Source organism: Sturnira hondurensis, unplaced genomic scaffold (genome assembly GCF_014824575.4).
Source record: "Sturnira hondurensis isolate 20B ecotype Veracruz unplaced genomic scaffold, ASM1482457v3 Scaffold0002597, whole genome shotgun sequence".
Lineage (NCBI taxonomy): Eukaryota > Metazoa > Chordata > Mammalia > Chiroptera > Phyllostomidae > Sturnira > Sturnira hondurensis.
This window is the reverse complement of record NW_028075228.1, coordinates 4,890,710-5,032,171: the sequence shown is the minus strand read 5'-3', so window position 1 is coordinate 5,032,171 and position 141,462 is coordinate 4,890,710. Positions and strand designations below refer to the sequence as shown.

General features: G+C 50.9%; 3 protein-coding genes across 5 annotated transcripts in view; 2 read left to right on the top strand and 1 right to left on the bottom strand.

Annotated features, from left to right (window-relative positions):
* The window catches only part of WFDC1 (WAP four-disulfide core domain 1), a 23,685-nt gene extending 18,881 nt beyond the window's left edge, over window positions 1-4,804 (top strand). For 2 of the 3 annotated variants that reach the window (XM_037040280.1, XM_037040282.1), the window contains 3 exons: window positions 1,535-1,576; window positions 2,751-2,823; window positions 4,365-4,804. In XM_037040280.1, coding sequence (XP_036896175.1) covers window positions 1,535-1,576; window positions 2,751-2,809 — 101 coding nt within the window. In that variant the 3' untranslated portion in view covers window positions 2,810-2,823; window positions 4,365-4,804. Of the gene's footprint in view, window positions 1-427; window positions 564-1,534; window positions 1,577-2,750; window positions 2,824-4,364 lie in introns of those variants that run through there. The other variant, XM_037040283.1, reaches the window with a different exon arrangement.
* A 24,497-nt stretch (window positions 4,805-29,301) lies between these two features.
* ATP2C2 (ATPase secretory pathway Ca2+ transporting 2) lies at window positions 29,302-91,636 on the top strand. Its single transcript, XM_037040279.1, has 27 exons — window positions 29,302-29,517; window positions 46,106-46,216; window positions 48,426-48,542; window positions 51,029-51,118; window positions 52,869-52,904; window positions 53,009-53,070; window positions 56,569-56,677; window positions 64,654-64,803; window positions 64,891-64,959; window positions 65,304-65,379; window positions 66,706-66,772; window positions 74,187-74,311; window positions 74,459-74,556; window positions 75,401-75,502; window positions 76,895-76,984; window positions 79,023-79,124; window positions 80,168-80,324; window positions 81,631-81,801; window positions 83,135-83,232; window positions 83,330-83,380; window positions 84,409-84,575; window positions 85,800-85,868; window positions 85,968-86,084; window positions 87,490-87,637; window positions 88,925-89,023; window positions 89,177-89,318; window positions 90,695-91,636. Exons 1-27 carry the CDS (start codon window positions 29,419-29,421, stop codon window positions 90,811-90,813), a joined length of 2,841 nt encoding a protein of 946 aa, XP_036896174.1. The 5' UTR covers window positions 29,302-29,418; the 3' UTR covers window positions 90,814-91,636.
* An 8,050-nt stretch (window positions 91,637-99,686) lies between these two features.
* Window positions 99,687-118,922, bottom strand: MEAK7 (MTOR associated protein MEAK7). The gene is made up of 8 exons (XM_037040278.1): window positions 118,790-118,922; window positions 111,599-111,775; window positions 109,673-109,903; window positions 109,188-109,332; window positions 105,726-106,151; window positions 102,168-102,286; window positions 100,474-100,653; window positions 99,687-99,954 (listed from the first exon to the last, which is right to left on the bottom strand). The coding sequence occupies exons 2-8, from the start codon at window positions 111,749-111,751 to the stop codon at window positions 99,841-99,843; spliced, it is 1,368 nt and encodes a 455-aa protein (XP_036896173.1). The 5' UTR covers window positions 111,752-111,775; window positions 118,790-118,922; the 3' UTR covers window positions 99,687-99,840.
* Window positions 118,923-141,462: the final 22,540 nt, after the last annotated feature.

Genomic DNA, 141,462 nt, shown 5'->3' with positions numbered 1-141,462 from the left:
AAATGCCCAGCTGTGCATAGGGTGGTTTTTAATTGAGATATAATTGACATATAACACGATATGAATTCAGGCGCATAAATGTGACCATTTAACCTTGCAGCTGCCAAGCAAGGCCGGTGTGCCAACGGGGAGGCGTGGGCCACCCGATGTAGGCAGCGCTGCGTGAGACATTGCGCTCTGGCCAGATTCCGCTCTCCCCGAGATGTTCTGCTGCTGGTGGGGGCTGGGACGAGAGGTGGGGCTAATGACAGTCAACAGGGACAAGGAATGGAGACATACGAAATCACCAAGAGTTGATTGCTTTTTACACACAAAAATGGCAGTTTCATACCGCTCCTCTTAATATTTGCATATATGTGTTGTGAATGAAATTATTTGTTCTAGCCCTCACAATATCTTAAGAGACAGTCTTTTTGTCCATTTCCAGGTGAGAAAATTAACGTGCTTAGGATGCTCAGAGGGAATTAGCGGAGCAGTTGAGGGGAGATTCATTCTCCAGTTACTTTGTCCTTTGCAGTGATGACATTACTGCATGACTTTTGAAAGGACTCTCCCACAAAAATATCCCTGATTGATGTTACCCAGTCAGTTGGGTGGCATCCTGCAAAGCAAAAGGTCGCAGGTTCAATTCCCTGGTAGGACACATACCTAGGTTGTAGGTTCGGTCCCCAGTCGGGGCAACCAGTCGATGTTTCTCTTTCACGTTGATGTTACTCTCCCTCCCTTTCTCCCTCCCTTCCCTTCTCTCTTAAAAATAAAAGCCATTTACTCCCCATGTGAACGTATTTTGTAATGACATTTGCTGAACAACATGCTGAAATGGTTTCCAGCTCATCTGAGAATATAGTAGTTTCCGAACTTTTTGGTCTCAGGACCCCTTTATGCTAAAAAGATTTTGAGGACCCCATAGAGCTCTTCTTTGTGTGGCTGTGATATTTACCATATTAGAAACTAAAGCGGAGACACTAAAAATATTTATATATCAATTCATCAAAATGGCAGCGATAAATTCATTATGTAGTAAACAGAAATAGCATTTTTCTTAAAAATAACTATTTTTCAATACAAAAAAAATAATAGTGAGAAGAGTGGTATGCTTTCACATTTTTACAATTCTGCATATGAATTAAGAGGAGAGAGCCGGATTCTCTCACCTGCTTTTGCATTGGAGTGGCTGTGATATCAAAGTCATGGAGCCTCTGGAAAGTCTACTGTACACTCTTGATAGAATGAGATGAAAAACACAAACGTTTCTGGCTGGTGTGGCTCAGTGGATTGAGTGCCAGCCTACAAACCAAAGGGTTGCAGGTTCCATTCCCAGTCAGGGCACATGCCTCAGTTGCAGGTCAGTCCCCAGTAGGGGTCGCACGAGAGGCAACCACACAATGATGTTTCTCTCTCTCCCTTCCCTTCTTTCTAAAAATAAATAAATAAAACCTTTAAAAAAGAAAGAAAGAAAAACAAATAATTCTTTAGTTTGGGCCTTATAAAATTTCTGAAAGGCATTTAATCCTCTTTTTTTTTCTTTTTCCAGAAAAGTCATTCCTGAACCACAGAGATAAGAAAGAATATCCAGGTAAGAGAAGAAAACATTCTTTCTTTGCAGAAAGTCCTAAAAAGGACGCTGAGCATTTCTTGGGTGAAAAGGAAAAATAAAACCTCATGGATGACTGTGAGAACTACACCGCGAGGCCGCTAAGAAGGGGCATGGACGCACTCTCCATGGACGCACTCTCCCTGGCCGCTTCTGTGACACCAGACGACACTGGGGGGGCAAGGTGGTGGGACGCCGAGACGCTGGCTGCTGTTGTGAAACTCTCTCCTCCAACCTGGGCAGCCCTCCGGGTGGCACCTGGTAGGACAGGGGCCATTTGGGGCTGCAGGCTGGGAGGGTGGGGGCCCCCTACTCAGGTGGCTTGGACAGGGACTGAGGCAGCAGCTCAGGGAAGTCTCATGGGAGAGGAAATAGAGACTAGACTTGGTAAATGAAGTGGAAGCCCTGCTGTCTGACAGTGGGCAGAGGAGGTGTGAGTTGAGAGGAGGACACAGCAAATATGGATTCGTGCCAGACCTCAGAATCTGAGACTGGAGATGTTTAAGTCCCTCCTACGTTTATTCACAGAATTAAAAAATATGGCTGACACCATCTTCTCATTCAATTATCTATTGATCCATCCATCCAATAATTCAATCATCCATCCATTTAATAATTTATCTAGTCACCCACCCACCCGTCTCTCCATCCATTCATCCATCCATGTATTCATTCAATAACTCATTTAATCATTAGACCCATCTGTCATATCTTGATTAAACATTTATCAAGCATTCTGTGCTTCTTTATTCTTCACTCTATTCCTCATTCTGTGCTGGAGGTTAGGGCTACATTTGTGAACCTGGCGGACCCTGTCCCTGCTATCATGAAATTAATATCAAACAGAAAATTCAAACGATAAACCCCCATGGCTTTTTAGTAACAGCAAGTGTCAGAATCCTGAGGTCAGAAGCAACTAAGCCATCCCTGCAGCCGGTGTGTCTAGCAAGCAAGTGGGAGGGGCCAGGAGGTGAAGCCAGAATTGCGGGCAGGGCCAGAACCCAGAGGCCGTGGATCCTGGTGAGGGGAAGGGAGAGACCACAGGTAGGGTTTGGGCGACCTCACCTGGCCAAGGTGTTTGGACTTCGCAATAGTTGGTGAACCTTTGAGCGGAAATCGACACACCTGCCCCAACACAGCCCCATTCTTCTTGCAGAGGGCAATTACAAGATGGTGGCAGGGCATGGAAAAGGACCACAGAGGCACCTCCAGTAAAGCAGTGACAGCAGGTAGGTGGGAGGAGCGCTGCGTCAGTGGCAGGGGTGACTCTGTGCAGCCAGGCATCCTAGGTAGCTTTCATTGTGGAGCGGACCAGTGGGAGGCTGAGAGGTGGCCTTTACCTGTAGGTCGAATGTTCAACTCCCTTATAAATTCAAAGTGAATGCTGGAACCCTGTCCGTGTTGTCGGAAATGGAAGTTTCTATACCCACTAGACCTAAATCCAAAGACTTGACTAGGTCGTCACTTACCTTTCCATCTCCTTTCCATTCCTTCGTCCCAATGCATCCGTGAAAGGGCAGACAAGTCCTCCACTCTCCCACGAAGTCCGTCCCTCCCTCTGTCATGTGAAACTACTGAGTACCAGCTCAGCGATAGGCATGTGCCAGGCACTTAGGTGCTCAGCAGTCATCTGCGGCAGCTACAGCAAGCCCACGTTGTGCTGGGGGCAAGGCAGTGCATAGAGCAGACAGAGGTCCCGCTGCTGTGGGGTTTACATATCCTATGTCCTTTAGTAGAAGACCAAAGAAGGCAACAAACAGGTAAGCCAGCCAGGGAGTGACTGAGTGCAATGAGAACTGTGAAGGGAACAGCAGGCGATGTGGTGCTGGGAGCCGAGTCAGATGGGAATCACCGAAGGCTAGGGTGAGGGGCTGACATCTGAGCCAGGATCTGAGACGAGGAGGTGCTGCCGCAGGAAGACCTGGAGAAAGGGCACCCAGGCAAAAGGAGCCGGACTAGGAGACCTCCTGATGCGGGCATTATCTTGACTTGGAGGAACCACAGGGAAGCCACTGCAGTGGGAACAGAAGGATGTCTGGGGAGGCTGGCACCGGAGGAGGTTGTAGGTGAGGCACAGGCTCTGCTCTCAGATGCTGTCCAAGGTCAGGTGCAAGCAGGTGGATGCAAAGGCTGTAGGATTGCAGCAACTGGAGGGGTCTTTGCAGGTAAAACCCAATACCCACCCTCCCCTGTGAAAGCTGAAAGTCAACCCGTAGTGAACCAAAGCCCTTGAAAGCAGGCTGTTTCCCCAGGATGCCCTTGACAAGCTAACATCAGATTTCAGATTCCAGAATATTCAGGTGTGAGACCTCCTGGAAAATGTAGGGCCAGTGAAGATTGAAGCCAGCATGTGGCTACTACCTGCTGATGACAGGGACAGTCCTTGCAGCGTGTCTCAGCCACCACAGGGCTGTGCAGCTTAAAAGCGGAAGTGCTGGGGGCCCATGGGGAGGCAGTGTAGGACGGCTTTTAGGAGCTGGCCAGGCCTGGCTTTAAAGTCTTGCTCCCCCACCGCATGACATAGGCAAATGATTTCAACTTCCCAGCCTCAGTTTCCTCACCTATAAAGTGGAAATGATGGGAGGGATTTGTTAGGAACTAAATGAGATGGTGCCCGTGGAGACTTTGCAGTGAGTTAAGAGTTTAGTCTTAGCAGAACTGGCATCTCTCTGGTGCTGGGTGGGGCAGGGGGAGAGGTGACAGAGAAGTGTGACCCCCTGTTCTAACTAGGCAGGGGCTCATATTCACCTCTTCTCTGCTTCCCTTTCAGCTAATTTGCAAGAACGTTCCTCACTTGCTGCCAAGACTTGAAAACAGTTGGATGAAAGTGCTTTCACCCAGGGCAGCAGAGCATGACCCTAGAGATGCCATTGGACAGGACACCTGGCTCCCAACCTAGGTTGGCTGGGTGGCTTTGTGGGAGCCACTGGCCAGCGCTGGGTCCTGTTTCATCGTCGTGGAAATGCCTTGGGTCTTGTGACCCAGCAGCTCTGTAGATGAGACCCTGGGAAGAAGCCACTGCCTTGTGAGCATGTACAGAGCTCCTTCCTAACGCAGAGTTCCATGTCTTGTTATTTACAGCTTTGTTATTTACAGGTCTGACCATGGGAGGCGTCTACCCATCCCTCCCAGAGCCTCAAACCATACCCATATTCTCAGAATGTACTCACTCATTATAAAGTGAAAATGAACTTACCCATTCACGTGTGATTCGTAGTTTTAACTACCTGATGATCTTAAATTGTGTGTGTTGAAGCCACTGACTCCTGAGGGTGACAGGGAGGGTGGGTGATGCTGGGGTTTCAGCTCAACTCTGCTTCCTGGCCACATGTGAACTGTGTTCCTTCAGAGCCCTCAGAGGCAGACCCTGGGAGGAGGGCGTGGCGACAGCCAAGTCCTAGGAAAGTTCCTGGAGAGACTGGCATCGGGTGGAGAAGTGGGACAGGAGGAGGGAAGATCAGACAAGGTGCGGTGTCAGGGTTCTGCAGAGGGTAGCTTGGTGCCAACCCGGGGGTGGGGTGGGGGCCTAGAGGCAGCCTGAGTCCCACCTGACCAGCCCCAGGGGCAGGAGCCTGTGCAGTCACCCAGAAGGGGCCTGATCTTGATACAATGAAATTTTCAGCAGCTGTGGAGCCAGGGGCCTATGCATTCATTCTGCAATGGTCTACGCAGTCATCCCATCAGGCATCAGGGGCGCCGAGTGTGTCTCAGGCTCCCCACGTCCTCCATGATGGGGAAGGGCTGCCCGCGGGGAGGGCTGTTGGTGCTGGGGACAGCCTACCTCCTGTGTCTGTGCACAGCCTTGTGGGGGCACCGCCTCAATCCGCCCCTCCTCTGTAGCCCACTTTCAAAACAGGCCGTGGTACTGGTCTTCACAAACTGTTTGGCAGGATTCAAGTTTTTCATTCCACATGTGGCGACTACACCTGAGTAGCCATATTTTAAAAACAAGCACTCTCCTGTCCTTCCCCCTCCCCCACCTCCCCGACCCATGCGCACACTCTCTTCCCCACACAGTCTGCACTCTCTTGGAAAGCCACCACGCCCAGTTGAAAGCGGAGGTCGACAGCCCTGTGTGTGCGCGCCACTTCTGAGCATCCGTGCACTCACAGTGCTGGGCAAGTCTTACTGGCTTTTTGTGGAACAGGAATCACATGGCATTCCTGTAAAAGGTACATAAAGTGGGCGTCTGTCACCCTGCCCGGGGGAGGCTTTGTCCTTCAGAGAGTGGGGTTTATGTCTGCTCATTCCTTGTACCAGCCACCTGGTGGAATTTGTGCCTGTAATTTCAGGGGGATCACAGCTTGGGTGACCCATGAAATGCCCAGTGCCCCACATGTCCTGGAAGGTCAATCTCACTGGTCTGGAAGGGACCTGGGCCTGAGGTTGGCCGTAGCTCCAGGCCGAGAGGGGGTTCTAACAAGCAGCAAGGCTCACCAGGGCTGAGGCCCACAGTCTGAGGGACTGCGCCTCCCCCACCGCCCATGGCTGGCCATGCACAGTGGACGCATTTACAGCCAGCAGAGACCTGAGCGCACCCAGCCCTCTCCGTGCGGGTTTCAGTCGAGAAAACCAAGTGAGTGTCAGAAATCTCAAAGGACTCACCCAAAGTCACACGGCCAGTAGTTGCTGGGCCAGGATTCCAGGCAGGTCTGTCCTACCCACAGCTCGGACTCCAGAAACCCAGCTATTCTGCTAGTTCTGCCCATCAAAGCACATGCCTCAGGCCACTGAAGCCTAGGAGGGGACACTGCTAGTGTGCAGTCCTGCGTAGGGCTCTGGTGATTGGGCTAAGCTCGCCCCCACTTCTGCAGGCCGCCCCTGAGATGGGGCAGAGAGAGCAGAGACTGATCAGCCTGGGTTCTGATCCTGAGCAAGGTGCTACCATGTCTGAGCCTCAGTTTCCTCCTCTGTGAAATGGGTGCGATAAGAGTAGCTGCCTTTCAGAGTTGCTGGAGAGGATTATGTGGGAGGATGGATGTATGGGAAGTACTCAGTATGCATGGTTATAATTCATTGTCATTGTTATCTTGGCACAAGTGTCTTCTGGGGGCACAGCTGCCCCAGCTGAGAACCTCTGGTTGAAGCCTAAGTAATTTCTATCACTCCATCCATTAGTAAGTTCCATGGGACATTTTTCTCTTAGGTTCAGGGCAGTTAATTAACATTCCCGCTCATCACCTATTCATTCTTGTATTCATACATCCATTCTGTCAAATATTTACCAAGCACTAACTACCTTTTCTTGGTGCATCCCTCCAAGATGCACGCTTTTCACTGTCCACGTCCTTGGAGTTGGGATGGCCTAGTCCCGGCCAGCAGGCAGCAGGCACCCCTGCCTGCACAGGAGCCCGTTGAAATGCACAGGTCGGGCGTAAGCAACTGGGTGGCAGCTTCCAGGAACAGCAGGGAAGCCGTCTTCTGGGAAATTCTGTATCGACAGAGCCCTTGGGGACTCAGAAAAACTCGGATACCAGCACCTCTGCATGGAAAGTGACTTGGAAGGGTTGGATCCAAAAATGGTAACCTCGGAAATACCTCCTTATCCCACTCATTTCACAGATGTTTCCTTCTGAGCTATGTGCAGGATGATACATGGTTACCATTTGTGTTAATAGCCTGTCAAAGTCAGCCTGAAAGAGGTTTTTAATAAGTTTGAGATGGACAGGTGAGAGCATCGTATCCGCTTAGTTGGCAGTGCTTTTGCCTTTTACTTACACACAAAGTTATGCCTAGATGTGACACGTGCCACCCAGAGAGCTGTCTGCGGCCCTGCCCGCACTGCGCTCCCATTCTAGTGGGGGTTTGAACCAGGGCCTGCTGACTCCAGGGGGCTCTGCCCCTGCTTCCCACTGCCCCAGGGACGGGCCTGGGAGCCCCCTTCCTGGGGGAGCCTCTGCCCTGCCCTCACTGTTTGCCCTCTTGTTGTGTCCCTGTCCCGGGTTCCCAGTGTGCGGGCGGGCCACACAGACGGACAGGTGGTCTCAGGCAGTGAGGTAAGGGCTCAGGGCCCGTCTGGGGAGTGGCTGTGTTTCCTAGCTTTGAGCCTAGAGCAGGGCCACAGCCCCTCCTTGGACCTGACCTACAACCAGTGATGGTGCATCTCACCTGAGCTGTGGTCTGAGCAAGGGCCCAGCAGTCCCAGGAAGGGATGAGACAGCGCTGGGCTTGGAGCTGGGTGCCAGCAATGGCTTCGGTGTCAACCACGACAGAATGGGGAATAGCACCTGGCATGCTTCCCACAGGCCCGAGTGAGATGAGGGTGTGAAAACAGCAGACACTCGGGAAAGCCTGTCCAGGCTCTTCTGGGGCTGAGAGGTCAGCCTGGGGCTGAAAGGGCCTGGGGGGCTGTACACCCACTCTGTGGGTGGCAGTGACAGATCCCAGGTTCACCCAGCTGGGCAAATAGGGCTACAGGGAAGGGCAGGGTGAGCAAGTGGCCAGGAGTGTTCTTTGGTGCTGGAATGACGGGGTTCAAGTCCTGGCTCTGACACTTGCCAGTGTGTGACCTTGCCCAGGTGATTCACTGTGCCTCGGTTTCCCCATCTGTAAAAGGGGGTGATGATACTGCCGGGATGTTATAAAGAATAAAAGTGTTAAAGTATGCAGTTCTCAGAATAACTCCTGGTTCTTAGCATATATTATACAGGCGCTGACTGCCATTGTTCTGGTTGCTGTTATTACCTCTGAGGGAGAAGTGACCGACAGGGATGACAGGGCCTCAGGTACAGTGAGAACCAGACAGGAGTCTCCCGGTCCCTCCATCTTCTCTGGACAGAGTGAGCACCTCCTCATGATGGGAAACGAGGCCCCGGCAGCTCAGACTCTCTACTCTGCACACCAACCCCCTGAACAGGACAGAACAAACTGCTACTCTTGGCCCCTCTGCCACCCTGGGGAAGGCACCCAGACCTGGGCCCCTCGGCTGAGGCCAAGGGAAGGGTGAGGAAGGAACTGGCAGCTTCCCGGTCAGCAACAGCAGTTAGGTGGGGTAGGGATGGGCGTGGTGGGGGGCCAGGAAAACGCACACATGGAGGGTGGGCAGATGGTCTCCTAGATGTCCACACCGGAGACCTCATTTCACAAAGGAGGACAGCAGGAGCCCAGAACATGTTGTGACTTGCCCAAGGTCACGCACAGCTAGGCAGCCAGAGGTGGACAGTTAGTTGTCATGGCAACCCCGGCTGTTCCCAGCAGTCACCCTGCACCGTTTCACTGCTCCCGCAGCAGCGCTAACGCCATGGCCAGCGGCCAGCGCCCCCTGAGCACAGGCAGGCGCCCTGTAAGCCCTTTGCAGAAATGAACAGCCCCTCTCAGCTCCCCCGACCCATGAGGAAGACACGGTCAACACCCCTCCCAGACAAGGGGGCCTGAGGCACGGGGAGATCAAGTTCTCGGGCCAGGGTCACCCAGCTGGCGCACAGCCGGGTGAGGAGACAGACCTCAGTAACCCAGGTCCAGTGTCCGCGGAGTGGGCAGCGGGGGCACGAACTTCTTCTTCTTTTTTTTTAACAGCAAGAAAAAGTGTCTAATTTGTGTAGTTCTATGAACACATAAAGGTAGGGTTTGAGTTCCTGACGAAATGTTGACTTCACTGTGGCGTTCTTCTATCGGCCGCATTCGGAGTAGAGAGGTATGACACCTGTGTGTCCCCTGGGAGGCACTAACTACAGGGACCCCTTTGGAAAAGACTGCAGGCAGGAAAGAACACTTTTGTTTTGGGGGGCGAGGGGGGTTGGGGCCATTAATTGTCAAAGTCAGATTATATCTCATACTAAGCTCATCTATCTGTTTCTTTTCTCTTTTAAAAATAATTTTTATTTTAATAAGACTTTATTTATTTATTTTTAGAGAGAGAAGAAGAGAGGGAGAAAGAGGGAGAGAAACATCAATGTGTGGTTGCCTCTCACACACCCTGCTCGGGGACCTGGCCTGCATCCCAGGCAAGTGCCCTGCCTGGGAATTGAACCAGTGACCCTTTGCTTCATACTCCAGCACTCAATCCACTGAATTACACCAACCAGGGCTTTTTTCTTTTCTAAAAATAATTTTTAGCCCTGGCTCGTGTAGCTCAGTGGATTGAGTGCGGGCCTGCGAACCAGAGGATCGCAGTTCGATTCCCAGTCAGGGCACATGCCTGGGTTGCAAGCCAGTTCCCAGTAGGGGATGTACGAGAGGCAACCATACAGTGAGGTTTCTCTCTCGCTCTCTCCTTCCCTTCCCCTCTAAGGATAAATAAATAAATTCTTTAAAAAAACATTTTTTAAAAAACATTCTATTTGAAACAATGGAATATTCATGTGACAGGTGAGGAAATGAACAGGGAGGTCCACCTCCCCTTGGTGACACCTTACATAACTACAGCACAGTGTCACAACCAGGAAGCTGGCGCCGGTGCCCTCAAGGAACGTATTCGGTTTCCTCCAGTTCCACAGAAGCAGCTGAGGTGGGTGAAGCAATTCACTCATTGCCACCCAGCTTGGAAAAGTCTGAGGACAGTGTCACGGCCAGGTAGGGCAGCCAGCGGTGAGGGGGCTTCGACCCTCCTAGCCTCAGAGCAAGGCCTTGGGCAGGGGCACCAGAAAGCCTGGGAACAGTGTACAAGCCCGTGGGCTGCTCTAGCCTGCTGGGGACAGAGGGCTTCTCTGAGGCCAACAAAAAAGTGGCTGGACCCTGGGGACCCTTGGCTAAAGCCGGGGGCCTCACCCACAGAAGCAGCTTTTCTGTAAGAATGAACTTAATTACACAGCCTCTCTGTTCCTTGGGTTAAGGGCCCCAGGTACCGCCTTTCCTGGGGCCATTTTCCATCCAAGCTGCCCGGAATAACTACTAACTGCATGGCCTCCAGTCTTTTTCTAGAACACACAGGTCAGCCAGGTAGTCTAAAAGGAAAGCAGGTGGGGCCCTTCCAGATGGTCAAAGTGCAGGGTAAACCCTATCTTATAACCCCAGGGAAGGTATCCTGCTTCCACGTAGGAGCAGGTGAACAGGCCCTGGGTCAGGAAGGTGAGAGGTGCCCAGCCCTCAACAGACTTCTCCCCGAAGGCCCCTGTCTGCCTGAAATCCCAGCATCAGAGTGGCATCTGTGGTTGGTAGTGTGGAGGTCCGCTCCACGGTGGATTCCTCTCCCCTGGGGGGGAGGGGGTGCTGCCCTCTAAACCACTAGAGGCAAAGACACCAGTTGTCGGGGTGAGAGACACGCAGGTGTGCACGTTATCACAGGCACCCTGGTGAGTGCCAGGACAAAGCCACACTTGGACCCTGGGCACCTAGTCAGGGTGAGAAGTCAGGGAGGGCTTCTCAGAGGAGGGGCTGTCTAGCTAAGTTTCTGAGTGTGAGTTCCCCGGTGTCCGCCTTACAAATGACCAGGACCTGGGTGGTTTAACACGACAGGAAACTATTCTCTAAAGCTCTGGAGGCCAGAGGTCCAAAATCAAGCTGTCTGACAGGTTGTTTCCTTCTGAGGGCTCTGAGGGAGAATCTGGTCCTCGCCTCTGTCCCAGCTCCTGGTGGCTGCCAGCAGTCCACGATATTGGTGTGTAGATGCATCACTCCACCCTGTGCCTCTATCTCCCCATGGGCTTTCGCTCTGTTTCTCGTTTTCTCTATTCCATTTCCCGCCTCTGTTCTTAGATAAGGATACTCACCAATGGATTTTCGGCCCACCCTAAATCCAGGATGATCTCATCTCAGGATTCTTCACTTAGATGTACCTGATAAGATCCTATTTCCAAATAAATTCCATTCACAGGCTCTGGGGCTCTGAGGGTTAGGACCCGGATGTATCTTTTGGGAGAAACAATTCAGTCCACTGCAGGGAGCCAGGTAGCTAAGTTAGGTGGTGTGAGAAGAGGAAAGGCATCCAGAGAGAGGGAACAGTGTGTGCAAAGGCACAGACCAGAGGAGTTTAAGGACCTCCATCCAAGCAGTTGAGTATAGCTGGAGAAAGGGGCCACTCTGATAGTGGGAGGGTACAGGGTAGGAAGTTAAGCAGGTACCAGCCAATTCACATCTTGAGACTGAACTTGACCCTGAATTTGATATGGAACCACTGAGGAGTTTGCCATGGGTTCTTATGATCAGAATCTCCCCACATCCCTGAGAGGCCCGCATTGTGATCCCACTCACAGGTGTAGGCACTGAGGTTCAGAAAGGTAAAGTCATTTGCCCAAGAGCAGACCATTAGGAAAATGGCAGCGGTAGGATTTGAACTCAGGCCACTCCGACCCTCTTAGCGGAAAGATGAATGCAGCAGGGGTTTGTGTGTCTGTGGAAGGTAGGGGATGGGATATAGAGGAAGGAGGAAGGGAGCACTCGTGGAATCCCGCTGGGACCAGGTGCCAACTCACCGCTGCATCTGAGTAGGGCTCTCTAAAGCTGTGCCCGGTACGCTGAGACCCACCTCCTTGGCCACAAGTGATTGGTCCGGGAACAGGACACCTGACTCAACCTAAGCCAATCAGACTCCTCCTATCCCCTCAAGACCGTGTTTCTGAGTCTTTTTGACGAGGGCGAGAGAAGATAATGTGGCAGGTGACGGGAGTTCGGCTCAGTCAGGAGTGAGAGGTGCCTGGAATCCCAGCCTTGACGCTTTTCTCAAATAGGTGGGTTCAGGGAACTTCTCGAACCTCGATGCTTCACTTTCCTTCTCTGGAAGTTGGAATGATAAAAACAGCACTTTCCTCCACGGCTACTGCGGAATTACATGAAATCCTGGTGGTGGAGCTTTTGCCTAAGGCCTGGCACACAGGAAGAAAAGGCTGGACATTAGTGGGCTCTGCGGGTTGAATGGACAGAGACGTGGACTCAAATGGTATGGCGGTCACCTCCTGCGGTGTATCCGAAGAAGAGGAAGTAGAGGGACAAAGAGCCAGAGTGAGAGAGAGAGGCTGCTGGGGCTCTTGACAGCCTTCCAGGACTAATCATATCTAATTGTAAGAGACTTGGCTGCCCTCCTTATACTGAAGTTCAAGGAAACACCTTCTTAGTCCCCGGTTACCAGCCACCCCTGGCTTTGGCTTAGGCAACCATAAATGAGTTTCTGTTAACTGTAATCCACACTGAGCCAAAACACCAAACCTAATACCTGGGTTGGGACAGTTTGGCAACCACCTTTGATCTGGGTGCCAGGGTTCCCGCTCCAGACTTGGTTACCACGTAAAGAGACACTCAGCAGGTCTGAGCCACAGTGCGGGGCAGCCACAGGAGCTGCTAGGCAGGTGTGCTGCCCATGGCTGCCCAGAGGCCTCACGTTCAGGGACACATGTTGCTCCACATTCCACACCCAGTCCTCCTGCTCCCAGACAGCCAGGCTCCTGGCTAGGTCCACAATCAACCCAAGAACTTAGTGAACAGGCACCTTGAGATGAGCAAGTCCCCTGCCCATTAGGCACTGCCCTGAACAGGCCTGGGCTGGAGAATGTGTGGAGAGCGGAGTAAGTGGGGACAATTCTAAATTCATGGGTGGTGTGCCAGGGTGAGTGCTAATGGAAAGACGCCATCCTCTGCTTGATAGCAGAAAGAATGGAGATTCAAATGTTGCAATGTCTGGCTCAAGTTCATGAAGTTACTGGGTGGGGAAAGCAGAACTTTTCTATCTACACAAAATCACAAGTTTTATTAACACTTTCAGATATAAACAAGACACAGGAGGCAGTATAATCTTTTTGGACCTATTAGCCAGCTACCATTGCTTCATTTATACCCTCAAGTTTTTGCAAGAGGCGAGGCTGGAGTATTTTAAAATAAATCCCAGACATTACATACATCACCTGTGATTGCTTCAGAATGCATCTCTAACAGACGAGGACTTACTTTTTAAGGTCATTATCACAAGACCATCTGAAGGAGAATAATTGTGTTGGAACCGCCACACCATGTGTCCCCAGAGGGAGCTGACAGCCCCGTCCTCTTCCTCCATGGTGGGCAAGTTCACTGCAGCAACGGTTCCCAAAGTGAGGACCCCAAACCAGCAGCTTCGGCATAACCATTAACTCATTAGAAATGCAGGTTTTCACCCTGGACGGTGTGGCTCAGTGGATTGAGTGCCAGCTTGTGAACCAGAAGGTGGCTGGCTCAATTCCCTGTCAGGGCACATGCCTGGGTTGCAGGCCAGGTCCCCAGCTGGTGGCCTGCAGAGGACAACGGAATGATGTTTCTCTCCCTCTCTTTCTCCTTCCCTCCCCCTCTCTCTAAAAGTGGATATATAAAATCTTTTTAAAAAAGAAATGCCAATTCCCAGGCCACCCCAACTGTACTGAGCCAGAAATCCCAGGGCTGGGCTCAGCAATCTGTGTTTTACCGCACCCTCCTGGGGATTCTGATGCTAGTTTGAGCTTGAGAACTACTGTTCTAGAAAAGACAGTCAGTGTAGGAGGAGATCCCAAACTTACATTAAGTCGCTAATTCATGCAGGCTCTGAGGACTGGTCTCAGGAGGTACTGCACTGTCTTCTGGCCGGAAGCACCAAGTCTGGAGCCCCATGGTAAGTGGGTGGGAAGTGGCTCCTTTCCCCACTTCCTAGGTGACCCTGAATCAAAGTCTCCTCACCCATGAAACATGCGGTGATAGCGCCTGCCTCCTAAGCTGGCCTTACGGCAGAAACTGGTTAAGGTATACAAAGCACTTTGAATGCTTCCTAGTACATAGCTGGTGTTATGGAAAGACCGGCTGTTCTTACCAAAACAGGTATGGCAGAGCCAAAGTTAACCCACATGCCATCGTAGAGCACCTGGGATTAAGCTCTCAGGACGTCACCAGGGGCCTGATTCCGAGGGGTGGGTCTCCTGACAGAGAGTGGGAAGTTGATTTGGGGGATGCTGGGAAGAGCAGGGGATCCCCCCAGACCAAGTGGGGAGGCTGTAAGTCAGTGACCTGGTAAGAGATGGCAAGGGAGGAGCTTGGGGTCGCCCAGGGCTCCCCAGTCCCAGAAAGAGGACTGGAGGGGGGTGTCTGAGCTGCAAGAGCTATGATGTGATGCCTCTGGGAGCCTTGAGAACGTTCTCATCCCCTGGGGCCCAGGGAGAGAACACTGGGGATGGTGGGGGCTGGACATTGGAAAGCCAGGAGGCTGAGGCTGGGGCTGGGTTCCGAGCTAACACCACTATGACACTGGCCCCAGGTTTGCTTGTCTGGAAGGCTCAGAAACTTGAGAAGATGAGAAATCTAAAAGAATGATGGAGATCTTGTTTCAGTTAGCTCCATGCATGTGAGAGAAGCATCATAGGATTTACAGCTCTGAGAGAGCGGAGATGCTGGTCAAAAAGCAGATCGGGAGCAAGTTTGGAGGTGGAATGACCACCACCCATGGGCAGACATTGTAGAGGCCATGGTGTGAATGTACCCCAAATTCCATTTTTTAAAAATACAAGTTTGTCAGCTAGCCCTGCCCCCTGAAAAGACCTGGAAAAACAGGTCCCCTCTGGAGGCCTAACACACAGGCATGGCCTCCAAATGCTATTTCCTTGTTTTAAAAAATTTTAAATAGGGATCCTTGGGACAATAGCTGATTCCAGGGTTCGAAATGTGCACGATGAGGCTGGAATACGTTGTTTTCCCAAATGGCGAGGGCACTGTCCAAGGAGGTGCCCCAGGGTCCTACCAGAGGACTCGGAAGAAGCTGGAGAGGCTCCCCTGGCCAAAGACATGACCTCGGAGCTTCGGTAAGGAGAGCGTGTAGCAAATTGAAACCCATCTATATCTAAACTCGTGAGTTCACGAAAAACGTTTTTTAAAGTAGTGGGTCTCTTTCAGAGGATGATGAGGAACCAATTTGTTACCTTGGAAACTGGCAAAGGGAAGGCTCAAGCAGAGATTCTGCCTTTCCTGTACCAACTGGAAGCAAACTGTGGGTGAAGAAAAGCACCTCCGTACGGAAGGACTCCAAGTCATATGTGAAAAGGGACTGACGGAATGTCACAGTTTCGCCATCCCAGGGAATCCGTGGCTCTGGACACCGAGTGTCAGTGAGCTCTACCACCACAAGGAGAGACCCGCAGACTTCAGAAGCCTTCGATGGAAGGACACAGGGGAGAGAAGTGGGGCCTGAGCTCCACCCAGCCTCTGGGTCCCGCTGCCAGGAAATTCGGAGGACAGCGGGACATCTGGAGTCTACAATCTGCGAAATCCAGGCGGCAGGGGGTGGTACGTCAAAGGGCCTGGGCGTCTCAACAGAGGACCCGTAAGGGTGGAAAGAGCTGAATGGAGTGATCGTCCACATAATGGTCCCCAAACTGTCCACGGCCTAATTCCCGGAATTTGTCAAAATGTGACCTGGTGTGGCAAAGGGGGCTTTGTAGATACGACTGAGATAAGGATCTGGAGATAAGGAGGGGATAATCCTGCATTACCCCGTGGGTCCGATGACATCACAAGGCCCTTGTAAGAGGGGGGCAGGTGGCTTGAAGGCAGGTGGGTTTTGAAGATGGGGGAAGAGTCACCACCCGAGGAATGCAGGCGGCTTCCAAAAGCTGGAAAAGATAAGGGAATGGCCTCTCCCCTAGAGGCTCCGGAAGAAATGCAGTCCTGCCCATACTCTGACTTCAGTAAGACTGTGCCAGACCTCTGACCTCCAGAAGTGTAAGGGAATCAATGTGTGTCATTTTAAGTCAGTAAATTTGTGATCATCTGCTACAGCAGCCCCAGGAAAATCATACAGACGGGAAACCTGTGCGTTAGAGACATTTAAAGGACAAGACCCAACTCGAGTGGTGTGTAGGGAAGTGATGAACATAGGAACTTACGAGTCAGGAGAATGGGTACATGTGGAAAGCTCCAGGGGAAGGGGACCGAGTTTCACTTTTTGTCCCAGCTGGTGGTTTTCATGGGATTTGCAGCTGATAATAACTCATTAAGTCATACTTTGTTCTGTATGGTTGTCTGAGACTGATCTAATCCACATTCACCAAGGTAAAAATAGTAACAATTGCCAGGACAGTTTCATGGGGTAGAACAGGGCCTCATTCTTCGCAGCTGTAGAAGAAGGAACATTTTTCTCCTGATTTTGCTGAGGTTTGTTTCTCCAGCAGCACAGTAAATGGCACAGAGAGAAAAGTAAGAACTGTCTCCAGCGCTCCTGACTTATATTATGCCCAGGAGTGGGCAGAGCAGACTTATCAACAAATGGAACAAGGGAGAGAAAGCGTTTTGCATTGTACATAAACCTGGGTGTGGTAAGTGGTCAGTGCCCCTGACCTCAGCATTCTCCTCTCCTGCAAAAAAAGTTGCTTCCTGAGAACACCTGGACCCCCTGCCAGGGCAGCTTGCTGGCTGCAGGAGCATGCTCAGCCCCGCCCACCCCACCCCCCCCTTGCAGGGTGGACTGGAAGCTGAAGTGATGCAGAGCTAGTACCGTCGAACCCCGTCACCCTGGGAGGGATGGAGGCCGGTGGGTGGGTCAGTGCGCCAGCTGCCTCTCTCCCCGAAGTCCCCAGCGACACTGAGGCTGGTGCCCATCCTGGCAACGGGCTCCGTGCTTCTTTATGGGCCCCCTCCCTTCCCGCTTCAGTTTCCCACTCCCACTCCCAGTGTCTCCTGCAGTCGCCATGAAAACCGCTTGCATTCAAATCTTCTTCTCGGGGTTGGCTTCTGGGGGACCCCAAAGCAAGAAAGTGAGAAAAGTGTGATGGTGTGAAAGGCAAGGGTTAATCTCAATGCCTGTTTTAGGGAGGCCGTATAACTTCTGGCAGCTTAACTTCTTCCACCGTCATCGCCCCGCCCCCAGCTCCTCACACAGTCTCTGCACACAAAACAGAAGGCACCGATAACTGTTGGAGGGATGGGTGGGTGGAGGGGACCAGTGTCCCACCTCCTATTAGGGAAGTTGAGAAGGACAGATCTTCTCCCTCCCTCCCCTAGCTTAGTCCTGGTGAACCTGAAATCCTTCCACTAAATCCCCCCCTTTTTTGCTTAAAATAACCAAAGCCAGTTTCTGCTGCGGGCGGCTGGGTGATTTCTAACTGATACAGCCAGGGAAAGCTCAGCAGTGCCTGAAAGCTAACCACAACACCGAGTTTTCTGAAAGCTAAGACAAAAAGTTTGAGACCAAGATTTAGGAAAAAAGCTTTCTTTTTATTTTTTAAAAGGTATCATATCCCATCATGCAGGCAGGCCCTGAAGAATAAATAGAATTAAGTGTTGTAATGAAAACAAATGTATAAAGCATTTAAAATGAGCAAAATAGAGACCAGTACAATAACCCTGGGAAGAGAGGATTTTCAGAGCCAAGGGGGGTGGCTGGGAATTCCGTTCAAGGTCAGGAGCAGCTGTTGAACTGGGTACTTTAACCTCATCTCATTTCAAGGCACTCCGGTCTGCCCCAAACAGCCCCATCGGAGGCCGTTCCTTTTCTTCTGCTCTCACTTGTAAGAAATGAGGCTGAGAAAGCCGGGAGATTTGTGGAGGACTCCTGGTAGTCAGTGGTAGGGTGGGAATTGGCCCAGGGTGGATTTTTCCCCTGGGTGTCTAGGCCAGTCTTTCCGTCCACTGCCATTCTGCCCAGTCTCTGGCCGTGTTCTCCCCTCTGCCTGACTCGGCCCAAAGACCCGTGGAGTGTGTGGAGCTCCAGGCTCTGAGGAACAGCGCCTGGGTGTGGAGCCCGCATGTGGGACCAAAGCCCCCTCCCCTGGCAGGGCTCAGCAATGACAGCTCCCGCCGGCAGCAGCACTGCTAGTCCATCTGACGGCTTCATCCGGGTTCCAAAAGGGCGCGCGTCCTCCGCCAGGAGCGTCTGCAGGCGCGTGATCGGTGCCCCTGGACCTCTGCCTGACCTGCTCCAGCCTACCTAGCAGCCTCGCTGCATTCTATCCAGCGCTTTCCCAGGGCTAGGTCATGCTCACATAGCCTTCGTGACCACCTGCAAGGTGTGTACAATTGGTCCCCTTTTACAGAGATAAGAGAGGCCCAGGCTGAGAGTGAAATACATGGTTCAAGGTCCCAAAGAAGTGGAGAAGCCGTCAAACTGGAGCCTGGGTGCGCGTCCCATGGGAACGCCTGCGGGCGTTTTCCCCAGCCCCCAGACAGCGCAGCACGCTTGCTCTGCTTTCACGTCCTCCTTTCAGCTCCAGCCAAGGGCCTCGGATGTGGTGCAGCTGCCCCTCTCCGTGACGGCGCGCCCCAGCCCTTCTCCTGGGCAGACTGCTCCGTGCTGTTCAGGTCCAGTGTATGTCAGCTTCCCGCGCGCTGACACGTGCTCCTTGTGCTCCCCCGGTCCTGCCGCAGAGACCTGGCGCTGCATGTCACGTGTTTGCTTCTTCTCCATTGGACCCAGAGCTCTTGCAGGGCAGGGACCTTGTCTAAGTGCTTTCCCTCTCAACATCTAGCACGGTGCAGGCATATAATAGGTCCTCAACACTGGAGTACTGAATTGGCAAATAGTCAAATGAATGGGGTGGAGCCTATCTTCTGAGGAGGGGCCTGAGAATCCCGCTGGTGGTCGCAGGCTCTGAGCCTGGCTGCAGGGGGTGGTCACAACAGACTAGGTGAATGAATGGGTCCCTCTGTGGAGGTGGTGGGGCATGATGGGTAGGCGTGCAGGTTCTGGAATCTGACTCCAGGGACCTAGCTGCTGCCTTTCCCTGTTCTCTTAGCTGTGTGACCGTGGCCGAGTTACTCAACCACTCTGTGGCCCCTGTCTGGTGCCCGATTGGGTTCCCCAGAAGAAGTCCTTGAGATAAGACCGAAGGCCTGGAGATTTGTTAGGGACGTCCTTCTAGCAGCAACTGATAAGGCAGCGAAGGGAACAGAAAAGGCAAGGTTGTGGTTTCAGGCCAGGCCCCAGGCTCAGCCTGGCCAGCAGGGAGCTCTGGAGGGTGAGCTTGACCTGAGTCCTCCTTCTTGGAGGCAAGGGGCTGGGCTTCTGCCTTGGGCTCACCAGTCACGGTCAAGGGAAGTCCTGGGGTTTAAGAACATTCCAGGCACTTTGGTCTCGGGCACTGCCAGGTCTGGCCTCCAGAGATCCACAGGTGCTGGATTTTAGAAGGAAGCACCCCCAGAAGGAGGCAGACCCCAGGGGATCTGTGTGAAGGACCAGATCACCCTCTACGTTTCCTCTTTTGTGAAACGGGGCGGGGGTTTTGTGAAACTTGCTGACAGCAAGTAGGGTGTGTTTATGAGGCTTAAGTGAGGGCAGCAATGGGAGCGCAGCGCCTGCCACCAAGCCAGTAGCATGGTGACAAGTATTGTCCTCACCCTCCCACCGCAACCTATCTCCTCTCAGCAGGCTCTCAGTGAATATTTGCTGGATGAATGAACCTGCTTTCCTACTGGTTGAGCTGGGTTCACAGTTACCGCCCAAACGGGTTATCAGAAACCTCTTTGTATCCAGGCTACTTGGTACAAATGGTAGCAAGACCCACAGAAGGAGGAAGCTGTTGCGGGTGCCGCTGCCACATCTGTCCTGCCCCCGGGGAGCACCTGTCTTTCTGGAGGGGCAGTTGTGCTCTGAGATGGCCGCTGTCCCTGGTCTTGCGTCCCTTCAGTTTCGCTGTGGCTAAGGCACTCGGTTGCTGCTGGCTATTATTCTCTCGTTTGTTTATCAATTCAGTACCTACTATGTGCCAGGCACTCTTCTTGGTGTTGGGAGCAAAGCAGGAGAGATGCAGACACATTCTCTGCTTGCCTTCACGGGGTGACAGTCCAGTGGGGGAAGCGCCCCAGTGGTACCCATAAACCGAACCATGAAGTCAGTGAATAAAAGCCACGGGGAAAACCGCATCCAGATAGGGGCATGTAAGGTGACAGAGGAACACTGTTTTTGTTTTTGTTTTGTTTTTTTTACTTTTTAAACTTTTAATTTTGAAATAATTACAGATTCACAGAAAGCAACAAGGGTTGTATAGAGAGGCCCTGTGTATTCCTCACTCAGGTCCCCCAGGTGGTCACATCTCACATTCCCACGGTGCCTTACCGAGGCCAGGGAACCCGGCAGGCCACCATGCAGTGCGCCACGTCTGTCCATTCGATCACTTGCGTGGATTCACACGAGCACCACCTCCACCAAGACACAGAACCGTTCCATCGCCACCTGGATCCGCTCGCTACCTTCACAGTCACACGTGTCCCCCACACCCTCCCCAACCCCTGCCACCCCGTCTGTTCTCCCTCTCTGCCACTTTGTCATATCCAGAATGCTACACAGTGGAATCACACGACATGGGACCTTTGCAGGTTTGCACACAATCTTCACCGGGTTCTCGAAGTCCGTGCACAGGCGCGCACTCTCTCTCCTCCCCTCCCTTCTTTACCCTGAAAGATTTTAGAATATACTTTCAAAAGGGGGCATTTCCTTACATAACTAGAGTACAATGATCAAAATCAGAAAGTCACATTAATACAGGGGTGGACAAAAGTAAGTTTACAGAAGCCAGTATGCAAAAGAGTTTATTCTTGTGTTATTTATTAACCCTTGCATTATTTTCCATACGAACAACTGTAAGCCTGCATTTGCCCAGCCCTGTATAATACTGCAGACCTTGCTCAAATTCCCCACTTGTCCCACTAATGTCCTTTACAACAAAAGATAAACACACTTTTTCTGGGGCCGGGATCTGATCCAGGATCACAGGTTGCATTTGATTGTTATGACTCTTTAGTCTCTCTTCATGGGGAACATTCGATGGCCTGCCCTTGATTTTCCTGATGTTGACCTTTTTGACGTGCACAAGCCATTCATTTCCCAGGAGGCCCCACAGGTGGGCGTGGTGCTTTCTCGTGATGAAATGTGTTGAGCGCTTGGCCAGCAACAGCCCCGAAATGATGAGTTCTCTTTGGTGCATCGTGTCCGGAGCCCCACGAGGTCATCTGCAGCATCGCTGGTCACGGCACACTGTGTCCTTCGTGAGCGTGGGGTCTGCCATGTTTCTCCACTGGAGAGCAACTGTTTTCCCCTTGTAATTGATAAGTGTCTTGTGGGACATACCTTAAGACTGTGTTAATATCTTCTTTCTCGTTGAACCTTCATCTGCTTTATTCAAAAAATGGACAGAATTTTTTATTAAAGCAAAATTTACTTGCAGAAAAGTACACCAAGAACCAGTGCCACTCGATGAGCTATTACAAAGTGAACACCCAAGGGCAGCATGAGGTTGTGCTTGAATCGGGGTGCAGGGGAAGGCTGCCCTTGGGAGGGGGCTCAGGAGTCTGGGCCTGAAAGGATTGAGGGGGGCACAGTTGGGCCCTGTGAGTTGCTGTGGTGAGAACAGTCTGGTGGAGGGACCTGTGAAGTTCAAAGGCCAGGAGGCTGGACCAGGATAAGTTGTTTGACAAACAGCCGGGAGGTGGGGCTGGGGCGGAAGGAGTGAGGCTGACAGATGGGCCTGACAGATGGGACCAGATAGCAGGGCACCTCCCGGGCCAGTAGTGGGAGGCTGATCTTGCTGCTTGGGCTCCCAGAGCCCAGGGTGAGATCCCAGGACACAGACATTAGCAGCCTTCACTCCAAGGTGAGTGTGGACAGGTGTGTCCATCTGCATCTGCTATGGGAGGCCACACAGGGCTCTGAGCTGGCTCTGTGTTCATTTCCAAAAGGCAACTCCCTGTCACACAGTGGGCTGACGGTAGGGGGAGCCAGGAGGGTGTGGGGAGACTGCTGCCTCTCTGCCTCCTTGCTTGAAGGGATTCCTAGCCCCTTCGGAATTTCTCAGCCCCAGGGAGGTAGTCTGGGGTAGGCTTCACCAAACCCAGGAAAAGAAAAAGTCTGAGCTAACCTCACTGAGCACTAACCCCCTTCGGCACAGCCTAACTTGGGAGACTCTGGGCTCTAGCAACTATCAAAGATAATAATTGGGACCTTTGAACTCTAATGATATTAAAAATTGTGCATTCAACTTCTGCTCAGACTTCCTGGTTTAACTAAAATATTAACTCATTCATCTCCCACTCAACAAATACATATCCAGTGCCTCCTTTAAAATGTGTCTCTGTTGAAATAAAATTCGTCATTTTGAGCATTTTGAAGTGTGCAATTCAGTGAGTTTTAATATATTCACAGGACCTGCAACCCTCCCCCCCCAATTCCAGAACACTGTCATCACTCCAAAAAGGAACTCCACACCTCCAAATGCCCCCTCCCTCAGGCCCTGGCAACCACCTGGCGGCTTTCCATCTTCATAGCTGTGTCTAGTCCGGACATTTCATACCAATGGAATCATACCATATGTGGTCTTTTGCTTCTAGTTTCTTTAATGAGCATGATGCTGTCAGGGTTCACCCATGTTGTAGCATGATTGGCACTTCACTTTTTATGGCTGAGTAATCCTCCACCGTGCAAATGAATCGTGTCCTGTTTATCTGTTCAGTGCTGTTTCCCCTCAGCACCTTCCTTTAAACTTATAAACGGAACACAGTGCCACGACTTTGTGCAAACTACAGGAATGGTAGGGATCCATTTACAGGACATCTTACTGGGTCCAAGGACCAGGAGGGACCCCTCAGGAGACGGGATCATTCAGATAAAACCCGAAGGGTGAGCAGGAGTTATCGGGGCGAGTTTGAGAGAGAGGGCCCGGGGGAAGCAAGGCAGGCAGAGAGGACAGCTCAAGTGAACGGAAAGGGCAGGGGAAGGGGAGAGAGCTTGCCCCTGGGGCCTTTGGGAAGCGAAGGACTTTGGTGTGGCTTGAGTGAGAAGGTGAGGAGAGAGGCAGGGGCCAGGGCTCCGTGGTTCTGCTGTGGTACGCAGGAGTCTGGACTTGAGCCTGCGGAGGAGGGAGTAGCTAGGGGGTGACATGAATAGTCGTGAATCTTGAAACCATATTGGGACAGAGGGATTTTCTAGGAACGTCCAGGACACTCAGTGTTGAGAGTGGGACCATCCTAGCCAAAGCCAACGATTGGTCCCTGCCCAGTGACCGTGGAGAGCACAAACTAGAGAGCTGAAACGTGGGAGGCCCAGGGCCTCTTCGCTTGGGACTGAAAACCTCTTGACCCTGGGTAACAGGTTTGGATGCTTTTGAAATCTTTAGTGGAGTAGATTTTGAAAGGGAGTCAAATGTCCCGCTGTATGACAGTCTGGGAAAAGGCAAAACCATAGTGACGGCGAAGGATCAGTAGTTGCCAGGGGTTCGGCATGACGGCGAGATGAAGGGGGGTTCAGGGCAGTGAAACTGTTCCGTGTAACAAGGTAACAGTGGAGACTCGGCATCAGGCCTGTGTGAATTCTCATGTAGATTACAGACTTCGCATAAGCAGATCGTCTCCTTCAGCCACACCACCACCTTCTAGAAGGTTCCACAAATTCCCCCCACCCAAAGTCATTTCTTCCTCTTCTGAAACCTTCGGGTAACATAGGTCCATTCATGGACCAGGTCCAAACAATCATTCGTAGCTACTTCAAGTGTGATAAGGAGGAGGATTCCCAGGCCCGGTCCGGCCAGAGGGGAAATGTCACCCCTGAGTAAATGGTGATGTCTGCCACGGCTGTAAGGTAAGGAAGTGGTGACGTCTGTGCTAGGTATTTACCTTTTGGGATTTAGCACGTCCCACGGCACATTCATTTGGCACCTGGCGTCACATTCCACAGGGTTGGGCCCTGTCTCTCCTGGGGGCACTAAGCCTGGGTGTGTGTGTGGCCATAGCATTGGTGCAGGTGTGTGAACTGTCGCACAGAAATGGGTCTCACTGTGGTGGCGCAAACTATGGGTCCTGGCTCTTTCTCTTCTCTCTGCTTGGAATGCCGACCCCTCAGATATCCACAAGGGTCACTTCCCATCTCATTCAGGTCTCTGCTCAAATGTCCCTTCTCCTGACTGCTCCGGCCACAGGAGCACCACTGACTGTCCAGTCCTGATCTCTTTCACCTGTCCTCAGAGCATTGTCCTCTGCTGGTGGCCTGGGGCTTCGGCAACAGGGGCTGCGGACTGGTTCACCTAAATCAGTTCTCTCAACTCTGGAGGCCAAACATATGAGGTCAGGATGTCAGCAGGGCCATGCTCCCTCTGGAGACTCCGAGGCGGGGCGGGGCGGGGGGGAATCCTGCCCTACCTCTCCCAGCTCCTGGTGGCCTCAGGTGGCTCATCACTCCAACCTCTGCCTCTGTCTTCACGCGACCTTCCCCCTGTGTGCATGTCTCTTGTCCTCTGTCTCTTATAAGGACACCAGTCATTGCATTTAGGGCTCACCCACTTCATCTAAGATGATCATCTCAAGACCCTTAGCTATATCTTCAAACGTTATTTTTTCAAATAAGCTTACATTTCCAGTTTCTGGGGACAGAACATGAGCATGTGTTTGGTGGGGGTGTGGCATTACTCAACCCACTGTCCTGCATTGCATTACACAGGGACTTGTCTGCAGCCTGTGGTGCCCGCTAGGAGATAAGCTTACAGGATTGAAGAACAGAGTCGGTTGTGTTCAGGGGTCTATCTCTACTGCCACATAGCAGGTGCTTAAAAATATTTGCTGAATGAATGCAAGCAGCTTACCTTCCTAAACTGCAATTTTCATCTATAAAACAATTATATTATTGCTCAGCCATTAAAAACAAACAGAATTAAGGATTTATGTAAAGAACCATAACTTCTTACTAAGGTCTAAAATTAAAAATATGTGTGTGTGAAATATGGCCTTTGTATACTATACCCCTTCTTAAAGTATGATTTCAAATGCCAGCCTTGTAATTCGTGAGTGAGGTTTATTACCGAATCGATTTCAGGTGCCTTGGGATTGCACTGAAGCTCCCGACAGGGCGTATTGCTGGGAGGTAATTTGTGGGAAATNAAAAACAAACAGAATTAAGGATTTATGTAAAGAACCATAACTTCTTACTAACCATAACTTCTTACATAACTTCTTACTTACGTCTAAAATTAAAAATATGTGTGTGTGAAATATGGCCTTTGTATACTATACCCCTTCTTAAAGTATGATTTCAAATGCCAGCCTTGTAATTTGTGAGTGAGGTTTATTACCGAATCGATTTCAGGTGCCTTGGGATTGCACTGAAGCTCCCGACAGGGCGTATTGCTGGGAGGTAATTTGTGGGAAATGAAATAACACCACTTTCCTGCAGAGAGTGACTGGGAGTTGGAGAGCGTGAACTCGTTGCTCAAGGTGCCCAGAGCGGATATTCAAGAAGGGCCGGATGCTTTTGGCCAAGTCCCACCCTTGACTCTCAGTGCCGGCGAACACGTCACCATCACTTAGAGTTGCCAACCACAGAGAGTTTCCCAGCCAACTGTCTTGTCTACATTGATTCTTTGAGCATAGACTCTAGAATTCAGCAGGCTGAAGGCAGGAAAAAAAACTCTCAAAGGAAAACAAATCTTGAAGCCAGTTGTAATGACCATGTTTTTTAACCACAGAAAGAGCTAAGAAGAGATGTTGAAAACAAACATAAACAGTAGGGTGTAGTTCTGGGGAGAGAGTGGAGAGCACACAGCAAAAAGACTTAAAAAATAATAATATGGGTGATTGGGTTAGATTACTAAGAATAGAAAACAAAGCAAAAGTTATAAAAAGAAAGAAGAAACCACAAACAAAATTCCTTTACATCTAAGAGGAAATCAAAAGAGATGCTGTAAATATTTGCCTCTATTACTGAAATGTTTTCAGATCACCTCTGGTGAAATTTTCAATGGGATGCATATTCTGAATTCAAAGTAAAAGATGACAGTAAATAAATCATGTCAAATATCTCAAAAAGCACAGAAATAAAACATAAATGAGGATGCTAGAATTCAGTCTCATGGTAACAGCTATACCATGTAGACACAATATATAAGCTAATATGAGCTAATAATCTCAAATTAAATAAAAACACATTATAAGAGTCTACTGTTTATGAGGGAGACATGTTCAATAAATATTCTTGTCTACTATGCCAGACACTGGCGGCCCCAATGATGAAGAGTTCCTACTCCCACAGAGCTTACAGTCTAGTGGAAAATGAAAAAAGGCAGCCAAAAATAAGAGCAGGTACAGATCACACGGATCTAAGACATGGGGAAGAAACAGTGGCAATATCAACTCTATGAAGTAGAATTTAAGGAATGAGTTTTAATGAGATGCAGATGGCATTAAGCAGCTACAAAAGTTATAACAAACCGGTAAATCATATGCACTACCCAACAAAGAAGCATAATACAAAAAGCAAACATTCAGACGTGCAAAGAAAAAATGGACAGGAAAGCAGTTAGACTGGGAAGCGTCAGACTCTCCATTATCTTCCTGTGTCACATCAGTAGACAAAAATAAAGACATAAACAATATAACTAAAAAGAATGAATAGCTACAGAACTAATTTACAAAGCAGAGTACAGCTTATCAGTACCCTCATGAAGAATATACCAACTTTTCTAGTGCCATTGAAATATTTACAAAAAATTGCATACAAACCAGACCTAAAGTCTCAATAAATTAAGACAATTTAGTAGACATGTGTTCAGGCTACATTTTCTGATCACAGTGCAACAGAAACAGAAATTAAAGAAACTGAAGCCTGAAGGTGCCCATTCACCTGCTTCCAGTCACACAGCTTGTCTCCTTAACTGCTTTCTCTGTGCTTTCTCTGTGGTTACTCCATTCTTTTTTCATCCCGACAGGTCCAGGTGTTTCACGATGTTCACTGCACAGAGTCCTGAGTACCCTGGGCGTTCTCAAACCCGACCCTTGAATTCCAGCCTTGACCTCTCCGAGTTGGAGCAGAGGCCACGGTGATCAGATCCAAGAGGCTGGGCTTTCCAGAGAAAGGCATTTGACCAACACATCACCCCCTGTAGGTGTTGCATCACCTGCAGAAGTGACGCCCTTGGGGAAGCATGAAGTTCTAGGCCAACAAGGCATTTTTTTCTTCCCTGGATCAAACACTATTTTAAAATAACAGAATCCAGTTGGAAAGAACTCGAGATATAACTGAGCCCAATCACCCTGTCTTCTTTTATATTAATAATGGAATTTCCCAAGACCTACTAATGTCAGGTACTGCTAGCTACTCTACCTATGTAAACACTAGCTCAGATCCATACGCACCAGGACAGTGAGGTCGTGCCTGCTACCTCCCCTTTGCTTCTGCAGACCTCTCTCCACTCCCCTCCTTTCTGCTCTGAGTTTTTGACCCCGGAGGCTGCATTCATGGTTGCCTTTCAGAGCCATTTCCCTCTCCTAAGTTCCCAGCTCCACACAGCAACCTCCTCCAACTGCTTTCTCCTCTTGCTTTCCAGGCCTTGGGTGGTAGCATTTTCTAACTGTGCCTAATCTTGGGAAATTGCACAATCCCTTGGGTTTCTCTATGCCCTGTCCACACCTCTGTAAATAGTCTGTTTATCACACTCTCCCGAAATCACTCAGCTTGAGGGTGCCATCTGTTTTCTCCTGGAATCATAACTAGGTACGTACTGTGATCCCCATTTCATGGATGAGTAAACTGAGGTGGAGAGAGGTGAAGAAAGTTGCCCAAGGTCACACATGTGAAAGGGACAAGCCTGAGGTTCAAATGTGAACGGACACACACCAGAATTTTGTTTTTTTCTGTTATTCTTGGGCCGTCGTTGGCATTGGTAGAGCTGGACAGCTTTTGTTTCTGTAAAGAGGCAGGACAAACAAGAAGGGCCGCCAGGACTCCCCATTAAGTTGAATAGGGCTGAGATGGCCGCTCCTTGCAGATGAGGTGGGTGGCAAGAATCTGCCAGGAAGGGGCAGCATGATTTAATGGACAGATACACATGTCATGTCCTATGGTGAGTCCTTAAGTCACCCCACTTTCCAGATGAGAAAAACCACCTTGCCCAAAGCCACCTCCCTACTAAGTGGTGGGTCGTGTTATGGATCCCACTTCCGTGTGAAGCCAAAGCCCTTACCCTTTTCAATACAACCCCTCGGAGGCTGGACACCGTCTACACTCCATATTCACTCACAAATGTGGGAGGCATTTGAGACCAGCAGCTCCCCTGTGATGGCGATAATACCACGAGTCACCATATGCCAAGCCCTGCCCGGTCCTGGGCCCTTCCAATGTAACACTGTCCATTAGTCTTCCCCGTTTTACCATGAAGGCGGCACTATCACGGTGACCATTTTACAAATGAGTAAACTAAGGCTCTCACAATTTAAGAAAACTCTCCAAGGTCCCACAATTGGCAACTGCAGAAACCCATTCTGCAGATGAGGATAAAGAGCTCCAAGATCACCCAAGACTACACAGAGCACAAAGGCTGGGGGAGGAGGCCCTCAAACTCCCTTCCATTCCTGTGTTTCACTTCGAGGCACCCCTGCCTGCCAACCCCGGGCCAGGCCAGGTCTTGGCCTTATTTCATTCCAGACCAGGGAGCCACTGCTCAGAGAGGACCAGGCCGCAGCAGGGGTAGGGGTCTGACTCAGGTCCTGTCCGCCGTGCTCCCAGCTCCTTCAGGTTAACCACTGGGCTCCCTAGAACTACGTGGGCGCTTGTAAAATCCTGCTTTCCAGCCCGCTCCGGATCCTAGGACTTAGGGCAGGGAAGTTTCCGGGAATCTACATTTTAAACAAGCGTTTGCTCGTCCTCCTCCTCCCCATTCCTTCTCTAGGTGATTCTCAGGATCTGGCAAGTTGGGGAAACAGCCCTAGTTCTGAGGCGCCGCTGCAGTTCCCCGGGTCTCCGTGGGTCGTTGCTCTCCTGAGAGTCCCCGTCGAACTCGCTGGGAGGGGCAGGGCCAGGTGCACACAGTGCCGCCGGGTGCGCAGCCCCGCCCCGGGGTGTGGCCTCACCTGCAGCTGGCAGGTAGGCGGCTGCCTGGTAACCTGGCCCTGGCGCAGGAAGCTTAGGAGCGCGCAGCTAGGCCGGGCCCCGCCTGGGATCCGGACACTCACGTACGGGCGGCGGGACCGGAGGCTGGGCGAGGGGCCTCCGCCCGCTCATCATGGTTGAGACGCGCTTCTCCAAGTTCCTGCAGAAACTCGGCTTCTCAGGCGCGGGCCATCGGTACGAGCCGCTGGAGCGGGGCGAGTTGGAAACCTTGGTGAGTCTGGCCCACCGGGCGCGGGACGTGGGACCTGACCCTCCACCCTACCTCACCCTACCCCAAAATCCCGTCGGCGCCCAGCGGGCTGCTCTCCTCCAACCCGCCCTCCCGCAGAGATTCCAGAGAGAAGTTGTCTTCATAGCAACTCCAGCTCAGTCGCGTTTCTGCGCTGGGCCAGGCACCCTCGCCACTTAGCCTTCTGCCTCCAGACCATTTTGGGGATGCAAAATTGAGGGCGATGCCCTGGCTGAGTCTCTCAGTTGGTTAGAGTGTCATTCTGATACGCCACCACGGAGTGTTCGATCGCCAGTCAGGGCATATACAAAGACAGAAACTAATGAATGCATAAACAAGTGGAACAACAAAATCGATGTCTCTTTCTTGCTCCGAAATCAATTACAATAAATAGATAAAATAAAAATAGAGCCCTGGCTGGTGTAGCTCAGTAGATTGAGCGCAGGCCTGCGAACAACACGATCGCGGTTCGATTCCCAGTCAGGGCACATGCCTGGGTTGCAGGCCAGTTCCCAGTTCCCGGCAGGGGACACACGAGAGGCAACCATACATTGATATTTCTCTCTCTCTCTCTCTCTCTCTCTCTCTCCCTCTCTCCTTCCCTTCCCCTCTAAGATAAATAAATAAAATCTTAAAAAAAATTAAAAGGCTTAGTAGATTGGCTACCTCATGTTCAACTGTAGTGGCGATACAGTTGTTTAAAAAAATAGATTAAAAGAAACTGAGGGCAAGACATGTTAAATATCTCCCTCAAAGTGTACACGGCTAGAAAATTACCCTAGGCGTCTCCAACTTTGAAGAATTGAAATTCTTGGGTCTCCAACAACTAGGCTGCTATTTGGATTTTAAAAGCTACTTTAAATGGGGGGGGGAAGTCATGTGAAAAACAACAGCAAAAGAAAACTGTAGGGCACATGTTTTACCAATAGTAGCAATAATGGTGACGAGCAAGGTGGCAGTAGCCAGGCCTTCCCGCTTCACTTCTCATGTCTCCAGCGCCCTTTTTAAAAACCACTGGGGTTTGTATGTTGACTTTGCAACCTCCAGGTGACCCTCTAGAATAAACCAACAGGCGTCTCCAGGAGGGGAGTTTTTAACCAGCTGACAAACTGTGACAAAGCTGTCCCCAAAAAGCCCTTCCACTTGGAGAAGCCAGTGGTGACTGGTGACCCTGCAACTTTCTCCTTAGCTCGTCCGCAGAACTCGCAGCATGACGCAGGCGTGGAGGGCACAGGATTTCTGCAAAAGCATCCCTGGGACACTGCAGTGTCTTTGTTTTCAGCTTAATCAGTCACTCAAAGATAAAATTTCTTTGCAGGGGCTCGTGAGAGCGCAGAGCTGCCTTTTGAATGGTGAAGGGAAAACACAAAGTTAAATTTACTTTAAAAAAAAATCCTCACAAGAGGATATGTCTATTGATTTTAGAGAGAGAGGAAGGGAGGTGGTGGTGAGGCGGGGAGGGAGAGCAAACCGAAACAGAGAAAAATTGATTGGGAGGGTCCTGACCAGGGATGGAACCAGCAACCTCTGGTGCACAAGATGATGTTCCAAATAAGTGGGCCACCTGGCCAGGGCTGAATTTACTTTTTTAATGAAAAGATCAGCAGGAAAGACTTGATTTCAAATATTTAATTTTCCTCTCAGAGAATGACAATAGTCAAAACCCTTTGGTTGTCAGATTCCTAAATATTTGTGTACTTTATCACGTGAATTCTGATGCTAGGGCGACAGACCACAGGACCGTGGAACTGGCAGTTCTCGAAGCTCTGTTTTTCTGAAGCTATTTGTGGGTCACACGTGGATTGGGTATAGTTTCATTATTTTACCAAAATCTGTTCTCTACTGATATGCAGTACGATGTGTTTCGTTAGAGGAGTTTGAAGTTAGTTTGCCAACATGGTTGCCTTTTTAAATTTTTAAAATATTTTATGTGTTTCAGTTTTAGACAGAGGGGTAGAGAGGGAGAGAAGCATCGGTATGTGGTTGCCTCTCGAGTGCGCCCTTCTGGGGACCTGGCCCACAACCCAGGCATGTGCTCTGACTGGGAATCACACCTGTGACCCTGTAGTTCTCAGGCCAGCGCTCAATCCACTGAGTCACACCAGCCAGGGCTTTTTTTTTTTTTTTTGGTTGTCTTTTCTACATTCTTTTTCTATATATTTTTATTTTCATCATCTGATTTTTGCATTGAGCTGTGTATTTTTTAAACCCTCCTGATGTGCACTTGGTTACAACCAGGTTTCATCCAGTTGTGGCAGGTATGAAATAACATGAACAGAGATGCTGGGGTGAGTTTAAGCTCTGCACCAAAGTGAACTTCATTTCCCCAAAGCTTTTAAGAGGGGTCCTCAAGGGTAGGGCAGGTCTTGACCTGTCTGTGGGTGTGGAGGGGCAAGGGCTCACCCACCTGGTTGTGGACCTGTGTTCTCAGCTGCACCCTAAACAGGTGTGTAACAACTTGGCAGTGTAGTGTGACAGGCATACTGATGACCCAGGCAACCAGGCATACTGGTGACCGCAAAGGCAGGCTGAGAAACAAAGTGGCCTCTAAAAGTGGCCTTGTGCAAACCCAGGAAATTGCAATGAAGGTAAATGGGGGGTGTAATGAGGAAGGGAGGCGGGCTGGGTGAGGCGACTTGTTTACCGCCAACTCAGCTCATAGCCTGAACACCTTCTCTGCTCTCACACTTATACCCTCCAGTCTGAACTTTTTTTCCTCTGAAGAAAATTCAAAAAAGAAGCAAAGTTTGCTACAGTGGTTGTTTCCACAGTAGTCCTAAACCTTTTATGGGCACATGTGGTATGTGGCATCCTGGGCAATCGCTGAACCTCCCAAGTGCTTTGCAAGTCACCCCCGTTATTGTCATTGTTATTACTGAGAACCTGCAGTGTCTCCTCCTGGGTCTCTTCAGTTTGAGAGAAGTGTTACTGTTTAAGACCCAGGGGTCTCGGTGGGTATGACGGAGAACAAAGAGCAGAGTAACTGAGCGGGGACAGGTGGTTGAGGAGGGGACTAGGGTGGAGCCAGAGTTAGAAGCGCAGGAAGTAAGCACAGTTCTCATTACTCCAAAGATACCTCATTCTGGCTGCATTTCTGGCTGGATACCTCCAAAGATACCTCATTCTGGCTGGAATGAAAAGAGAGAAACCCCCCTAATTGCTGGAGGAAAGCTTCTCCATATGACCTGATTGTTGGGTAAGGAGAACGCTGGGCCAGAAATTCCTGCTTGCAGGATGACTCTGGGGAAGTTATCTCTGACCCTCAGGGCTCCCATCTCGTAACCAAGACTGCATGGCTCCACCCTGCACTACCATCTTCGGGCTGGAGCAAGTGAAGACTGGGTTCCAACAGATGTGGGTAATGGAAGGGGGAAGGATCAGCTTGCAGGCTCACTCCTGTGGTTGTTTGCAGGTCTGTGACCCTGGTTATGGGATCCTCCCCACAGGGGTGCCTCAAGGATGCTTCCCCAAGGATGGGTGGTCTAGCTAGCCTGTCCCCAAGGGAACAGGAGTTACAAGGGCGTGTATGGGGAGGCAGGGATGATCGAGGGCTATCTTAGAGGCTGCCTACCGCAGTAGGAAGAACAAATAGTTTTGTAAACAAGATCATTCACATAAAAACCAGAACACATCTCACACATAGACTGCCTCAAAGTTACCTATGTTTGCTAGTGTTTTTATCAGTCTTGAGTTCTAGTCTTTATTTAGACTTTTTGATTAGATTTGGATAATGCTTGGGCTGAGAACATCTAATTACCGGTACATGAACAAAGTGGCATTTCAATATCCCAAGAAATTGTTTGCTAGTTTAGTTTAGAACCACCAGCCTCCTACGTGAGCACGGCTGCCCGCTGAGCAACCTCTGAAAGGCTGTCTGTGGCTTAACTGTAGAACTGGCTGCTTCACTTGCAGATAAGGCGAGCGCTGGGCTTTGCGGAAAGAATATTTCTTCAGTTGCTCTTGATCACCATACTTGGTGCTCATCGGCTGTGGCAATTACTATGTACAAAGACCGGATTCAGGTGCAGTCCTGCTGGCGATGCACTGGCACTTCTCAGTAGTTCGTCATTTTAAAGTTGACTCACTAAGGCCTCGGCCACCACGTGTTGCATGGTGGCCTCATTGTTCTTCTCACTGAGCCACTGAGAAACTCTCATCCCTTCCGTGTGTCTGTGATTGTTGTCAGCAGCGCATTGTGACTGCCCCTCCCTCTGTACGTCCCTCCCCCAACACCAGCGTACCGACGTTGAGCAACAGTTTCACCCTCATTGAATTATGCTCCTATTCGTTTTTTTTTAATCTCCTGCCTTTTGTGAACCAGGAACTACACGTATTTTCCCCTTCTACTTCTTTTTTCTTTTCTGAACTTATCATACTTGTTTTTCATAAACCACAGGAAAACTTTGTACGATGTGAAACTCCTTCACTCCCCCACATGGTTCCTGCGTTCCTTCTCGGTCTGTGTGTCAGGGGGGTAGGCACTGTTTGTATCTAATCCGTTGGCAGTAATGAGATTACTCTTTGCAGGGGCTCTCCTGGCCCCTTTTCTGTGCAGTTCTAGAGAGGCTGTGGTTAAGAGCATTAGAGCCTGTGACCCAGGGTACCTGGATGCGACTTCTGGTCCTGTCACTTGCTAGGCAGGGAGACCGGGAGCAAATCCCTCAGTGTGCCACGCCGCTGTTTCCCCCTGTACGAGACAGAGACCTGGGGCGGAGCGGAGGGGCGGCGAAAGCCTTCGGGCAGCACCTGATCGCAGCAATTACCATTCACATCCAACCCTGGGTGTTTTTAAGAACATGCATGGAGTCATTCCTGCTAACAAGTCAGGAGCGGTGTTCTTGCTGTGTAGGCGTTTTTACTTAACCCACCCTCATGGATGGGCATCTAGGTGGTGTCCTGTCTTAATGATCAGAACAGCGTTCCAATGCACATCTGTGGAGGCGCCCTGTGATTCGGAATCCTTGCAAACATCCCCGCAGAAATCTGGGGCTCACAGAGTGCAGTAACTCGTCCAGGGTCGAACCGCTCTCCCGGGAACTGGGGCCTAGGGCTGCCTGAATTCTATGCTGGAGCTTTCTCCACTCCCACTGGCCAGGCTTTTTTCTCATATAAAGTTTCTGTCTTCCCCATGATAATTAACAAGTGTTCACGGAGAGACAGTTGAGGCTGTGTCAGTAGCCTGGTGCTCAGGCCATTGTCACTCTTTAGTGTTAGCCCCTGTTGAGGTACCTCGCTTGAGTTGGTGACTGACTTTGACAGTGGTGTTCTAATCCCATCGTTCCCCCCTCATTTTCACCTGGTGTTGTGGTGTAAGGAAGCGCTAACTCTTTCTTCTACTGATTTGGTCTTTTACTTATTCATTCGTGTATCATTGTGAAGTCATGGGTTCCTAGTTTACTAAGCACGTGAAATTTGTTCCTGTCTTTGACTTTGATGCTCAGATCATCCCAGATTTGTCCAACAGGAGCCCTTTAATGGTGACAACTGTGAATTCTGGACATTTTTTCATCATCCTTTGAGCCTGTCCCTACTTCCTGGCATAATAAGAAATCCCAGGCTCATTTGCTACCTTCCCTGGTTCAGCCATCTCTCCCCGGATTCTGGACTCTTTTTACTGCAGGAATGGCAAGGAGAACCAGATCTGGTGAGAGGTGTGCTCACGCTATTGGGGTGTTGTCACTCCTGGACCCTCTCAGAGGAGGTGTGCATACACATGTGGGTGTGTAAAACCATAGACTCCAGTGTGGCAAATTCCACAAGGCCAGTGCCAGCTCTTTCTGTATTTGTAACTCCTTTGACCACCAGTGAGGAGGGCAGTTCCCGTGTCCCTCAGCATATTTACTTATCTCACAGTCTTCCTGTACTAAACCCATCTCCTCACCTTGCCAGCCACCTGTTGGCTCGTGGTTGAACCGGCCACCGCCTAGCTCAGCCACCTCCTCACTTGGCCCCTGACTGCACTGGCCACCTATGAACCAGATGCAAGCTCTGGATGTCTCATTTTGTTCTCTCATAGTTCTCTGCTGCCTGGGGGTGCACCACCATCACACACACATCGCAGACAGTACCTAGATATAACTTCAAGAACTGGGAAACACCTCTGAAACCCATCTTGACCTGAGTCTGGAATTAGAAAAGCCCTGCCTGCCTCAGCAGCCCTCCCTATGGGACTCCTTATCCCCATTTTACAGGGGAGAAAGCTGAGACTCAGAGCAGTTGGAGGACTTGCTGAGGATCACAGAGCTAGTGGCCAGGGTAACTGGAATCAGAGCCCAGATTGGTGAGAGGTGGGCCCGGCAATATTCCCTCCCCCGAGTCTGCCGTATTTAGGGGGTTTTCCTTCTAGCTTTAAACCGTGCTGGGCAGGCCCTTGAGTTTGTTTGTGAGGCTGTTGTTACCCCGGGATCTGAGCCCCTGTTTTCTGTGCTCCACAGCACTCAGAGCGGCCGCCTCTTGGATCCTCTGGGCACAGCCTTCATCCACACTGCGGCCCCCTGGGGCTCTTCCTCTCCCCACCTTCCTGAGTTGACTTCTGTTCATCTGCTCTTTCGTTTTCTGAGCATCCCTGTTACTAGGAAGCCCCTCCCCTCCTGCTCCGGCTCTGCCCCCAGGTTTTTCCTTCTTTGCATCATCCATTCTTACTGCAGCTTAAGATTCGAAAAGGTACAGAAGGGGGTTGGTCCACTCAGAGTCTCTCACTGCCTGTGTCTTCCAGGCCCAGTTTGAGATGTGCCTTATACACAAGCAAATAGAGTCTTCTCCTTTTTGTTTTACATAAGGCTAATGTGTTACAATATGGTGTACTTTTTCCCCTTCCCAATCTATTGCTAGTGATACCAGTGGCTACTGTTTCTAAAGGAGTGCATACCCGTGACTACTATTTCTAAAGGAGTGTATACCCGTGACTACTATTTCTAAAGGAGTGTATACCCGTGACCCAGGACTTCCACTTCCGGGTGTTCGCCCAGGAGAGCCGCGGGCCTGTGGCTGCCCAGAGACTGTTCATAGCAGTGCTGTGTCTCACAGGCCAAAGCAGACAGGACCCAAGTGCCCAACCACATGCAAATCATTAAATAGGTTATGGGGTAGCCACACAGTGGAATGGGTGAAGTACCCCACAGCAACAGAAGAGAATGAGGTACAGTTACGAAGTCTTGAGTCTGGAACCCGTTCTCCTTAGCACGTCGCTCTCTGGAGGGGAAGCGTTGTTCACCACGCCGAGGCCAGGGTGGGCCAGCCGGAGGCAGCGCGGACGACACGACCCCATCTACCTCCTCGCCTGTGAACCTTCTCCACCGGGCGATCTTTGTCTTGGCTTGCTTCTGAGTCCTCCTCGGGTTCTGATCTTTTCTGGGCTCGATGCCCAGCGCTTCGATTCTAAACCAAATCTGGGCTCCAGGCTCTTTGGGGTCCATTTCTAGAGCAAGCTTTTGCTTGATCGTGTTACCTGGGTTCAGGTTTTTGATGGAATGCTCTGATGAGGATTTTCCACTGATCTTCTGTGGACTCAGTACAGCTTCGTCTGCGGTTCACTGAAAGAGGAGTCTCAGCCTTCGAGCAGCTCACGAGGGCATGTCAGCGGCAGCATAACGCTTCGTGTTGTGGTGGCACCACGATTCGTTCGATCCGCCCATTAGTGGTGGACGGGTTGGGTGTTTCCATACTTGGCTGTTAGAGACAGTGCTGCACTAAGGGACTGAGCGGTGACCATCCTGTAGGAAGGGTCTGCGAGAAAGAAACTGCTAGAACTGGTCCATTTCCCACTTTGTCCCGACGACCCCCACCCCCGACAGCCGATGAGAGGCTCTGTCCCCCCACTGCCCGTCCCTAGCACCTCACGTTGCTGACTTCTCCAACCTCACCCATCAGAGACGGGAGGGGTGGTGTACTGGAGTCTTTCAGATACGTGCCTCTGATTTGAAGTGGATTTGATGATCTTTTCGTGTTCTAGTTACTTGTCACTTCCTTTCTGTGAACTCTGAGCTTCTGTCTTTTGCTCGTGTCCTGCGCCCGTGAGCTGGGAGCCTCCGGTCCTTGCGGGTAAGCGCCCTTTGTTGGGGGAGGGTCTTCTGTGTCGGAGCTGCGCAGTGCTCCCGCCGCAGGTGCATCTGCAGGCTGAGGTGCGGGGCTTTCCACAGAAGACAGTCTCATCTTTATGGAGTGCATGCGTCAGTCTTCTCCTCACGGCGTCTGGTTCTGTCTTGAGCTCACAAAGTCCTTTCTTACCTTGAGATTTTTTTTGATGGAGTCCATGGTTTCTTCTGGCATTTCTGTGGTTTCTTTTTTCCTGCTAGTCCTAATTATTCTTGTCAAGACACTTGCTTATATAATTTCCCAATCGAGGGCAGGGACTGTGCCTGCTTTCCCCAGGCACCAGGCATACAGTCATGTCTTGCACCCAGTAGGAAGTGGGTGATGGAGAAGGGAGGGAGGGAGGGAAGCCTGGGCCTGGGCCTGGGCCGGCCGCCACCGAGAGAAACAGTGTAGCAGGTAGCTCCGTCGGTTAGAGCGTGGCCCTGTCATGCCAAGGTTGTGGGTTCGATCTCTGGTCAGGCCACATACCAGAAACAACCACACATACAAGAAACAACCAACGAATGCATGAGTAAGTGGAACCACCGAGAGTGTTTCTCTTTTTCTTTAAAATCAATAAATAAAAATTAAAAAAGAAAAAGCAGCAGCACATGCTTTGCAGCCTGAAACTTCTAAATGCCGCCCGCTCAGCCTGTCTGCACAGTGTCCTTGCCGCTCGCTGCTCCCTCTAGTCCTGACGCAGGGCACTGAGCCCTTGCAGGCGGCTCAGAACTTGCCTCATCTTCCCTCCCTTCCACACACATTTTCAAGCACCTTCTATTTGCTAAGCACTGTGCTGGTTGCTCAGGTATAAGTGGAGTGAGACCAGCCACATCCCACTGAGGATGACGGTCCAGTGCTGGAGGTCAGGTGGGGCAGCAGTGAGCGGAGCAGGGGGGCCACTGGGAGTCTGGGAGCTCAGGCAGCGGGTTCCTTCCCGGGGCTCACAGTGGCGGTGTGTCTGTTCCTTGGGCTGCTGTAACAAACAGCCAGACGGGGAACATAAAACTGTGTACATTCTTTCACAGGTCTCAGTGGGCTAAAATCAAGGTGTCAGCGGATGGCATTCCTTCTGGAGCCTCTAGGGTCAAGTCTGGTTTTTTTTTTTTGTCTTTTTTCCCCAGTTTCTGAAGGCTGCCTGCATCCCCCAGCTTATGGCCCCTTCCTTCAACGTCAAAGCCAGTATCCATGTCCCTCCAGCCTCTGCTTCTGTTGATACGTGCCTGTCCCTGACCCTCCTGCCCCCTCTTATAAACAAGAACCCTTGTGGTACTGGCCCAGTAGGTCATCTAGAATTGTCTCCCACCCCAAAATCAGCAGTGAAGTAACATGTTCAAAGTCCCTTTTGCCACGTAAGGTTGCGTATTTGCAGGTTCCGGAGATTAGGACGGGGACGTCATTTGGGAGCATTAGTCAGGTTCAGCTTACCTCTGACTCCCACTGTCCTCTCCCTCGGCTCCGCTCGGAAGACCCAGAAACGTTTTCCTACTCCCTTCCATCCACACAACACACAAAACGCACAGGAAGTTTTCTCATGTTTTTATGGGGCAGACCGCGGTGCTGGCTGGGGAGCCGGCCGGTTCAGCCATTTCTTCACCTGTCGGGTGGGCATAGAAATCACACCCACATCCAAGGGCGGCCGTGATGGCTGAATGAGACTGTGCAAGTCCAGTGTTGAAAGGATGTCTGACAGCTGTTAGCGGTTGCATCTGCCGTGTCCTTAGTACCCATTGCTGCAGCCAGGGCTGTATCGTTTTATTGTCATGATGATGTTAGCTGTTCTTAGGTACCCCTTCATTGTCACCCCTTTCCCTCGACGGTCCAACTTCCAGAAAGACTTGGGGCCTCACCCTCACTTCCCCTCAAGGAAGCAGCAGGGCTTCCCTTTCCTGCTTGGACGTCCACAGCTGCCCCCCGGGGCCCCTGGGCACCCCCTGCCTGGTGCATGGCCTGCTGGCCATGGGCTTTTCTGTCTTCCAATTCGGAGACCCCTTAAGAACAGGACCCCATGGGGCTGCTGTTTGAATGTATCTCCCAGCCAAGTGCCCTCAGCTAGGCTCTGGCTGNTTTTTTTTTTTTTGTCTTTTTTCCCCAGTTTCTGAAGGCTGCCTGCATCCCCCAGCTTATGGCCCCTTCCTTCAACGTCAAAGCCAGTATTCATGTCCCTCCAGCCTCTGCTTCTGTTGATACGTGCCTGTCCCTGACCCTCCTGCCCCCTCTTATAAACAAGAACCCTGTGGTACTGGCCCAGTAGGTCATCTAGAATTGTCTCCCACCCCAAAATCATCAGTGAAGCAACATGTTCAAAGTCCCTTTTGCCAGGTAAGGTTGCATATTTGCAGGTTCCGGAGATTAGGACGAGGACGTCATTTGGGAGCATTAGTCAGGTTCAGCTTACCTCTGACTCCCACTGTCCTCTCCCTCGGCTCCGCTCGGAAGACCCAGAAATGTTTTCCTACTCCCTTCCATCCACACAACACACAAAACGCGCAGGAAGTTTTCTCATGTTTTTATGGGGCAGACCGCGGTGCTGGCTGGGGAGCCGGCCGGTTCAGCCATTTCTTCACCTGTAGGGTGGGCATAGAAATCACACCCACATCCAAGGGCGGCCGTGATGGCTGAATGAGACTGTGCAAGTCCAGTGTTGGCAGGATGTCTGACAGCTGTTAGCGGTTGCATCTGCCGTGTCCTTAGTACCCATTGCTGCAGCCAGGGCTGTATCGTTTTATTGTCATGAGGATGTTAGCTGTTCTTAGGTACCCCTTCATTGTCACCTCTTTCCCTCGACGGTCCAACTTCCAGAAAGACTTGGGGCCTCACCCTCACTTCCCCTCAAGGAAGCAGCAGGGCTTCCCTTTCCTGCTTGGATGTCCACAGCTGCCCCCGGGCCCCTGGGCACCCCCTGCCTGGTGCATGGCCTGCTGGCCATGGGCTTTTCTGTCTTCCAATTCGGAGACCCCTTAAGAACAGGACCCCATGGGGCTGCTGTTCGAATGTATCTCCCAGCCAAGTGCCCTCAGCTAGGCTCTGGCTGCCTATGAGAACCACCTGGGGCTGTTAGGAATCCTGGTGGCGGGGCTCCACTCCTCCGCTGGCCTGGGGTCAGGCCATGGCAGGTGCATTTTTATAAGATCCCAGCGGTTCTCCAGTGTTGGAGTCCCTGCTGTTATAACCCCCACTTTCAGGAGAGGGGATCTGAGGCTGCCAAGGCGAGGTTTTGGACAAACATATTGAAGAAATAAACGTTTGTGTCGGTTCGCAAACACGGAAGTAATCACTGGGGTCTAACCCAGTCAGTATTTGAAATGAACTGAATCTCTGAGCCGGATGGAAGGACAGAGAAAGCTCAGTTCTGGCTCCGGGAGGCCGGTCCTACCCCAGGGGCCGCCTGCTCCTTCCTCAGCCAGCTCATCTCTCTGCGGTGCCATGTTTGCCCTATGCGGTTCCCTCCAAAGGCTCTGCTAGGTTAAATATTGGCACTGAGCTGTCTTTGCTCCGTGAAAACACTCCGAGACGTCCTTGTTCCACATTGTTTTCTCGGGGCTCAGGGAGGCCCCGCTCACTATCACCTGCCCTGGGACGCCGGCCTGGGTCTGTCAGCCGTGGGCCAGCCATACTTCGGGGATCACAAAGCAGGCACAGGAAGGCACATACTGCACAGTTCCATTTATGTGAAGCAATGCAGACGAGGTGAAGCTGTAGAGACAGACGGCAGACTGGTGGTGGCCAGGAGCTGGGGGGAGGGAATGAGGAGTGACTGATAACGGGGCAGGGTCTCCCTTGGGATGACGGGAAATGTCTTAGACCTACACAGAGGTGGTGGCTGGACGACAGGGTGAATGTGTGCAATGTCACTCACTGAACTCTGTAAAATGGTTCATTTTATGTTTGTGGATCTTACCTCAACAACAGCAACAAAAAACTTTAGGAAAGGAGACACACAGGCGAAAGGACGGAGGCTCAGTGCTGAATTGGCCTCGACAGGGAACAGAATCGTGTTGCTGCCAAGGGTGCCTGGCCTCAACCCGGACGTGCCTCTCGTTACCAACGGAACATGCTGTGATTCAAACCACACAGACATTCCCAAACTGTGTGCTCTTAAGGAGTGAGAGGGCCACACCTGAGCGTCCTGAGCGGGTCACCCACCTGCTGGTAGGAGTCCAAGGCCACGAGCTCAGTTCCAAGTCCAAGAGCTCTGCTTTCTGAGAATGACAGCCTGGCGGTGAGACCAAGTGGGTCCCGAATGAGGCTGAATGACAGCCTTGACAGTGAGGTTTCAGGTCCCGGGCCATGTCCCAAAATCCTGGCACACAGAGGGTACCGGGGAGGCCCCTAGAAGTGGGTTGAGAGGTGGAGGGGAGGGGAGAAATTGAAGATACACATGCAGACCACTTATTCTTGAATGTGACTGTGACATGTGAGAGACATGAGAATGGCCTCCCCTGATGTGTGGCCCATACAGGGGATTCTGGCTAGGGTGAGAGACCTAAAGCAGTGTTGACATGCTCATGGCGGGAGAGTGGAGACAAGGAGAAGGTCAGCCATGGGAGCTGGGGTGGGCGGAGGTCCAAGGCATCCAGGTAGTTCAAGGTGGTGGAGGCAGTTCCTATCTGTGTCCTGAAAATGGCTCAACTCTTTATTTTATTGAGGTGTAATTCACATAACATGAAATAAACCATTTTAAAGTGAACAACTCAGTGGCATTGAGGGCATCCGCAGTGTTGAGTGACCACTACTTCTGTGGAACCTCAGAGAGAGAGTCTTTGTCACCCCCGAAGGGACCCCCACACCCATGAGCAGTCACTCCCCATTCCTCCTCCCCCAGGGGCCGGGGGCTAGGACTTCAGGGTATGTGTTTTGAGAGGACACAGTTCAATTCACAACATGGTGTGGATCAGCGCCTCGTTCCGACTGGGGCTGGATAATGTTCGTTGTATGGATAGAGCTCAATTTATTCCTCCCGGGTTCATCGTAGGACATTGAGCTGCTCAGCCTGGTGCTGCTGTGAACACCCAGAAACACGTATTCACTTGAGTCCCCGTTTTCCGTTCTCTCGGTCACACACCTGCGGGGTGCAGGTGCCTTCCCGCTGGGGCTCAGACTCTGCCCCCATGGCAGGAGTCCGCTCAGCCAGGCTGCCACCGCCCCCCCAGCCTGCCTGTCCCCACTCCTACCCCCAGGCCACACAGACTTTCAGCCACTCGGCCGGAGGGCTCCGTGCGTGAGGACGGCTCTATGCCTCTCGGAGCCATGGGTTCCTGAGACAGGGTGGGGACTCTGGCTGGTCTGCACCCACCCCGGCAGAAGAGTGGGTTCTTTGATATTTTTGTTGTTGTTGACCTGGATTTTTTCACTGTGGTAAAAAATAGGTAACATTTACCTTCTTAACCATTTAAAAACGCACAGTCCAGTAGCATTAAGCGCATTCACGTTGCTCTGTAACCATCACCACTGTCCGTATCCAGAACTTTTTCATCGTCCCTAAGTGAAACTCAGTCCCCATTAAATATTAACTCTCCCCTCCTCCGCCGGCAGCCACCTCCTACTCTCTGTCTCTGTGAATTTGTTGATTCTAGATACCCCATTGGAGTAGTCACCCAGTGCTTGTCCTTTTCACGACCGGCTTGTTTCACTCAAACGCCGCCCTGGCTGTGGCGTGTCTCAGAACTTCCTTCCTTTCCACCACCACGGCTGAATACTGTTCCAATGTAGGAAGAGACCACCTCTTCAAAAATTTATCTTTGATGGACCTTTTCAAAAAAGAGAAAATACAGAGAAATTATTTGAGATTAGTGGCAAGTGCCAATCAAGGGGGGGTTTTAAAAAATAGAGTTTGCGGTTTTTCTTCCTGCAGTTACGGTATTTATTAAAAGCACATAGATTCGAGTTGCTATGTACCTGTTAGAGCCCCTTTGTGGACTCCTTGACTGCTCAGAGAAACTCACTCCCCAGCAAGACGGGAGAGAGAAGCCGTCTCCACCGGGGCTGGGGCCAGCACATCCCCTGGGTTGCTCTGGTCCTTTTGGCTGATGGCTCTTTGTGTAATATTCGCTTGAATGCACAGAGGTAGAGCAGGTTGACTAATCGGGTCTGGGAAGGTGTCAAGATAGGCTGATCCATCTGTTTCAGAAATGGAGTTTCTTCCCCTTGGTACTACTGACCCTTTTGTCCCAGACCGTCCCATGTGGCAGGGGCTGTCCTGCGCACTGTAGAGTGCTTGGAAGCATGTCCGCCTCTCCCCACCAGATGCCAGTCGCATCCTCACCCCCTAGTTACGATAATCAAATGTGTCTCCAGAGGTTGCCATCGTTTCCTCGGGGCAAACTTGCGCCTGGCTCAGAATCCCTGCTTTAGACTATGGTGTGACAGCCAGGAAAGTATGCCTGGGATTCCTCAGGGCCACTGGAGGGGCCTTTGGGGGGGAGGGGCACAGGACTGTGTCTCACGGGCCTATGAAGTGGGCTTCTAGCTAGGCTGCCCCAAACAAGGCCAGGATTCTGTAAGGGAGGGCGTAGGGGTGGACATGAAGTAGGGTTTGCTGAAGCGAAAGGGAGGATTGTCAGGTCTTCTCCCGAGAGCAACTGGAATCTCTCCAGGTGTTTCAAGGGCGGTGTGTGTTTGTGTGTGTATGAAAGAGAGAGAGAGCTGGGGTTGGGGGAGAGGACTGGGTTTACATTTTTCAGGGGCACTTGGGATGTTGTAGAAAAAGTGAATCCGGTGTGGTCAAGGCTCGAAAGAAACGGCAAGACCCAGACCAGCCACGGGGCAGGTCCTAAAACCCCGGGACCTTCTGTCTGTGGTGTGAGCAAGAACTGAGCACTTTATCTGATACGGCAGAACCAGTTCTTGGGAACAAAGGAAATGTTCTGTGTCATGTTGTGAGACGTGGTTTTCTAAAGGTGAATCTTGTGTAGTGACCGTAACGATGACTCAAGGAAAGCTCATGACGATGGAGGAGCCCATGAAAGACCTGAATAATCACTGCTGAGTTCCTGGGTTGGAGGTGGAGTGAGGAGCACACCTGAACGGGCGTGGGTAGCAGGGCTTCTTTAAGCGAGCCAGGCCTTCGGGAGAGCCCCTGTGTGTCTGTGTGTGTGTGTGGTGGGTAGGCGGGGGTGTGGAAATGTGCTGTGGCAAGAAGAGGAATTTGCCACCCATGTTCTAGCTGAAAGAAGAGGGAAGAGATTAGCCAATGTCTTTCTCCCCTTCCTCCTTCCAAGAGCCCAGCAACCTGGTGGAAAAAGAAAAGATGATTATCATGTCCTGGGTATAGGAATACTCGGAATAATTTGGCAAAAACACTTCATGTTTTTGTGATTCTGAGGTCTCCTCTGTGTTATACCCTCCCATGCCCTGAAGGTATTTCATATGGCTTCTTCCCAAGCCTATCAGACACCCAGAGCTCAGCTGGGTTCCTCCCTTTTCCTTGGGTTATTCCAAACAACTCGTAGAACAGACTGTAATACCATCTGTCCCCATCAGGGGACACTCTCTACAATATGCTGCATGCTTGATTGAGAATCCCAGAAATTCAAGGTTCAGGGTCCTAAATATGTAAATTGCTGCCCTGCTCTGTCAGCTTTGTAAGTTCCAATTCTGTTAAATAGGTCGCTTTAAAAACAGGTCCATCAGTGTTAGCGCACAACTGGTAACAACCCACATGTCCAGCATCCCTACTATTGTCTGCTGGGCATATGTCCCGGGATGCCCAGTGAATGCTTGAAACCTGGAATAGTACTGAATCCTATGTGTACTACATTTTTCTCTGTACATATACCTTTTCACTTAAAAGGTGCACTTTATAATTTTTTGGGGGGGCATATCTGATTCTCCAGCATCACTACTGTTGTGCTTTAGGACCATTGTTAAGCAAAATACAGGCTCCTTGAATGTGAGCCCTGTGATGCTTGGACATCCATCAGATCGCCAAGGCAACAAACATGACTAATGTGTGGGGAGTGTGTGCGGCACCAGTACATTGGACAAAGGGACCATTCTCATCCTAGGAGGGATGGAGCAGGCCGGCATGAGATTTCAACACACGGCTCACGACAGCAAACAATTTAAAACTCATAAATTGCTTATTTCTGGACTTTTGTATTTAATATTTTTGGACCATGGTCAACTGTGGGCAACTGAAACCATGGATACACAAAACCAGGCGTAAGGGCGGGGGAGGGCGTGCTGCTCTGCTTATTCGGTGGAATACAGTGTGACCGTGACGTCAGCAAACCACTGCTGCATGCCACATCCTGCATGAGCCACACCAACAACACCGAGTGAGAGAAACCAGATGTGAAACAGTAGGTACCACATGTGGCCACTTAGATAAAGTTCAAACCCTGGCCAAACTCACCCAGCACAGATTATGGTGGCCATTCCCCTTCTGGTGATTTGGCGGCATGCAGGGGCTTCCAGGGGCTGGTAAGGGCTGGTAAAAAAGACACATCAGGACCAAACCTCAACTTGCTTACCAGCCATCCTGCTTTTTTCACAGTTTGATGAACAGTGTGAGTTGAAAGCCATCGAAAAGGAGAAGGCGGTGGTAGCTCTACCACCCAAGGAGGCGAGCAAATGTCAGAGAGAAGATTTGGCCGGAGTGTTTCACGTAAGAATTGAATTTGCTTTTGATGCTAGTTGTGGGAAAGTTTTTAGTTGAAGAAGAGAGAAACACAAAGTCCTGAGTGCTGCTTTAGAATTCTGTGTGATAATACATCTTCATTATCATCGTTTAAACAATGCATCATTTTATGGGAGTTGAACCATTCTGATTTCCCATGTGGAATAGTACCAACCTTGATGTCAAGAGTGCTAACTCTCACCAGGCCCTTCTCTCACCAGAGAACAGGCGGCCCCCAAACACTGGATTCCGTGTTCTTTTTGGTCAGAGACACAGAGAAGCCATAACCCATGCAATTACACAGTAGCACAGTGGAGGTGAATCCAAAGCTCAAACCCTTAACCACCTCCTATTCACACCCTTCATCGTTTGTCATCCACGGAGCTGCCAGTCACAGAAACCAAGTTCTCACAAGTTTCTCAACGGAGTTTGAATTCCTGGCCAGTCAAAACAAAACAAAATTTTTAAAAATGCATGCACACAAAAAACACCTCCACTCCATGAAGCTTTCCTCTGAGGGCTAAAAGATATTGCGTATTTTATGTTTTTAATTTTCTCTACCTAAGAAACCAAGCAAACATAATGTGTTTGCGTGTTCACTCATAACTGACCACACTGGGGGAAAGCAAATAAAAATGTACTTCCTTGAAATGAGGCAGGTACAACACGCATGTGTCTCATTTCAAGGAAGTTGGATGTCAGTGTTCATGCCCGTCTTTCCATGAGAAGAATTCAGAAGTCTTTTTTTTTTTTAAACTCACTGCTCAACCCAAGGCAGCGAGAGGCCGATTTATTTATTTATTTATTTTTAATGTTTTATTTATTTATCTTTAGAGGGGAAGGGAAGGAGAGAAGGAGAGACATATCAATGTATGGTTGCCTCTCGTGAGTCCCCTGCTGGGAACTGGCCCGCAACCCAGGCATGTGCCCTGACTGGGAATTGAACCGCGATCGTGTGGTGCGCAGGCCCGCGCTCAATCCACTGAGCTACACCAGCCATGGCAGAAGTCTATTTAAATTCAAATCCTGCTTGTTAGTAATTGGAGAGGGGGAGGAAATATTTTTTCCTTGCCTAGACATTTTACCGTACCTAGAAAATGCACTTGAATTTCTTTCTCTATTGAAAGGAATCTGGAAATCCATGCAGCCTCCCTGTCACCTAGACCACCAGTGGGCCTGTCTTGTCAACTTTTCAAAAACAAGGGTGCCTTTGCAGCAACCAGAACAACAAAGTTTCCATCCATAATTACTGACTCAAATGAGCTATTTAATGTCATTTTGTGTAAAGAGCTTGAGATCATGTCTGGCACAATGCGTGCCTGATAGAATAATTTTAGCAAGTATTGTTTCTAGGGACAGGCTTTTTTTCTGTTGCTTTTTAAATTGTATTTTTAACTGTGGTAAAATGCACAGCACAAAATGTACCATCATAGGCATTAGTAAGTGTACAGGTCAGTAGCGACGAGTCCATTCACGCTGCCGTACAACCATCTCCAGAACCCTCTTCATCTTGCAAAACTCTGCACCATTGAGCAGCAACTCCTCCCGGCCCCTGGGCCCAGCCCCTCCACCTCTATGAATCTGCCTACTCTAGATGCTTCAGATAAGGGGAGTCATGCACTATTTGTCTTTTTGTGAATGGCTAGTTCACTCATGGACGAACCCCTGGTCTGCTTCCACCTTTTGGCTACTGAGAGTGATGCTGCAGGTAAGGTCTGCAAGTCTCCCTTCCAGACCCACTTTCGGCTCCTGTGGTACACCTACACCGGAAGTGGATTGCTGGGTCGCTCGGTCCTTCTGTTTCATTATTTTAAGGCAACTCCACACTGTTTTTTCCCCCGCAGTGGCTATGCTGGTCTATATGTGCAAGGCCTGTTTTGTTTTTGTTTTTTTTCCAAGAACATATGTTCCTGCATTTTCGTGTGACAAGTGCACTTGTTGGAATTTAGGTGGTTTCTTCTGCTGTAATTGTAGGGTAAGAGTGCGGTAGAACTGAAAAAGAATGGGACTGCGATTTTTCTTTCTCTCTCTGCTCCTGTTTGCTTGGAGCCTTTAAACAAGTCCCCTCTTCCTGGTGGACAGCCCATTTTCCTTGTCCATCATGCAAGTGGCTGGCCTCCAGAGTGGGATTCTGTGACTTGGGCTCCTTGGCATTTACTGGCCCACCGGTGACCTTGTGCTCGACCCTCTCCCCCAGGTGGACTTAGAGAATGGGCTGTCTGAGTTCTCAGTGACGCAGCGCAGGCTGGTCCATGGCTGGAACGAGTTTGTCGCTGACAACACTGAACCCATGTGGAAGAAATACCTGGATCAGGTAGGACCTGAGGCATCATTCCCTGCAGGTGTAACTGGGGAGGGTGGGGCAGCCTTTCATTCTGTAAATATTGACTGAGGGTGTCCTTGGGCCTGTCCCAGGGTACAGGGCAGCTGTCCCGCAAGGATAAAAGCAGCTCCCCCCCTTCAGGCTGCCTCCGGCTAACCAGCAGGAGGGATGGCCAGGAGTAGGTCACTAACTCCCCAGGCAGCCATGGTCGGAAATAGTAGTTGTTACATTCACAGAGGGTTTTTTACCTGGGCACCATGCTTCCTAAGTATGTAAGTAAATATTATCTTTATCTTCTTCCTAATCCCCATTTTGAGATGAGATGGGTGAATACAAGGAAACTGGAATATCTCCACAGGCATGCAGGTTGCCAGATTTAGCAAACAGACACAGACCGTCCTGTTAAATGCAAATTTCAGGCAGATAAGGAAAAAACAATCTTTTAGTATAAGTGCGTTCCAAATGTTGTGTGGGACCTACTGAGACCACAAAAAAAGTGTCTTGTTTATTTGAAATTCAAATTTAACTGGGTGGCCTGTTGTTTATCTGGCAACTGGAGCCCAGAGTCACAGAGTAGTAAGTGGAGATGCTGGGCAGTAAAACCAGGCCCCCAGCTGCAGGGCCCCTGCCCTTCTGAACCTGCCGTTGGTACAGGAGGGGTGCTGAATGGAGGGCACACACATCAAATGCCTGGAGCCACTGGGAAGAGGAAAGAAAATTTTAAAATATACATGTCTGCAAGTTCCAGTCCAGAAGTTATCATATCACCCACCAATACCAGTTCAGAAAGCCCCAGGTGGGAGGTAGAATTTCCCAGATACCTGAAGGCATTCAGATTGCCTTGGTTCCCACCACTACCCACCTTCTGCACCCCTCCTCCCATGCCTGCTCCCCGGCTCTCCAGTCTCTTGTGCCCACCCCCGTCCACCGCATCCAGGTCTCAGGAAGCTGCCTTCTATTGACTCAGCATTTAAAGCTTTCTTGACTGATTGGTTCAGGGACCAATCTCACAGTGCTCCTTGGAGCATCTTCAGCCTCCACTCTCCTCCAGTCCCCACCCTGCTCATCGGTTGGTTCTTGGTGCACTGGGGCATTCATGTTAGCAGCAGATCTTCAGGGTGTGCAGGTGGCTCTGGCTAGCCCAGAAGCCTCCTGGAACCCCAGTGTTGGAAGGAGGCAGGGGAGGTTCCTGGAAGGGGAGCCCAGGGAAGGAGGCCGGCATACTGGCTGTGGGGGACAGTTCCTTCCTCCAGCTGGGTTTCCTCAGGTCTGCCCTGCCTGCCCCTTCCACTAGGACCCGCTCCCCCAGTTCTCCAGCCATCCTCCTTCCTGCCTCTGCCCGGTCACCACCTCACACCAGATCTCTCCTCTAGCTTCTCTACCCAGGGCCTTTCCAGAAATAACATCTCTTCACGATCCAGGAGTGGGGAACATGTTTATTCCATCTGTGGGAACACTTGCAGGATCACCGCGCACCCCCTTGATGAGTACAGAAAGTCTATCTGCACTCACTTATTAATTCTTTATTTTCGCTGAGCAATGCCTGCCCCGTGCTAGGCATTGTGCTTCTCCTGTCTGTATCCTCCAGTGATGGGGAACTCACCACTTCACAAAGCAGCCCTACTTTTCCAGCTCAGAAGACCCACCATTAGGAATTCACCCTTAGCATGACCAAGACACATTGTCCTGGAGTCATGAGGCAAAGGCCTATTAGCGTCAGGATGTCAGGGTTCAAATCCTGTTTTGCAGCTTTGTGATTTTGAGCAAGTTATTGAACTTCCTTGAGCCCCAATTTCCCCCATGTAGAACATGAGACAAGTAAACAGTGTTCTGAATTTTACAGAAGAAGGAGAAAGCTTAGCATGCGATAAGTGCTTACTAAAGGTTGCCCCGCGCCCGCCCTGATTGGGGTGTGGTGGTGGGTGCACCGGTTTGGGAGTCAGTCCAGCCTACGCGAGTCCTTGGGACATGCAGGTGCTTTCAGAGCCTCAGGTTGCTCACTTACCCAACAGGAATAATAACATACACATGTGCCCAATAAACATTTATGATTTTTATTAGTACTGTTTCTCCAGCGTATCAGCAGTTCCCCTGCACAGAAAGTTTTCAACAACCCCCTGCTGCCTGTCCCACTGCAGGTGTGGGGTCAGAAGGGGGTCCACGAGCCAGGAAGAATCTGATTATCCCTGGGCAGAGCAGCACTGGGGCACGTGGTGTGTTCTCCCCATTGGTACCGCCTCCTGTCGGCTGTGTGGCCCCCAGGAAGCCAGAGTCAATGAAAAGGCTGTGGGGCACTTCAGGCGGAGGAGAACCTTGGACAGTGGTGGCCTTTCTCCCCCAGCCCTTGGGTCACTAGCTGTTGGCTTGGAAGCCTGGCCGTGAGGAACTGTGTCGCATACACTGCTGCAGTGTAAGAAGCCCGAGCTGCTCTGTGTGAGAACAGACAAGAATCCACCCCTTCTGCTTTCCTTTTTCAGTTCAAGAACCCCCTGATCCTGCTGCTTCTGGCCTCTGCCTTGGTGAGCATCCTCACGAAGAAGTATGAGGACGCCGTCAGTATCGCTGTGGTGAGCGCGTTGCACTGGGAGCAGCACCCGGCCCCCAGCCCGGGCTGCCCAGCGGCTTGCTGGGTGTTTGCTTATTTATTGTGCAAGGAAAAAAGAGTCTGGCTATAGAGAAACAAGTAGAACATGCAGCAGAAAGAAAGGAAAGCAAATCCACATCCTTCTCTGCCCCCATACTGAGGTGTCCTGGTTTGTTTGGCCATCACTCTCTGGTAGATACCCAGGTGCCTTCTGTTCTTTGCTGTTGGGAACACCATTGCAGTGAATTCCTCTCCCACGTGCCAGGAGGGAATTGCTCAATCCTGGCTGTGCATGCGGTACAAAGAGTAATTGTTTGGCCCTGGCTGGTAGGGCTCAGTAGATTTAGCTCTGGCCTAGGAACCAAAGGGTGGCCAATTTCATTCCCAGTCAGGGCACACGCCTGGGTTGCAGGCCAGGTCCCTGGAGGGGGGTGCGCAAGAGGCAACCACTCACTGATGTTTAAAAAAATAATAAAAACTAAAACAAAAGAGTAATTGTAGTCCGTTACCTAGAGAGAACCGCTGAGCACCTTTCTAAACAACATTTTTTTTTAAGCCCTGTTGTGGCTCAGTGGGTTGGGTGTCATCCCACAAAGCAAAAGGCCCCGTCTTGATTCCTGGTCAGGGCCCATGACTGGGTTGCCGGTCAACCTCTCCGAATGGAGGTGTGCAAGAGGCAACCGGTTGATGTTTTGCACATCGGTGCTTCTCTCCCTCTTTTCCTCCCTCCCTTCCCCTCTCTCTAAAAGTAAATAAATAAAATCCTTAAAACAATTTTTTAACCTAAGTGGAAAAAAGCTCATAATGAAAAAACCAGCCGTTTTGAAGTGAACGATTCGGTGGCAGTTAGTACATGCCCAGTGTTGAATGACCACCACCTCTGCATCTAAAACACTTCGCCCTAAAAGGGAACCCCGGGCCGTCGCACAGTTGCTCCCATTTCCCCTCCTTGGCCCCTGACAACCACCAATCTCTTTCTGTCTCTGTGGGCTTACCAATTCTGGATATTTTATATAAAAAGAATCACACAATATGTGACCTTTTATGCGTGGCTTCTACTGAATACTTTGATGGATACCATTCCAGCTTCCTCCTATCTGTCCAGTACTCTTTTTTTTTTAAGATTTTATTTATTTATCTTTAGAGGGGAAGGGAAGGAGGGAAGGAGAGAAATCAATGTATGGTTGCTTCTTATGCGTCCCCTGCTGGAAACTGGCCTGCAACCCAGGCATGTGCCCTGACTGGGAATCGAACCGCGATCGTGTGGTTTGCAGGCCCACGCTCAATCCACTGAGCTACACCAGCCAGGGCTGTCCAGTACTCTTTTAAGATACAAAGACGGGCTCATTCCACACTGTGAACTCGCTGCCTCTGTTGAAAAGGCTGAACTTAGATCCACATCTTCTGATGTGGAAGGATGTTTGCGATATGTCAAGTGAAAAGGCAGTTTATAAAAAGAATGTCCGTACCATAGCATCCTGTGTTATACGTATGTCTAGGCAGAAGAATCTAGAGGGGCACCCCAAAACGTGAACCTCTAGTGGAGGGAGTTGGGGTGATTTGTCTGCCCTTTTTTGGCTTATCCCTTTTCAAAGTTTCTGCACAGTACACTTGTTTTGCAAGAAAAAAGAATATTTATTGGGAAAGACAGTGACCTCCCCGCCCCTTCCGCAGACTCAGCCGCTGGCTGAGCAGCTGGGTGGTGACGCTCATCCCCTTTGCTCCCTCCCTAGGCCGTGCTGATTGTGGTCACTGTCGCCTTCATCCAGGTGTGTATTTATTTCCTGAGGTCCGGGTCGGGGTGACCCGGGGGTGACGGGAGCTCGGTGGAATTCCCCGCTTTGAACAGCATGATTGATGTGCTTCCCACCAGGAGTACAGGTCAGAGAAATCTCTTGAAGAGCTGACCAAGCTGGTTCCGCCCGAATGTAACTGGTAAGTCAGAGACCACCTCCGCCTGGGATTTCTGGTTCATCAGAGAAGCCAGTGGGCTGGCAGCAAGTTTGGCAAGATCCATGTCCCTTGTAGTGTCGTATGGGAGAACCATGTCGTACTGGGGCTCGGGCCTGGTGTCTGTCCTGCCATTGGGTTGCTTGCCTCCTTGGGCGCGTCATTCCATCTCTCTGGGCCTCCGTTCTGTCATTAGCATCTAATCAGGGTGCCTGGGGGCCACAGATGCTGGAAATGCCTCTGGGAAGAGGGTGGTTCATGAAACCTGTCATACACTGCGCAAAACGGTGTGCATTTTCCCAGTGGAGAGCATTCAGAAGTTTCACTGGATTTCCAAAGGCTGGGCTCAGAAGAGGCCGACATTCGGGGCTTTGACAAGCCGAGGCATCAGGACATTGGCCGAAGGGTGGGACCACACGAGCGTGAACTCTAGGCATTTGCTCAGCGGCCCACCAACCTCTTCTTGCCTGCTCGGGCATTTCCACTTTGCAGCTTGTTATCACACAGCCCTCACCAAAGATGTTTAAGAAGGAAAAAAAAGACAAAAAATATCTGTCAGTACCTCATGGGCATTTCAGTTTGGACAGTACTGTGCAGTAGAACTTTCTGGAATGTTCTGTAGTCTGCACTGTCCAGCACAGCATCACTAGTCACATATGGTTACTGAGGATTTCAAATGTAGCCGGGACAAGCGAGGAATTGAGTTCTTCATTTTATTGAATTTTAATTTACAATAGGCATGAGGGACCCTGGCTGGTGTGGCTCAGTGGACGGAGGGTCAGCCTGCAAACCAAGGGGTCGCCAGTTTGATTCCCAGGCAAGGCACATGCCTGGGTTGCGGGCCTGGTCCCCAGTGGGGGGCACATGAGAGGCAACGACAGACTGATATTTCTCTCCCTCTTCCTCCTTTCCCTTGTCTAAAAAATAAGTAAGTAATATCTTAAAAAAATCAAATAGCTACAAGGGGCTAGCGGCTCCCCTGTGGCACAGCTCTGGCTGCCGCCCTCGGTGGGGGAAGCCAGCAGACAGGGAAGGGGGCGTGCCGTATGCCTGGCTTTTTCTTAGTTTAGTTTGTAGTAGACCGCCAATCCGTGCATTTATTCTTCTTGTAAAATGAAATGATTTCAGAGAAGGCCAAAATTTTCTCCCCCCTCCCTACTAAAATGGTTGAGGCCATTTCTGGGTCATGTGTCCTTCCCAAATACACATTGCTGTTTAGAAGTATCACACGGCCTGAAGTATTTTGGAAGGACTTAAATACACAGTAACTGTTTTCTGAAGGACAATTCTTGGGAAAGAACCTTAGCATATTTTGGGTATATATGGTAGCATTGAGCCACAGGGCTGGCAAATAGAAATATGTAGTATTACAGAGTCCCATCTCTCAAGGAATCAGCAGGGTGTGTGTGTGTGTGTGTGTGTGTGTGATAAGCAGAAAGTAAGGAATAACAACATGGAGACAAAAAGAGGATAATGTGCAGGCACAAGAGAGGGTCACTGGGGGCAGTAAAAATGCCTGGGCTTAATAACTGGAGGAGCGAGGCCGTCAGAAATCCAGGTGTGTGATGTAAGACATATGAGCAAAGGGAAGCATAAATGATTGATGTGGTTTGATGATTTAATCTTAGGTTTAAAGATCAAGTCTTGGCCTTTTAGGTGAGTGTATACATTATTGATGTCCTCAGAAGTCTTACTTCTAAGAGACATTCTACTTTCGAAAGCAGCAGTGGCAGGCAGCCTGGTAGAGTTGAAAGAGCATGGCGGATACACAGGCTTGCTCTCTGAGTCTCCACAGGCCAGTTTACAAATCAGGAGAACTCCTGCCGGGCAGACCTTTCCTGCATTACCTCCACCCTTTGTGCAGTCATTAAGTATTAATTGAGCACCTACTGTGTGCTGGAAGAAATAATGCCATGGTTATATCTGTGAACAAAATTTTGGAATGCAGTGGGTATATTCAAGCCACAAAGATGCCCCCCAAACCCAAAGCCACACAAAAATCAAACAAACAAAACAGAAACCCCCACAGAGATGCAATAGTGACTGGTGGAGATAATTTTAAATAACTGATCTGACGTGTAAGGAAAAGCTGACATTGAAGACAAGGTGTGAAAAAAGGAGCCAGCCTTGGGAAGATCTGAGGGAAGAGCCGACATATATCTGACAGGTGCTCTTGGCTTCAAGGAACAGAAAACTCAGCCGCACAAACCACGAGGAAATTGTGGTGTTTCAAGGCAAGGAATCTGAGGTGGGGTGGCAGTGGGGTTAATTAATTCAAGATGATACCCAGGACCTGGGCCTTTTAGTCCTTTAATCTGCCATTCTCAGCTTGTTGACTATGTTCTCTGGCTCTCCTCATTGTCCCAAGTTGGCTGCCACAGCTCCAGGCATCACACCCAGACATGAAAGGTCAAACAGAAAGAAAAGGTTCTGTGTATGTGCATGTGTTTGTATTTACAGAATGAGGAAACCTTTTCCGCGAGCCCCATCAAATGTCTACTCGTGTCTCATTTGGCCAGTGTTACAGAACATGCCTGAGCCTAAGCCAATCATGAATAGGGGGTGGGAATCACTTCAGTGATCTCAACCAGTCAGGGCCCACACCTAGAGTTGTGCGGGAGAGCGTAGGTACTTGAGCAAGATTGAATTCAGTGATCCAGGAGAAGGGAAATATCCGTTCCAGCATTTAAGGTCACCAAAAATCCTTATGACTAGAGAGATCTGGGTATGTTCAAGGGCTGACTGGTGTGACGAGGGAGCAGCAGGAGGTGAGGAAGAGGCAGGTCCAGGTCGAGAGGGCCCTAGCAAGGCTTTTGGGTTGGATTCCAAGGGCATTGGAAAGCCACCTGAGAGCTTGAAGCAAGAGGGAGTTCGGATCTGATTTTTGTGTTTGAAGAGCTCTGTCTGCTGTGTGCAGGTGAATTGAAGGAGGCCAGAGGGAGGCAGGAGTCAAGCAGGGAGGCTGCTGCAGTGTCCTGGAGCAAGGCGGTGTGTGGCGAGATTCTGGCTGGAACCTGTGCGCAGAAGCACGCCCACTGTCGAGAGGCAGGTGGCCATGAGGAGTGGCCGTGGCCCTGTGGGACGGTGGTCCCGGGCTGCTCCCAGCTCTGATGAGGCTGTGACCAGAGTGGTATCTCTTTCAAGGATACAAATTACTGCTCCACTAAGGAAACTTTAGAACCAGCCACTGACTGAGACCTGAAGAAGCTTCTAGATGCCACGTGGCCCAGCCTTGTCTCCAGGAAGGGTAAACAGTGAAAGTCTCACTTTTCTGATGAGGACCAGGGCCTTCCAGAAGCCACACATTTCCCCCCAAAATTGTTTAGGGTACTTGGATGTAAAAATAACACCACCCCAAAGGCACAAAGGTGTGCCCGTAATTGAAAGAGAAAGTGGGTTTCTATAATCTTTGCTCGAATTGATCAAAGTGCACAAAACGGCGTGCCAACACAGGTGATTTGCTCTTTACCATCCCCAATGCAGCGTAAGGGAGGGGAAGCTGCAGCACCTGCTTGCGCGAGACCTGGTTCCCGGAGACATCGTGTGTCTCTCCATCGGAGACCGGATCCCGGCGGACATCCGTCTCACCGAGGTAAGGGGTCCCAGACCGCCGTCGGGGGGATACTCAGGTGCTCAGCGTATCGGAAATAGGCCTTCTCTCTCTCCCTCTCACACATGCTCACACATACACACACATACACACACACACACATGCTCACGCACACATAGGCGACAGACAAGTCAGGGAGGCAGCAAACAAGCTAATTTCAAACACAAAGCCCTTCAAATTGTATTTCACAAATGATCTCTTCCCATTTTAAGTAGAAGCCTAAGCGATTTTGGTCATGTGACTTTCGAGTTTGCGGTGGACTGCAGCAGTGGACTGGACCAGGGTGGGGTTGAGGGATGAGGCCAGAGTTCCCTCCAGCACAGCCGCACTCAGGGCAGAAAGAAGTGGTATCAGATTGCCTAGAGGGGAGAAGGGAACCAGAACCAGCAATGACGTGAAGAAGTATCACAAGCTTTTACAGGTGCTCAGTGTGGGGCCATGGGGTGTGGGGCGAGCTGTGTCCCAGCCCTTTGTGGGTACAGGCTGCCACAGCCTCACAGAACAAGCCCTGAGGCTCTCGGAGGTAGTCCTGGATTCTCAAGAAAAGGTTAAGTCCAGAGCAATAATCTATTCTATGATTCCTTCCAAGAATGTTTAAGAATTATTCAGAGCTTTCAGCAATAAAGGGTTAGACACAGGTTATCTGCCCGATTTATTTATTTTGTCGGGAGCTATAGGATGAATAGCATGCAGTTGGAAGGGCGCCGGAGGTGGGGAGGACGGAGAGAGGTGAAGAGGCAGGAACCAACCCCTGGGGCCCCGTGTTCACAGTGTCCTAGCCAGCCTTTGAGGGTGAGACGGGCCAGATGGCCCCTCAGGCTTGCCCAGGCCTCTGCCCCGACTTTCAGATGGGGGGGGGATTCTCTCTTAGGCACGTGCTAGTGCCCCTTCCTGTGTGAGAATGGATTCCTTACCTTCTGCTTCCCCACCCCGTCCATCCCCACCCACTCTCATGCCAGCCTTCAGCGTCCAGGTCCTGGACTCTTGGATCCCATTAGAGAAACCACTGTCCCCTGGGAAGACTGGGGAAGCCAGTCTGACATGATCCACTTCTCCACCAAGAGGACTCTGCCTCCCAGCGTGGGGACTCCAGGGTTGCTGGGTCTGTCCTGATGCTGGGCAGCCCAGCTGAGAAGGAAGATACTGGCTACTGGTGCTATGGAGAGACAGTGCTCCTGAGTGGTTAGTGCCCTGGGGCTGGGTGTTGGGCTGGGTTTGAACCTGACACCTATTATTCACAAGCTGTGTGACCTGCAACAAGGCACTTAACTTCTCTGTGCCTCAGTTTCCTCATCTGTAAAATGAGGCAGGAGTGTTAATGCCCAAAAGGTGGGTGTAAGGATTAAATGATTTCATAGATGCAAGGTGTTCAGAATGGTGCCTGGCACCCGCGAGTGATGGGCACGAGCTGGAAGTCAGGGGGCCTCGGGTTTCAAATCCACACCCAGCACCGCCCAGTGTGTGATTTTGAGGGAGGGATTGGCCTCTCTGAGCCTGGGATTCCTCCTCTGTCAGAGCAGATAAAGTTCTTCCCCGAGTCCCCCTCCCCCCCCCCACCCCCGCAGGGCTGTGGTGAGGCTGGAACGGGCTACGGCCTACAGCACACTTGGCACAGTCCCTGGTGTGGGGTAGCTCCCCGAGTGTTAGCTATCTGTTAGTTTTCTTCCTGCCTTGCTTATATCATTAAATTGTACCTGGTTGTTGATATCACAAGGGTTTTTAATCCAAGCTACAGATTTTCTTTTCGGTGTTTTGCAACTCCACTGAATAATCAATGGCTTTGTATATTCACAGTGGACTGTTTTAGTCAGCTCTTACGTGCTGAGATCCAGAGAGCCTATGAACATTTTGAAGCCACTTAGGGCCAGGAAACAGCAGCTCAAGAAAGTTCTTAAAAACTTCTTAACGTCTGGGAAAACCCAGACGTTAGCCCCTTTGGCTTAGTGCGTGGGGCTCACAGGACTGCTCCTCTTCCTGCAGTTAGAGCAGAGGCTGAGGCCTCTGTGAAGGGCTGGCCTGGGGCGGCCAGCAGAGCAGGCCGCTGCTTTTTCTTTTGACCTACCATTTCTGAATGGAAAGGACGTTGAATGGAACCTGTCGGGACTCCAGGTGAGGCCCTGTCTCAGAGGTAGGAGCTCCTGCCAGGGTGAGCGGACGGGAAGAGCTTTGTCTGCACCTGAGCTGGAGGTGACCGGAGCCCCACAAGCCCTCCGCCCAGAGCTCCTGATCGCTGTCCTCAGGCTGAGCGACCTCCTTGGTGGCCACTGGTATTGCGTGGGCCTCAACAAATATTTCCCGAGCACCTGCCATGTGCCAGGATCTGTGCCAAGTGGTGAGGAGACAGTGGAGAAAATAGACCTGATCCCTGTGCTTGTGGGCTTACAGTCCAACCTGACACACAAACCACATCTACTCGTGACAGGTGGGGGAACTTGGGGAAGATGTCAACAAATTCTGGAGTTCCTGAGCAGGACAGACTTGCCTGACCTGATGCAATCTCAGAGGGCTTCCTGGAGGCAGTAGATTTTGAGCTGACCTCGAATGGATACAAATCAGTTATTTCAGGAGAAGGAGGCCCAAGCTGCGTGCCTAGCTCTGACCTGGAAGCCAGACACGTTGCTACTTTCAACTGCCTGTGGCGCATCTCCATGCGGGGGGCCACCACACAGGAGGGCCATTTCTGCCATTTGAAATCCACTCCCCACCGTCACAACTTAGCCCTTCTCATTCCCGAAGCCTCGGCTCACTGCTTCTCCCTGCCCGGTGCCGGGCCTTCCCTGGCCTCTCTCCTAAGGGGCCTCCCCTGTGCCTGCCTCCCCTGGTATTCATTCCAGTGTTCATTGGCTTCTGTGTTTCTGGCCAGCTCCCTTCCCCACCCCACCTCCTCTGCTGGAGTATAAGCCCCATGAAGGCAGCAAGTCTCTCTGTCTAGTTCACAGCTGGATTCCCAGGCTCATAGTAGGACATGGATGGACAGACATCCCACCTCCAACCCAGTGTGTCCAAACCGGCATCCACCTTCCCCACACACATTCTCTTCTCCTCCCGACTCCCACCTCCTTTTTCCGCTTCTCTGACGAGCTGTCTTGAGGGAAGTCACCTTGTCTCCTCTCTCCCTTCCATTCCTCATTTTAAGAAAAATAGACTTTAATTTTCAGAATGGTTGTAGACTTACAGAAAAATTAAGAGACGATTCCCATATTCTCCCACACCCAGCTCCCTCTATCGTTAATGTCATATTAGTATGGTATATTTCTGACAATTAATGAGCCAATAATGATGCATTAATATTACCAATAATGATGATTATTAATCATTAATATGGCTATTTATTAAAATTGATAATATAGTATTTAATATAATTATGTTATGACATAATATATTTTCATACATAAATATGCATACGGCTCACACTTTTTTTCAGACTGCTGCAGTTTTCTCCTAACACCCTTTTCTGTCCTGAGACCTCACCTTCCTTTTGCTCATTCTGTCCCCCTTTGTGCCTGTGGCAGCGTCTCAGACATTCCTTGTGTTGATGACCTTGACAGTTTTGAGAAGTGCTGGTCAGGTTATTTGTAGAATGTCCCACCACTGCAATTTCTCTGATTTTTTTCCACAATTAGACTGTAGTTCTGGGGTTTGGGGAAGAAGACCATAGAGATCAAATGTCCTTCTCATCACACCATGTCAAGGGTGCATTCTCTCACCGCAGCTTGTCACTGCTGATGACCTTGACCGCCTGGCTGAGGGGTGTTTCCTCATGTTTTTATCGTGTTGCTAATCGCTAGCAGCTCTTTCCGTGAAAGGTTCTCATGCTCCGACAATGGGTGCTGTCACTCCGGCCGAATCTCCGCCCACGCCATCCCTTCAGCACAGCCCTCCCAGGGGCCTCTACTAGGGCTCTGTGTTCACTGGGCCTCCCACTGCCCTGGAGCCTGCAGTGGCTCCCTGCCCCACATGTATTGAGACCAAACTCTGCCAATGACCACTCATGACCTGGCTTGGACCGTATCCCCATCCCAGACTGTGCTTAAGAGAATGGAGAAGGCACCAGGATCCATCTTTGACACATCCTAGTCTTTGGGCCATGGAGCTTCTTAAGTTCTCTGAACCTCAGTGTTCTCATCTGTAAAGTGGGAATCAGAGCAGTCTTTTCCATGGGATAATTGTGAGTGTTTCGTGAGAGAATGCAAACACTGAGCGAATGTTAACTATTGTAGGTCATCAACTGTGTTATTTCTTCTCTGAATTTCTATTGTGCTCTAATTCAGCACCATCCTATTTAGCACTGAATCACCCTCCATTTGCTTTACCTGCAAGGGTCTTTTTCTCCAAAGTTCTTGGAGCAGAGTCTGACTTAAAAGTCTTTGAACATGGAACAGGCATCCACTGACATCTTACTGAACTGACCAGTTAAGACACTGGGCAAGCCAGTCATATTTTAATTAGTCTTTCTTTAATAGCAAAAATCAAAATTAAACCAAGTTTTTTTTTCGTGGGGTTCTTAGCATGCATGGAGGGGTCAGTGCTGGAACGAGAATAGACTTGGAGACCTTGCAGCCCTGTGACTCCCAACTTTTGCTCCAGAAGATATTTCAGGAACTGCAGCCCCGACTTGGGTAGTCAGGACACTTGTGTACATACTGCGGGCTCTGAGAATCTGAGAAGGCCTGTGGTCGAGAAAACCAGCTCACTAAATTTAACCCCACTTTTCCCAAACTTTTTCACCATGGAACCCTTTCTCTATAGGGCACCAATTAACTTTTTGCAAATGAGGGTCCCACAAAATGCAATTGGAAAATGATTATAACTCCCCACCTGTCCATCTTTTAAACAGAAAAATTAAAATTTTCCAAATCATTGTCACAAGGGAAAATATGATTTTTTTAAAAGAAAAAAACTCTTCAGAAGTCTGTAACCCTCCTGGGTCCACTGGGAAACCAGAACGGAGGTGTCAGAGGTTCTCAGGTGCAGTTAGAGGGTTCAGAGAGTCTTGTCCAAGTGTGAAGACTGGAATTAAAAAAACAGAGCAAATAACTCTGAGGCAGAGCTAAGGCTCCCGATGTGCCTCAGAGGGTTGAGGTGTCTACCCAGCTTCGACCTGTTAGACATTTGCCATCCTAAGTAGGCTTTAATGAACTATAATCGAAGTCGCATATGCATATTTTTAAAATGTTCTGTACAATACATTCAGCTAAAACCTTAGTGACCTCTGCCTTCTTCCATGTGTCTCCTTCCGGTTGCTGCCAGTTCTCATCTTGTTCTCTCCGGCTGGCTCTTCCCTCCGTGAGACCTTCCTCTGCCTCACCAGGGACAAATTCCTTTGACTGCAGGCTTTCTCTCCCAGTGCAGCCGGCCTACCTTTTCCATGGCCGACATCATTTCATATACCTCACCCACATCCCTTCCTTCCCTGCTCAAGACTCTTCATGGCTCCTCGTTACTTAGAAAGCAATATCCAAATTTCGTAATCAACGCCAAATGCAGTTGGGTTCCAACCTCACCTGTCACAAGAGCTCTGCTCCAGTCAGGCTGGTCCCCACACGTGTCTCCAGGTGGACCAAACTTCTGCCTTGATCGAGTCCTATTTTCTATTTGGTGCCCCCCGAGGGCAGGGGCAGCTCCGTCCCGCAGTGGCTTCAGCACCCGGGACAGCGCCCGAGTCTGCCCTCCTCCAAGAGCGTGTACCCCAAAGAGGGCAAACTGGTCCCAGTGCTCAGCACTCCTAGCTTCTGTCCTTTCATTGTGGGTGGGGTGCTGGGAGAAGTCTTTTCTTCATCTCCCCTATCTCTCAGTTGCTTTGATCAAGCGTGTTATTACTATGGTCTCCCACCATCCGTTGCCCCAAAATTATCTTCGTTTCCCTCCCTAGAGGGCCCGCCTGATTCACTCACAAACACCAGCTCATTCTTCAAGGCCTGTTTCAAGTCCCAGATCCTCCCAGACGTGCTCCTTCTCTTCCAGCTCATCCTCCCAGCATCAGCCACCCCGCCCTCCCGTTCCCCACTCCCAAACCTTCTGCTGCAGATTAGATCCATTAGAACTGTTCTAACTGCAGTTCTCACACTCAGTCCAGGGAGGGAATAGTGTCAACTTATTTTTATTACAGTCACTTCAATGTAAACGAGCATAAAGTTAGATACAAATCCCGTGTACTTCACTCTTATGTACAACTGTAAGCCTAGCCAAATTTTCAAGTCAGGTAAAACTTCTTTGAGTTATTGTCACTTCCCATTAGACAGTATTTTTTGAAAATGAGATCTCTGCTTGCCATCAGGACATGGTGCCGGTTTCACTGCCCAGGGTCTCCGGGTCCGCAGCTGGTGGTGCTGGTGCCCCAGTTCTCCTGTTTTCTCTTTCATCGTGGGTTAGGAGCTGCCCCATGAAGTCACATGACTTTCCCTTCATATTCTGGGGATTCAAACTGTAGATCGGCCTGTACTGGTGTTTGATTGGTAATAGGTTAAATTAAGCATGTATATTGGCTTCAACTGGCAGGGGATTGAGTCTTCTCTCACACAGTGAGAGTCTGGAGGTAGTGTGTCCGGGGCCCACGTGGTGGCTTTGCTGTGCAATGAAGGACCTGGGCTTCTCCCAGCCCCCACTCTGCCTTCCCTGGGTGTGGTCATCCCCTTAATGCAGGTAAGATGGCTTCTGGAACTCCAGCCACAATGATGACGGCTGGACAGGGTGAACAAAGCTCAGCCTCCTTCAAAGATCTCCCCCAGGACTAAGGCGACTTCTCCTTATGTCTTGCTGTCTCATTGTAGCAAGTCTGTGAGCTGCGAGGGAGGCTGGGAAACAGGATTGTGTGGTGGGGCCATCATGACTCCCAATGCCATGGGGGTTGTGTTAGGGAGGAATGGGGAGATGGGCATGACACAGGCAATGGGTGGCCCCTGTCCTCTTGGGGACCGGGATCCCAGGGCAGTGAGCATATTTTTTAAAGATGGTTATTGAGTTTTTTAAATTGGGGTCATAGGTAACTCCCAGGCTCCTAACTGAGACGTGCTGATCTAACGGTTCTCACAAGTTCCCAGGCTGATCTTGTGAGGGTGCAGGGAGATGGCTTGTCTCTCTAGGTTGGTCTTACATGCTCAGGTAACAGGGTCCTGAGGGCTCGGGCCCACCGAGAACTCTATGTCCTCCACAGTATCTGGTACAGTTCTGGGCCCAGGACACTCAGCTCTGCAGTGATACCCACTGGCCTGTGGTCAGCTTGGAAGATGGTTCAGAGTGTAGCTTTTGGAACCAGAACTTCAGTTCAGTCTCCGTCCTGCCACTAAGTAGCTATATAACCTTGAGCAAGTTACTCACTGTGCCTCAGTTTCCCCAGGTGTAGAATGGAGAAAACAATAGCATCTTTCATGGTGGGGGTGAGGATTTAGAGATGAGATTTGTGACATGCTCCACACAGGGCTTGGCACATAGTAGGGATTATAGAAACATTAGCACCTTCCTCCCCTTCTGAAGAGTATGTGTGTGTGTGTGTGTATCTATGTCCATGTTTCTGGTGCTCGTATAACCTTAGGCTGTCACTCAGTAACCTGACTCAGCAATGTTCAAACCCCAAAGATCACAGGGGCACCCTCCAAGGTGGGCGGCCCGTGGGATGTTAGGTGAAAGGCACAGGTGCGTTGAAAGATACATTCTAAATTACCCATTGCCTAATTAGTTTAAAAATGTTATATTAAGGTTTAAAATAATGTAAAAGAAGGTCCAAGACTTTCATAGTTTTTGAGAGGGGCCACACAGTCAGAGCTTTTTCTATTCTTTTCTGATTCTTGAAGCACCTGGTCATGTTCTGACGTTGGCCTCCTCATTTCGGGGTGTTCCTTGTCTGTTGTCTGTTGGTAACTGACATTAAGGTGTTGGATTCTGTTCTGTGCTTTTAAAACCAGTTCACAGGGTGTGGCGAGGGCAGAATCCACTGTCAAATTTTCCCTTTGCCGCCCTAGGTCGCAGACCTCCTGGTAGACGAGTCCAGTTTGACGGGAGAGGCTGAGCCATGCAGTAAGACAGACACCCCATTGACTGGCGAGGGGGACCTCACCACCCTGAGAAACATCGTCTTCATGGGGACCCTGGTGCAGTACGGGAAGGGCCAGGTGAGCCCTGGGGTGCACTGGGGGCTTTGGCTTCCCTCACCAGTGGGCTTCTGTCCTCAGATCTCACACTTCCTCTCCTGAACGCAGGGGGTCGTGATCGGAACCGGGGAGAGGTCTCAGTTTGGAGAAGTGTTTAAGATGATGCGGGCCGAAGAGGTAAGGGCGACTGGGGGCCCTGGTTTTCTTGTAAGCTGGGTGGGAGATTATTCTTGGCTAGTGAGTGATACGCACTCTGCCCACCCCTTAGGAATGAGTATACTTTGAGAAATGTGAGTATACTTCTTAAAAGTTCATTTTTACTTTAAGACATTCACTGGGATTTTTGTCAAGACATACCTTACAGGCAATAAGGTACACAGATATGAAGTGTAGAGGTCAATGAATTTTTATGTAAGTGTACCCTGTGTAATGGTCACTCAGATCAGGGCACACACGATCCAGGCAGAAGCTGAGGGATGCTGACATGTCACCTGACAAAGCCCTTGTCCCCATCCTTTCAGACACCCAAAACTCCGCTGCAAAAAGACATGGACAGTCTGGGGAAACAACTGACCCTCTTCTCATTCTGCATAATCGGTGAGTGAAGCAGTGTCTACCCTTGGTCCTGGGGACCTAGGGCAGCGGTCCCAAATGGCTACCGCTGCTTCTCACACATCTTGCCACTCACCTGAGTGAAGATGGGGGTTTGGGACCAGGGACTCTCTGACAGTGACAAAAGTCACTGTATTAGACCAGGCTAGCTGCTGCAACAAGCAGCCCCTGCAGTGCAGTGACAGCGTGGTCAAAGCTTACTTCCTGTTCATATCCTAGTCCATGGTCGTGTCCTTGGTCCAGAGGCTTTCCTGGATAGCTCAACTCCAAACGCCCACTCGGGGGCCCAGACCCCTACTGCACTCTCGCTCTCCCTTCCTCTGGGTCCTTGGAGGCTGGTCATCCTTCTGTTTAGCCAGTAGCTGGGGAAAGAGAACACAGAAGCTTGTGTGGGAAATTATTAAGCCAGGGGCCAGGAAATAGAGTCCTCGCTTTTGTCCATTTTCAGTTGGTGGGAATGGAGTCACACAGCCTGCCTATCTGCAAGGGAGACTGGGAAATGTAGTTTAGTGGTGTGCCCAGCCATATTTCTATGCCGCTAAGTAGGCAGTGCTTGGGTTTATGCCTCACGGCCTTCGGCAGCACACCAAGGTCAGTGTAAACATGGCGCCGCAGACCTGAATGCAGGCCTCACGCCTGATCTTCCTGGTGGAGCTGCCCTGGTCGCCTCACCTGCCCTTCCTGCCGTCTCAGCTCTGGCTTTGAGTCTGTGCCCTTTGCTCCCAGCCTGGAGGACCAACCAGTGCCTTGCCCATAGTAGGTCCTCAGTAAACATTTATTGAGTTAATGGCTTAATAAAGAACAAACTAAAACCAGGGCCTGATACTTAGGAAGCATTGGGTAAATGATTGATGAGGGAGAAAATGGAAAAGGGGATGTATATAATCATGAACATGGCAAGATAAAACAATTTAGGAAATAGGGGCCCATCTGCCCATCATGGAGGCAGCACTGTCTGCCCATCAGACAGCTCTGGGGGGTAGGGGTGTCCCGTCCTGAGTGCACATGGCTCAGGGGAACTTCTGGAATAATCTGTGGATGTGTACTACAGCCCCAAACAAGCTGCTTGTTTCTTTTTTACTGGAACTGGCTTGATCCTTTCCTGAAAAAGTAAAACCATTCTGTTTTGTAGGTGCAAAGGTATCTTCCTTAAAAAGGGAAAAGTAGTTAAAGTCCTTGAGGCTATTCATCATTGCCCCGGGCAGGCTATTCATATACTGCTGTGAACTCTCTAAGGAAATGATGTTGAAATCGTCCTGCCTTGAGATGTTGGATACTGTGTGTGTACATACATTTTTTGTCTCTTCCCAGGCATAATCATACTCACGGGGTGGCTGCAAGGGAAGCACCTTCTTAGCATGTTCACGATCGGGGTCAGGTAAGGGCTCCCTCCCTTGCCAGTGCAGCAAGACAAGGTGGGGAGGCTGGGGAGCAGGAGCAGTGTGGGGAAGACACACCCCCTCACCCAAAGCCATGGTCCCCCAGCAGCACACTGTCTGACAGGCTGGGGAGCCCAGGGGAAGCTCACAGAACAAGTGGAAGCATATGATTTGGAGTTGTCGTTCCTGTCACTTTTTGTTAATGGGGTTGGGTCTTTCTGGCTAGTAATGTGAACTCCAGAGCCAGCCTGCCTAGGGTTCAATCCCGACCTTACCCCCTGCTAGCTATGCGATCTTAGGCAAACCTCTGTACTTTCTGCACCTCAGTCTTCCCCTCTGTAAAATGGGAGGGGTGAGACAGTCCCTGCTGGGGTCATGGCGAGGATGACATGAGAGCAGGTGCAGGTCCCTGCAACCATCCAGGGTGCACAGTGTGTTTGCTCCGGTTATTCCTTTGAAGCGTGGTCTAGGTCCTTCTTTTATAGAGGAATCTATAGGAGAGGGTAAGGGACATGCCACTGAGGCCACACAGCTGAAGGCAGGGCTGGGACTCAGGGCCCTTGACTTTAAGCCCAAGGAACCTGCCTTTCCTCCACATGGTGACTCTAACAAGCGACAGTCACACCCCCAGGTCCCAGTGGACGATGCAGAGGGGGGCAGGGAGCAGGCTCCGTGCCGTGGCTAAAGTTGCCCCAGCTTTTCCACAGCTGCTCACGAAGACAAGGGAGGCAGAATGCCAGGGATGGCCACTAACTGGCTATGTCCCCGCAGAAGGGCGGCCGGTGACCCTTCTGGGACACAGAAAAGCCAACACATTTCCAGGCTCATGTTAAGCCCTGTGGTTTCCATATGGTGACCCCCCCCATTACTGGTGTCGGCAAGATGGTTCAGGTGATATGTGGAAAATTACTTTAATGTCTGTGAGCAAAAATATAGAGAGGGCACATAAAACCCGCGATGCAAACAAGCTTAGAGGCTCATCAAGCAATGAATGGATGAAAACATGCGGTGGAATGTGATTCAGCCTTGACACCTGCTACAACGCAGATGGCCCTAGAAAACATGATGTTAAGTGAAGGAAACCAGACACAAATGGCCACATATTGTGTAACTTCATTTATAGGAAATGTCCAAAATAGGCAAATCCATGGACAGAACTTAGATTCGTGGTTTCCAGGGACCGGGGGGCAGGGAATGGGGCGTGACTGCTAAGTTACAGGGGCTCCTTCAGAGGTGATGAAAATGCTCTAGAATAGATTTTGGTGATGGTCGCACAACTCTGAGTATACTANAGAGGCTCATCAAGCAATGAATGGATGAAAAAATGCGGTGGAATGTGATTCAGCCTCGACACCTGCTACAACACAGATGGCCCTAGAAAACATGATGTTAAGTGAAGGAAACCAGACACAAATGGCCACATATTGTGTAACTTCATTTATAGGAAATGTCCAAAATAGGCAAATCCATGGACAGAACTTAGATTCGTGGTTTCCAGGGACCGGGGGGCAGGGAATGGGGCGTGACTGCTAAGTTACAGGGGCTCCTTCAGAGGTGATGAAAATGCTCTAGAATAGATTTTGGTGATGGTCGCACAACTCTGAGTATACTAGAAACCACTGAGTTACACACTCACTTTAAAAGGGGAATTTATGGTATGGGAGTTATATCCCGAAAGAAAGCAAAGACAACCAAAGAAAGCACCGAAGGTTGTTATTACAAGGACCTCTGGGGCCGCTCTGTTTATATATAAACGTCAGCTGTTGGCAATCTTCCGTGCGGTAACTGTCACTACAGTGCATCACAGCGATGCACCTCCCAGGGGCCTGGGCCCCCCAGTCTGTGCTGGGACCTGGAGGCTGCAGGGTGCCGCCTCCCCAGTACTGGCCAGTGTGGGCAGCAGAACCTCGCTTTAAGGCTTCAACGTACATGTCTCTGGTACCTGGTCAAGCTTGTCCGTGTGGAATGAAGGGACGCCCCTTACCCGCCCGTTAGCAATGGAGCGGGTTCAAACACAGGTCTTTGGAACAGCCTTGGTTTTCGGTCACGCTGCACCGTGTGCATTGATGGAGGGTCAGGCCAGCAAAATCAGCACATGGGAAGGTGTGTGTCCTCTCTCGAGACTGTTCTATAACTGTTTTTCGAATGAATGGAAATCGGAAAAGTCTTTGATTTTAGACACTTTGCCATTTCTTTAACAAACTAAATCTCATTAGGACTAAATCCTGGGGGTGTGAAATTGTTTTAAAAACCTTAAGATAAAAAAGAAGAGTTGGTTTAAAGAATGCTATGTACTCAGAATACAGAAGGCAGGCAGGTGCGACAACAACCGTAAAAGCCAAGTACAGATGACAGACATTTGAAATTCCCCGTCTGAAACTGATTCCAAGCTGAAAAATAAAGTCCACCTTTTCCATTAGGAAACACATCCAAACCAGATCCGAATGTCTGAAAAAGATAGTCCTCGGTATACAAAGCTGCACTAACAGGTCATTGTCTTCAGGTTTTTGCTTTAAATGATCTGTAAATAAGTGGGTTGCCACCAGGGTTTGGGCTTTTGCTCCCAAACACCGTGGAACTGTGAAAAGCAGGCCGTTGTGCTGTCCAGACAGGCCTGCTGGATTTCGGGCCTTTTTTCCTGAAATGTGCCAGGCTCATCGTTGCATTTCTGCAACAGCCACAAGAAAGGGCTTGTGAGGCTGCCGGTGACGGGGCCCAGGGTGTTCTGAATGTGCCAGGCTGCGATCTCACGTCAGCTGCGGCTTCCCAGCTTTTTATCCTGCGCAGTTAGGTGTGGTGAAGGGTGTAAAAGAAAATAGAAACCATCTTCACGGAGCTTTTGATGGCCACTTACCCTTCTGTGTCAGTGTCTGCACTGACCACGTGACCTAACTGTATTGCTTTCACTAAATCCATCTCACACTCAGAGCACAATGTTGGAGAGCGAGGTGTTGGCAGGGTCTGGAGAGAATCTGTCCGTGCCCCTCTCCCAGCGTCTGGAGTTGCCTGCAGTCCTTGGCCTATGGCTGCGTCACTCCAGTCCCTGTCTCTGTCGTCACATGGCCTCTCCCTGTGTGTCCGTCTCTGTGTCTCTTCTCTTTTAAGGACCCCAGTCATACTGGACTAGGGTAGGCACCCTAACCACTTAGTCACTTCTTCAAAGACCCTATTTCCAAACAGGGTCACATCCACAGGTCCTGGGGGTTGGCACTTCAATGGTAGCTTTGTGAAGGGACACAGTTCACCCACAACACTAGGCAGAAGTTGCTGGGCAGAAACTCAACAGAGGAGCAAGTTCAAGGAAGTACAAGCTGGGTGGTGTGAAGGGCCATCGACACAGATGTTGAAATTGCCAAGAATATGATGCGAATGGAGAAAGCAGTGGGAAAGTCAATTCTGGACTCTTTGAGGGATTGAAGGGGGCGTAACCAGGGGTCTAGTGATGCTGTGACAAGGAGGCGGAGCGCAAGTGGAACACGTGACCTCAGTTCGTCATTGCAAAGCTCCACGGGCTCCATTTCACAGACTGGGAAACCGAGGTTAAGGGTAACACACTTAGTTATGGAATCGGGTTGTGGAAGAGACCAATTTCAAACCTGCTGCATTCTGAGCCAAAGCCAGGTTCTTGGCAGTGCCCCTTGCTGCCCACCCTGGCAGCCATCAGAGGTCGGCTGGTTTGCGTGCCCTACAGGTATTTATGAGACATCTGCTGACTATCCGTTTGCATCACCCAGTGCTGCTGGAGCTGGGTCATGGAGTTTGCAGGCTGACTGGGAAAGTAAATGCAAACCATTTAAGTGACTGTTAATAAATAATCACGACTTATAATCAGTGCTACAAAGGAAACAATTGCAGAGTCAGAGATTAAAAAAGAGACAGGAGGGGATGTGCCCTGAAAAGGTGGCTGGGGAAGATTTCTTCGAGGAGTTGAAGCTGGAGCAATGAGAAGGAGCCTGCTGAGGCGAGAGCAGGGAGGGCCTTCCCGCAGGGGGAAGGGCACGGTGTGGCTTGGAGGTGGGAAGGAGCAGGCATGTCTGGGGGACTCCAGGAGGAGACTGGGCTGGGCCTGGTGAGCAGAACGAGATGGTGGGGTCAGATAAGGCGCAGATCCTCGGGAGGATGGTGGGCTCCTTTCTCTCCCGATTCTCATTATTTCATCAGAGTCCTTCTCGGCCAGGCCATGCCATCACCACTGTTCTCTTGGAGCAGAGAGATGAAAACCATTGGCCACTCTTCACATGGAGACTGAAGGTGATGGGAGGCAGGAACCCGTCTTGTTTCAGAGGAGCAGGAGCAGGGGGCGGCGGTGGGCAGTGAGCGGCTGGCTGCACTGTGGAGAGGGGAGGTGGCAGCGGGAAGGACGGCCTGGACCAGCGGCTCACTGCAGAGTGGAGGTCTTGGACGTTAGCTTAAGAAACACAGGGTCCTGGGCGAGCCTGTGCAGCACCGGTTCCTGGACAGACTCGAGAGGTCTGGGTGGGGCCTGAAACGCTGCATTCCTAACAAGCTCCCAGTGGCCGCTGATGCTGCCGGCTTGGGAAGTGCACTCTGAGCAGTGAGGCAGGATGGGAAACTGTGCCAGTCAGGACCCAGCAAGAAGCAGAGCCAGGGAAGAAGGCTGAGCCCCTGAAAGAGTGCTCAGCCTACCGAGCCTTCTGAGGCAGGGGTGACGGTCGAGGGACGGAGCGGCCTAAGCACTCAGGTGCCATGATGCTCAAGAGCCTCCTCCCAAAAATGATGCGTCCCATTCCCACTTTTAAAAAGATTTTATTTATTTATTTTTAGAGAGAGGGGAAGGGAGGGAGAAAGAGAGAAGAGAGAGAAATCTCGATGTATGGTTGCCTCTCGCACACCCCCTACTGGGGACCTGGCCCGCAACCCAGGTGTGTGCCCCAACCTGGAATCAAACCAGCTACCCTTTGGTTTGCAGTCCTGGGCTCAATCCACTGAGCCACACCAGCCAGGGCCCACCCCCTTTTTAAAAAAATTTGTTTGTTTGTTTATTCATTTATTTACATTTTTTCCATCATTTATCCCCCTGTACATCTCTCCACGTCCACCCAGTTCCCGCCCCCGCAATCACCACCGTTGTCCGTGTCCATGAGTTCTCTCTCTCTTTTTTTTCTTTTTTGCCCAATCCCTCCACCCTCTCTGGCCCCCACCCACCATCTCAGAGCTATCAGCCTGCTCAATGTGAGTCTGTCTGTATTTTGCTTATTGGTTCCCTTTGTTCATTAGATTCCACATATGCATGAAATCGTGTGGAATTTGTCTTTCTCTGACTCGCTTATTTAGCAAAATGTTCTTCAGGCTCACCCATGCTGTTGGAAAGGTAAACTTTTCTTTTTTTGTGGCTGAGTAGTGTTCTGTTGTGTAAATGTCCCGTAGCTGTTTCATCCACTCATCTACTGACAGTCCATTGCCCACCTAATAACCACAGAAAGTTCCATGAGCCAAATGGCGATTCAGCCATTTGTTTCCAGGTAAACAACAAAAAAAGCCTTCCGTATCCATCCCTGCCCTCCCTCCCCAAGGTCACACCTGATTTCCAGCTTAATGCTCCCTTCGGTCTCATTCGTTCTCCTTGACCGCTGGGAAACTGGCCACTTAGAGAAAATTGACTGTTCGTTTCCCTTGTGACTTTGCAAGGAGGTTTTTAGCAGAATTCAAGTCCCTCGGAATGACCAAATCAGAATATAGGACCGGCAGGGCAGCCATTGAGGAAGAGGATCTCCAAAATAGACGAAATGAGAATTGTTCTCTTAAACACTTCATCCCCATCCCGCTGCCTGAGCAACACTCGGGGCGGCCTGCGGTGTGCGGCTTGTCCTGGTCCACCCTAGTCTTTATCAGTTTGTAGATTCGTTTTGTTTTTAATTATGAAAGCTTCCCGGGCCATTTGGGGAAAAGGCCCCCTTATAGCCCTTGAAAATGTTTGCTCAGTTAGCCTTGTCAGCCTGTACCATAACACCGAGGAAGCCTTTGCCGCCTTCTTGCCATCACCATAGAAACCAGCAGCCCCTGGGCCACATTCGGTCACCTTGGTTTGTGTAACTGAACGCTCCACTGTCTCCGGGTAAAAGGTCACCATCATGTACTGTATTTCTTTGATTCTAAGATGCACATCCATTTTCACGTTTTAACTTCTCTGAAGTCAGACTTCTTATAAGTGACATGATAAAGCCCCATGTTGCTGATTAATTGGCCGTGTCTTGCTCTTTCTTAGTGGTACACAAGATAGTGGTGTCCTTCATAAGCAGCATTGTCTTAAATTGGATGGAGTACATGTGTGTGACTTTGGTTGAATGAGCCTCCACAGCTGGGCTCTCTGATTATTAACCAGCGCATATAGAGTGCTCGCAATGTGTGAGGCCAGGGTGGGCCTGGACACCTGCCACATGTTCCCCGGTGTGTTCGTGCAATTAGCAGTTTACCGAAGGCCTGCAGGACTCTGATGCGGTTTCGAGTGCAGGGGCGAACCGTGCTGGGTGTGGCACAGTGACGCTCTCTGCACAGCTCTGCGCAAAAGCACCCTCGCCCTTGCTCACCTCCAGCCTCCCCCATCCGCCTGAGGTCAGCTGGCCCTTGACCAGCCCTCTGCCCTTGGCCGGCCCAGCGATGGGGAATTGGGGGGCAGTCAGCCCCAATTCTGGAGCCAAACTGAGGCAGAAAGAGCCCCTTCTTAGCAGCCTATCACATGCTGACACACTGCCCACAGGAGGGGGACCCATGTTCTCAATCCCAACTCAGATTCCAAAAAAAGAGTTTATTGGTTCAGCGCAGATCACACGTTCTCCTCTAATCCCATCAACCGTGGCTATGGGAGAGCGGGGTCACGTGCAGAGAAAGAGTTGGAGGGGTGATAAAGAAGAGAGCGGATACCCCAAAACAGATCTTCTGCAACAGGCAAAGGCATAGCTGTGTCACTTCGCCTCCCTTAATTTTAATGTCTTGTCTGGCTTCCTCACCAGAAGTGTCTAAACCATTAGATCAATGAAAAGTAAAATTTAAGGGAGGACCCTCTGAACCAAAAAATTCCACTTTCTACTTATTGCCTGATTCTGGAAATTCCTGTCCTAGGGCCCAGAGGCTTTTCTCTTTAATAAATGAGGGCAATTTAAATGCAAAAGCACTGAAAGAGGCAAAACAATTGGCAGACTAATTCATACTGAAGTGTATACATCTGGTAGATGAGGTCCCTTCCCAAAAGCAAGGGTCTGCAGGGATGGAGCTCAGAGCAATGGATGTTGAAGAAGAGGGCAGGTGTATCATGGAGTGGGGAACAGGGACAAGAACAGAGACTCTGGGGACACTAGAGACGAGTTTCACCGGGTAAAGTTGCCGATCCCAGCTGGAATTCACAACATTCGTAAGTGTGTGTGTGAAAGGTGATCTGTCTGCCTTTCCATCCAGCCTGGCTGTGGCTGCCATTCCAGAGGGTCTGCCCATCGTTGTCATGGTTACGCTGGTCCTGGGAGTGCTGCGGATGGCCAAGAAGCAGGTCATTGTGAAGAAGTTACCAATCGTGGAGACTTTAGGTGAGGGACTCCAGCTGCTTGAACTCGTATCAATTGAATTGAGTGGATGTTTTGGTGCCCTGTTAATTCAAGCTGGGTATTTCCTAAGCCTGAAACTTGCAGTGATGGCTGAGTTTTCCTCTGTATCCTGATGTGCCCCTGTGCCAGGTTGCTGCAACGTCATCTGTTCTGATAAGACGGGGACTCTGACCGCCAATGAAATGACTGTCACCCAACTCGTGACGTCTGATGGCCTCCACGCCGAGGTGGGTATTGTGTGAGCTGACCCGGTCCAAGGCAAGCGTGGGCCCTGCCAGCCCCTTTCCTTCCTGGGAAAGCACAGGGAGTCTTCTGGATGACCATAAGGACAAGACGAGGACAGTTACATTGTGCAAATTGCTCCTTACCAATAGCTGCATGGAGCATGACTGACTTCGGGTGCCATCTTTATTTTTCATTAACTTCAACGATAAGCACATTATAAAAATTAAAAGCTGGAAAACAATCATCCATAACCTCCCATGTGAACTCACCATGATTAGTCCATTGGTGGCTTGGAGTCTCGCCTGTGCATTGGCTCCCCGATTGTGCGATTTGCTAGCTTGCTGCTTTTTTCCCAGACTGTTCCACCCCAAGGGCAGCAGTGGCAGCCCGCGGGCTGTCGCTGTCTTTGTACATGAAGCTGTGCTGGCGTGCTGGCACCCCTTCTGTTTGTCAGTTGTCCATGGCTCCTTTCGCGTCCCGACAGTGAAGCTGAGTTGTCACAAGGGGTCGCATGGACGAAATACTAAAATGTTTGCCCTCTGACTGTAGTAGAAAAAGTTTGCCTGCCTCCGTTCCACACATAAGTACTCTTCTGTGCTGTTATGCAGTTTTCTTAACCAGAATTTTTCCTGGCTGCAGAATTTCCTATTGAGGAAAATTATCCCAGTTTACTGGCAGTTACTCTGATTAATGCACAGTCCTGCTGGGAACATCTTCATGCCTGAAGCCTTGTTTGTGGCTACAGTTTTGTCCTTGGGATGGAGCTCCAGAAAAGATACTAGGGGTCAACCTAGGGAGCGTATTTTTGACATTTGATGCCATCTTCTCTGCCCCTTTGTGCTGCAGGTCAGCGGAGTTGGGTACAATGGCCAAGGGACAGTCTGTCTTTTACCATCAAAGGAAGTCATTAAGGGGTTTTCCAACGTCTCCGTGGGGAAATTAGTGGAGGTAAGTGTCACAAAGCATCATGGGAGAAATACGCATTTAAAATGGAGCTTGGTCCCCACCTCTTTTCACCCTGAAAAGAGGAACAATTCTTGGAAAAACTGGTTCTGGGTGGGGCCGCCCCAGGAGTCAGGCTGTCACAGTGGACCTGGAAACAGATGAAAACATGAGAGGCAAGGGAAGAACCAGAGCCCTCTGTCCGCCTCCCTGCCTGGTGGGAAAGCTTTAGAGCAGCCCGCACAGAGAAGGAGCTCAGTGATGGCTGGACGATAATCCCGTGATGCGTGTAGCCTCCTGGTATTGTCAGTACTCACACTTACCAGCCATGTGCATCCTCCCAGAGACGTGCATTAGTCTTCCCACACAGCAGTGCGCTCGGAGAAGCCTGAGCACAGCTATCTTCCTTTGTGACATTTAATGAACACCGGCCCCTCACAGGCCCCACCTCCGGGGCCAATTAATTATCACAGCAACCCTGTGAGGCCTGTCCTGTTACCTCAATAGTCTGGAGATTAAGAAATGAGCTCAGCCCTGACTGGTGTGGCTTAGTGGATTGGGCGTTATACTGCAAAGTGAAAGGTCTCTGGTTCAATCCCTGGTCACGGCATATGCCTAGGTTGCAGACCAGGTCCCCCCACCCCGGTCAAGGCACATATGAGAAGCAACCAGTTGATGTTTCTCTCTCACATCAATGTTTCTCTCTCTTCCTCCCTCCCTTCCTCTCTCTCTAAAAATAAATAAACAAAACCTTAATTAAGAGAGAGAGTGGTCCTCCTGCTGTTAGCCAACTAGACCAGTCTTTAAATAAGTAAGTAAGTAAGTAAATAAATAAATAGGCTTGGAGAAGTGGTGTGAGCTCCCAAGATCACCCAGCCAGGGAGGGAGGGAAGCTGGGTCTCCCCCACGCTCTTTGGTGGGTTTCTTTTTCATTACTATTTTTAATTGAGCTATAACCCAGGTACCCCAGCATTCACCCTTTAAAGTATACAGTGAAGTTGTTTTCAGTATATTCACAAAGTTGTGCAGCCATTACCACTGTCTAATCCCAGGACACTTGGTCATCCTGAACAGCAGCCCCATGGTCAGTATCGGTCGCTCACCATCACCCACACCGTCTCCATCAGTCCGCCTGCCTTCCCACTGGGTTTGCTCAGGAAGGCTTGGAGACAACCAACTTGCAGCAGAGTCCAAGAGATTTACTGTGCTCACGTTGAAGTGCGGAGACCCTGGTGTGTTTTGAGGAGTAAATCTTGTCTCCCAGCCCCACCCCAGCCAGGCTCCAAAAGTGGCTCAAGTCTCAGTATCCAGCTTTGTCCCATGCCCCAGTGAGCCCAGGGCCCTGCGGGTGCTGGCTCTGAAAATTAACCACAGACATTCAGAAACGCCCCCTTTCAGGCAGGCTGTGTTGCCAACAACGCTGTCATCGGAAAGAACACCGTGATGGGCCAGCCCACGGAAGGTGCCTTGATCGCCCTGGCTATGAAGGTGGGAGATTTTTTTTTTCCTTTTAATACATTCCGTTGGTTCCAGGGCTCAGCGGTTAGACGCTGAGCTTTGCGACTGGGCAGAAATGCTCCCACTCTGGGCCCAGTGCCTGGCCTGGAGTGGCTACTCACAGGGTTGAAGGGATGGGTAGTGGGTTGATGGGTGTGCCTGATTTGTGTACAGGAGTCAAATTACAGAAGAGGTCTGATGAGATCCCTCTGTCGAGGTAGAAGCCCACCCAGGGGTTCTTGTCCTGTGGGGGTGGACCCTCTCACGCCTTCCCAGCCCCGCTGCTTCCAGCCACTGCCTCCTATGCTATAACCCTCCTCACAACCACCTCAGACATTCTCTTCAAGTTCCCTGTCATTTCCACCTCTGTAGACACCTCTGCCCACCCAGGCACCCCGAGCTGCCAGACTGTCCCATCTCCATCTGTTGCCCTGTCTCTTTCCTGGCGTGAGACCCAGGGCCCCTCATCTCTGCCCCTTGCCCATGTCAAGACCCGGAACAGTGTGTTCCAGGAGCCTAGGCAGGGTGGGCGGGGAAAGGTTACCCTTTCCGTGCGTCCCCGTGAAGGGGAACAAGGTGCTGGAAGACACAGCTACGCCATATTCTGTTCCTTCCACTCACAGACGGAAATTCTCTCCAGAACGTCAGTAATACCAAATAGCACTTATTGCCCCCTTCAGAGCAGCGAGGGCCAGCCCCACTCAGCAACTCCCGCTGCGCCGCAGGGAGGGACAGCTGGCCGGCTGCCACGGTGGGCGTGACACCCCCGGGGCAGTCCCTGCCCCGCTCCCCTGCCGACCCCTGACAGCATAGAGAGGGCAGAGGTCCCAGAAACCTCTTTTCTTTATGTGTTAGGGTTTTACTCCTTCATGGGTCCAATCTATGTGGGGGGCCTAGTTTGAGACTTTTGAATATACCTTTTAAAATAAGATAAATAACAGCTGAAGTGTGAGAGGCATGGTGCTGAGCACTGTGTCTACCGTCTTGCTCACCTCAAACCTCTCCTTCACCATTGCTCCCGGTGCCAGTTTCCCAGCGTTGCCAAAATAAAGCATCTTGTTGTAAACTGCCCCAAAACAACAGAAATGGATTCTCTTGCGGTCTGGAAACTGGAAGTCCAAACTGAAGGGGTCAGCAGACCATGCTCCCTCTCCCGCTGCTCCTGGCAATCCCAGGCGCTACACGGTCACTCTGAGCTCTGCCCGAGCCTCACATGGTGCTGTCCTCCTCTCGCCGGGACACCGGTCATACTGGATTAGGCCTGCCCTAAGACCTGGTCTTACTGAGATGACATCCAGTGACCCTATCTCCAAATAAGAACCCCCACAGGTGCTGGGGGTCAGGACTTCACCACATCTTTTGGAGGGACACAGTGCATCCCATAATACCCTCCTAAAATGCCTTTTCAGATATTTTTTTCTAATCACTCCTTCCATGGAAGTTTAAGATGCAGATATATGATATATCTGTTCATATACTATATGCATATCTATGCTTTACATATGAATAAATAGATTTTTGCTTCACACCCAGACCAATTTTCACCCCTTGTGGGGCAATGAAATGTACAGATTAGGACTGGTATACAGTTGGAGAAACTGAGGCTCAGGGCTATCAACTAATTGGCCCCCAAACTGTTGAAGAGCCAGCAAGTGTCAGGCCTGGCAGGGACCCCAGGCTGTGACAACAGGCCACCCTGCTAACCCAGGGGTCCTTTTTGGGAAATTGCTACATCTTCAAGTCTGAACATTTCTCCTGACAGAAACCCCGCAGGCTTCTGTCTCTGAGCAGGTTTCAGCTGGAAGCTATTTCGAAGACCATGCGGTTCTGTCCCTGGGACAAGAGAAAAGAGACATTTTTTTTTCTGGTTGGGACATTCGAAAGCAAATGGCCTTCCTTTGTGAGCTAACTGCTTGGATTTCTCATCTGCCTGAGATGGTTTGAATAATGAATAATTTAAAGAGACTGAGATTTGCATAGAGATTGCTTTAGAATGACTCACTGAAAGTGCCGTATTTTATTACCCTAGATGGACTTAAGTGATATTAAAGATTCATATGTGAGGAAAAAAGAGATCCCATTCAGCTCGGAGCAGAAGTGGATGGCGGTGAAATGCAGCCCCAAGAATGAGGTGAGTTTGCTTCTCCGCCCTCTCCCTGGCCCCCTGCCCCCAAATCATGCAAAATGCAGACATCAAGGAGAAGAGTTTGAAGGTTCCAGCTACTTCCTCGAGGCTCCAGATACATGAGAATACAGTCGACAGCAATCACGTCCTTGACTGTCTTGGGTCTTCTGAGATTGTCTGAATCCCTGGTTCTCCAAGTGGGGTTCCTGGACCGGCACATCACCTGGGAAGTTGTCAGAAATGCGGGTTCTCAGGTTCCACCCTGGAACTCCTAAATTCTAGGGGCGGGACCCAGTCGCCTGGGTTTGCTGTGGATGCTGATGCGTGTTCAGCGTGAGACGTGCTGGCGTGTAATGCAGCTGTCGAGTCATTCCTGCTGGAGCAACTGTATGCTTCTGCGACATCGACCCCGACGCTAACTCGGGGTCCTTCCTGCGCATCCCCGTGCTACGTTCTTTACACACCTGAGCTCATTTAACCGTCACCATGGGCGACCCGCCCCTCATTCCCCGACCCGCCCCTCATTCCCGAAGGGGGTGCCCCACAAACAGTATGAACAGCAAGCTCACAGGCACACACACATGTGTGTTCATGGCTGTCCCTGGGTGGGAGGCAACTGACTGGTCCTTTTTTTCTTTTAAAATTTCCTGTAGCTTTTCAGATTTTCTACAATTGAAAAAAGCTTTTTAAAAAAAGTTTTATTGTTACTTTCCACGTTTTCCTCCAGCCTTCCCCTTCTGTCCCGCTCGTTCTGGGATCTATCACGTTGAGTCCATGCTGAGCTTTCCCATCTCATTCAGGGCAGAAGGCGGCTCACCCAGCTTGTCCCAGGCCTTTGCCATGAGTGGGTGGGCATGTACATTCTGGGTGCATAAAAGGAGTTATGGATTATTTTTAAATGCCTTAGTACCTTCACATCTCCGCATGAAGAGAATCCTAATATATCCTCATCAAAAAATGATGGAAATGTGACTAAAAAACCCTGCTGTGAACATCTCTCTGTGGTTGAGGCTCCAGCGACAGATCTTTTTCCGTTTGTCTTTTTCTAGGAGCAGGAAGACATTTACTTCATGAAGGGAGCCTTCGAAGAAGTGATCCGTTACTGCACCATGTACAACAATGGGGGCATCCCGCTGCCCCTGACACCCCAGCAGAGATCCTTCTGCCAGCAGGAGGAGAAGAAGATGGGGTCGCTTGGCCTGCGGGGTCAGTGCCTGTGGCCCCAGCCCCAAGCTCTAAGTCTGCACGTAACACTGACTTTTCAAGCACATGAATGCAGGGTCCTTAGTCAATAAGGTGATTGGTCAGAACGGCAGGCAGGCAGTGTGCCCACGAAAGTGAAGCCAGTGTGGAGTTCGTCCTCCCTTTCCCGAAGCTAAGTCCCCCGCCCACCAAATGGCACCCATTAGTCCAGACATGGCTTGTGTGTGAGAAGAGGTGGACCCTTGATCCTGAGTTTTCCCAGACAGGTGCCCGGGACACCCAGAAACAATGAATTTTCCTGACTGATCTTCTTGCTCATCACTTACTGTCAGGAAAATCTAGAGCCCTCTTACATCAAGGCAGACATTTCTGCCTTGGCCGTTTCCAATTTCCTGCACCAGGGCCAGTGCCTTTCCTGACGGGCTGAACATTAAAACGCACATTTCCTGTTGCATCACTTGTCAGCCTGTTTTCAGAGAAAGTGTCTAAAAACACTCTGGAGCTCTGTGTTCCCTCGGGAAAATGAGAAGCATCGGACTTCCATTGCCTTGGTTCTCCCCTGCAGGGAGCGCAGGTTATACATCACTAGCAGCTCGCGGACAAGTAAGTGTGGGGGCGGGGGACTTAGCTTGGGGAAAGGGAGGACGGCACCTGCAGCCCCGGCACAAGGCACCTGCCTTAGGGAGGTGCGGCTGGGGGCTTCTGGGCCACAGGCCCCTCCATTATCGGTAAGGCGACAAAGGAAGGTCAGTTCTCACGCCATCCCCCCTCGGAGCAACTCATCCTCTGGAGCTGGGCCTGGCTTCTGTGCCACCGAAACAGACTCAAGACCAAGACAAGCCAACAGAGCCTCTGGCTGTGTTCCCTTCCTGCACATTGTCTTAACCTTTAAGAAAGGGTAGCAGCTGCCCCCAGCCTGCTGGAGGTGACAAAATGAGAGCAGAGCAAATGAAAGACCAGGACAACTGTCAGAAATGTCCCATCATAGGCCGTCTCACAGACTTCCTCATGGCCACTCTTCCTGGGGTGGGGTGAGGGTTGTATGCCACCCCTGGACAGAGGTCTTATTGTCTGACAGGGACGTTGTGTCTAGCACGTTTCTTGCGCTCTCTCGAGGTGACACCTCGGCCCTGCACATCGGTGACCACCGCAAAGACCTTTGCCTCCCCTCACAGTCAGGAGCTCAGTGCCCTTGCCCCTCCTCACAGACAGAGGAGAGACTGCAACATAGTGGGGGCTGGGGCTGCCTGGGGGTAAAATCGGTCCCCGAAGCCCCCATGACACTCCTGTGGGTCTGGTCTCTCTGCAGTGCTGGCCCTGGCTTCAGGGCCCGAGCTGGGGCAGCTGACATTTCTGGGTCTCGTCGGAATCATCGACCCTCCAAGGGCTGGCGTGAAGGAAGCAGTGCAGGTCCTCTCTGAGTCCGGCGTGTCCGTGAAGATGATCACGGGGGATGCCCTGGAGACGGCCTTGGCGATAGGTGAGGGGGGAGGGGGAGGGCAAGGAGGAAAGCACCTGCCGTCCGTTACAGTGGGGCCACCACTTCTGCTGATCCTCAGAGGTTCTGGTCAGGAGCGCTCACCTCGCTGCCCAGGAAAGATTCTGAGATCTGTGCACCTGCGTTTCACCTTCAAAGCTATTGTCTCTAAAATGCTGGCAGATCGTCCGAAATTGGAGAAGACCTCATGTACTGGGTTGGCCAAAAAGTTAATTTAGTTACTTCTGTAAAATAATAAGACATGTTTCCATTTTCACTAATAACTGTATTGATTTGGATATTTTGAGTATGTTGGCTATCTCCAACATGGTATAATGTTGATTGTTCTCAGTTAATGTCTCAATTTGAACACTATCAACTTCAACTGCTCTACGCAACCGTGGAGCACCGTCCGGCGAGGAATCTCCAGCACAAAAGTTCACAAACCACTTCTGACACGTTTGATCTGTCACAGCGCCTTCTCCACACACTGCACAAGTCTTCTTTTACATTAGTTGCATTTTTGCCTTTCTTGAAATAATAACGCATAATAATTGCATATTTTCTTCCACCTTCAATACTAAAATGGCTACACAAAAATTCACCAATCGTGATAGTTTTTTTTAGATGCACGCTGAATGACCGCTGTCACAATACAGTCTAACAAAATTGTTTCAAATGAAGTTAAAGACAACTAAGCACTACCAGAGCCATTGTACAGAAAAAACCAAACGAACTTTTTGGCCAACCCGATATAATGAGAACCTGCTATGTGCCAGGGCTTTTCATCCATGATCTCACTTCATCTTCACAGGCAGCATCGATCCCTGTGTACAGTTCCAGTCTGGCTTCTGCCCTCAGCTGTGTGCCCTTGGCAAGCCATTGAGCCACTCTGACCCCCAGGCTCTTCATCAGCAGAGGGCTAGAGCCAGCAACCCTGCTCCCACTACTCCTCTTGTTACTGCTGTGAGGGTTGTCACGCCTTGGTTCTTCTCTTGCCCCTCTGGCGTGAGGCAGCCTGGCACTGTGGACCCAGACAGAACCCTGTCAGGTCCCAGCATGCCCAGCTCTGTGACCTCGGGGAAGTTACTTCCTTCTCAGCTTCCTGATCTTTGAGGTGCGGGGTCAGAAGGCCTCTGTTTCAGGTTAATTCTGCAGATGGAACTAGATCACATGGCATAGCAGGCGCTCGGTAAACGGTAGCCATCGTGGTCTTGTTCTTGTCATTCTGAGGCCAAGGTAGAGACTGAGGTCGGCGGGTGGCGTGAGGCAGGGGAAGGGACCACAGGCGCAGGCCTCAGAGCAACCCCTCGGAGTGGTTTCTTCCTACCACCAGGAAGGAACATCAGCCTGTGCAACGGGAAGCTGAGCGCCATGTCCGGGGAGGAGGTGGAAAGTCTGGAGCCAAGCAAGCTGGCCGACCGTGTCGGGAAGGTGGAGTCCTCATGGGGGTCACTGGCGGGTGGTGGAGGGGGGATGTGTTCCCAGCTCTGTATTCTCTGACTCTGCTCTTCCACACCTCTACATCCAGGTGTCTGTCTTCTTCAGGACCAGCCCGAAGCACAAACTCAAAATCATAAAGGTGAGCTGTGTGCAGGTTACAAGTTCTGCCTCACTTGTCCTTCAGGGTCAAGTCCAGGGCAGTGGTGACGGCTCTGCTCCACAGGATGGCCCGGGGTGCACAACGGCAGAAGCCCAGCCATCCTCAAGTTGGGTCTTCCTTCCCTAGGTCCAGGGAAGCTGCCTCAGCGGTGCCCTTTACACAGACTCTGGTGGGGGGAGAACTGGGGCCCTTTACCCCATGCACCAAAATCAAGGGGCGGGAGCTGGGTGATGCAAAGGGCAAAATTAACAGAGGCTGGCCTCTGTTAGTCGGGTGCTTTGGCATATTCTTGTCAGCACCTCCAGGCCTCAATCTCCCTGCCTGTCGAGCGGGGTAAGACAAATGGTGCCCACGAATCCACAAGGCTGGCGAGAGGGTGGAAGGGAGCCAGGCCTATCTATGACGCTCTTGGCACAGTGCCCGGCACACCGCAGGTGCCAGATAAGGAGTGGGTCTGATGTTCAGATTGCGTAGCAAAAACAAAGTACTGGAATGAGTCCTGCAAATGGGCGCGGTTTCCTGCATGTGTACGCTTTGAAAGTTTGCCCTTTGACTCTATTGCCTCTTTTATGTTCTTGGGTTTTTTTGTTTTGCACAGTAAATCTCCATGCAAGTTATTCCTTGAAGAAAATGCTGGCACCACATGGCTCGGGGGACAAGTTGATTATTATTTGTTAACAGCGAAGGACAACATGTCCCAGCCTTTGCTACTGTGGGGCACTGTCACGTCCGTGGTCTGAGTTTAGGCCTCCCCACAGCCCTGGGAAGGAGGAACTCTCCCATTTGGCAGATGGAGAAACTAAAGTGGAGAGGTTCAAGGCTCGCTCATTCCCACAGCTACTGGGGTGGAGCTGGGATCAGACTCCCACCAGGTGCCTCCAGTGCTGTCCAGAGAGGGGACTCTGCTGTCAGCCAAGTGGTGTGGGCAGCAGAGCATCAGGGGGGAGGAAGGATCTGGAAGGAAGGGCCTCAAGCTGCACGCTTCCCCTTGCCTGCTCTTTCCAAAGGCTTTGCAGGAATCAGGGGCAATTGTGGCCATGACTGGGGATGGGGTGAATGATGCCGTAGCCCTGAAGTCTGCAGACATTGGGATCGCCATGGGGCGGACGGGGACTGATGTCAGCAAAGAGGCTGCCAACATGATCCTGGTGGACGATGACTTCTCAGCCATCATGTGAGTTGCTGTTCAGGTGTTTTTAGGGGCAAAAATGTGTGGGGTAACTAGCGCTCCCCTAACCTGCTGATCTGTAGATGCAACGTGTCCCAGTCCCAAAAAACACAGCAGAGCCATGGGGGCTACCCTGGGTAGTGGCAGGCAGCACCAGGGGAATGTTCCAGGCGCAGCAGAACCCTAACGCGTGCACTGATAGAAACGCCTGGGTCCCGTGTGCACAAGAGGCACGGGAGCTGCAGCGCCATGCACAGGGCATCCTGGGCCCCTAAGTGCCAGCAGCAAGAGACGGGAACCCTGTGTGGCCACCACAAAACCATTTTGAAGAACATTTTAACGACAGAGAAATGCTCACGTTCTAGTGTTAAATGAAAAACACTAAAAAATGAACATATTCAGTTTGAGGAAAACAAGTATTTCCAGTTTGAGCCTAGTGCTGCGTTTGTGTTGGGATGTACATTGCATGCACTGAAGCGATTGGACAGAATGCCCAGGTCATTAACACCGAAGTGATTCATGTAAATTACAATAACTGGGGGTGGGGAAAACCTTTCCTTAAACCGAATATCAAAAATCTGAACAAATTCTGAAGCTTGGTGTGATTGCTGGCTTTACCAAAGGGGTCTTTGCTTTACAAACGGATTCACCCTAGGAATTCCTAAAACAGTTCCTCTTGGTAAGGAAGGGTAGTTAATATCTAGCTCTACAGCTTTAGTTCTTTTGCAAAACCCTTTAGTAAGAAGGGGGAGAGTTTAGGCAGTTTTCTGCTACCTTAGTGGCTCAAGCACTTCCACGAAGAGCCTTCTAACAATGCGGTGATGATGGTTTCAACCTCAGTTCTCTCTCTATTGCTCTTGCCCCTGGATCTAATGGTTGGATTTCATTGGTTTGGCCGAGCCTCTCGTTGGTGGTAAATCACAGCGGTGCATTGGGCACTTCAGGAGTCCTGGGCAGGGGGCTGCGGTCCCAGGGGTTCAGGTGACAGATCAATTTACACTTCAGACAGATGGGCGACCCTGGCTGAGGGGCCTGCCTCCAGCAGCGGATGAAGCCTGCTGGGATATCATCATTCTCTACTAGTGTGTTCCTGATAATGCCAGCGAGGGGAAACAGGAAGGAGGGGTACAAGCACAGTGTCACCCAGAGGTGACACTTCATTTAGCAGCTGCCAGAGTTGGCTTTCCACCAGGCCTTCTTTGCAAGTAAACGCTTTCTCCTCTCTTGCAGGAATGCGGTGGAGGAAGGCAAGGGGATTTTTCACAACATCAAAAACTTTGTCCGATTTCAGCTGAGCACGTAAGTCCGAGCCAGCCTCTCCCCATGCCATCAAGGGCTGCACCTGCATCGGGCAAGCCGCTGTTGACGGGGTCCTGTCCTGCCGCTTGTGCCCTGCAGGAGCATCTCGGCCTTGAGCCTCATCACTCTGTCCACCGTGTGCAGCCTGCCCAACCCCCTGAACGCCATGCAGATCCTGTGGATCAACATCATCATGGATGGGCCGCCGGCTCAGAGGTGAGGCGCAGGCTGGCTGGGGGCCCATGCTGCTTCTGCCGGCCTCCACTGACTGCACGGCTCCTCTGCACAGGGGCCCAGTGCGAGGGGTGGGCAAGCACTATCACTGGCCCTAAGGAGCCCCGGAAAACTTACCCATGGTGCACTTGGGGGAGAGACGGCAAGTGGAGTGCACTGGACACAGGGAAGCGCCTATGCAGGCAGCGTAGGGCCTAATGGAACATTCTGCCTAGAATGCTCTCCCTGGGCTAGCTGCAGGGCCTAATGCTGTTCATTCCTGTCACTGCCTTCGAGAAGTCTTCCCTGATTACTCTAACAGCAGCCTCCTCACTCTTAGTCACCTTACCCTGCTTTATTTTTCTCCAGACAGGAAAATATGTATTTCCTTGCTTATCTAATTATACACAGTCCATCTTCCCTTTAGAACATCAGCTTCGCAGAGGCAAGGTTTTTGTTTTGTTCCCAGCAGGACCCCCAGCTCCTACAGTGGTGCTTGGCATACGGGGAGGCTCAGCCAATTACTGGCTGAATGAATGAAAAGGGAGAGTTAGGCAGGCGGGCTGATGCAGAGGGAGAGTGGGCTTTGGGGAGAGGAAGGCCAAGGCAAACGGCACTTCCTGTGATTGAGTGCACAGCAGGTGTTGTTCCCGAGATAGCTGATTTATCATTACTACTGTTAATTTAATCACCACCAGTGACAGCTGCTGAAGGGAAGAAGGCTGTACTTGGTTGTCCCCTCCCACACCCAGAGTAAGGGCTCCCTCTTCTACACGCTCTTCCTGAGAACAGGGCCAGGACTTCAGCCATAACTGCTCAGAGCCGGGCCTCACCCACCCCACTCCCTCCTCAGCACCGCACACCACCTACCACTGTCTCCACACTGGCTGAAGGCGGCTGCCCCTCAGCGGACAGGGAGCTCCGTGGCTAGCAGGGCCTGCCTGGCTCCTGTTTCTCCTGGCCAGCTGCAAGTGGCCAGGCCCAACTTTGGGGCTGCTCGTGGTGATGGAAATTGAGCAGAGGAATGACTAGGTGTGGTTTCAAGGTCAAGATGTGTTGGGGAGGGGTGCGGGTTGTCCAGGTGGAGGTGGGCAGGCTGCCTTTGGGGTTCAGGCTGTGGGGGGGCACTCCCTGGAATGAGCCAAGGGACTGGGCAGTTAAGGACAGGTCAGAAGGGCAGGGCGGGCTTCCAGCAAGGGCGTGGAGGTCCCCACGAGGCCGGGAACAGCTCTGGCTCACAGGGGACGACAGGGAGGCCCTGGCTACCTCCCCATCCAGGCTGTGCCTTTGATGGTGACTTGAACGCGTCTCTGCTTCAGGTTTCTTTTTCTGTGTAACTGCTGCGCGCCTTTTCAAAACTGCCTCTCTCAGTGGTTCATTCCAAAGTTTCCTGTTTTGTTCTGAGCAGCTTGGGGGTGGAGCCAGTGGACAAAGACACCCTCCGGCAGCCCCCGAGGAATGTCAAGGACATGATCCTCAGCAGAGCCCTCATCCTGAAGATCCTCCTGTCGGCTTCTGTCATCATCAGCGGGACCCTCTTCATCTTCTGGAAAGAGGTAAGGAAAGTCCTCGCTGGCTCAGCTCCTTCAGTGCCTGGGTGTGTGGCTGATGGGAAGCTGGGCATGTGGGGGGCAAGGGGGACTGTCCCTGCTGTGGGGTGGGGGCACTAGGAGTTGACTTTGCAGAGGTGGGATGAAGCAGGAGGGCTGTGAGGCCTCGGGGGCAGAGAAAAGAATTCTGACTTTTTTCTAAATGGGACACAGGCTTCTGCTTCTTTCCGTTGTCACCAGGAAATAATTTGAAATCGACTAAAAGAAACTCCTGTCTTCTTCCTGGAGGTGATAGTTGCCAGGATCTTATTAGGGGTCATCTTTCTGTGGCCCGCAAGTTCAGGAGCCCCCTCCTGAGCCACCCAGTGACCTAGACAAAGACCTTTCACCCCAATCGCCCATGTGCAAGAAGGGCGATGGGACACTAGAAGGCCACCCTTGTGCCCTAAGAGCGGCTTTGCTTCTTCCCAGACTCTGCCCCTGCCCGGGAAAGTGGCAGAGGCCCCGCCTTTGTCCAGCCGTGTCCTCAGCCTGGTGCAGGCAGAAACACTGACCTTCCTGTTCTAACAGTCAGGTTCTCAGTGTGGGTCCCTGCAGTGGCACCCACACCCCGGGACCTGGTGACAACTGCGCATTCACAGGCCCCGCCAGGACCTCCTGAGTTGCCCTGTTTCAGTTGTTCCCCCGGGAGGCTGTGGGAACCTCGGCCCAGCAGATGAGCTCAGACAGGAGTGGGGACTGCTAGGGGGGCCAGAGCAGAGGGAATTTCTGGGAGCCTGTCTAGAACCTTCTCACCTTGGGTTCCAGCACCCACCCCACCCCTTCAATGTCAACCAGAATGGGACCTGAGGCAGGTCCCAGCAACAGGACCAGAGCCAGGGAGGGGTCGGTGGCTTTGTTCATTCAGCCTCACAGGCCTCAGTTCTCCATGGGGTCGGGGTCCTTCTGCCTTCCTTGTAGGAAGTGACACTGTGATGTGGAAGTAACTGTAGAGTGTCACCTGCTAGAGAAAGGGACACTTCATTTCCTAATTCATGGTTTCTCCCCTCCAACATCAGGGCCCATTAGTAGCCCCTCACAGGTGCTGACAGAGGGGCCAGGTCCTGGGGACGGGGCAGTCAGGAGACACTCTTCTGGGTCACGCCAGTTGACTCAAGACTGACAGGAGGTTTTGATCAATTCCCAGTAAAACTAAGTCCTGTGACCCGAACACAAGTGGCGATCACAGGTGCTCCCTCCCCGGGCTCTCGGTGACAGGGCTGCATCCCCTCCTCTCATGCACTTATGTTCCAGATCCCCGAAGACAAGGCGAGCACCCCGCGTACCACGACAATGACCTTCACCTGCTTTGTATTCTTTGACCTCTTCAATGCCTTGACCTGTCGCTCTCAGGTGAGACCTGCCGCCCCCAGGCCCTCTCGACTTCTTTCCATGTACAACTAAATTGTGTTCTCAGTGAGAGAAGTGGTCCCTGCCCGACCCCCCAGGGGCTCTCGGACACAGGCACCCTTGTCTGAGGGGGGGTCATGTGCCCCTCTCCTACAGACCAAGTTGATATTCGAGATCGGCTTCCTCCGGAATCACATGTTCCTCTACTCGGTGCTCGGGTCAGTTCTAGGGCAGCTGGCTGTGATCTATGTCCCGCCCCTGCAGAAGGTCTTCCAGACAGAGAACCTAGGGGCGCTCGGTGAGTAGGAGGGGATGGGATCCCCAGAGACCGTGGTGATCACACACCTGGGCAGGGGTCTTCTAAGTCCCAACCTGGGGCCATTCCATCCCCAAAGGACCAGACTGGTGCCTACGCTGGGTATGATGGCCACATGACGGGGACGTGGATGGCCTAGGGCAGAAGGGGACAGCATCTTGGTCCCCACAGGGCAAGGAGGCTCAGGGCACAGACAGCAGGTGTAGTGACAGTCTGGGCTTAGCCTGTGACATGCTGTGTGCCCCAGATGAGTGAGTTGTCCCCCACGGGCAGTGGGGGATTTAAACAGGGGCCAGTGTGACTTGGACACCTGCTTACAGGGCATCAGCCACTGGCAGTTCTTGCTGAAAGCGACAGGATTTAGAGACCAGCTCTCTAGGGGCCGAGCCCATGTTCCTGATCCAGAGACCCCGGGGCTCTCCTCCATCCCCGACTATGCTTCCTGCAGACCCTTGTTCATTGTTTGGAAGCTGCCCGAGGGGGCTTGACCTCCTTTGCCTGAGGCTGTGATGATAGTGAGCAGAAGTGGGAGGAGGGTTGGGTCCTGAGGGGGAGGAAGCCGCCTAGAGAGGGACACTGACCACAGGAACTTGGAGGGAGCAGAGGCAAACACCACGGCCTTCCTGCCTCCTCCCTCCCTTCTGGCCCGAGCTCTCCATCGGCCAACCCCACCCCCGGCAGGCAGATGGGGCAGCCCTAGGCTAAGTATGGGGGATCTGAGGCAAGACTGGGGAATATCGGCTCTTTCTCCCTAAAATCTGAAAAGCAGTGTCCAGGTAGGTCTCCTGTGAATACCCTATGGGCACAGACAAAAGAGCCCCCAAATTTTAATGGGTGTTCCCATCCCTGGGCACTAAGGCAGCTTACCAGCGCTGAAGGAGACGCTGTGTTGTGCTTGGACACCACCTGTGCCATGCATCATTGACAACAGGGGGTCAGGGGTGGTCCCCAACAGTAAGACACAGCGGGGTCCGGGGGAGACTTTGGAGACTAACCCACTAGAATAACTCAGGGGGGCTGGGGGCCAGAAGCGATGGCTAGGGGCTGCTGACCTTGGTGACATGCCCACTACCCAGCACGCCTGCCCCTTGCCCTCAACCACCTGGAACAGCTATTGGTCCTTGTGGAGCTGGCTGGGGGTGCTCGGGGGAATGGAAGCAGCTGGGCCCCCGCTCCTGACCCCCTGCCTGTCTCTCCATAAGTAAGTCCCTGAGAGCGGCATGGCAGACCCTCAGCCAGCCGCGTGCCGGGCGCTGCCCTGACCCCGGGGAGAGCCCGCAGAGTCCTGGGCAGAGCAGGGTCGGAGGCCGGAAGGACAAGCTGTGCTCTCTGACCCCGTCCTCTCCTTCCTGTTTCAGACTTGCTGCTCTTAACTGGACTGGCCTCATCCGTGTTCATTTTCTCAGAGCTCCTCAAACTATGTGAAAAGTTCTGCTCCAGAGGCCAGAAAGCCCAGGCTCACTGTGAAGCTGTATAGTGGACCCGACCAGTGTAAAAGCCCCTAAATAACCGTATTTTTATGTTATATTTTTATGTCCAAAGAGGACTGTTTTCAGGACACCACAGTGTTAGGTTACTCGCCGGGTTCTTCCTGGGGAGCCAGCAAGAAGCTGGCTCGCATCTACACATCCCCATCCCCAGGCTCGCATCTCCACACGCCCTCCCTCCGGGCTCTGGGACAGACTATGAGGAGCCTGTACAGAGAGACCTTGCTATTTATTAAATCACAGTGATTTGTATCAACCACGTCTGCCTAGGTACTTGCGTTGCAGCTCAGTGTGGTGCAGCCCACTCGTGCAGAATGCGCAGGGACCTGGCAGCCTGGGAAGATCAGGGCTGGGCCTGGGCCTGGGCGTCTGGTCGTTTCTCTGCCTGTTCTTGGCCCCACGGAGGCCCCATCTCCTCCTCCACCGAATGGGGCGTCGGGTATTTTTGTGGAGTGCTCTGCCAGGGGCCTGATTATTATTCCGATGGATTTAATTGGTGTTTTTCCTGCAAGTGGCCAGGTTGAAAAGCACAGCCTTGGGCTCACGACCACATACGTGGCAAGAAGCAGTCACATTCTGAGCGGCGTATGGGAAGGCCCAGCTCCCCTGAGTGACACCAGCCAGGGCGAGGCCCGGCTTTTAAAAAGAACAGCAAACAGCCTCTCCCTTCAGAAACAGGAACTGGTGTGTTTCCTACCTGTCTGACAATGAGGCTTACTGCCCATTGCCCCAAAGACTGTTCTTAACGCGGGTCTGTCCTTCAAGTTGAAGGACAGTGGGGCAGAGGTCTCTGTCCCAGTCCTCCGTCTGCAGCCGGGCTAAAGCCAGCCCGGAGGACCAGCAAGGAAGCTCACCTTTCAGGAAATGAGGCCACAACTATAACCACCCAGTTATTAGCAGGGTTTTCTAGGAAAAAAAACCCCAGTAAGGTGAAGGGAGAGAACTGGCTCATGTCATCGTTGGGGCTGGCAAGTCCAACACCTTCAGGGCAGAGTAACAGGCTCTAGACCTAGAAAGGGTTGAGGCTGCAGCTAGAGTCCTAAGAAGAATCCCTTCCTCCTCAAAGATCTCTCTTTTCTCCCAAGTCTTCAACTGATTGGGTGAGGCCCACCTACACGGATGGTAACCGGATTTATTCAAAGTCTACTGATTTAAAGGTTCATTCCATCCATAAAATATCTCAGAGACATCTAGACTGGTGTTTGACCAAACAACTGGACACTGTGACCTAGCTCAAGTTGACACATGAAGTATCATGGCACCCGGCCACAGACAGGTTACCCAGGATGGTGTCACCTGGCCAGGTCAGCGGTCAGAGTGAACCCCTGCAGCTCCCAGGCAGAGTCCAGAATATTACCCTCCAGAGTAATATTCATAACCTGGGGGAGGTTGCTATGGCCCTCTGCCCCAACCCTGGCCAAGTGACGCCAGGGCTGCGTGGGGAGGGGCCCTTGTGTGCCGTCCCTACAAAAAGAAGACGAAGGGCTGGCAGAGGGACCCTCGGGCAGGGGTGGCCTCTGCCCAGCAGCGGCCAACCTCTGGCAACTGCTGAGAGACGGAGGCCAACTGATGTCTCACTCGCAGCAGGTGACCGCTATAGGACTGCGCCCTGAGCCAAGGACACGCCTGCGCCCCTCTGCCTTTCAGGGTCCTTCAGCAGAGGGGCCCAAGACACGTGCTTCCCCTTCAAAAGATAACAAAGAGCCAGAGTCGCTTGATACTTTCAATACCAACGGAAGTGACTCTTAACCATTACTTACACCATACCAAAAAACAAAACAAAAAACCCCCCAAACCCAAGGTAGACTGTAAATGGAAAAGATAAAATAATAAAGCTAATAGAGGAAAAAATGAGGTAGGTAAAATTTTACTAAATAAAACACAAAATGTGAGCCATGAAGTATTGGGCTGGCCAAAAAGTCTGTTTAGTTTTTTCCATAAAACAAAAGACTCGTTTTTCGTTTTCACCAATAACTTTATTGGTTTGGATACTTTGAGTGTGTTGGCTCTCTCCTGTGTGGTAGGATGCTGACCGTTCTCAATGTCTCCATTTGATCGCTGCCAACGTCAGCCGGCCCACCAGACTGCGGAGCGTTGTCTTCACAAACCGCTGCTGACGCATTCGAGCAGTCACAGCCCCTTCCCCACTCACTGCACAAATCTTTTTTTGCATTTCAGTTGCATCTTTACCTTTCTTGAAATAATAAAGCATAATATGCCAAAATTGTTGTTTATTTTCTTCCAACTTCAATATTAAAATGGCTACTACCCCCAAATTCACCAATGTGGGTGAGTTTTTTTACTGCACACTGATAGGCCAGCTGTCACAATACAATCTAACAAAATTGCTTCAAACGAAGTAAAAGACAACTCAGTGCTACTAGAGCCATTGTATAGAAAAAACCCCCTGCATTTTTGCCAGCCCAATATGATGGAGAAACCAAACCATACCCAAATGAAGACCTCATCGAGGATATAGTAGGCTGGAGCCCCACTGGGCAACTTAGCTTGATTTATAGCTATAAAACACCCCACCCACCAAGTGCAGAGAAACATTCACCAAACTAAAAATAGTGAGGAGCAGAAATCAGCAAAACTGACAAAAATAGAGGAAAAGAATCAAAAGTGAGTTCTTCAAAAAAATCAGCAGTTATCAGTCTGGGTAAAGGTTTATCAAAGACATAAAAGAATTATCAATACTAGCAATGAAAGATAGTTTATCATTATAAACCCCTCAAAATATTCCAACAATAAGGGAATACTAAATTCAACAAGTTAGAAGAAATAAACTAATTTGTTGAAAACCAGAAACTACCAAAACGCACTGAAGATGAAATAATTTGAGAAGTTCTATAACCAGTAAAGACACTGAAGTTGTATTTAAAATTAAAACTCTTCCCCAAAAAGGAAATCTGGTTTCACTGGTAGATTTTACTAAACATTTAAGATACCCAAGTCAGATAAAAACAGTACTATAGACCAGCATACCTCATAAACACAAATGCAAGAATCCTCAATGAAATAGCAAATTGGATCCAGCCACATGCAAACAGTACAAGACACCATGCCCAAGTGGGGTTAATCCAAGAACAGAAGGCCAGTTCAATATTCCAAACTCAATGTCATCCACCATAGTAACAGTCTAAGAAAGGAAAACCACATGGTCACATTATCTGAAGCAGAAAAAGTATTTGATAAAATTCAAACTCCGTTCAGGATAAAAGACTCTTAGCAAACTAGAAATAGAACATCCTCAACTTGATAAAGAGCATTAACAACCCCCCCCCAAAACAAAAAACCCTACAGCTAACATCATAGTAAATGCTGAAAGACTGAATGCTTTCCCCATTAGGTTAGGAACAAAGCCAAGATGTCCAGCATCACCACTCCTATCCAACATAGTAGTGGTGTTCCTAGCCAGTGCAATATGTCAAGAAAAGAAAAAATACAAGGCACAAAAAAGAGAATGGAAAGGAGAAAATAAAACTGATTCTATTCGCAGATGACAATATGGTCTATGTTGAAAATCCCAAGGAACCTAAACAAAAATCTTTGTAGAATAAGTGAATGTAGTAAAGCCATAAGATACAAGGTTAAAACAAATCACTTGTATTTCTATATACTGGCAATGAGCAGTTGAAATTTTAAGTTTAACATTGACAAAAATAAGCATAATTAGGAGGAAATATGAAAATAAAATTAATTTTAAAATTTGGTAAAACATAATCTAAGAAAAATTAAAAGAAAACAAGAGACAAAACCCACAAAAGGCCCTGGCTGGTGTGGTTCCATAGATTGAGCGCCAACCTGTGAACCAAAGGGTCACTGGTTCAAATCCCAGTCAGGGCACATGCCTGGGTTGTGGGCCAGGTCCCCAGAGGAAGCATAAGAGGCTACTACACATTAATGTTTCTCTCCCTCTTTTTATCCCTCCCCTCCCCCTTTCTAAAAATAAATAAATGAAAAAAATCCACAAAAGATTTCAAATATTTTAGTCAACCTTATATGAATTTGACTAAAAGTAAAATGGAAATTTTATTTGACTAAAAATAAAATGGAAATTTAGGAAGGAAATATAAAAATTATCAAAATTAATTCCAGTACTGATTTAAAACAACCCAGATGATAAAACAAATAGATAAGGTCATCAAAAGTTAACCCTGTTCTGACCTACGAAATTAAAATGTACCAGGTGAATTTTACCCAAACTTTAAGAATGTCTTTCATTTGCATTTTCTAGAACCTGGAGAAGGGAGAGGTCCTAAATGATTTTTGTAAAGCTAGCAGAACTTCAAAACTAAAGCACGACTTTCACAAAATCTGACCAACACAAAACACAGAACTAGTAACCACCAACCCGCTTACACACATTGCTGCAACAGTCCACACACGAGCCAGCTGAGCTGGCACATCGGGAAGGTGGCAGTTAGAACACACACACAGCTCAGTGTTTGGGGCCCTATTCCTTGTGATAACTCTGAAAGAGAAAATTTGGATGCTAAAAGCTTTTTATAAAATTCAACATCTACTCCTAATAGAAAACTTTTAATAACGTAAACACAAATGAATACTTCCTTTACATGAAAATACTTATATATGTGAAATACCGCCACCCAGCCAGTGTCATGCTTAATAGTAAGAGACTAGATGCATTTCCATTACAGTCAGAAATAAAGAGGATGTATTATACTTTTAAAGTTCCCCAAAATAGCCCTGGCTGGTGTGGCTCAGTGGTTTGAGTACTAGCCTGCGAACCGAAAAGTTGCGGGTTCGATTCCCAGTTAGGGCACATGCCTGGGTTGCAGGCTGGGTCCCCAGCTGGGGAAGTCTGACAGGCAATCAATTGCACATCAGTGATGTTTCACTCCCTCTTTCTCTCTCGCTTCCCTTCTCTCTAAAAGTATATATAAAATCTCTTCTAAAATTATTTTTAAAGTTCTCGAAAATATTTGTGGATACTATTAATCAAGAAAAAGGAATAAGAGGTCTAGAAATTGGAAGACTGGGGAAATTATTTCTGGGTATGCAATCATATTACCTGCAATCACATGTCACATACCTTAAACTTCCACAATAGTCTATGTCAATGACATCTCAGTAACGCTGGGGGAAAAGAAACAGAGACCCTGCAAACTGAAACACAGCAGAACAGCTTTAAAGTGGTTGGGGGGAAAATATGTTGAAATATCTTCCAAAAAGCAGAACAAAAACAGTGGTTCAAAAGGGAAGGCAAAGATAAAGATTTCAGACCAAAAAAAAAAAATGATACCACCTGCAAACTCCCAGGGAATTCAGAGACAATCGAGAACAGTAAACAGCAGTGGTTCTCCGTGTGAGGTCCCAGGACCAGAAGCATCAGCATGACCTGGGAATTTGATTAGAAATATGAACTCCTGGGGCCCTCCCTCCCAGACGTACTGAATCAAACTCCAGATGTGGAGCCCGAAAGCCTGCATTTGAAGACATCCTCCAGATGCAGGCTCAGGACCGAGAGCCAGTGGATGAAAGAATTCAGCAAGGCAACTGGATGAAAACGTGTAAGAAAATCAAGAGCTTTTCTACGTTCAATCAATCATTTTAGGGGGGAAGAAAAAGGTCCACTTATAGTGCCAGCAATGACAACAAAAATTTACGTAGCAAACTTAGACATCCCCCATCCTCCATGTTCTTGGACAGCAAGAATCATAAATTTTAGCCAAAAGTCAGTTCTGCCTACATAATCTATATTTAATGCTATCTCGAAAATGCTACTCCCAAACTTTTTAGAAGCAGACAATATGCCCCCAAAGGTGACAGGAAATAAGCAGGCAAGCACATGAAGTAAAATTCTGAAAAACAGTCATTATAGGGGAATAGCTCTTACATCTTTTTATCCCCAAATTCCAGTAATTAAAATATGAAACGGCAATCTAAGTTCATTCAGAAATTCAGTTAATGAAGAAGGAGCACTTTAAGTCAGTGGGAGACATAACATTCAATATAAAAGGTACTGGAATTTACTTTTGGGGGAAGACAGAGGTGTATTTTAAAACACATTTTGAATGGTTTGAAGATGTAGGTTGTAAAAATAGAAAGCACGGAAGTAAAAGAACAGGGACTTTTTTAATCTCAAAGTAGAGAAAAGCTGAGAAAAGCTTAGAAATGCTGGCAAATACGATGGCATCAAATGCAAAATTTATGTGAAGAAAAGTAATGTTGAACAAACTGGAAAAATATTGGCCATACACATCAAATGCTGACTTGCCTCATTCAAAAAAAGCGCTCTTGTAAATCAGTTAGAAAGATCCACACTCTAGAAAACTAGATGAAGAATATGATACAGCTGGCTTCTGAGAAAGGAAGCTGTTCACTGTCACACATAAAAGAAACAGAAAATAAAGTTACAGTTTTCATGTTATCAGGTAAACAAAAACTAAATTTAAATAGTGTTGGTGAAAATACAGCTGACAAGCACTCTGGTATGTTAAAAGTATAAATTGAGCTCAAAGGGCTAACCTGTCAATATCTCAATAGAAATTCACACACCTTTTGATCCAACACTTCAGCCTCTAAGGGTTCATCCTCCAGACAAACATCACACCAAGACACACAGGATACTCACTGCAGCCAGTCAGCTACGACCGAAACGTTCCGCATGCGGGGATGGCTGAACACTAGAAACGATGGTGCTTCCGTGTAATGGGATGTTACGCAGTCGATGAAGAGAGAGGGAAATAGACGGGTGAATATGGGGCCATCTCCCCCAGTAAGAAGTGAGGGACGCACCATAGCGTAAAACACAGTCAGGCTGAGTGTGCGGAGTTACCTCCAGAAGGAGACCTATGTGGCGTCATCAGGAGCACTTCGCCTCTTGGGAAGGAAATGCCAGGGAGGGGGCAGCGGGAGGATTTCCCTTTCAAATTGTATCCTTATATTTTGACCTTTTTTTTTCTTTTACTATGTACACATATGGTAATTTTTTCCATTAAAAAATATTGTAGGGAAAATAATAGCCATGTTTGTACCAGGAGCTGCATTTTTGCACCTCTTCCTTCTAGCACCTTTTTGGGTGCTGACCAGTCTTCACTCATGGGGAGACCGCTGGTCCTTCCAATGTGAACTGTTATTCCTGTTTCATAAAAGAACGTTTGTTAAAATGAGCGTTGCAGGTCTCCTGATCCCAGGTGGGGCCCGGTCCGGCAGGCCAGCGGCCCGACCACGACTGGCCCCCTAGGGGTTTGTGTGCCCAGAATGGCAGGCCCACCTCGAGGGCAGCACCCCCACGTTCCCAAGCACCTGGACTGGGCACCCTCCTTCCCGTGTAAGTGCGCATGACCTGCACTCCTGTGAGAACAAGGGCGAGGCGGAAAACACACACCTAGACAAAACCTAAACCCCTCTGACAGCCACAGGCAGAGGCGGCAGTAAAGGGCACTCAGGGTACAGACACCAATGGACCTTTTATTAGTGAGGTATTTAACTGCATTTATTTAATTTTTTTAAAATTCCACAACAAACTGAAGGTTCAAGACCCAGTTCTTCAGATTTATGGTAAGAATATCTGAGGATCCCCAAATCTTATAACTGCTACCCCAGTTAAGAAGTCATATAATATCCCCGAGAAGCTTTATAATCTGCCCCCCCTTTTTTTTAAGAGAGAGAGAAAAGAGAAACATCAGTGTGAGAAAAACTGACAAATGCCTCTTGTATGAGCCCTGACTGGGGACCAAACTATTATGTGTCCTGACTGGGAATCAAACTGGTGGCCTTCTCGTTCGCAGGACAACACCCAACCGAGTCACAGCAGCCAGGGCGAAACTGGCTTTTCATAAGGAAAATCAACCATACCCCAATCTGTGTGTGTCACACCGTTGCCCCTGCACACCCTCCACGCACCATCTGAGCGTGTGCTTTCCTTGTGAAGGCTACTTTGCAGGGTCCCTCTGCTCAGTCAAGGGCACTGCTAAGTGCAAAGGTTGATGAGCCTCCTGGTAGAAAATGCAGAACCTTCGAAATGCAAACAGCTCAGTTTGCTATGGCTTATAATCAGAGCAAACTCTGTAACAAAAGGTCAAAGTGCATAGCAAAAGACAGGAGGATGAGGTATATATGTCTGAGGGAGGAACCCCTAGCTCCTTGAAGGAAGGATTCGCACAGTGTGTTTACAGAGTTCTTTCAGGCCTGGGAGGTGCCAGCTCTGCTCGGAAGCCCGGCCCACCTAAGTGGTTGCCAACATTGCAGGAGCTCTGGGGTGTGTTTCAATCAAGCCCAAACTGTCGAACTGCCAGCCCTCCCCTGTGGGAGCCGCGAGGTGCAGGGAGCTGATCCTGGCAGGGGTGTGTCTGGAGGCCCAGAACCCAGAACATTGCACAAGCCCCTCACCACTAACATATGCAACAGGCCACACAGGGGCCTGCAAACGTCCCCCACACCAGATCAGCAACAGAAACCCAACTCTGTCTCTGTCTCCTCATTTTCCCATTCACTCATGGCACATACTCCTTTAGAAACAGCTGAGAAGGCAGATATGGACGCTTATCTTAAACACCTAGTGAAGACCAATGCCACTGTTATCTCCAAAATCTTTGACTATCTCCCCCTATAAACACTGAAAAACATTGAGATTCCCATTCAAATGCCTCTGCCCTTTACCAGTCAAAATGGAAGTCAAGGCACTTTAACTGGGAAGGCCTGGCCAGAGGCTGAGAGACCCCCAGCAAGGGCAACCCCCTACACACAAGCACTCACTTGCCCATGAAATGCTGATCCCACCAGAGGCCCCAAATGTCTCAGTGTCTTTGCATTTCAGTGGTCTAAATTAACAGAGTGTAAGAGCTAAGCTGCTGATTTGACACTCGGGTTACCTGGAAAATATACCCACTAATCATCAGAGGAATTTTACTGTCCCGATTGAGCACGTCCAGGACAACCTGGACACGGCCAGTGCGGCTCTGCGTCAAAACCAGGTGTGCACAGGACGGGAACAAGGTGGGCAAGCTGTGTGCTCTCGTCCAGAGGGTCGTGCTCCGGGCTTCTCCTCACTCCTGGTTGGGGACTTCCCGGAGCCCTTCGCTGTGGCGAGTGTGCCCACTGATCTGCAGCAGGACCTGGGCCTCAAGGTTCGAATCGAGAACGCTCTTTTTGCTGGTGGCCTTGGGAAAAGGGAAGTGGGTGAGTTCAGTGACCAATGACGTGCAGCACAGAACAGGCAGTGATGCCGTGCTGGTTTCAACCTTACTAGAGTGGATCAGCATCCCACTGGGGCCACAAGGAAATGTGGTGGGGGCTCTGGCGCCCTCGCTGACACTCCCCTACCCTGGCACACCATCCTAGGGAGGTGACAAGGTGCAGAAGGCCCAATGATGACTCACTGCAGAACCATAGACCCTCCTCATCTTACGGATCAGGCCACCCACCCACCCAAGTCCCCACGTTGGGCAGGCCCCACTTCCCTGGCGGTTCATTCTGCTAATCCCCCCACCCCCTCCCCCACCCCACACACCCCCACTGTGGACTCTGCTGTGCACCCACTGGCGTCTCTTTGGCCAGCTGAAAGTGTCCACTGAAAATGACAGCTGATAGAAACAAATTTAGAATAAACTGTCTCTAGAAGCTTCCATCCAGGAAAAGGGGTAAAGCCAGGGAAGTGGAGAAATGTCCCCCATGCTCACCAGCTCCGTCTGGGAGGTTTCTCCAACCGCCCACACCTCCATCTTCTCGAACCGGAAGTCCTCCTGGGCTGACAGCTGAGGGCTGTTGTACGTGGTACAGGTGGGCTTGGCCTTGCTGTGTCCTCTCCCAAAGTCAACGTCAATCCACAGCCCGAAGTAATTATGCTGCCCGCCCATGCCCTGCGAAGGGAAGGCCATCAGCACCTCCTTGGCCTGAAGGTCAGCCTCCCAGCCCACATCAGTCTCGGGTACCAGTCTGAGAGGAGGGTGGATGAGAAGTGAATGTAATTTTCTTCTTTTAACTGAAATGTGTAGATTGGCACATATCCCATTACAAGTTATTGGAATAATCACTGAGGGTCCGGACTCCCAGCTCATGGCTCTTCCTCATGGGGCTGCCCTGGCTGACAGCAGAGGACAGAGAAGGCGCACCATCGGGGCCCCGAGAACTCGGTGACAGAGACCCTGTGGGCAGGGACACTCATCCCACACAGGCCAGGGCACTGGGCTGAGGGGGTGAGCCCCTCTCTCAGTATGTCAGCTGCAAGGAGAGAAAACAGGAAGCCGACCAGGGGGTGCGGCGGGGCTGTTCTGCCCCCACCCACCACACTGCTGGCTCGAAGCTCATGGCAATGAGAACAGAGCTGTTGCTGCGCCTCCCTGATCACTTGTCTGGGTGCCTCCTCGTGTCCCTGATGACCCGGAACTACTTTTGAGCAAGAGACCAAAGCAAGAAAATACAGTCGATTCACAGAGCCACTTCTCTCCCTTGGACTAATTATTGGCGATTCCTGGGGACCTACTGGGTGCTGCTCCTGAGGCCAAAGCCCTTGCCGCTTCAGTCACCAAACTGCCCTTTCTAGGAGGTGTTTGGGGGGTCCCCATGTGACCCTGTGGGAGGCACGCACAAGCCTGGAAAGGAGCACAGGGGCACTCTCCATCCTGCCGAGGGAAACCAGCCTTCCTGGCCCCTGGCTCTACAAGCCCAGGGCTGGAAGTTCCCCAAAGGAGTGTTTTGTTAAGCCGAGAAAAGAAACTGGCCGCAGTGCTGGCAAGAGACCCATTTCCCACCCGCACTCAGCTGGCTTGCAGATGCCAGGCTGGTGTGTATATACATGGGCACCTGGCACAGCCCCTCACCTCGGCCTCCCCCTTGCCCACCCCAGCCCCTCAGCCTGCCCTTGGCCTTCACCCTCCTCCTCCTCTTCCTGCAGCTCAGTCTCCAGGCTGGAGCACAGAGCCAATAGTAGGTATGGCCACCCCAACTGGAGCTCTGTACCTTGTTTTGTGAGTCACTGTTGACAGCTCCCCATGGGTCCAGGGCACCTAGCCCTGGGCCTGCCCCTCCCCCAGCTCCTCCCCCAGGCAAGTGGCAGGGTAGCAGGGCCTGGTGACAGGTCTGACACTGATGCCATGTCCAGCAATGAAGGCCATAGGCCAACCATCTGACTACCAGGAAAATTGGTCAAATCCACCATTTACATACAAAGCACCAAAACACCCCAACAGAGACTCCGTCCTCCCACAAGAGAAATTCTCTCCTAGTTGGGAAACTCGGGCAGCATGAAGGGAACACGGCCTGCCGGCATGACCAAATGCACGCGGTGCCCCTGAGGTGTCGGGAAGTGTCGGCCTGGCACACCACCGGGATGGACTCCACCAGGCGGGAGGCCCTGCTCTTCCCCAGTCCTCACCAGTCCATTTGGGATGGTCTGCTGCCCCTGATTCAGGTACATGTAGTGGTCGTTGTAGCCCGTGCAAGTGTGCACAGCCATGCTGGGCAAGATGGAGAACAGGAAGCATCTGTCGTCCCCTGAAAGTGACCAGAGCACAAATGAGCAGGATCGCCGACCTGAGCCGTACAGACAGAGGCAGGGAGTGCAAACAAGCCACCGCTCTGAAGGCACAGCAGTGAGGGCCATCACATGGGTCTCCAGATGTGCCCCGAGCGCACACACACCCAGGGGCCCAGCCATTGCAGACCCGTGGGCAGTTCCCAGGCCGCACAGAAGACAGGGCCCCAGAGGATGAGCTGAGGGTGAGTGACAACTAAAAATAAAACATCAGCTTGCTGGGGACATTTTTTAGCTCTCACCGGAGAAGCAGAGATGGGGACTCTGCCCACTGTCCATCAGAAGAATACATCCCAGTCAGGAAAGGTGGGCGCCCCCTTAACTAAGGAGCAAGAAGGCCAGCAGTCACTCCAGGATTTTAGAAGCAATGAGCTACCTGGTCCCACCCTGCTGCCCCCGGTGCTGGGCACGGCATCACTCTGCTTTGCAACCCCAAGGCTGTCTTTCAGCCAATGTGTACTCGGTCCCAACACGAAGCAAGGTGATGGGGCCACAAAGCAGAGGCCCCTCCGCTGCCATGGACCCCACTCCAGGCCACCAGGAGGCCAGCCCTCAGCAGGGACGCCGCGTGGGGGGAGTCTTTCTAGGATGGGGTGGTGAGGACCCATGGAGTCAGTATTACCTGCAAAAACGTCACACCAACAGTGAGGCTCCCGCCTAATGCTCACAACAGCAATACCTGACACCCCCCACTGGGACACAGTTTACACACTGCTTTCCCACAATTCTGGGGAGCCAAGGCCGACAGAAATCAGCCCCCTGCCCGGGACCAGAGCTGGGCTATTGAGGCTCCATGCTCAGTCCAAAAGCCATTGGCCTGTCATCTGCACCACAGAAGACAGAGTAAAACCGAAGTGACCCTGTGTCCGTCACTCCACTTCAAGTCTCAAACAGAAGGGATTGTTTCCAAGACAAATAGACAAGAACGCGGTCTGGTTTTGACCTGACTCTGGTGCGAGGCTGCCCTCTGCTGGAACTCCAGCCCCGTATTTCAGAACAGAATGAACTCAAGTTGGGGAACTTGGCCATTGCATTTTTTCCACGGTTCTTCAGGAAGAGGAATTCTGCATGTTAATAAAACATTAGGCCCTGCAGCGCTAACCTGGAGTTAATATTAAAGGAGTTGGAAGAAGTGAATGTTTTGTCTGTAAAAGCAATTCTCAGGGCTTTCCTCCCGTTTCCAACCACACAGAGAAAGAGAAAGGGCCACTCGTCACTCCCATAAGCCTCGAAGCGGCATAGCAGGGAGAATGTGCCACCCCCTGGGACGCTGTGACAAGGGAAGGTGGGTGTGCAGTGTGGCCTGCTTCCAAGGCTGGCCCTCGGCTGGCACCGGGGAGCTTGGATTTTGGGGGGTCCCCACCACCCCTAGAACTGATCAGAGTGGCTCCCTGGGCCCAAACTGTGCAAACAGAGGGACTGGTGCTGAACGCCTGTTTCCCCCGGGAGTCTGGGGTGTTGGGACAAGCCCAGTAGAAGGTGCTCATGTGACCAGCCCCCAATAACACCCTGGGCACCGAGTCCCTACTGAGCTTCTCTGCTGGACAGCACTTCACGTTGTCATCACAACTTATTGCTGGGGGGTCAGCACATCCTGCATGACTCCCCTGGGAGGGGACTCTGGGAGCTGGTGCCTAGAACCCCCCAACGACACCCCACACGCTGTTCCCTATGCGGGTCTCGCTCTGGTCCTCTCATGGAAATAAGCCATGGCTGTGAGCGCAGCTTTATGCTGAGTGCATGAGTGCTGCTAGTGAGTCACTGGTGTGTGGGTGGTCTTGGGGACCTGATACAGCGTTCCTCTGAAAGAGCCAGTAGCAGCAACTGCATTTAAGATCTAGAACATTCTAAAACAGAGAGAAAATAAAATCCTAGAAATAATAGAATCTCCAGGAAGGAGGTACCCAACCTTCCTCTCAGGATTCCGTCCACACCTCCCAGGCAAAGGGGCTGCCGCCACTGCTAAACCCTCTCCAGTGATGGCAACTCTGCACCTGGACACAGCGCCCCTGCTGACAGACGCTCAGCCTAGCGGAGGAAAGACAGGAATGATTCCCGAGGTGTGCAGCCGAGAGAAGACCACAGGGAGCACACGGCCCTCGTGTGGTTGGGAAGGCTTCCCGGAGGAGGCGATCCTGGGCTGAGTCCCAACAAGAAGCTGGTTGTGCAAACAGGTGGAGGAGGGAGAAAGCAGTACACACCAAGTCCTGAGACAAGGGGAGTACAGCCTGTGCTGGAAACCGCAGGAAGTTCAGTGGGACTGAGCAGGGATGGCACGGGGACCGGACTGGGTCACGAAAAGGAGATGAGGTGCACCACCCTGAGGGCTGGGAGCTGGTCTGTTAAAGAGTTTCCGGGAGAAGAGCCGGATATGGCAAATGGGTTGAAGGGGTCAGACTAAAAGCAGAGGCCAGAGAGGAGGCAGCTGCACTGCACTGCTGGGAGCAAGAGGGCGAGAGGGGGCGGCAGGGGGGGGCCGACACAGGTAGAATGGGTGGGAGCTGATGACCGCCTGGTTCGGAAGTGCGGTCTTCGTCCAAGAGGCCTCTCTCCTCCATCTTCTGAATCTCCCTGGACTCCCCCTTCCACTCACCCAGCCAAGGAGGGTATTAACCCCTGCTCAGAGTTCACTAGGCCCATGGGAGTGAGAGCGGGAAGGCACTGGGTCTCTCAGAGTCACTAGGAAAAGCCCTCCATGTCACAGCTGCTGGCTCCGAGGAGCCCCACCCAGAACACAGACTGGGGCAGCCGGGCCACACACCGTGGGACAGGCAGTGACCACAGACCCTGGGAAGGCAGTTTCACCCAAGTCTGCCCAGCACACGGGCGTTTTCAACAACGGTCCTTTAAAATGTTTACCAGGGCGTTTTCCCCGAGGAAGGGGAATAACTCGTGTAGAGCTATCTGTTGTACTGGAGACCCCACAAAAAAAAACCCAACTCCAGCAAAACCACAAAGCTGACAACCACGGCAGGAGCAGCAAAGCAGACGCACAGGAGGTCCTAGGGAGGGAAGACGGTCCTGTGAGAGAAAACACCCACCTGAAAGAACCTTGTGTGCGGCACCCGCAGCCCTGCCACTCCCACGGCCAGGACCTGGCATCATTTAAGAAACCTGGCATCCGGGGTGAGCACACCTGTCCTGCTTCCCCAGCCCCACTGTCAGAATCAAAACGCAATCCGTGAAGCACTCACCCACCATAAAGCAGCGCCATGTTTCACGTTCCCCCCAACTCGTCTGGACAAGCCCTTGGAGGAGACGATGAAAGAAACGCGCACATCCTTTCTGACACTTGCACCCCTGATCCAGGATGAGAGGTCCCCACGCCGCAGCTGTCTGACCAGGACTCCTAACCAGTGCCAAGCTACCCCTGGGTTTCAGTGGCCGAGTCAGTCTTACCTTGAAACTGAGGCTTGATTTCCCAGGAGCAGGAGGCAAAGCCACCGAAGACATGGCCATCGCAGTCCTCGAGGAGCAGCACGCAGGGCCCCTGGTGTGGGATGCGCCCGCAGAGCTGCGAGAAGCTGCGCCCGTGCAGCTCGGACGAGAAGAGCAGGTGCCAGCGGTGCTGCCGCTCCCTGGGCAGGTGGGAGTTGACATAGATGACTGACAGCACGTCCAAGACACTCTCAAACTCCTGGCCCCGGTCAACTTCGCGCTGGGGGACCAGAGTGGCTAGATCGAGGGGCAAGCGCAGGAGAAAGCCTCTGTGGATGACCACACTCAGGAATGTGGCCACCAGGTGGACCCTGAACACCCAGTCCTCGATCACAGCTGGGTCACAGTCACAGTCCAGCTGCTGAGGCCCCAGCAGCTTCTTGCCGTCTAGGGGAGGGGAAAACAGTATCAGTGGTGATTACGCCTCTTTATATCTACTCACCTAAACCTGTGCCATCCCACACGGGAGCCTCTTGTGGCTTCTGAGCGCTCGGCACGTGGCTTGTCTGACCTGAGACGTGCAACAAGTGTGACATGCACACCCAAATTCAAAAACTTGGTACGAAAAAAGAATGTAAAATAGCTCGATCTTTTTTGATTGACTGATTGCCAATGTTAAGTTATATTTTGGACATATTATTAAAGTCAATTTCACTTGTTTCTTTTTATTATTTAATATGGCTACTAGAATACTTAAAATTCCACGTGTGTTTTACTTTCGTGCATGAATCACATCTGTTGGTCGGTGTGAATCTAAACACTTCAACGTCAACACTCATGCTTTTTTCCCCTCCCAGCACGGGCCTTTTCAGAGGCCCAGACAGACAGCCACCTCCTCGGCGAGCCCCGGAACTCTCAGCAAAGGCTCCAAGAACGCTGCACCAAAGCCACTGGTCCAGGGCTTTGGCCCCAGCAAAGCCATTTGCAAAGGATGGAGAGTGCATCGTCGTTGGCTGAGTCAAGGCAGTGGCTGGTTACTTATCTGGCGCCCCTCCAGTTTATCAGGAAGAGCAGGTTTCATGAACTACGGTTGTGCTGGGCAGTTTCGAATCAGCATCGCCGACCCGTTCTCTGTCCCTTACCCACTAAGAGTGGAAGTGATACACTGGTGACACCAGGAGACAAACTAGCAGCACTTCATAGACATCTTGCTATTCTTTCTAAGTTCCAAATACCTCGCTTAGATGAAGTTTTGAAATATAACCCATTTTCAAACTGCATTTAAAAATCCAGCTTTATAATAAAACAGTAATACTTGTACAAAACAAGTCTACTTTGCACAGAGATGCCCCAGAAGGTATTTTAAATCCCAAGTATATTTACCCCTGGCTGGTGTAGCTCAGTGGATTGAGAGCGGGCCTGTGAAGCAAAGGGTCACTGGTTCAATTCCCAGTCAGGGCACATGCCCGGGTTGCGGGCCAGGTCCCCAGTGGGGGGTGTGCAAGAGGCAACCACACATTGATGTTTCTCTGCCTCTCTTTCTCCTTCCCTTCCCCTCTCTCTAAAAATAAATCAAATCTTTTTTTAAAAAATGTAAACATATACTGTTTCTCTCTCAACAATAACAGAATTCACATTTTTCTCAAGGGTACATACAACAATCTCCAGAACAGCATGTCAGATCATAAAGCATGACTCAATAAATTTAAAAAGACTGAAATTATGGAACATACGTTCTTTAACCACAAAACAATAAACTTATCAACCAGTAACAGAAGGCAATTTTGGATACAGACAAACGTGTAGAAATTGAATGACAAACAACTATATGGCAAACAGGCCAAACAGAAATCATAAAAGAAGCTAGAAAATACTGAGAATGAGTGAAAACAAAAATACAATATACAAAAACTTACAGGAAGCAATGGAGCAGTGTTTAGAGAGAAAATTGTAGTTATAAAAGCCTATGTTAAAAAAGAAGAAATTTCAAATCACTATCCTTACCTTCCAGCTTAAAAAACTAGAAAGATGCCCTGGCTGGTGTGACTCAGTGGACTGAGTGCTGGCCTGTGAACCAAAAGATCACTGGTTCGATTCCCAGCCAGGGCACATGCCCGGGGTGCTAGCCAGGTAACCAGAGGGGGTGTGTGGGAAAGAGGCAACTGATAGACGTGTCTCTCTTTCTCATCCCTTTCCCCTCTCTCTCAAACTAAATTTAAAAGTCTTAAAAGAAATTAAAAAACTAGAAAGACGACCAAAATAACCTAAAAGAAGCAGGAGGAAGGAAATAGAAGTCTTGGGTAAAAGTAAACAAAATACGGACTAGACAAACAACAGAGAAAACCCACAAAACCAAAAGTTGGCCCTTTGAAAATATCAACAAAATATAGGCAAACACTTAGCCAGACTGCAAACACTTAGCCAGACTGACCAAGAAAAAAAGAGGAGACTCAAATGACTAAAATCAGCAGTAAATGTGGGGACATCACCACTGACCTTGAAGAATGAGGATTATAAGGAAATACTACGAGCTGTCATAGGCCAACCAAATTAGACAATCTAAACAGCCTCCCCAAGGAGGAAGACTCAGGCTTTCAGATTTCAGAACTTTGCTGCGAGGCTACCGCAGTCACTCTACGCCGCCACCAAGGGCTCAGCACCATCACACACACGCAGGGCACTTGCCTGCAAGCTTCATCTCGGAGAACAGCTGCGCAGCCAGGACCTGCACCCTGGGCGGGGGGCCTGGGGCTTTCTTCTGAGTCCAGCCTCTCAGCTCCTGTCTGTGGGTTAGCACATGCACTACAGAGCCAACGAGATCCTCTGTAAACTTAAAGATGACAATTTTACTATTAATGACCTTTTTGCCTTGAACGATGACCCACGTCATATGNGGGCACATGCCCAGGGTGCTGGCCAGGTAACGAGAGGGGGTGTGTGGGAAAGAGGCAACTGATGGACGTGTCTCTCTTTCTCATCCCTTTCCCCTCTCTCTCAAACTAAATTTAAAAGTCTTAAAAGAAATTAAAAAACTAGAAAGATGACCAAAATAACCTAAAAGAAGCAGGAGGAAGGAAATAGAAGTCTTGGGTAAAAGTAAACAAAATACAGACTAGACAAACAACAGAGAAAACCCACAAAACCAAAAGTTGGCCCTTTGAAAATATCAACAAAATATAGGCAAACACTTAGCCAGACTGACCAAGAAAAAAAGAGGAGACTCAAATGACTAAAATCAGCAGTAAATGTGGGACATCACCACTGACCTTGAAGAATGAGGATTATAAGGAAATACTACGAGCTGTCATAGGCCAACCAAATTAGACAATCTAAACAGCCTCCCCAAGGAGGAAGACTCAGGCTTTCAGATTTCAGAACTTTGCTGCGAGGCTACCGCAGTCACTGCGAGGCTGCAAGGCTACCGCAGTCACTCTACGCCACCACCAAGGGCTCAGCACGATCACACACACGCAGGGCACTTGCCTGTAAGCTTCATCTCGGAGAACAGCTGTGCAGCCAGGACCTGCACCCTGGGCGGGGGGCCTGGGGCTTTCTTCTGAGTCCAGCCTCTCAGCTCCTGTCTGTGGGTTAGCACATGCACTACAGAGCCAACGAGATCCTCTGTAAACTTAAAGATGACAATTTTACTATTAATGACCTTTTTGCCTTGAACGATGACCCACGTCATATCGAGACGGGGAAGAGCATTTTATCTCTTGAATGTCAACTACAATGACCCTCTGTGGGAAAAGATAATGGAACTTAGGTAGTGACTCATTTTTCTAATGACACCCGTGGCTAGTCTGGTTTTGCCAAGGCCTTTGTCTAGGAGTCCTGACCTCAACCAGTTGGGGATCTAGAGTTCCCCACAGGTGGACACAGCTCTATGACGCCTCCATCCTGAGTCCCCCACCCGAGGGCACCGAGACCACGTGGGATGGCTGCAGTGGTCCTCCTGGCCTTTCTACCTTTTGGACTTCTCTTGCTTTCACAGGACCACCTGTGGCAGAAACCATTTTCAGGATCATGAGACTCTTCTCCTTGGAGTTCCCTTTCAGCAGGTGGGACATCGACACTGTGAACTGCTCCCGGGAGACACTCCCGCTGGGTCCCTTGGCCTGTCCCGTCACGTCAACCCTCCGCATGCCATCGTACAGTCTGACGACCATCTCTGGGGGAAGAGCTTCCCCAATGTGGCTCTGTGGAGGACAAGCAGGAGAAAAGGCTAGACAGGGTACAAGTTAAACATGGTGACAAGGGGACCAAGGCCAACCACTGCCACCCCAAGATGCTTCCACCAGCACAGTGCTTCCCAAAGCCCCTCGTGTACCCTCTCCCCTTCCAAGGCACCACACCACACCACATATATAACATGACCTGGCCCGTAGCTCATCTTGGCCACCAGATTCTTCCACAATCTGTTCCCAAATCTCCAGACTTTCCAGTCTCCCCAGATCGGCCATGTCATTCCTGCCTGTGGCCAGCATCTGCCCTTCGCTCTGCTTAGAGCGTCTCCTTCATCCTACACTGAGAGCGGCCATCTGCATGTCTGAGTGTAGGAACAGACGGTGCAGAAGTCTATTTATAGCTAAACTGGCCTCCTCTACACTGCAGACTTCCAAATATATCAGCCAGCTTTCATTTCTTATCGCAGTTCTTTGTGCTCAATGTGCATTGTTAATTTTTATTTAAATTTAAAATCTAGTTATTAATGTCTTTCCAATTACATCCTGTAAATATTGCTTTCCTTTTGACCAACATCCGATCAGATTTTGTCCAGGGATTAAACACAAATGGTGAGAGAAAGCAAATCATCAACTTCCATCATAGCAGAGTCTGCAAACCGGATTCTCCGGTAAGAGGTCTGCCTATACTGCTCGAGACACGTCGGTATCCCGAGATTTTGTGAAGCGCGTCCCACCTAACTACTCAGAAAGAGTACCTCTAGTTCTGTTGGTATTTTCAAAATTCTACCAGAAAAGCAATCACAAATTCCTTCTCACAGGAAACTTTATACACTCACCAAGGTTCTCTGATCAATTTTACCCACATTTCTCTCGATAAACACTTATGAACGTTGCCACCGACTCTGCAGTCAAGCCCTTAACTGGCCGGGCTGGGTCTGTCTGCCCCAACATGCCAGGGGACCAGGTGGATGGGTGGCTCTGCTCTAGTGGAGATACCTGTGCACACGTACATATTCCACACAGCTGGGACCCGCATAACCTCCCTGGCCGGCCGCTCACACGTAGTGAGTACACTGGGGGACCCCCAGGGCCCATCAGCTCCTATTCCACATGTTCCAGAAGAGGAGGCACTAAAATGCCCTCCCGTGTTGCCTCCCCTCCCACGGCCCAGGGAGACGGGCTGGCATTGTCTCTCTGCCAGTGTCTCGCCTCAGCCTGAGCCCTCAGGACAGGCGGTTAAACGCCCCATGGAGCAGGACAAAAAGTTGGGGAAATGGGAAGTTTTAACTCCTTGTCAGGGGAACCTTGACTTTGAAACATTATTTTGTTAGAAGCACCATAAGATTCCTAGGACATCGATTGCCTACAAACCCTAAAGGCAAAGGGACACTTGAACTTCGAGGTTACTAGATCTACAAATCCTGGTCTGTCACCAGGAGGGAAGTCAGGAGGCCATGGTCAGGGGTGGGAAGCAGGGTCGGCCCTCTGTCCTATCTCAAGTCAGAAGTGTGGTCTGAAGGAAGAGAGGCGTTGCCGTGACCGAGGCCACAGTGTCCCGCAGAGGTGGAAGTCCATACTGTCTGGCTCTCTACAGAAAACCAGCTTTTTAAAGGTAAGTCTTATGGAAATGGAGAGCCGGTTTGGGCCCGTGGGCCGTAGTTTACAGACTCCAGACTAAACATTAACCGATGATGACCACGCACTTGCCTTCAGGGCCTCCAGGGAGAAGGATCTGGCCGAGGTACTGGAGCCGCTTTTCTCGGAGGACAGAGCACCGAACAGTCTGTCCATCTCGGCCTGCTCCTCCGGGAGGAACTGTGAACAAACGCGCGGCCCCGAGCGGCTCCCGCTGTTCCCCATTCTTCCTGCGTCTGGCTCCGCTCTCTGCGGAAGGGAACAACAGCAAGTTAGAGAGAAAAATCAAAATGTCATCACCATGGGGAACAAGCACTGGTAATTATACGATCAAGTTAATAAACAATGACTTAACTGCAAAATGCAGTTCAAACACACCAGAGCTATCTGATGCTGCTGCTTCAACATGGTGGGACTTAATAGCCAAGAAAAGCGAGTGTGACGACCTGGCCCTGACTTCTGTGATCTCTGAGAAACATGCTCATAACTGCCAAACAGTTTAGATTTCTCTGTTTGAAAGCACAGTTCATAGGCTAATACAATTAAAAGGTAGAAAAAAACCCAGCCATTTTCATCTAAATATTCATTTTTTTAAAAACCTGAGTTAAAAATAATGTTGCCTGGATGATCACATGTATACGAATAAAATCAACATCTTTGAAAATATTATGGACAGCCCTGGCTGGTGTGGCTCAGTGGATTGAGTGCCAGCCTGCAAACCAAGTGGTCGCCAGTTCAATTCCCAGTCAGGGCACATGCCTGGGTTGCAGGTCAGGTCCCCAGTAGGGGTCATGTGAGAGACAACCACACACTGATGTGGTTCTTCCTCTCTTTTCCCTTTCCTGTCCCCTCTCTCTAAAAAATTAAAATCTTTTTTAAAAAAGTACCTTAGAAATAATGCTTAATGTCACTCACAATAAAAGGAAATGTAAAGTTTTTTTAGAAGAAAATACCATGGACACAGGGAACATGCCATGTGACAAGTTTTCCTCTGTGATCATGGCTCTGCCTCCTACTAGCTGTGCAGGCATGGGTAAGCTACAGAAACTCGGTGCCTCAACTTCTGCATTTCTAAAATGGCAATAATTACAACCCCACCCCAGAGATTGCTGTGATAACTTAACAAGATGAATTATCCAGCCACTGAGCTCAGGAGGGTTTGTGGTGACTAGTACCCAAAGGCAGGTGACCCCTGGTGACCTTTGATGACCTTCATTCATTGTCATAGACCTCATTACAGAAAGGGGTCAACCACCAACAAATCCGTAGGTTCAAAGGAGAAAAGCACATTCAGGTGAAACAAATCTTTCAAGAGGCAAGTGCTGTGACTCCTAATTCTCATCCTAAAACTTAATCTGGAAACTGGCATTGGTGAAACTGCTGGAGAGACAAGTACCCCACAAACTAAGTCCACGCAAAGGTCAACGCAAGGGTCAATAGGCTCCCGCAGGACGATGAGGGAGGGCCAGGCCGCCTAGGAGGGCTCAGAGAGTGAACGACAGGCCCATCGAGTCCTGGCTGTGCAAAACCTCAAGGGGAAGTGGGGTACCGCTGGGATCTTTCCTTTCTTTTTATTGAGGTGAGATTCACCTAACATAAAAGTCACCGTTTTTAAGGATAGAATTCAGTGTATCTAGTACATTCCCAGTCTTGTGCAAACACCACCTCTGTGGAGCTTCAAAACATTTCCTTCACGTCCAAAAGAAACCCTATAACCGTCACTAGTCACTCCCCCTCCCCCTCCCCCTCGCCCCCGGCAGCCACCAATGTGCCCTCTCTGTGTGATCTGCCTGTGCTGGGCTTCTCACGTAAATGGAGTCATACATATGTGGTCTTTTGTGACTGGTTTACTTCACTCAGCAGACTGTTTTCAAGGCTCATCCACGGTACAGCGGGTGTCAGCACATCATTCCTGTTCGTGGCCGAGTAATATTCCAGTGTGCCGATACCACATTTGGCTTATCCATTCACCTGTGGATGGACATTTAGGCTCTTTCTACCTTTTGGGTGTTCGTATACACACGCTGATGGCAGCACTATCCACGTGTACTTGTTTGAGTGTCCACTTTCACATTTGAGGGGACAGGCCCTCGGAACGGAACTGCGGGGTCCTATGGTAATCTGATATTGAACTTTTGAAGAACCACCAAACCGTTTTCCATTTTCCATTCCCAGCAGCAAAGCACATGTGTTCCATTTCACTACACCCTCTCCAGCTTTCTTGTTATTTTTTCCATCTTTTTTATCTCCGCCATCCTGGCAGGGGGACCATCTGAACAGGAAGGTTCCAGCAGAAGGCTCCTTGGAGAGGGACTGTGGTGTACTCACAAAGGCTGGCTGGAAATGAGGGCTTATGCACCCTAGTTTAGGGCTGTCACTCATGGGCCATCTGATCTAAATGCTTCCACGGCTCAGGTTTCTCAGAGCCGAAGAGCCAAGAAGGAAACCTCAGGCCTGGGCTCAAGGTCCAGCCTGCACGAGGCTCTCCTCATCTCTAACACAGTGAGTGGGCAGCACCAGCTGCTTCCTGGCCCCCACCAGGGGTACAATCCAAACGGCTGTGCCAAGGCAGACCTGTTCCCTTCCGTCAATCTGCTAAGAACCCCAAGAAACAACCTGATCATTTAGGACCAGACTGGGAGATGAGTCAGTATCATTTGCTTTTTAAATACAGCAGAGAGAAGGAGAGCATGCAAAGCAAAGGGAGAAGGAGGGCACTAACAGCACAAATTCTGCAGTTAATTTCCTATATCCCACGTGCAGCATGCATCACGGAGCATCCCAAGGCCATGCCCAGGAGAAATCAGAATAGAAAATATGTCCACACCCACTGGTGAAAGATGAGTGAGAACCCATGTGGTCCAAGTTGCTGCAGTGAGGGAGCATGGGGGGCTTGGGACAGTTTGGGGGCTGCCTCCTTGGGAGGGTTGCAGCAGGAGGGTGAAGTCGGGATTGGCTGTGAGTCAGAGACGCGGTGTCTCAATAATGTTTCACAAAGATGCAGGAAGAACAGAAAGGGGCCAGAGGTACCATGAGGAAGGACACTGCCCCGCTCGTGTTTAGCAGGAACGGAATGGGGGTGGGGTTTCCCTGGGGAGCTTGCTCGGTGGTCTTCCCTTTGTCTACACAGCGTCTATCACTGGCAAACCATGACGGCATCAGTCAAAAGTGCTTCTAGGTTCATACTCCCCACCACACACTCTGTCTCTCTCTGTCTCTCTCTCTCATACACACACACACACACACACACACCAGGGAAATTCAAATCACTCAAAATCTGTGTTAATTTATCAGGTCAGCAGAAAATTTGTCCTATCTTGCTATTCTGCTGAAACCCTGAAAAGGTAAATGGACGAAAGTGCACCCTAGTGAATTTATTCCATTCTTAGATGGCGTTTTCACACCAACAATCATACTTTTTCACTTGCGCTAGAATACCTTAAGGTTGTGACATGAGAAGGCCCACAACTTACCTAAACACTGGAAGAGATGAAATCGTCCCCAGCGCATGGGAGAAAGGTTTTTAGAGAGGTTAGCAGAGCTTCACATCAAAGCTGAACTCTTGAGGCTGCGCCCACCCCAGGCAGGCTCCCAGGCTCTGTGCAGTCCCCTCGGGGAATCAGATGCCTTTCCCTCTGGGCAGTTCCTCTCTGCCCCTTGTCTGGCTCAGCGGGCCCTCACTGGCCACCTTGTATGCCTCACCACCAAACCTGGCCTTCGGGTTCCAAGGCCACCCAGCACTTGTGATTTTCCTAGAACTGACTGTTGCTTTCACCGAATCGGAGACAGACCCACCCTGGTGCACTCTGCTTGCTCCCCATCCCCCACCCCAAGACTCAGGTTCATGCCTAACTGGTTGGCCAGAATTTGAAAGTCACAAAAGAGACTGCCCCACAGCCACCTGCCCAGTCCCTAAGCCAACCCGGCAGGCACACAGGCATGGGGGAGTGCCTGTCCAATGGCTGTGTCGTTCCTTGCTGGTCTCTCAGGCAGACCAACCCCCTTTCCCACCACCTTATGGGCTCCTGTGGGCAAGTCCCAGGTGGCTGCTCTGACCCAGGTCCTGAGGAGGCCTGAGCACCCCATGTTCAGCTCCTATGGGATTCACTGCCACGGGCCCACAGTACCTGGGCTCTTTGGATCAATGCCTCTCCCTCTACCGCTCACAATGGGATGGCTCCAGGATGCCTTACCCCTGTAGCCCACAGCCCACCAGGCCTAGGCCATGGCAGGGACTCGGCACACGCAGGGCAGCGATCCACCCCAGCCTGAAGAACACAAGCCCAGAAGCCACCAGCAGCAAGAGCAAGATCCAAGACACCACCACCTCCAACTTCTCCTTAAAAAAGACGAAGACATCTAAATTTCTCACCTCAGATTCCCAGGATCCTGAGAAAGCTTCCTCCCTGCTCAAAACCAATGATTTGTTCTCCTAGGGGGCACCAGCCTCGTTAAGGAGTTTTTCACCCTCTGCCCTACTGAGGGGGCTAAAAGGCGGCCAACATCGCAACACCATTGCTTGGAAGTCTCCACATGCTCCGTGACTGTGGGATCGGTGCCTCCAGGGGTTGTGCCTCTCAGGGGCACGTCCCACAGGACACTTCCTGATATCAGCACACGCTTCTACTGCTTCAATAAACAGCCCAGCATCTCCCGGGCCAGGCCCACCAGAGAGAGCAGGTGACAGGGGAAGCTTCAGGCAGGCCTGGACCTGCAGGAGCACCCTGTTCGCAGGGAGAGACAGACAAGTGCTGCAGGGATCCGTGTGGCTCGGGGTGAGAAGAATGCAGGAGTCAAGACATGTCCTGGCTGGGTCTCCGGGCACCCACAGGAGGTTCACCTGGGAAAGTGGGGTCAGTGCGCACAAAGGTGTGGGGTGAACACCAAATTCAGGGAGGCAGGGTCTGGTATGGGGAAGGTACCAGAAGGGGCTGCAAAGCAAGGGGGTTCTCATCTGCTCCTCTTCCAGCCCACCCCACCTCCTCCTCTGTTCCACTGGAAATAGGTTCCTCTACTGTTGTCTGAAAACAAATCAGTACAGAGCAGCCCGGCCAGGCTTCCCAGTGCCCAGACGCTGAAAGAAGGAGTGAGCTGGGCGAGCAGCCAAGTTGGGCAGAAACGCACAGGAGAGGTGCAGACAGTCACGTGGGGATGGGCACTGGGCAGGGACAAGAGGAGACACCAGGAAAGACCCAGAGGCTACCCCGGTTTTTCTAGTAGGAGGGAGAAGGGTGTGCAGTAGCCTCAAGTAGGAGCTTCAGGCCTATGGGAAGAGGGGCAGCCTCTAACAACAGGCCCCCACCTCTGGCCCACCATGTTTAGTCTGCAGGGCACTGGGGAAAGGGATGCATCTCAAAACAGCTCCAAGGAGCCCCACTTCCTTTTAAAGAGCTTCTGCAAGGCCAGATGAAGTATTGGCAATGGTACAAAGTTCCCCAGTTCTTTCATCCCAGCCTTGATTGCTTTAACCACACCACAAATCTCTTCCATCAATTTTATAAAGGACATGAAGGCCTTCAGTGCATCTTATTTCTCCCCAAATGCAATTTCCTGAGCTTTCTTTCATTCCCTAGCAATGGCTTCCTCCTGAGCCAGGCCCAGGCACACCTCACAATGCAGGACAGACTTTTTCCTGGCAAGTTGAGCATAGAACCACCTTCCGCTGGCCTGAGTCTTCTGTAGGTTACTTATATCAAGTTCTCTTTCAGGAGAACACACCTCTACGTTACTCTAAGACTGCTCACACCAATAGGTCTCAACCGGAGGCAGTTTTGTCTTCCAGGGGACATTTGGCCATGGTTTTTGGTTGTCAAAACTGTGGACGGGGTCACTGCTGGCCTCCAGTGGGTAGAAGCTAGGGTGCTGCTAAATATCCTACAGTGCACGGGAGGATCCCCCACCACAAAAAATTACCTGGCCCCAAATGTCAGTAGGGCAGAGGGTGAGAAACCCTGGTTTCCAAGGAGGTGGGGCCTTGGGGCAGAGTGGGGGAGCCCACACTGACTGCACTGGATCAGATCCAGAACATTCGCCTCTCCACACAGGGGCCTGGGCTCCGAAGTTACGGCATAAGCAAAGAAGGGCAAATGTGAGTTCAGGTTCTGACTCTTCCTGGTTTTACCACTGGGGGCAAGTTACTAAACCCTTCCGAACGTTGGTAAAATAGAGGAAGTGCCACTAACCCTATAATGAGGTGAAAGGATTTAATGAGGTAATAACACAGGATACTTAATTCTGCTTTCTGCTTTCTGGAGCCAGAGACAGAAACAGATGAAGGAAACGTTGAGTTTCTGCCTTGGAATAAGAAAAACAGCCCAGCGTGGAAGGAGCAAACTCCCTCAGTGCTGGGTGCGGGGAGCCAGGAGCCCTTCTCTGCTTAACGGGCATGATAGGATATCCAGTCGACCCTCCTCAGAGCCTCTCCAACTGGCTCCTGTTTGGCGGTGCTCTTCACCCTGGCTTGTCAACCTCTAACTCCCAACCTCCAAGGGGCCACTGTCCTGAGAGTGGTGACTGGCTCTCAGGACCCCCTTCCTGGGAAGAGTTCAACTGCCTCATCTGGACAGGCGCATTCCAAGCCCTGCTTATGTCCCAGAACCGGCAGCCATTCTGCAAAAGGGCAGCTTGAGCCAGAGCGAGCCTTCAGGCAGCAGCGTCTGCGCTGGTGAAAAGGTGACCTGGCCTGCCAGAGGCTGGCTTCCAGCCTCCAGAGCCCCACTGCAGAGGTGCGAGCCAGGAGTGGTGCCTTTTCCTCTCCCATCTAGCACTGCATTTAGTGATCAGACTCAACTAAACCTGGGGAAAAGCTAGTCCTGTGACCAGAATACAAGAAGGAAGGTCTCTCTTCCCCCGTCCCGCCCACGCACATTCCACCATAACCCCCCCTGACGACTCCTCCCGCAGAAGCACCCGTCCCTCCCACGTCTTTACCAGTTCTATTGCTCTTCCTTCCCCCTTCCGGACAGCTGACCTCGACCCTGGGATGCACCTGCTGGGCCCTTCTTGTCTCCAGCACATGAAAGGCTGGAGGTGCAAGGTGACTTTTGTTCTGACTGACCACAGGGAAAGACCCTCCATTCTTCGAAGCTGTCCCACCCCACCACCCAACCTTCCCTTATCTAGAGGCGAAAGGCATGGGTGGCCAGGGAGGTTCAGAGCCCTGGACTCCGGGCACCTTTGCTCCAGGACCAGGGCCATTGCCCCTGAACCCTACACCCACTTTCAAGCCACTTTTGCCTCCCGTCATCACTAAACTGGACTCACCTTTCCAGCTTCACCAACTGGATTCGCTTTCCGATTTCCGGTTGGGCTGTCCAAGGATTTTCCTCCGCAGCGGCCAGCCCGGTTGCCAGGGGACAGCGCTGACAGGCGTCTATCTGCCGCAATCGCAGAAGTGGAGGCTGAGGGGGCGGAGTCCTGTGCAGGAATCAGCCAATGGCAACTTACCTCGTGGGGAGAGAGCAGGCCTTGGAGGGTGAGGGCGGGGCCAGGGGCTGGGCGGGACCGGAGATGTAGGTGGGGCCAACAGGCAGTGTTGGACTCGGGCAGCTGCAGGCAGAAGCTGCGGGTGGGAAAGGAATGATGCTAGGACAGCTGGAGTAGGAGCTGGGGAAGGGGCTGGAAACGGAGTCTGGGAAAGCGAGAAGCTGGGGATTCCGAGAAGTCAAGGAGGCCGACCTGGGGAGGGGTCAGGTGTCTGGGCAGGAGTACGGAACTGGAGCTGGGAGGTGGCTGGGAAGAGGTGTGGCAGAGGATGGGGTGTAGATGGGAAACCGGCTGCACCTGGCGGTGAAGGTAACCCGAAAAGGAAAGTGGGCCCCAATGGAGGTACGGCTAGAGAAAAAAGAAGCTGCTTACCCAGCTGCGGGACCCTCCACTAATTAGGCTCCCGTGGACTAAGACCCAGGAAACTCCTCTGACGCTTCTCACTCCTCACCACTCCTTCTCAGCCAGGAGCGCCCTCCCAACCTGAAGAGAGTACAACCTCCTCACCAGGGCTTGGTTTCCTCTCCTCCTGCGACCTCTGCTCTACAGCACGCCCCTATCTCCCGCTGGTAACCAAGCCCTTCCTGCCTTCTTTCCTACCAGTCCTTTCTAGTAGCCTTTTAATGTGCTCTAGTCTCTCCATTCTTGCTAAATAAACTTCTCTTGACCTCCATGCCCTTCTCCAGCTAATACCCATCTCCCCTTCACTCCAAAATGTCTCAAGACTGTTGTCCTCATGTCTTCACCTTCCACTCAGTCCCCAAACCACTGAAACCTGGCCCAAGGGGCCCTGTCACTAAATCCAAAGGGTACTTTGTCCTGATATGCAGTGATTCCCAGTTTTCATTCCTGCCTCGCTCTTAAAGCTTTCCTTGCTGGGCCTCTAGATCTCTCACCTCCTGGCTTCCTTCCTCCTCTCTCGTAATTTTCAAAGCTTTCCTGGCTTCTGCTCTACTGGATTTCCTCATGCTGCTTCCTATGGCCATCTCCTCTTCTCACCCCACACACCCTCCCTGAGGTAACATCCTTCCTCCTGACTTCAGTTCTCACCACTCTGTTGTGCCGGCCCCCAAATGTAGGTCCAGCTGGCCTTACAGCCTGCACTCTGACAGGTATGTCCAGGTGTTTATCAGACATCTGTATGAGGCTGCACGACAAATTCAGCCCAGCTGAACCCAAAGGCAGCCTCTTCTCTCCAAAAACCGCTTCATCTGTTTCCCTTTTTCCTTAGCGCAGGTCACCACCTTCCATGCCTCCTCCTCCCTCTCCCCCCAGGTTCCATTATTGAATAAAAAAATTTTTTGCCCTGGCTGGTGTAGCTCAGTGGATTGAGCTCGGGCCTGCGAACCAGCCGATCGCAGTTCGATTCCCAGTCAGGGCACATGCCTGGGTTGCAGGCTGGTTCCTTGCAGGCCAACTACCAGCAGGGGACACACAAAAGGCAACCATACATTGATGTTTCTCTCCCTCTCTCCTTCCCCTCTAAATATAAATAAAATAAATACATAAAATCTTTTAAAAAAATAAAATAAAAAAAAATTAAAAAATAAAAAAATTTTTTTACAGCCAAGATCTGTCCTGCATCTACCCACTTCTCTCTATAGGTCCAGACTAGACCTAAAGGAACAGCCTCCTTCCTGACTGCTTTGCCTCCTCCAACCCATCCCTCACACTAAACACAAAGACTCGTCCTCCTCGTAGACTGGGAGAGGATCACAGTGCATCCTGGGCCATTCATCAGGCCAAAGTGACGTACACAGACAAGACCAGCTGCAAAGTGCAAAGGGACAGTATTTCTCAAAGGCACCCCGCTGAAGCTGTAGTGTTATAACAGACCCCTTTTTAAAGTGATGGCTGTTTTCCTCAAAAAGAACTTTGAACTCCAAAATTATAGATGAGCAGAAACTTTGCTGTTTGAAATTTCCTGGAAAAATGAAACTTTCAGCGCCCTCACTTTGTCAGAAAGGAGCCCGGATTTCCAGCCCAGGTGCAGAGCACAACATCATGAACACAACATTCCACAGCTATCTCCACTGGATGGTTCCTAAGGGAACGGGATCCAGGTCCACTCCGCATCCCAGACCCAATGTGGAGGCCCCTTCACGCATGGGCCTGTCAAAACACTGCTTTGTCCCTGACTGATGTGGCTCAGTGGATTGAGCACAGGACTGTGAACCAAAGGGTCACAGGTTCGATTCCCAGTCAGGGCACATGCCTGGGCTGCCGGCCAGGTCCCCAGCATGGGGCATGTGACAGGCAACCACACATGGCTGTTTCTCTCCCTCTCTTTCTCCTGCCCTTCCCCTCTCTGTAAAAATAAATAAATAAAATCTTAAAAAAAAAAAAAACACTGCTTCGTGCCACCTCACTCTTCCACAAAATCCTATGAAAACTCTTTACCTTTGCCAGCTAAACTGCCCAGGGTTCCTGGTGCAACTAGTTAACACCTGATTTTTCAGACTGTGAAAGGTTCATCCTGATGCTCTTAGGCTGGTGGTGAGACAGGATAGTAAGAAGCTAGGAAAATTCCTTGGCAAGGGGAATAGGGAAACTGAGACAGGTGGCTGAACCAACTGGCCAAGCAATTTACAGCCACGTGCAGATGGTCACCTCCCTGGAGATAACATCTAGGCATCAGTTATATTTCAGCTCCAGGCCCAGAAAAGCAGCAAAACCAGCTGCAGTGACTGAAGACCTCCTTCCCTGCCACTGACCAATCATTGGAGACCACCACCTGAAAGAGCACCTGGAAAAATGATGAAACCCTCTTCTGAGACGTCCCCTAAGATTCCCCCTTTGCCCCCCACAAGAGAGATAAATGCCTCAAGGACGCAGCTCACGCTCTTCCTCTGGGAGCAGCCTGCGCCGTTTCCTTTCCCTTCCTCTTCCCCCACTTCTTCCCCCACAGGCACGGGTCTCCTAAACTCTGGGCAGTGGGCAGTGGCAGCTTGTCCCAGGTTGATCCCCTGAACCTGTGCCCGAGACCCCTCTTCTCTGACCCCAGTGAGCTCAGGCAGCCCCGCCCAGCCTCTCCTGCTGCTTCCTCCATGCTGAGCCCTTCCATGTTTCACTGTCCCCAGCTGTAATAAATGTGCCCTCACAGCCCCCTGGACTCACGTTGTGAAATCTCTCCTACACAAAGTTAAGAACCCACACACCCCAGCTGGCCCTGGGCAGCCCCACTCAGGGCCAGGCCCCTGTCCAGTAACAGAGAGGCCGGGGACAACAGGGACAACTATAAGGTCCAAGAGGGCAAGGGAAGTCACTCCAGTTTGCAAAAATGTATGGAGCACCCACTACATGCCAGGTGCTGGCAACACAGCAGTGAATGATCAAGCCCCTGCTCTCATCAGTCCCCTGTCCTGGAATGAGTTGGCAAATGACGACTCAATTAAAGGGAGAAGATGGTGTGTGGTGGGTGGGGGGAGGGGTGGGGGAGGGGTGGGGGAACTGGGGAAGCTGTAGATGAGAAGTTTGGGGAAGATAAGGAAAAAAAATGAAGACTGAGGGTGACAGGCTATCACAGGAAAACAGGTGGGATATGAAGCAATAAACAGAGACTTCCCAACTTAAGAACTCGGAGACCATCTGAACATTTCCTTTCCTGTGTCAAGGCCAAGGACACACTCTACCTGCCTTCATCCCCACCTGCCTGCCAATCAGAGGCTTCCTGGCCATTTTCCAAGTTCGAAAAAAGAGAAGAGAGCTCCTTCCCACCTGGCCCTTCGTGGGGCCACCGGACACAAGCACTGTGATTCTGCAAGAGTCAATCAACCTGATCCCCAGAAGCTACTACGTGGGTAACGGGCAGGGAGCACGGCAGCGTGACGGCCGTGGACTAAGGGAGATCCACGTGTGAATCTGAGCAGGACTGAGCAGGTCGGCACGAGATTCCACCCTGCTACTGAGAACAGTGAGCGATTTAAAACACATTTTTTCTGGAACTTGCCATTTAATATTTTCAGAGTGGGGTTGACCACAGGTAGCTGAAACCTCAGGAAGTGGCACCATGGGTAAGGGGGGACAGCTGCACTGGTGTCAGCACTAAGCCCGGAGCCGGCAGACTTTTCTGTGGAAGGCACCGAGCCAAGGCTGTAGATCCTTCAGGCCACACAGTCTCTGTGGCAGCGACTCTGCTATCACCGCACAAGGCACCGCAGACAGCAAACAACCGGACACGGCTGTGCTCCGCTCGACTTTATCGGCATTTCGAATGTCACGTAATTTTCACACATTATGGACTATTATTCTTTTTTATTTTCCCCCAACCATTTAAAATGGAAAACTCATTCTGAGCTCACTGGCTATACAAAACCAGGCAGCCAATTGTATTTGACTTGTGAGCCATGGTTTGCTGACTTCTGTTCTTAACGGTTATTGCTCCTACTGTTTTCATAATATTTATATAAACTACAAGTTTTTACATTTTTATTACATATCTTTTTAAAACTAGGCTTATTTGGAGAAGCCCTAGGTACAGACCTGGCCCCTGAAGCAAGAGCACTCATCATAAGAGTAAGCATGAAATATCCAGAATTTTCTGAGCTCACTTAGCCTGCCTGACGTTACTAGAACAGATTGGAAATAAATCTCAGAAGCACTGAGACCGTAAAGACCAAGAAACAGACTTCATGGCACTTCAATGCCATCATTAGAGTCCCGCCTGGAGTTTTTATGGTTAAAAGTTGTCAACTCCAGAGCAATCTAAGAGCCTTTAGAACGAATCCCAGAGACACAAAGGCATGAACAGTTCTCCAGTTTCAGGAATGTGCTATGGAATGAGATCTGCATGAACCCTCTGTCCAACAGAGCCTTACGTTTAAGGCTTTTTCTATTTGCATAGTCATTGCTTCATGAAAGAAATGTGGAAAGCAAAGTTAATACAACATGGTCATACATACTTGACCATAAATAAGTGTGGAAGAAGAGGCAAATCTCCCTTTCAAAAGAGCCCCATTAATTGTATGGACACTCTGAATGTAACTCCCCTCTCTTCGGTACGGCCGCACAGTGATTGCTCCCCACAGTGGACGGGGTGGAGATGGGAGGGAGGGGGATTAACTGGGCAGCGGAGAAACCTGACCCATGCTACCTCAGACAGGTGATCAAGGTCAACTCCAGCAGTACTAAATGAGGTTGATCATTTGGACGCTTGATGTGGTGAGATGGAAATGGCACTTTACATCTGGGGTCTTCCGAAAATCCATACCCTTCGTCTAACCATGAGTCAAATCCCAATTGAGGGACATCCTGCAAAATGTCTGATGGTGCGCCTCAGAACTGTCAAGGTCATCACAACGAGGAAATTCCAGCTAACTGTCACAACCAAGGGAAGCCTGCGGAGATGTTGATGTCTAAACGCAACGTGGGATCCTGGAGCAGACGGAAGGTAATAGGTAACAAGGAAATGTGAACACATTACGGACTTCAGTTAATAATAATGTGGGACTAAGGGTTCATGAATTGTAACATTATCATAATAATGTAAGCCATTCATGCTATGGGACACTGGGTGGGGGGTTAATGGGAACTGTGTTCTATCTTGAACGTTTTTCTGTAAACCTAAAGCCTTTCTGAAAATAAAGTTTGTATAAACAAACATGCTCTTCCAGTGACTATTGGCAAAAATAGGCTGGCACGTGTCCTGATGAATGTGTCTCTGCCGCGGTGCCGATTTCCACGAGATGATGGACAAATTTGCAGCTAAGGCTCTACACAGAAACCTTAATATTGTATATTTATTATATTAAATTATATTACTAGTGAGTAATGTTTCAGGGATCTCAGACCATTCACACAGCAGTGATTCAACAGAAGAATTCAGGGACTCAGCACACAGTTGGCCTCAGGGCCAATTGCATCAAGATTACCGTGCAGCGTAGAATCGGCAAAGGAAAAAGACACCGGTGGCGTCTGGGGAAATCCATACCCAGGCTTCCCCTGCTCCCCTCCCCGTGAAGGATCACACAGCACACCCCCGTCCCCACCAGTGAAAAATGCATGACCGTGTGCAGTCTTTCTGCCCAGAAAAGCCCACTAGAGACCCAGCACCCAGGGTTCCTATTAGGGGCTGGTCACATAGGCGCCCTCGGCCTGGCAGGTGTCCGAATTCCGGGCTCCCAGCAGGAGAGCAAGTGCTATGGATAAGGCGCACTGTTTGTGTAAATAGTGTGGGTACAGGGGCCACCCTTCTCAGGCAGGGAATGCAGGGCGCAGTTCAAGGGCCAAGTTCCCAGGTGTCAGCCACAGGCCGCCCTCACACAAAGCCCTTTCTAAAGATCATAGTCTCAAACTTGGTACCTTAACTCGTCCACACAAATACATAGGTGTTAGTTTTTCCTCCCTTTTTTCAAAAAAATACATGAGCATAATTATAAATTATTAATCCATTATCTTCCCCCTTTTATACTGTAGTATCTTAATATCATAAGGTTTCTACTGGAATGATTAAATATAAAAAATGCAATAAAAGAACATCTATACTTTCTGCATTTTCCCTGATCATTATAATTATTCATTTCATTTCATGGTGATTTCTGAAAATAATTTTATTGAATGAAGGAGGAGGGCATTACAAATGACCACTTCACATGTCAGACGCACCACGTACACCTCTGCCTGCGGGCAGCATGTGACTTAAGACTAACCTCTCCCCAGGGGTGAGTGTGGGGACAGGTACCGTCGACCGGCCCTGAGGGGCACCGCTCTGTGCCCACGGCAGAAACAGTTTATCATCCGGCAGCTCCCTGGCTGGGAAAGTATTCTTGATTTCCTTTTTGTCAAGGGAGATTTGTATTATTTGAAATTTGACGTATAAAGTGGGACTGTCGCCAGACATCCATCCATTATGCTCATGCAACCAGGCACTGGTCCCTGGGGACCGGTGCCCTCTCCAGCTGTCCCTGTTTTGGTATCAGCTGATTTCTCCTTAGTGTCCAGGAATCCTGACCAGGCTGGCACTGTTGTCTATGGTGGTCTCTGCCAGCAACACCCTGCCAGGCCTCCAAGTCCAAGTCCGACACCCCACAGAAGGGCCAAGCCTCCAGCCAGGCACCTCCAGCGGGACATCTGCCATCTCTCGCCCCACACACTCCATGCGCCCCAAATGCCCCTCTCAGGACCATCCAGAGAACCCCACAGTTTGAGCTGTATGGGCCAGCTTCCGGGTAAGGCCCCTAGGAGGCCCCAGCTGAGCAGGAAACTCCAGCAACTCCTGTGCCGGACTCTGCTGCACACACCCTCAGACTGATCCTGGCTCTCCCGGCTGCAAAACAGCAGTCGCTGGCTCTGCTGGCTCCAGCACGCTCTGCACAGGCTGCCACAGGAAAGCGACCACAGGGACAGCTTGCAGGTCCACAGAACGTGCTGTATACCAGGCACTTGCTAGATCCATTACATGATTGATTCACTACATGGACACCCACAGCTACTAGGTAAGTTTATCATCATCCTCCACCCCCCATTTCACAACTGAAGAAACTGAGAGCTGGAGGGTTGACTGGCCTGGCTACAGCCAGGCAGCTACAACAGGCTGAGCTGGGGCTCATCTTGAGGCCCATGCACCCGAGGGCCCCTCTGACTGTTGATGAGGACACCCTTGGCTTGGGGAGCCCTCTCCCAAGCTGACCACCTCTGCTCCCACACTGCAGCTCATCATGGACCCGGAAACACACAGCTCATTGATTCTATCAGGTTGTCCTCCAAGGCTAGCACCCCTGATCACCTGGTCCCATTCATTTGTCGGCTTTCTCTTGGGACCTTCACCCACGCACCGTCTTCTCTGGTCCCGCCAAGCCATCCTTTCACAGTTGTGTGCCTTTGCACATGCGGTTCTCACAGCCCGGTGTGCCCACCCCCACTACGTGTCCTCCCCTGAGCTCACATCTCCTCTGCAGAAAGGGTTAACCCCTTTCGGAAGGCAGGTGTAAAAGGTTCAGGCTCATGGAGATGAGGGGGTGTTTGGGGAAAGACGTGTTGGGTGACTGAGTCCATTTCCCCAGGAGTAACGGGGAGCCTGCCTCTCACCCCGGGGCTGGTGGGGATGGGGACAGTGATGGCACATCTTCGAGAGCTCCAGCCAACATCCACACCACACAGGCCCTGGCTGAGGTGTGGGGGCAGGAGAATGGGGTCTGCCCCTGGCAGCGACCACGCAGCTGCCACCCAGCAGCTGGTCAGAGGTGCAGGGTCCGTGGCAGAACTCGGCGAAGGGGCTTCTCCTCGGGGGCCCAGCAGTGACAAGTTGCAGGGGCGTCAGTTAGCCAGCTCCAACTGGTAGCTGTCATCGGAGATCAGGCAATGCCCAGTTAGCGGAGTAGCTGTGGGCAAGGAGGCCTTCTGAGGATGCACCGAAGTGGCCACAAGCTCAGAGTCAGCTTGAAACTGGGCCAGGCCCAAGTGGCCTGAAGACAGCTTGCTCCCTGTGGGAGGCCGAAAAACAGCCCCCGGATGTCCATGCCTTAAGTCCCAGAACCTGTGACTATGTCACCTTACAAGGCAAAGGGACCTCACAGGTGTGGTTAAGGATTTTGAGATGAGGGGGATCATCCTGGATTACCTAAGTGAGCCCTGTGTCATCTCAGTTCCTTATGAGAGAGAGGCAGGAGGGCTAGAGGCAGAGAAAGAGAAAGAGGTGGAATGCAGGAAGGGGGGTGGGGGGAAGGGAGGGGCTAGGAGAGTCTGTGCTATGGGCTTGAAGGTCAAGGAAGGACTCCTAGAGTCTGGAAAAGGCAAGGAAAGAGATTCGGCTCTAGAACCTCCAGAAGGAGGCAGCCCTGCCAACACCTTGGTTGTAGGCTTCTGAGCTCTGGAACTGTAAGAGAATAAATTCATGTCTGAAGCCACAAGATTTAGGGTAATTTGTTGCAACAGCAATGGGAAACCAGTAAGCCACCATACATCAAGGAAAACTTTCTGCCCACCACCACTTCTGTTGGGAAACGCTCTGCTGGGTTTCAGGAGTTGTAACTGCCCCCCATGGCTAGGGATGAGTCAGCGACTTCCGGAATGTGAGCCACAGGAGACAAAGCTTGTCTCTGGTAGCAAACACTGCCTCTGCTTCATCCCCCTGCCCCCAATGCACGGTTGGATAGTCCATGACGGTCCTCAGAGGAGGGGCAACCTAAGCCAGACATGATCACTTGGGAGGCCATCATGGAAGGACTGTGGGGGCTGCAACAAAGAGGGAGTAATGAACACTCCCCCACCCCCCACTATTCTGACATAGCCCAGTCCCCATGTCCTCTGGGAGAAGTGCTTCCTGGCTCTAATCCACTTAAGCCTGAAAATCTGTGATGGGGAAGGCGGTGCAGCCCTTTGCTAGCTAGAGTGGGACCCAAGGTGATCTGGCATAAGAAAGAATTCCTGGCAATCCTATGAAGTCTGCTTTGCTAAGAATGCTTTTAGTTAAGTGATAAAAGCCCGAGCAGAAAATGAGTTTGTTTTCCCAAAGTTTTGTAGCCTTTTAGCTGATAGACCCTGACTCAGAAGAAGCCCTAATAGTTCTTTGTATACTATCTACTGTTTACTGCCTGACAGTGATTAGTAAGTTGTACCTGAACTCCTGTGCAAAAAATAAAATAAAATAAAATAAAAGCCTGTCTAGGCAAGGGTCAGCATGCTCTCCCCTTGAGAGAGTTGCCAGACCGCTCCAAGGCACTCCTGCCTTGAGGGAGTAGCTGTGCAGTCCCTTGTCCTCCACAGGACTCCGTAGTCCTTGTGAATTTCTCATGTCTCATCCATGACGCCATGGACACTTCGAGCCAGTGCACGAGTCACACCTCTCCACCCCCTCCACCATGAGCCTGGATGGGCCACAGAACAAACAGAGATCCAGGATTCCCAGTTAAATTTGAATTTCAGAGAAACACCAAACAATGTTTTAGTATGAACAGCCCCAAATACTACCCACGACACACTTGTACTAGAAAAAGTATTTGTTATTCATCTTAAATACAAATTTATTTTTTTAAGATTTTATTTATTTATTTTTAGAGGGGAAGGGAAGGAGAGAGGGAGAGAAATATCAATGTATGGTTGTGTCTCATGTGTCCCCTGTTGGGAACTGGCCTGCAACCCAGGCATGTGCCCTGACTGGGAATCAGACCGTGGTCGTCTGGTTCGCAGGCCCGCGCTCAGTCCACTGAGCTACACCAGCCAAGGCTTAAATAGAGATTTAATCTGGCAACCCCAGCCAAGAACAGCAGCTAAGGGGACGAAGGAAGCAAGGAGGAGCAAAAACACACTCCCAGTGCTGTCCACAGAAGGCTCTGGAGGGGAGGGGAGTTCATGTTAAATCAAGGTCCCAGCCTCATCAGCTGGAACTGGACATTTTTAATTAATGAATTGAGACACTCCCTCTTCTGACCCAGTTTCCTAAGAACAGACATTAAAAATCATAGGAAAGTTCTGGGCTTTTTATTCAGGGACAAGAAGGCGGCAGTCTCTCCTCCCACCTCCCCATTTCCCCACCTCCCCGCCTCCCCGATCTGGTTCCAGGGGCCACAGGAAATAAAGCTGATGTCATGGTCACACCCCCTCTCCCTGCAGGCTGTCTTGGACCAGTGACAGTGGGATGGGTCAGCTCAGTCTGCAGCCCAAGGTAGAAGCGGAGATAAATGTCGGGTGTGATGAGGAGTCCTGCATGTGCTTTACACCACCCCCCAAAGCGGAGCAGAAGACAGGGCAGGGAACAGGCCTTTTCTGTATCCCAAGCCCAGAGTTTGTGACCCTGCCTTTTCTGTTCTCCGGGACTCGTCACAGTTAATGTAGCTGAATGCCCACAAGGTGGCGCTCATGATCACCACAAAATGCTGTGCTAGGGTCATGGTTTTTAAAAATACTACAAATTTTAGAATAGTTCTAGGTTTACAGGATTGTTGAAAACATGATATAGAGGATCCCCGTGTAGCCCACACCATGTTTCTCTTATGATTCACGTCTTACATTCATGTGGTGTATTTGTCACCATTAACGAACCAATACTGATCCCATCACACGTTTACTTGTCATGTCTCCTTAGACATCTCTGAGTCCTGACGGCTTCTCTGACTCTGCTTGTTTTTCATGACCTTGACAGCCTGAGGAATGCTGGCCATGTGTTTTGTAAGAAGCCCCTCTATTGGGACTTCTGTGATGTTTTTCTCTTGACTAGACTGAGGCTGTGGGTTTGGCCGGTGAAGACCCCAGAGGCAAGGCGCCCTTCTCCCAATGCCCTGGCCCTTCTCCCAGCGCCCTGCCTACGACCAGTGCCGACACCATGACTGATGACTGTGGGTGTCGACCTTGATCACCGGGCTAAGGTGCTGTCTGTCCGGTTTCTCTGCTGTCCAGTCACTCCTTCTCCTTCCCTTTTCCACACTGCTCTTTGGATCCAGTTTTTAAAAGTTTGTTCCCTTTTTTTTAAACCATTGCCTGCCCCACCCCTCCCGATGGGTTAGGCCAGAGGAAAGAGCGGGGAGTTCTAATCACGTGGTGTGAGAACGAAGAAGTGGAGACTTGCAGCCCAGCAGTTTTCCAAGTTTGGAGCATAAGACAATTACTTAGGGTTCCAGCCTGTTCCTGGCTCTCCAGTTATCCAAGCACAATTCCACCAGTGCCACCACACGGGTGCTGGGAAGGAGAGCCCGGGAGAGACAGGCAGAGAAGAAACAGCACCAGAGGGGCGAAGAGAGGACGCCAGCCTGCCCAGTCCGCAGTACCAGGGTGCGGTGCCCCTGAGCCCAGGCGTCGCATCCGAGTCGGTGGCTGAGTGAACATCGGCTGAGTGAACGATCGGTTGGTTGCTCTTCCCTCTGTCCCTGTCGGGGGGATCCCACCAAGTTAAGTCCCCGTCCAGAGTGGCCCCTGCCGCTCCCCATGCCCTGGGCCTAGCCATCTCTCCCCGTAAGCATGGGGCTTCTGCTCTGGGAACCTTCCGATTCCCCAGGTCAGAGTCTTCGCAGGGGCCCTTCTATTCCACCTGGAAAAGTGTCCCCACTTTCTCCTCTCTGTCACCCTTCAGGCCTTGCAGACCCCCCTGCTCCCTCCCCTCCCCCTCCTCGGCTGCTCAGAGGAAGACTGCAGGCAGCGAAGGGGAAGTCCTTTGAAGACAGAGCAAGGTTCGAGGACAGTGTGGGAAACCTAACCTGGTCAGAGGCCAGGAAACCCCCAAGGATGAGCCCTGAGATTCAGGAGGGTTTTGCTCCACCCCACCCCTCCCCCCGTGGGGCTTAAATTTGGCAGTTGACTCCTGGGACGGCCGCCCCTCCGTGAGCCAGGCCGCAGTGCTCTCAGGGCCCCTGTGAGCACCTGCTCTGTGGTGAGAGTCACATCCTGGTTCTGCAGTGGAGTCGCTGTGAGGTCAACCCACCGTTTCTCACCAAGACAAAGCTCTGTTCCTGCTTTCGTGGTACGCAGGTCTCTCTTCTTCTTCTAAAACCATAAAAGGTGTCCAAATCTCAGTGTTCAGCCCACAGTGCACATGCTCAAGAGGAAGCGCCTTTTCAGCTTAGCTGAGCCAGACCTGGCAGGGCCACTGCCAGCTCACCTGAGACACCCTCGGGCTAAGGGATCGCCTTATATGGTGAAAAGCAGCCACCCTCTGCAAAACAGGCCCACAGAGGAAGTCCTCAGTTTCTAAATCGGCTTTGCAAGAGTCTTTGCAGAGGTCTGGCCTCCAAGCCAGCAGCCAGCTTGCCACCTTTCGGAGTGAGGTGCCAAAGACACATGGGGGACCTGGTCCTCCTTCCTGCCCAGCAGCTAAACCAAGAAGGGGTGTGGGGCATGTGTTGCTTGGGGAAAACCGGCAGACAGAGGCAGTAGGTGGAGGGGAACAGGAGGGGAACCAGACGAAGCTGCTGTTGGAGGGTCAAACACAGCGACACTGGTACATGCTGATTACCAGTAAGGGCCCCAGGCACAGCAGCTCACTGAACATAATACTGGCTAGGACAACTGTTATCAGTTCCACTTTACAGATAAAGATAACGGAGGCTCTGAGAGGTGGGAACTTACCTGAGGTAAGTAACTCATCTACCAAAAGACCAGAACCTGCCTCCAGGAGTCCACTTCTGAGAAAGCTGCGCTGGTGGGAAGAAACAAAGGCCACAACTGTGCCATCCACACCAGAAGCCACGGGCCACGTGTGGCTGCCCATCACTCGGACCAGCCCAAACTGAGATGTGCCCACCCGAGCTCAGAGACTTGGTTTTACATTTTTCTTAGTTAAAAAATTATTTTGATGTGTAAAATATCTCAACAATATTAAAATTCATTTTTAGATAGTTACACATTCATGAGAGGTTGCAGAGACAGCACATGGAGGTCCCCGGTACCTGCGCACAGCTTTGCCCTGTGGCCACATCTGATCACACAGCACCAAGTTCAAACGGTCCACGGAAGGATGTGAAAAAAAGGCAATCTCCTGTCCACCCACCCCATTCCCAGTCCCGCCCCCTAGAGGCCGCCACCTCCAGAAGCTTCCTGTGGCTGTTCCCAGAGAGTTCACACCTTGTCTTCTTCCTTCACTTAGTGACAGATTATGGAGCGCACACAAATCTCTATTTTCATAACATGCAAATATGAGTGATATTTGAGAGTGATAACAGAGCCAGTCCCTGACCGATGAGCATTTCAGTCAGTCGTCTCCTGCCTTTCGCTTTAGTGGGCAATGCTGCAGTTAACGTCTCGTGCGTTCGCCTTCATACCGATGGCTGGGCGCTGAGGGTTCCAGATCTGTGGGTTGCACGGCTCCTTAAAACGTCAAGGGGCTGAAACAAGGTTGCCGGCCTATTTTATCAACTAAGGACAATTTTTTAAAAGGTAATACATTTACTAATGCCTCTGTTTTGAGAAGTAAAATCATTTTAGCCCCTGAGTCTTTAGAAAGAGGTTTTTTAAAAGGCAGCAAACTGAACGCACAGCTTTGTAGACAGCTGGCCTTTCTCAGCTACCGCAGACCTGTGAGGACTTCATTGCCGCCTGGTTTGCTGCAGGGTTCTTCAAGGCAAGGGGGGGAGCCAGGATCACACACCAGCTCGCACCCCGCCAGCTGCGGTCGCCTGTCCACCCACACCCCCGTGCATCATTTTGTAAAGAGAGGCTCCACTGGGTCCCCCCATTCTGTTTTTAATAATAGGCCCTGTTGTCCCAGGTGTTTCCCATGTAGAGCGAGCCTTCCATTCTTTTTAGGTAGGGCCACAGAGTTGCTCAGAGAAGGTAATTACAAGCAGGTGCCTAATGAGATTAACGAGGCAACTGGGCAGCTGCTTCATTTTCAAAGAAATCCGTTAGCAGGGCCTCACGGTCTCTTAGCTCCATTAAATGCCAGTGGCTCTGTGATTCAATCTCCCGGGTGGTCCCGTGATCCAGGTGTCCAGGTGCTAAAATGTCTGGAAAGCAGCAGGCGCCTGCCTGCGGTCTGGCCCTGGCCCGCCTTCCCAAGGTGCCTGGTCTTTTGTCTCTTACACGTATTTGCAGCTGGGCCCTGCAGATGGCTCCTAATCCACGCCACGGATGTTTTCCTCTGAGGGCGACGGTGTCACCGCCTGGGAGCCAGCACCTGCACTTTCACCCAGTGACTGACTGGAAGGCACATTAAAGCTTGAGAAGCACTGGCCTGAAGTAGAGCTCTGCTGAGAACTAGGGGGACGGGGGGTTGGGGTCAGAGAGCCGGCCGACTGTGCCACATCTGTGTATAGGACGTGAAGATGCATTGTCTCTCTAGGCCTGTTTCCCCATCTGCAAAATGGGGGTAAGAATAGAAGCTGCCTCCCATGAATTGTTCTGATGTTTAAATGAACCTAAGTCTTGCTATAACAGGGCCGGGCACGGATAGGGTCTGTACGTGGATGCTTTTTTCCCAGCCCCAGTGAGAAAGGGCCTCAGATTCCCCCAGGGGCCACTGTCTGCCCAGCCTGTTGACCCCAGACACCCAAATCCAGTGGTTGTGAGGCTGTCCCGGGGAGGTGAGTGAACTCAGAGACCCTGCTCTGACCAGGACAGTCTGAGTCTGCAGGTCAGGAACCTCAGGTGACGTCGCACACGTGGTCCGAGGTGCCCTTGCAGGCAGCCCTGAGGCCTCCCTGCTCAGACCACAGCAGCCTCCCCAGGGAGCCTGCTGGGGACGCAGCACCTCAGGCCACCCCAGACGGCGAACCCAGGACCTGCAGTTTAACAAGACCCCCTGGGACCAGGCATTGCTCTGGGGCGTCACTCAACCCACTGCTCGCTAGGGGCAAAGCGCAGGGGCACGGTGAGCGAGAGCGGCCCCTCAAGCCCTCTGCCTGCCCCACCCCTTCTTCGGAAGTCAGATGTTGGCGACCATTCTCCAGGGTTGAAGCTGGACTTTTCTGGAGTAGGTCTTGTATTATTTCCTGCGGCTGCTCTAACAAAGTACCACAGACTGGGAGACCGAAAACAGTAGAAATTTATTCCCACAGTCCCAGCGGCCAGCGTCTGACGTGGAGGAGGTGGCAGGGCCGGTTCCCTCTCGGGCTCTGAGGGAAAGCCCGTTCCAGGCTCTCTCCCAGCTTCTGGTGGCTGCCAGTGACCCCCGGTGTCGGAATGTGTAGGTGCATCGCACCCATCTGTCCTCTGTCAAGCATGGCCTCCTCCGGTGAGCCTGATTCAGGGCCCCCTGATCCAGGATGAGCTCATCTTGAGCTCCTTGATTGCGCCTGCAAAGACCCCACTCCCAAATAAGTTCACGTGCGCAGGTGCCAGGACTGAGGCCTGGGGTCAGGTCTGCTTTGGGGCTCAAATCCTCAAGGATCTGACTCCCTGCTCTCTGAGGTGGTTTATGTTTGTTAAGTCTCCTCTCTCATCTGGGGGAAAGGAAGGCTGTGTCCTCCTTTAAGAGATCTCAGTCCCCTGTAAGCTGGCAGGGGAGGCTGCCTTCATCCCCGGGACAGGTGCTGACACCCTCAGGTACAGCAGCACCCGTGGCTGCTCACCCTCACGGGGAAACTGAGGGCCAGAGAGCAGCAGCCAGGTGCCTACAGACCCAGCACCGCACTCCCCCCCCCAGGGTGGGGATATGGCTCTGAAACAGGGCTCCACCTCCCAGCCGGCCAATTTCATGGAATAAACTGGGGCACTAACACCCAGGAGAGGCCGCCAGGAATGGTCTGGCCCCAGATAAAAGGCTGTTCGTCTGGCAGTGCTTTTTAAAACACGGAACAGTAGCGCTGGCTGGTGTGGCTCCCAGGACTGAACATCCTCCTGTTCGATCCCAGTCAGGGCACACGCCCGTGTTATGGGCCAGGTCCCCAGATGGGGGCTTGCGAGAGGCAACCAATCGATGTTTCTTCTCCTCTCTTTCTCCCTCTCTTCCCCTCTCTCTAAAAAATAAACACAATCTTTAAAAAAAAACCCAGAAACATGGAGCACTGGATACTAAAGAATCTTGGCTTGGTCAGATGCCCCGAACTCGAGGGTCCCAAAGCCTCAGTTCCCAGGTGCTGGAGGTCGCCTGCGCTGGGACTCGTGCAGGGACACACCTGCACTGACAGGCTGTCCGCTGGATCCAACAGGTAGCTGAGTGGAAAGATCAGATTGGCTTGCCCGTGGCTCTTGGTGCAGACAGCCGCTCTCAGCTGGGTGGCACATCGGCTCTCGTGGAAAACCAATACCCTGGCTGCTCCTGGAACAACTGAGGCAGAGGCCCTGGGAGGCGGAGCTCAGGCATCTGGGGCCGTGTGGGAGGACATGGGGCCTTGTGGCTCCCGGGGCAGCTTGAAACTGCAGAGGTGGTGGCCCACGCGGCAGCCTGTTTGAAACTGAACTTCGGCCTCCATCCCATGGGGCGCCCCACTGCCCTGATCCTGGGACCCCTCCCCACCTTCTCTACCCATGGCTCCGGCAGCAGACTGTTGTCTCCAGAACCTGCGCTCTTTGGGGCTGCCTTGTGCTCTCACAGGGGCTTGTGGTAGCCGTGGGGAGGCCCTGCTCAGATCTCCCTCCGAGGGAGACGCTGGCAGCGTTTCTGCTCCCAGCCGCCGGTGGAGCCGGGCAGGGCTGCCGGAGCAGGCCTTTCGGACCCCACTTTGGGGCTTCTCCAAAGGGCTTCTCTGGGTTTCCCCGTCTGCCGGGCTGAGACTTCCTCTTTGCCACCCTGTAGGCTGAGGCACTTCCCACTCAACCCTCCTTCCTTTCACTTCTCCTTTTCTCGGGTGTCAGACCCGCACCGTGGGCAGAAGGTGGCCCCCGGTTCCATCACATGGCCTCACGCCCTGTAAGTGTCTTGTACATCTAACTCCAAGCAGCATCTGTTTCCCGTGGGACCTGAGCTGGCACAGGGTTCAACTTGGCTTCTAGCTCAGGACTCATCAGGCAGGTGTGTCTCCACATACTGGAATGAGATTCAAGAAACACGGGTGTCCACAAAATGACAAGTGTCCCCTGTGCTCCTCAGATCGCCCCCCAGAGTCGCACTGCAAGCAGCCGCTGACCCGGTCTCTCTGTCCATAACACCTGTGCTCTCTGCTCTCTCCCAGCTCCTCTCTCCTGCGTCTCCCCACTGTGCCCTTTCTCATACAGGTGTGACCCTGACCGGCTTCCTGATCAGAACTGCACAGATCTGAGAGCAGGGCAATCAGTCAGTCCTATACTTGGAAGGGTAGAGAAAGGCACGCGTGCTTTTTTGTTAATATTTCCCCTTGTCCCATGGACAGGACTTAATGATCGCAAGACCTTTTCTTAATAACTCACTTCTGCGTTACTACAGAGCCTCCATTGTGTGGATATAAAAATTCAAGTCCAGGGGATTGCTGACCATTGCCCAGGAAACTAAGGAAGGCGCCCCTTGACCAGTGTGCGGTCCCCTGACCACATTTTCAGCAGCTGGGCCTTAGAGGTGCCCATTCCAGGATTAGCCCTCCTTCCTGTCACTCCCTCTTCTAAGCCTGACCTTGGAAATGAGACCAGCAGCAGGTGGGCGGCCCCCCCTCTACCCTCGCCTCCAGCCTTGTGAGCAGAGAAGCATCTCAACCCTTGGAAGAGGGTTCTCTTCCCTCCCGCTCTTCCCCATCCCACTCCTCACCTCCCGAAACACCAGCCCCATGGCCCTGCTTCCGCCTTCTGTTCAGCAGCACAGGCCGAGCTGAGAGCATAAGCAGATTCCGTGCTAATCCCTCTGAGAAAGCACAGTGCAGCCTCCCCCAGCCCAGCCAGTCAAAAACCCAAACCTTCCTGAACCTTCAGCCCGAGGAAGTCAGGGGACGCCCCAGAGTGGACACAAGTGACCCAAGTTTCAGCGCATTTGCGGCAAAGGGCACAGCCCTTGGAGAACCACTGGAATACCGTTTTCTTTGCCAGGACTGAGAGTTCCTAATGTTCTCTCAATGCAACAGCCAGTCTCACTGTGAAGATGACAATTCCAGCCCTGCGAGGAGGAACACAGGCAAAGACAGGGGCTGTGGCTTTTGGAGCTGTGCTGTTGATGATTCCCAGGGCCTTCCAGGGTGGCATGCACCCAGCTCAGAGAAACACGATTGCCTCTCTGCTGTTTCATTCGCCTGTGTGAATCTTAGCTAATTGATTATAAAAAAGACACTCTTAGGTCCAGCCATTGCTTTTTTAAAAAGATTTTATTTGTTTATCTTTAGAGGGGAAGGGAAGGAGAGAGGGAGAGAAATATCAGTGTGTGGTTGCCTCTCATGGGTCCCCTGCTGGGAACTGGCCTACAACCCAGACATTTGCCCTGACTCGGAATCGAACCCGCAATCCTTTGGTTCACAGCCATTGCTTTTAAGCCAGTATTTTTTTTTTATTTGAATGTTTAGAAATCTTGTGAGGAAGGATGGCACCTGATTTCACACATGTAAAGACTGGTCCTCAGAAAGAGCTAGTAACTTGTGCAAAGTCATGCAGCTGACAAGGGCAGGGCCAAGGCTGGAGCTTGGGCCTCCTACTTCTAAACAGAGCAGATGGCTTATCTGGCTACCTAGGAACCGATTAAAAGGGTTTTCCAACCCTGGCTGGTGTAGCTCAGTGGATTGAGCACGGGCCTGCGAACCAGAGGATCGCGGTTCGATTCCCAGTCAGGGCACATGCCTGGGTTGCAGGCCAGCTCCCAGGAGGGGACTCGAGAGAGGCAACCATACATTGATACTTCTTCCCTTCCCCTCTAAAGATAAATAAAATATTAAAAAAACAATAAATAAATAAGAGTTTTCCAACTAAGGTCTGTTCTTTGGGCCAATAGTTTTGTCATTATTTTAAAATACAGTAATACCAACCACACAAAGTGCTTTTACTCCGTGTCGGGTACAATCTGAGCTCTACCCCAGCATTGACTCATTTATCCATATCTGCAGTTCCACGAGGCACCTTCAGGCAGTACCAGAGTATTACATCCCAGGAAACTAAGGCACAAAGAGGTTAAACTGACGTTGAAGTCACACAGGGGTGTCTGAGCTGGGATTCACACTGGGCATTTGTTTTTAGAATCAATGTACTTAATCACTTATCTGCTACAGAGAAAAAGAAACACAACAAAAGGAGAAGCAGGTCTGGCTCATGAACAGGATCAAAACTCATTGAATTTAATGGCATAAACCTCCATAGCTGAGGCATCAGAAAGCTGGTGCTCACCTCCAACTGGAGACAGCAGCATAAAGAGGGAAAGAGAGCAAGGAGCCATGCTCTGCAGATCCACTAGCTATGTGACCTGGGCTAGGTCTTTCACTGGCCTCGATTTGCCCATCTATAAAATGGGGGTGGCAAGACCTGCCTCATAACGTGGGTGTCAAATGATCAAAGCTCTTAGAATAGTGCCTGGCTCCTTCTAAGTGCTAACAAAGGTTAACTTTTGATGTTTCTGTTTTCTGCTCAATTTGCTACTCCCACCAAACCACCACCACTACCTCCCCTTGGAGTGAATTTGCACGGGACGACGCAACCCCTGGGTCAGAGCTTCCCAGGCTGACTTAATGACATCCGTGTGCTTTGGTTTATGACTATGACTGCAAAAAGTCATAAAGGAGTCACAGCTGTGTCTGTGGGTAATTTCCCTCATTTCAACACAAAAGCCGTCCTGAGTACGAACTCTCTCAAAGAGAAAACTGGTGTCAGCCTCTCCATATGCTGACACAATGGATTTTAAGTTTTAAGAGCTGGGAATTGAAGGGGCCTGTGGAGGGCCTGTTTCATTTAATCATTAGTTCATTCATTCACTTGCAAACTGGTTCTTGAGGCACCTACTATATGCCTGGCATTGTGCTAAGCACTGGCAAACAGAGGGCCTAGTTACTGACAGCAGAACATTCTCAATGACCACATACCCCCAAACCATATACCACTAATCACAAGTGCTGTGAAGGAAAATACAACAGGGCCAGGGGAAAATATAGGGAACAAGAAAGGGACATAGCCAAGGAGGCCAGGGGGCTTCCCCAGGGAAGTGAGAGTTAAACCTGAGAGAAGGGAAGGAGCACGGGTTGTAGAGAACGTTACGTCTAGAATGCAGGTAGTCCTGGGGAGGAGAGAGGGCTGGGTCTGGGGAATAGAAAGTAAGCAAGTGTTAGCTGAGCGAGCAGGTCAGGGTAAGTGGCCACAGACATGAAGTAGACTGGCTAATGAGAGGCCTGGTGGGACAAATGTCCTCGGAGCAATGGGAAGTCAGTAAAAGTTTTCCACGGGACATGGCATGCTAAGAGTTGAATTTCAAAGACCTCACCCTGGCTGCCGTGTGGATGACCAATGGGGAGAGTGGAAACCTAGCGAAGGATACAGGGCCTTGGACTGCAGTGCTTGGAATGGAAGTGAGAGCTTTGATAAAGTCAACAGGACTTGGTGATGAGTTGGACATAAGGGTCAGGGGGTACAGTCAAGGATGCCTGCTGAGTGTCTGGTATGTGCATCTGCGACGCGGAGGAGTCTTTCGCTGGGGAGAGTAGACAGCCAGCTTCCTGTCTACTGCAAACCTCTTGCTATTTCCTCAACAGTCATCAGATGAGATGTAGCCAAAGCCACATGAAGTAGCATTTTCATGGTCTCTGCACTTTGTTTAAACCATCACAATGGAGACAGTTGTTTCAGCATGGGGGTAGTGACTTGGGACTGGGTCAGGACTACATTACAGAGGTCTGGAGGTCTTTCTAAGGAAAATAGGACCCCAACTTGGACGGCTGACACTTCCAGCTTAACCACTGTCTTAAGCTCCCAACACCAGAAGGAAAACCTTTTTCTTTTCCCATGGCTTCTTTCCTGATCAGCAGAGTTGTTATAAGAGACGAGAACATGCATTAGCTTTCTGAATGTCTGCAATGACCCTATGGGAAAGGTACTATTATAAGTTCCACTTTACAGTCAGTCACAAAACCGAGGCTCAGAGATGACAACTCTCTGGTCCAAGTCCGCCCATCTAGTCAGCAGCAGATCTGGGATTCAAGGACTTGCTGGTTATTCTCCAGACCCGCTCTCTGCCCTGTGGCCCAGGTGGCTGAGCTCCATGAGCACGCCCCTCAGGCTCCCTTGGACTTGGCAAATGGGAAGCACAGCAGGAGATGAGAGGCTGGGAGGAGGGAGAAGACAGGGTATCTGAGCTCTGCCCACACTGGGCTTGCTTGGGCAGTGGCTTCCTTCTTTGACCAAGGCCATGGCTGCTATTTGTCGACCTCTCTCTGGTGCTGCCCCGCTGGCAGACCTGCCCCCGTCCCCCACTCAGGCTGGGGCGGCAGCGGCAGCCGGTGGGAGTGTCTCAACCCTGGTGTGGTTCGCTCCACTGCCCAAGCCTCTGTGAGCAGACCCTTCACTACTTTTGTTCAGAGGAAGCTTTCGGGTGCACTGCCCTTTCCTGCTGACCCTGACTAAAGCAAGCAGCTTGCCTAGACTCAACGCTGCTCATGACTCCCCGTACCCCGAGTCGGCCCAAAGCCTCCTCACTCTCCTCGCCCACACACACTCCAGGTTCGACTTTCAAAACTTCTCTGTAGCTCTTCCTTGGTGCCACCTACGGAGGGGGCAGCCATCTCCTACTCGGCATTGTGGCCACCTTCGCACCCTCCATGAAACCCAGGATTGTCCAAAAGAGGACCAAGAATGTCACCCAGCATCAGTCAGACCAGTCGGTTGAAATTAAGTGTGGCTGGCAGAACCCCAGCAGCAGAGACAAGAAAGTGCGCAGAAGATTCGAGGGCCGGCTCTTGACGCCCAGCCCTGGTTATAGCACAGTGAGAAAGCCAAGCACACGCTGCCCGGTGGCTTTGGGGAGCCCCTGGTCCACACGCCAAGGAGCCTGAAGTGCCACTGCTGAGCAACAGACCTTCCTGTGCTGAGGCAGCTCAGGGCACCTCCCCTCACGACCGCAAGGCCACCGGGGGAAGAGCAGCCCCGCTTCAGAGTCACTAGTCCCAATGCCAGGCTGCGCAGCAAAGAAAATGAAGGGACAGCTGTGTGCACACTGCGTTCGTGTCCGTGAAACCATAAAATTCTGTCCAAAAAAGAAAAACCCCTTCACTGTACCTGTTGCC

Excerpts from the sequence above, each read along its gene's own strand:
- MEAK7 (XM_037040278.1), bottom strand. The coding sequence starts at position 111,751 with ATGGGGAACAGCGGGAGCCGCTCGGGGCCGCGCGTTTGTTCACAGTTC. Across the intron at positions 106,152-109,187 it reads CTCCGAGATGAAGCTTACAG|ACGGCAAGAAGCTGCTGGGG; the intron begins GCAAGTGCCCTG and ends CCCCTCCCCTAG. Across the intron at positions 100,654-102,167 it reads AGACCATCCCAAATGGACTG|GGCATGGGCGGGCAGCATAA; the intron begins GTGAGGACTGGG and ends TTCCCTTCGCAG.
- ATP2C2 (XM_037040279.1), top strand. The coding sequence starts at position 29,419 with ATGGTTGAGACGCGCTTCTCCAAGTTCCTGCAGAAACTCGGCTTCTCA. Across the intron at positions 64,960-65,303 it reads AGATGATGCGGGCCGAAGAG|ACACCCAAAACTCCGCTGCA; the intron begins GTAAGGGCGACT and ends CCATCCTTTCAG. Across the intron at positions 89,024-89,176 it reads CCTTGACCTGTCGCTCTCAG|ACCAAGTTGATATTCGAGAT; the intron begins GTGAGACCTGCC and ends CCTCTCCTACAG.